The sequence below is a fragment of the Gastrolobium bilobum genome, unplaced genomic scaffold (genome assembly GCF_033153095.1).
Source record: "Gastrolobium bilobum isolate Gb01-03AN ecotype WA unplaced genomic scaffold, APGP_CSIRO_Gbil_v1 utg8583, whole genome shotgun sequence".
Lineage (NCBI taxonomy): Eukaryota > Viridiplantae > Streptophyta > Magnoliopsida > Fabales > Fabaceae > Gastrolobium > Gastrolobium bilobum.
Window position 1 is genome coordinate 215,049 of NW_026898347.1, and position 111,785 is coordinate 326,833.

The 111,785-nt window shown below is 33.7% G+C and overlaps 7 protein-coding genes and 2 non-coding genes across 12 annotated transcripts in view; 4 read left to right on the top strand and 5 right to left on the bottom strand.

Moving 5' to 3' along the window:
* LOC133315143 (proline-rich receptor-like protein kinase PERK7) overlaps positions 1–2,735 on the top strand; it is a 3,631-nt gene extending 896 nt beyond the window's left edge. The window contains exons 2-8 of the mRNA XM_061516714.1: positions 269–775; positions 880–966; positions 1,074–1,144; positions 1,243–1,319; positions 1,417–1,564; positions 2,165–2,326; positions 2,445–2,735. Coding sequence (XP_061372698.1) covers positions 269–775; positions 880–966; positions 1,074–1,144; positions 1,243–1,319; positions 1,417–1,564; positions 2,165–2,326; positions 2,445–2,735 — 1,343 coding nt within the window. The remainder of the gene's footprint in view (positions 1–268; positions 776–879; positions 967–1,073; positions 1,145–1,242; positions 1,320–1,416; positions 1,565–2,164; positions 2,327–2,444) is intronic.
* A 17,437-nt stretch (positions 2,736–20,172) lies between these two features.
* LOC133315112 (coatomer subunit gamma-like) lies at positions 20,173–27,917 on the top strand. The gene is made up of 18 exons (XM_061516670.1): positions 20,173–20,291; positions 20,771–20,868; positions 20,973–21,023; positions 21,126–21,239; positions 21,353–21,553; positions 21,636–21,737; positions 22,745–22,852; positions 22,932–23,165; positions 23,419–23,669; positions 23,777–23,948; positions 24,048–24,203; positions 24,324–24,374; positions 24,976–25,116; positions 25,183–25,380; positions 25,474–25,605; positions 25,689–25,862; positions 26,056–26,295; positions 27,413–27,917. Exons 1-18 carry the CDS (start codon positions 20,246–20,248, stop codon positions 27,605–27,607), a joined length of 2,664 nt encoding a protein of 887 aa, XP_061372654.1. The 5' UTR covers positions 20,173–20,245; the 3' UTR covers positions 27,608–27,917.
* A 10,571-nt stretch (positions 27,918–38,488) lies between these two features.
* On the top strand, positions 38,489–39,841 carry LOC133315137 (DNA-directed RNA polymerases II, IV and V subunit 6A-like). The gene is made up of 6 exons (XM_061516709.1): positions 38,489–38,643; positions 38,744–38,777; positions 38,852–39,030; positions 39,128–39,179; positions 39,416–39,483; positions 39,608–39,841. The coding sequence occupies exons 1-6, from the start codon at positions 38,609–38,611 to the stop codon at positions 39,675–39,677; spliced, it is 438 nt and encodes a 145-aa protein (XP_061372693.1). The 5' UTR covers positions 38,489–38,608; the 3' UTR covers positions 39,678–39,841.
* Positions 39,842–41,723: 1,882 nt separating this feature from the next.
* On the bottom strand, positions 41,724–55,279 carry LOC133315148 (guanine nucleotide-binding protein subunit beta-1). 4 transcript variants are annotated; one of them, XM_061516720.1, is made up of 6 exons: positions 55,185–55,279; positions 54,248–54,912; positions 44,549–44,973; positions 43,787–44,144; positions 42,605–42,718; positions 41,724–42,128 (listed from the first exon to the last, which is right to left on the bottom strand). In XM_061516720.1, exons 1-6 carry the CDS (start codon positions 55,243–55,245, stop codon positions 42,093–42,095), a joined length of 1,659 nt encoding a protein of 552 aa, XP_061372704.1. In that variant the 5' UTR covers positions 55,246–55,279; the 3' UTR covers positions 41,724–42,092. The 4 variants fall into 4 exon arrangements, with proteins under 4 accessions (XP_061372704.1, XP_061372707.1, XP_061372706.1 ...); XM_061516723.1 differs by lacking the exons at positions 54,248–54,912; positions 55,185–55,279 and adding exons at positions 45,824–45,902; positions 46,010–46,363; XM_061516722.1 differs by lacking the exons at positions 54,248–54,912; positions 55,185–55,279 and adding exons at positions 45,824–45,918; positions 46,014–46,355.
* On the bottom strand, positions 48,962–49,033 carry TRNAE-UUC (transfer RNA glutamic acid (anticodon UUC)). Its single transcript has one exon. It is a non-coding gene; the product is annotated as a tRNA-Glu (tRNA).
* A 3,811-nt stretch (positions 55,280–59,090) lies between the features above and the next one.
* Positions 59,091–63,140, bottom strand: LOC133315149 (cyclase-associated protein 1). Its single transcript, XM_061516724.1, has 10 exons — positions 62,692–63,140; positions 61,873–62,041; positions 61,734–61,798; positions 60,962–61,262; positions 60,743–60,890; positions 60,522–60,631; positions 60,366–60,421; positions 60,209–60,265; positions 59,842–59,985; positions 59,091–59,447 (listed from the first exon to the last, which is right to left on the bottom strand). The coding sequence occupies exons 1-10, from the start codon at positions 62,956–62,958 to the stop codon at positions 59,361–59,363; spliced, it is 1,404 nt and encodes a 467-aa protein (XP_061372708.1). The 5' UTR covers positions 62,959–63,140; the 3' UTR covers positions 59,091–59,360.
* Positions 63,141–67,655: 4,515 nt separating this feature from the next.
* On the bottom strand, positions 67,656–71,153 carry LOC133315150 (probable receptor-like serine/threonine-protein kinase At4g34500). The gene is made up of 7 exons (XM_061516725.1): positions 70,609–71,153; positions 69,540–69,644; positions 69,346–69,468; positions 68,935–69,105; positions 68,593–68,722; positions 68,297–68,506; positions 67,656–67,932 (listed from the first exon to the last, which is right to left on the bottom strand). Exons 1-7 carry the CDS (start codon positions 71,082–71,084, stop codon positions 67,819–67,821), a joined length of 1,329 nt encoding a protein of 442 aa, XP_061372709.1. The 5' UTR covers positions 71,085–71,153; the 3' UTR covers positions 67,656–67,818.
* Positions 71,154–78,353: 7,200 nt separating this feature from the next.
* Positions 78,354–78,425, top strand: TRNAQ-CUG (transfer RNA glutamine (anticodon CUG)). Its single transcript has one exon. It is a non-coding gene; the product is annotated as a tRNA-Gln (tRNA).
* A 409-nt stretch (positions 78,426–78,834) lies between these two features.
* On the bottom strand, positions 78,835–84,408 carry LOC133315147 (probable LRR receptor-like serine/threonine-protein kinase At2g16250). The gene is made up of 5 exons (XM_061516719.1): positions 84,305–84,408; positions 82,167–84,155; positions 81,450–81,578; positions 80,946–80,968; positions 78,835–79,881 (listed from the first exon to the last, which is right to left on the bottom strand). The coding sequence occupies exons 2-5, from the start codon at positions 84,083–84,085 to the stop codon at positions 79,259–79,261; spliced, it is 2,694 nt and encodes an 897-aa protein (XP_061372703.1). The 5' UTR covers positions 84,086–84,155; positions 84,305–84,408; the 3' UTR covers positions 78,835–79,258.
* Positions 84,409–111,785: the final 27,377 nt, after the last annotated feature.

A 111,785-nucleotide genomic window follows, 5' to 3' on the forward strand; every position in this document is an offset into this window, starting at 1 on the left:
ATAAAATTTCGTAATTCTTACACTTGTTTAAACTTACACCAATTTTCTTATACACTTAACAATCAAACATATAACAAGAATTAATTGAATTATAGTATAAATCTTCTGTAAAGCTATAATCTAATATTTAAAGCATGGGAAAGTATATGTCATCTATATGTATAGCTAGTTGAGATTATGGTTAATGATGAAAATAATTGACTTACAAATTAAATGCTTGATAAATGGCTACATGCAGATGATGACTATTTTAAGCGCCAAACAACAGCTCCAAATCAGTATGGGTACAATAACGGTGAACTTGTTCTTAATATTCCTCCACCGCCAGGTGCAGGTTGGGGAGCACATGCAGCTGCTCCACCCCTACCTCCTCAGCGGGTGAGTAGTGACTTGAGCAACTCGAGTTTCTCCGGCTCCCATGGTCCGGTGTTGCCACCCCCACACCCTACGGTGGCCCTTGGATTCAATCAGAGCTCCTTCACGTTTGAAGAGCTATCAGCTGCCACTGGTGGGTTTTCCCAACGCAACCTACTTGGTCAAGGTGGATTCGGATATGTACACAAAGGTGTTCTACCCAATGGGAAGGAGATAGCGGTGAAGAGCCTCAAATCCACTGGGGGCCAAGGAGACAGAGAATTCCAAGTAGAGGTTGATATTATAAGCCGTGTCCATCATCGCTATCTTGTGTCACTTGTTGGGTATTGCATTTCAGACAGCAAAAAGCTTCTGGTGTATGAATTTGTGCCTAACAAAACCCTTCAATACCACCTCCATGGTGCGCTCTTTTAAACTATATATATATGTATACAAATTATTCCTTTGCTTGAATTTTTGTCTTAACCTTAAACATAACACAAATCTGCTAAATTAAAATTGCAGGAAAGGATCGACCTGTCATGGATTGGGGCACCAGGCTCAAAATTGCAATTGGATCAGCCAAAGGACTTGCTTACTTGCATGAGGATTGTAAGTGATCTACTTATCTTCTCACAAATAGCCAATAGCACATCTTTTTTTTTTTGGTTGATTAAGAATGAAATCGGCATTAATAATTTATCTAAAACATTAACCAGGTCACCCTCGCATCATTCACCGAGACATAAAGGGTGCAAACATACTACTCGAAGACAACTTCGAAGCCAAAGTACGTATATCGAATTTTTCATTAGCTAAAAACATTATTTAAGAATTGTGGCTCCTTCACTCTTCTAGTTAAGTTATCTAACAATTCTATCCATTCAGGTGGCAGATTTTGGATTGGCAAAGTTTAATCAAGACACCAACACTCATGTTTCTACTCGCGTGATGGGAACATTTGGGTAAGAAAACTAACAAACCAAACTACACGCGTTGTTTACACACACATATATTATCAAGCAATGCCGATTTGGTCTAATCACTTGTGTATTTATTCAGGTATTTGGCTCCTGAGTATGCATCAAGTGGTAAGCTAACTGATAAGTCTGATGTCTTCTCGTTCGGTATTATGCTTTTGGAGCTAATAACAGGACGACCCCCAGTGGCCAACACCGGTGATTATGAAGAGGATAGTTTGGTTGACTGGGTATATAGATTACTCTGAATTTACTAACATTTCCCCAGTTCCAACATTCTTCTTTGTTATAAATGTTTATAAGAGAAGGGAAGCCTTATATTTATAATTTTTTTTTTTACAAATTCTTACAAACTATACTATATACTCCTAGAAGTATAATAGGTTACACTATGTACTTCCGGAAATAGTGTAATTTGCAAAATTTTGTAAAAAAATTTTTTGTAAACGGATCATTTTCCTTTCTAATACTAATTAATTATTCCATTTGTTCCCATCTATATGTTGTCATATATATATTTATATATATATATATATATATAAATATTTCTCCAGCCATTTATGATAAACTTATCTTCAACCACTCATGTTTAATTATGTATTTTCAGAAATACATAATTATAACATTTAACGTCAAAATTGTTTATTCTTTTTTTCTTTCTTCAATCACATTTTAGAACCTGTCAGGCTAAGGTGAAGTCGAAGAAAAAGTAACTTTAACATTATAAAAAGTGATAAACTTATCTCAAGTGGCTGGAGAAATGTTAATCATATATATATATAATGAAAAGATATAACGTTTGCTTGTTCAATTCATATATACATGAACAGGCTAGACCACTTTGTACGAAGGCAATGGAAAATGGAACCTTTGACGGAGTGGTTGATCCACGTTTAGAGGACAATTATGACAAGCAGGAATTGGCACGTATGGTGTCTTGTGCTGCTGCTAGCGTTAGGCACTCAGCAAGGAGACGCCCAAAAATGAGCCAGGTATAATCATATATATATATATATATATATATATATATATATATATATATAAAAGTATGGAACCTTATCTTCTTGATAAAACACGTACAAAAAATAACACTCCCAAATTAAATTATAGATTGTAAGAGTACTGGAGGGTGATGTCTCACTAGATGTCCTTAATCAAGATGGAGTGAAACCTGGCCAAAGTGCACAGTTCGGCACCACAAGCGGTGAATATGCTGCTGGCGCATATAGTGCTGACATGAAAAGGTTCAGGAAAATAGCATTTGATAGCGGCAATGGAAGCAGTGAGTACGGAGGAACAACAAGTGAGTATGGACTAAACCCTTCCACCTCAAGCAGTGATCGATCATCTATTGAATATGGCAGCAGGAAGACAGGAAGCGCCCAGATGCACACTCCTTGAGGAACTTCCAACTTGTGAACCAAAAAAGTTATATAGCTGATCTAGCTACACACTTCTAAATTCCAGTTAAGGCCATGGTTGCTGCTGCTAGTTATATATACTTGGCATAACAGTGACAAATTGGAAAAAAAGACATTTATGGATTCTTTTATGACTTTTTTGCATGCATGATTGATTAGGGTATAACTCCAATGACGAAGTAGGTTGTGAACTTTGGACAAAGGAAGGAGCATTAAAGCACGCATTTGTAACATTAAATTCCAATTGTCGAGGAAGTTGATGTAATTAAGGATTTGGACATATGTACCATGATGCATATAATACAAGATGATAAGGTTGGAGGTATATATTTGTGTGCGTGTGGACAGTTTGTTTTGTGTCTGTTACTGGAAACTCGTGGTAAATTGTAAGGAGTAACAAAAAGATTATGCTTGGAAAAATCTATAGTGCCATGTTTTGGACAGGGAAAGGGGTTATAACAAAGGAAGCGAGGGAGACATATTCCTCCTTTCCTAGTTAAATTACGATTTTTTTGTTTTTATAATTACGATTTTTTTTATTTAACAAATAAATATTTAGTATATATTTAAATTATGAAGTTTATAATCAAAATATTTGAAAGACAACCTTTGCTTTAAAAAATTAGTGTAAAATAAATTGATCTAAACATTACTTTACTTTTTTGTTTTTAATAATATTTAGATATACCTTTTAACCTTTCCTCTGTTATAAAAAAAAAAAATATATATATATATATATATATATATATATATATATACTTTTTAACTTTATATACATGTAACTCATTATATTTTTTATACAAATATATGCAATATTATATTTATTTTGATATATTAAATGACTTAATTTTTTTTTTTGTTTAAAACAATATTTATATACATTTCTTAATAGTTAATACTATATGTATAATTTAAAGGGGAAATTATGCAATGTATCAAAAAAAGAGGCGAAATTATGACTATTATAATTTATGTTGATAGATTAGGTGATCTTTTCATAACACAGACAATTTATATTTTTTACAAAATGTTTATAACTATATTTTAACTTTTCTCTTACAATTTTAAATTAAACCAGATTATTTTCATATAGTCCGTATACACAATCTTCAATCGGAAGCTCTTGTGGAGGCTGCAACGGAAGGAGCAGCCAGGTGCGTTGAGGGCGAGTATATGCAGGTTCGCTTCTGTTGGTGGCTCTGACGTTTGACCACCTCGCCGGTACCGGCACTAGCAACAGAGATGGAACGGTTCAGGGAAAGGGAGGTGGGTCTGTGGTGTCTCCGGTGAAGGGAATGCTTGAACAAAAAGTGGGGGAAGGAAGGGGATGAAGAAGAAAGGGGTAGAAGGGGAAGTAAATAATTACCTAATACATCATCCCCTCTCTCATCTCCTTAGACATGATTAAGCTATATATCATTTTGTATTATACGACGGTCGTATTAAACATCTGAAAATATCACAACATATATAGTACAAGGGGAAGTATTGGATCGAGATTTCAAAGGATTTTAATGGATTGTTTTGAACAAAAAAATTCATTGGTATTCGATTAAGATTTTAATGGATTGAAAAAAAGTCATGTGGTACTCGATTAGGATTTTAAAATATTATTTCAGAATCCGTCCAAATCCGTTGGTATTCAATCAGGATTTTAAACAATGGAATCACAATCTCGTGGTATTCAAAAATTCGACGATTTTAATGAATTTTCTATTGGATTGGATTTCATAAGACTTTTTAGTGAAAAATATAAATAGGATGTCTCTCTCACAATCTCACCCCAACCCCTGGGATTTCTTCTTGAAATTGGGTTCCGCCATAGGAGCTTCGTCAAAACTAAAAGAAAAGCATATTTTTGAGCGATTTTCATCACAAAACAACTCAGAAACAACAAACCAACGAGATTTTAATATAATCTATCTCAAAAATAACATATTTTTTAGCCATTTTTGAGAAATTTTGGAAGTTTAAAAAGTAATTTTTCAAGCTATGGGTCGCAGTTTTTCTTGGCACAAAAATGTGTGATTTTTGTATTAAAAACAACATAAAACAATGAAATAATAACAGGGGAACTAAAACCCTCAAACCAATTTTCGTTTTACATCAATGAAATAATATCAATTTAAAGAAAATTGAAACTTTCATAATATGGACCCTATATTTCGTAACAATACATTCATGAACAAAATTCCTTCATTATAGGAAATGATTTCAAACAATTTTTGTGTCAATAGATAACTAAAAGCTTGTTTCTCAAAAGCCCCAAAGCAATTTAAGGTTTCAATCAATGTTGTCAAACTCGAGTTTCTACGTAGAAACGGAAAGAGGTGGTAGAAACGTAAAACGTAGAAACGATACAAAACGTAAAGTTTCTACTTTCTACCACTTAAGGTCAAGATACAAAATTATATATATGCATGTAAAAAAATATATCACATAATGAACATGTGTGTTGAGTCACTTATCTATCTAAAATGGAAAATTATTTTTCATAACCAAGTATCAAAATTATAAACAGTGATAATTAACAAGTAATGAATAACCAATCTGCTCTAACTGCTTTATACACTCTGCAGATTTTGGATCCTTGCTCATCAGGATATAATTCCACTTCTTTCAATGCACTCAATGATCCAAAAACACAACACGATTCTCGTAGGTCGTAGCACAACTTATAATTGAATTGCAGCTTTATAAGACCTAATTATAAAAAACATATATCCAAACAAAAAGATATTAAGATACTATGAATATGATTTGGGAAAAACAAAAATTAGGTCTTTTTATTTATTTTTTTGTAAATCTTTTTTTTTATTAAATTTTTAGTTTTAAGTAAAAACGGTCAAAATGGTAAAAACGTAAATTTTTACCGTTCTTACGCGGTGTTTCTACCAATTTTTACCAATGACAAATTTTACTTGATCTTTAACACGCGCCACTCTAGTAAAAACGTAAAAACGTAAGTTTTTACGTGTAAGTTTTTACGTTTTTACACTTGTTTTTGACAACAATGGTTTCAATGCATCAATTGAAAAAAAAATTGAGGAATTTTCTAAACTTTCATGTAATTAAACCCAAAGATTTATATGGTTAGAAATTTTCAAAAACCCCAAGGTTTTCAAGATCAATTGCAAAAAGTTCGAAACAAAATTTTATCAAAAACTTTAGGTTCTATATGCAAATTTAGAATTATTTTTATAATTAAAAAAATTGGGTCTTATAATCATATATGCATAGCTTTGATACCAAGTGAAGAAGATAATTTTCAACCCATTAGATATGTGAAAAGTTGTTATTTAGTAATTTTGAATGTTTGTTAAAAATTATATTATGTTTACTGATTGAGAAAATTATATTAGATTTTACTTTTTTTTATTAATTTCATTGCATTTCTTTGTTATTTTTTATGAAGAAGATTATACTTACAATCTATTTTTGTTTACAACCTTTTACAACCATATCTCAGTAGTTGATTTTCGTCAATCAATGGTTATTATTTTTGCAAATTAAACTCATTAATTAATATTTAATTTGCAATGAATGATAACCGATGATTGACAGAAATCAACGATTAAGATATAGTTGTGAAATGTTATAAACAAAAATAGGTTGTAAGTATACCACTTCCAAAAAAAAAGGTTGTAAGTATACCTTGCCTTTTTGTATTGACTCTTGTAATTTTGAATGTTTGTTAAAAATTCATTTGATTTTTTAAAATCTTATAAATCTATATTGTCCTTTCAAATATTTTAAATTCTATTAAAATCCTTTAAAATCCAATCTTAATTATGAAATCTTGATTGTAAAAAAAGTCTTTTAAAAAATCTTTAAAGTGTCTCAAATTCTAAAATGTCTTTTAAAATCCTAATCCAATACACCCCCTAAGTATTATACTCTCAGGCCTTATACATCACATTAAACATTATCATTATTGATCCATCTTTATATGATTATAATTTATTGACTGGATAAATTCTTATTTACATTGAGTCTAAAACGACGTCATTTTGAGGCGAAAATAAAGTATTTTTGTAATTATAATTTATTTCAGGGTTATAATAGTCTTTTTCATTATAATTTTTTAATTTTGCTGTTAGAAATTTTTATAATAATTGTGGGTTTCAATCAATTGTAGTTCTTCTTGTTTTAATAAAAATGGACTAAGTCATGATCCATATGGGGGTGCAGTATAAAGTCCAATTAATTAGTGATCTTTTTGTTTGGGTTTGGATATTTGTAAACTGATTAGTGTGGATAACAGTGTAGGCCTAACCCATAGGCCCATAATGGGAAGGGGACTAGGGTTAATAAGTTTGGCTAGGTCCCCTCTACATTCATAACGTGTTAGAAAACTGTTATTCTACAACTCGCCCCATCGACGGTTGTGATCAGGGAGTAGTGTGAATTACAGAAGAAGATATTGATCTTTCCATTGCAGGAGCATTAGAGGAAACAAGAAGCCTTCAAGAAATCAAGAATCATGTCTTCAACAAGTAAGCCTAAATCTTTTGGTGTTCTAATGTTATATAATCATATTTTATGAAATTTCTTACATTTGATATTAGAGCCTAAGTTATATGAGTTAGGACCCAATTTTTATTATTAGACATGATCAGGTTTTTGAGATTAGTTTTACCGTCTTCCTTTATTATTGATTATATGATTTCTAAATCAAGTTTGTTTTCGTTTTTAATAAATCAAAACTAAATTTCAAAGACACTTTGTAAAACGTGATTTTCTAAATCCATCAATTTTTTATAAAGCCGAATAACTTTTTGTTTAATCCAATTTGATATAGTTCAATACTGTCGTGTATTGAATTACAAAACAACAGTATCGTTTGGATAGAATTAGAGAAACCAATCAATTGAATTGATTGGATAAAAAAATAAAAAATTATCCAATATGATTGGGAAGTGATGAGGCACTAATCAAGGGGGTTGATTAGCCATCGTATTTAGTTTCCCTTTTTTCTTATTTAAATGAAATATTTTTCTTATTTTGCTCCATACAAAACTCTAGCCGAAAATTACTCACTACTAATAATTATCTTGAGGCAGACAGAACGTCTTTTCCATCATCCTGTGTCTCATTGGCTTATTCTCACTCTTCAATATATCTTCCATACAATATCCCTTACATCTTCCTTTCTGTAATCCGAATTATCACTTTCTCTAAAATTAAAATGACATCTTCAACTTGTGACTCAAATCAAGCAAGATTTGAAAGAAAGTTTCAACTGTAGGAAACGACAATTGAGAAAATCACACAATTCAGGTAATTCTGGTATTTTGCAAACAACATCCACTCAACAATGTTGCATCATTTGTTTTTTCCTTCAACGAAATTATTTCATTTAAATTTTATATTCTACAATGAAAATTTCATATCCTTCTCTATTCATAAAATATTGTTTCTCTTTAAACAATTGTTTCACGTACGTCTAATGCCCAATACTAATTTCGAATATAATAAAAAACTAAAAATATTTAATATTTTTATGGTTGTTTCTATTAAGTAAGTCTTTGAAAGAATTATATAGTTAAAATATTAAAAAAAAAATTCTAAATTTTAAAATTTGTAACCAATTTAAAATAAATATATCTTACATGTGCTAACTCATCAAAAAATTCTTGCATTATAAATTTATAATGTACAATTCATGTTTAAATGTTTTTCATATGCATTTCTATACAATTGCTCATGTTTGTTGGAAATTTAGTAACATTTATACATTCATATTTCCTTTAAAAATTTTTTTGTGTATTTTACAATCTTTAGCATATAATATTTATTTTAATATATAATAAAAATAATTCTATCATAACCCCGTGCATCGCACGGGTTAAAATATTAGTTCAAAACATAAAAACAAAATTGATAGTTAAAAGTTTTGGCATTGAATTTTTACAAGTCGATAAATTATTAACCAAATTTATATTTTTAAATAATAGTTGTGACAAATAGTTTTTTATTTGATTTTAATGCATTATCAGTAAAATATTAAATTTGCATTAAATTATGTATTATTAAATTATCATTTAGTGAGAAATTATTAACAAAAAAATAATCTTGATATATAAGTGTTAACATAAAAATAAAATTAGTTAAAAATACAATGTATGGCGAAATAGGTGATATAATGATTTGTTTCGGAATTTCGAGCATTCAGTTATGAAATAATAAGGATTAGTAGTTGAAATTATATTTTGTTATATTAAGATTTTGGGTTAGGATCATGGGATAGGATATTATAACAACCAAGTAGTGTTACTACCAATTAATTTCACCATTAGATCGATTATGTTGATCCAACAATTATATTTTTTCTATCTTTGTATGGTTATGATTCCCTATATTTAATACTTTATGTTTATTTTCACCTTTGTTTGGTTATGATTTTCCATAAATATGAGAAATCATAACTATACAAAGATGGAAATAATATAACCGTTAGATCCACATAATCGATCTAACGGTGAAATTGATTGGTAGTAATATTGGTAGTAACACTACTTGGTTGTTACAATATCCTTCCCCTAGGATCATTTTACACTCGTATAAATTATATTTTCTGATTTGTATAAAAATCTTGGGAGCAAGGATGATGAAAAAGGTATATATAAACTTGCAAAAATAAGTGAGAAAAGTAAAGACCTCACCCAAGTTAGATGCATCAAGGATGAAAATCAAAAACTTTTGGTGAGAGATGAAGATGTAAATGCAAGATGGATGAACTACTTCAACAAGCTATTTAATGGGGATGGAGATATAAGCGAGGTGGACTTAGAGGATGCTTATGTTGATTTGAATAGAATATTTGTGCGCAGAATTAATACACATGAAGTTAAGGAGGCTTTAAAGAGGATGAAGACTAATAAAGCCTTGAGACCTGATGGGGTCCCTATTGAAGTATGGAGAGGCTTGGGGGATGTGGCAATAAAATGGTTGACCAATCTTTTCAATACGATTCTCCAGACAAATAAGATGCCTGATACATAGAGGAAAAGTATGATTGTGCCTATCTACAAAAACAAGGGAGATATACAGAATTGTTCAAACTATAGAGGCATTAAGCTAATGAGTCATTCTATGAAGTTGTGGGAGAGGGTTATTAAGCATCGCTTGAGGAGAGATACTAAGGTTTCTGTAAATCAATTTGGATTTATGCCAGGAAGATGTACCATGGAAGCCATTTTCTTGATGCGACAACTAATGGAAAGATATCGAGAAAAGAAGAAGAACTTACATATAATGTTCATAGACCTTGAGAAAGCATACGATAGGGTTCCAAGGAAAGTTTTATGGTGGGTTCTGGAGAAGAAAAAGGTATCATCAAAGTATGTAAAGGCAATCAAGGATATGTATCATGGGGCTACTACATGTGTGAAAGCTTATAACGGAACATCAAGTTATTTCCCTATCACGGTAGGTGTACATCAAGGGTCAGCTCTGTTAGAAATAATATTAATTTATTATTATTAGAATAGTCTAGATTGTGGGCTTGGCCCATTAGGTCATCCCATTAGGTCTTTTAGTCTCTATAAATAGAGAGTCTCCTTGTATAGACTTACACACTTGAATATACAATATATTTCAGATTCAATTTGGTATCAGAGCTCTCGATCTGAGGGCTCTGCTTCTGCATATATATCTTTTCCTTTCTTTTTACTGTCGTGCATCATACCGGCAACCATCCTTTCACACCTAACCCTTATTTAGTCACAAATTTCTTGTCCTCAACCTCGTATCATCAGGAAAAAGATCGTCAGCCTCTGTTCATCGCCGGAAACCGCCACAAAACCACCGTCTGCCACTGTTCACCGCTGTCAGACTGCTTTTCCGGCGACTTTTTCGACCAACCACCACGCGATCAGGAGCGGCTCAGGGAGGCGACCCTGTCTGTCCAAGCCGCGTGTTGATCGGAGCATCCACGCGCCGCCACGCGCCGGTGGAAGTCTCCGGCGACCGAACCACTGTTCTGGCGCGTGAGCCACCGTCCGGCCACCGTTCCAGGCCAGACCACCACCATCTTGCTCGCCTCCTCACCCTCTTTCTAGATCTGGTCTCCGTTCGTTGTGGGTCCCATCCGTTTGAAAGATATCAGTGAAAAACCCGCTGTTTGGACACTTTTGTGCAACGTTTTTGCGCGATTTCTTGCTTTCTTGTAGTTCTTTGCTATTTTCTGGTCATCTCCTTTTATTTTGTGATGGAGGGCTCAAATAATGCGTCCAAAAACACGACTGGCATCATCTCCGGTACTACCCCATCTCCATTCTTTTCTCGGGCCAGTGATTCCAATTGGAACAATGGACGCGGTCGCAGACGTGGCCGCAGACAGAGGCCTCGTTGCAATTATTTTCCAGAATCTTGGGCATTTTGAAGAACCCTGCTATAGGAAGTACCCTCATTTGAAGCCACCGTCTGCCAAATTTGATCAAACTGATGTTACGCCACCTTCAACTGGATTAGTAACTCTTTCAAGTGCCGACTATGAGGCACTTCTCAAGAAGGTTTCTTCTCAGCATCCTACTCAAGACACTGGTAATCATGTTGCTTGTTTTTATCAATCATCTCTTGGACCCTGGATAATAGACTCAGGTGCTACTCATCATCTTTGTGGTAATAAAGATCTCTTCACTTCACTTTCTTATTCTAATAACCTACCCCCTGTCACTCTTGCTGATGGCACTAAGGCTCCTGCTCGTGGAATTGGGGAAGCCAACCCAACTCCCCTTTTAACTGATTGGAGCAGGCGTTGAGTCACGAGGTATCTACTATCTGATTGCACCACCTTCTCCAGTAGCCTGTTCTCTCACAGAGTCTCCTGAGCTAATTCACAGTCGTCTGGGTCATCCAAATCTCTCCAAGCTTCAGCATATGGTTCCTTTTTTATCCAATCTTAAGTCTTTAAACTGTCATTCTTGTCAGCAAGGAAAACACACTCGCTCCTCCTTTGCTAATAGAGTCAATAAAAGAGCTGATGCTCCTTTTTCTATTGTTCATTCTGATATTTGGGGTCCGAGTCGAACAACGTCTGTTTTGGGTTTTCAGTATTTTGTCACCTTTATTGATGATTTCTCCCGTTGCACTTGGGTTTATTTAATGAAAAGTCGTTCTGAGTTATTTTCAATTTATCAAAAGTTGTGTAGAAATAAAAACTCAATTTGGTGCTTCTATTCAAATCTTGCGCAGTGATAATGCAAAAGAGTATGTGTCTCTTGAATTTTCTAAATTTCTGGATACACAAGGGACGATACACCAGACTACCTGTCCCCACACTCCACAACAAAATGGAGTCGCTGAACGTAAAAATAGACATCTAGTTGAAACTGCGCGTACCTTTCTCATTCATATGAACGTCCCACTCCATTTTTGGGCAGATGCTATTATCACCTCATGTTTCCTTATCAACCGCATGCCCTCTTCTGTGCTAAATAATGATGTTCCCCACAGTATTTTTTTTTCCGGAGCATCTTCTTATCCTCTACCTTTACATATTTTTTGTTGTACTTGTTTTGTTCATGATCTTACTCCAGGTAAAGACAAGTTGACATCCAAGGCCTTCAAATGTATTTTCCTTGGGTATACACGTTTTCAAAAAGGGTATCGTTGCTATTCTCCTGATCTTAAGTGTTATATCGTTTCTGTTGATGTCACTTTCCTTGATCAGTAGCCTTTTCACTTTACTCCGTCTCCAGTGTCCCAAGTTGATCAGGTCCTTCCTGTTCCTTTTCTTGACTTGTCTTTACCAGCTGCAGGTGACCCTATTTCAGAGGAGCAACCAATTACCTCCATACCTGCAGATCGTCCTCTCCTCACATACCAGCGTCGTCAGCCTGCACCTCCTCCGACTTTGCCTCTTGATGACTCATCGCCCTTTCCCGTCGGCTCTTCTCCTCCGGATCCTCCATCAGAGACTCCTCACATTGCTCTTCGAAAAGGTATTCGATCCACTCGAAATCCTCATCCCCTTTATTCTTTCTTGAGTTATGACAGATTTTCTTCACAACATTTTACTTTTGTTTCTAGTCTCTCTTCTGTTTCCATCCCTAAAACCACAGGTGAAGCACTATCTCATCCAGGGTGGCGCCAGGCGATGCTTGATGAAATGCAGGCACTTCACTCCAATGGCACTTGGGATCTTGTTCGTGCTCCTCCCGGGAAGTCTGTTGTTGGTTGTCGATGGGTGTTCACAGTTAAAGTTGGTCCTGATGGCACTGTTGATCGCCTTAAAGCTCGCTTAGTGGCCAAGGGATACACACAGATCTTTGGTCTTGATTATGGGGATACCTTTTCTCCTGTTGCTAAGATGGCTTCTGTTCGACTGTTTCTTGCCCTTGCCGCCATTCATCACTGGCCCCTTCTCCAACTTGATATTAAGAATTATGTTCTACATGGTGACTTGCAGGAGGAAATTTATATGGAGCAACCACCAGGTTTTGTTGCTCAGGGGGAAAGTTCTGGAATGATATGTAAACTTCGGAAATCTTTATATGGCCTGAAGCAATCTCCTCGGGCCTGGTTTAGCCGTTTTAGTTCAGTTGTTGAATCCTTTGAATTAATCAGAAGCAAAGCCGATCATTCTGTCTTTTACCGGCATAGCTCTTCTGGCCAGTGCGTTTATCTCCTGGTCTATGTTAATGACATTATCATTACAGGCAGTGATCAGACCGCGATTGATCAGTTGAAAGAGCATTTATTCAATCAATTTCAGACCAAAGATCTTGGCAGACTTCGATATTTCTTGGGGATCGAAGTTGCACAGTCTAGGCGGGGCATTTCCATCTGTCAGAGGAAGTATGCACTGGATATCCTAGATGAGACTGGCATGTTAGGTTGTAAACCCATTGATACACCTATGGACCCCAATGTTAAGTTATTACCAGGACAGGGGGAGCCACTGCCAGATCCTAGTCGCTACCGCCGATTAGTTGGAAAATTGAATTATCTTACTGTGACAAGGCCAGATATCTCCTTCGCAGTGAGTGTTGCAAGTCAATTTCTTGATTCTCCCTGTGACTCCCATTGGGATGCAGTTATTAGAATTCTCCGATATATTAAAAAGGCGCCAGGAAGAGGTTTATTATATCAAATAAAGGGAGTTCAGAGATCTCTAGTTATTCAGATGCTGACTGGGCAGGTTCTCCTTCAGATAGACGATCCACCTCAGGGTATTGTGTTCTCTTCGGAGGAAATTTGATCTCTTGGAAGAGTAAGAAGCAAACTGTGGTCGCCAGATCCAGTGCGGAGGCAGAATATCGGGCAATGGCAAATGCAACCTGTGAGCTCATCTGGCTGAGTCAATTGCTGAAAGAACTCCATCTCTGTGAACAAAGGCCTATGAAGCTCATTTGTGACAACCAAGCCGCTTTGAATATATCCTCTAACCCAGTCTTTCATGAGAGGACCAAGCATATAGAAATTGACTGTCATTTTGTTAGAGAAAAGATCCAGTCAAGGGAGATCGAGACAGCATTTGTCAATTCCAATGATCAACTTGCGGATGTATTCACTAAAGCTCTTAGAGGTCCCCGAATAGATCATATTTGTAACAAGCTGGGAGCTTTTGATATAACGCACCAGCTTGAGGAGGAGTGTTAGAAATAATATTAATTTATTATTATTAGAATAGTCTAGAATAGTCTAGATTGTGGGCTTGGCCCATTAGGTCATCCCATTAGGTCTTTTGGTCTCTATAAATAGAGAGTCTCCTTGTACAGACTTACACACTTGAATATACAATATATTTCAGATTCAATTAGCTCTAAGTCCTTATCTCTTTGCCTTAGTTATGGATGAACTAACAAAAGATATTCAAGAGGAAGTGCCATGGTGTATGCTTTTTGCAGACGATATTGTGTTTATTGATGAGAGCAAGGATGATGTTAATAGAAAACTTGATTTGTGGAGAAGCACATTGTAATCTAAAGGATTCACATTAAGTCGAAGCAAGACTGAGTATCTGAAGTGTGAGTTTTCTCTGGTAAGAGATGTAGACCAAGATCTCGTGCATCTAAGTGATCAAAAGGTACCCAAGAAAGACGCTTTTAAATACATGGGCTCCATTTTGCAAAAAGGTGGAGAGATTGATGAGGATGTAAATCATAGAATCAGAGCAGTGTGGATGAAATGACGCAGTGCATCTGGGTTTTTGTGTGATCGCAAAATCCCCCTTAAGTTAAAAGGAAAATTCTATAAAACAGCAGTAAGACCTGCAATGCTATATACATAGGCAACATGAGCATAAAATGGGAGTAGCAGAGATGAGGATGTTAAGGTGGATGTGTGGTTATACGAGGATGGATAAGATAAGAAATGAAGATATTCGACGAAAGGTAGGAGTACTACCGGTGGCTGAGAAGATGAGAGAACATAGATTGAGGTGGTTTGGTCACGTAATGAGAAGGCCCCTGGATGTTCCCGTAAGAACAAAAGTTAGTTACCAAGAGCTCAACACAAAAAGAGGTAGAGGTAGACCGAAACTTACTTGGGGGAAGGTAGTAAAACAAGATTTAATAGAGTGAGATATAGATTGCCGGACGGTATGCCTTAGAACGGAATGGAGAAAAGCTATAAGCATGGTGGAGGGTTAGACCCGTTGTTATTCCTATGTTCCAGATGGTCTTTTTCTCCTTTGTTTCCCCTCTTCTTCATTTCCCTTTCTTTTTTAATTTTACTTTTATATGTGTATATATATATATATTATTACTATTCTATTTATTTATTTTTATTTTTACTTTTTATGTTTCTTTTTTCAATCTTTTTGTATCTTTCATTTGGTTCGTCTACCATTGACCCCAATTAATTTGGGATAAATGTGATGTTGATAAATTATATTTTCAATCTTGACCGTTGATTTTATTTATATATAACGATTCTGATTTACTAAATATGTGAGCTGTTGGATCAAATCAAATCAAAAGTTAAGATTTGATATAAAACTTTTTATTCTTATATCGATGTATGAATAATCTGTCTCTAAGATTTTTTTATATTTGAAAGATGTCTTGTTTTCCTGATATAAATTATTTTGAAATATTGTTTTCTTTAAATAAAAAAGAGAGTAATTAGTCACCTCTCATATTATTTTGTTAAGCATGTTAGATAAGCTTATCACACTATGCTTGCATTTGATACATATTAAGAATAATAAAAATTAAAATTGTGATATTCATAAATATATAATATTGTGATATTCATAAATATATAATATTAAATTTATTAAATATTTTTTGCATTGAGCATTGTCTCCACACAATAGACTGTTGAGATAAATAATGGATTTGTCTACTCTCGTATTGTAAGAAAGAGTATATATTATACAAAAATACAAAGTGACTAGATCCACCTCTAAAATATAAAAAAAGAGAAAATGACAGTACAATTATCAAAAAATTTATGACATAAAATAATAGTCACCTATTATATGAGATTAGTATTTTGCATAAATAATAAGCAGGAATAAATTTTCAGTAATTATATAGTAGCGAGCACTTAATGCTATGCCCCTTAAAATTATAACAATATGTTTCACCTAATTGCATTTACCAAATTTTTATTTTAAATACCACATGAGTCCACTTATTTCAAAAAAAAAATTCTCTGTATAGGAAGTCCTTAAATTCTACTAAAGGACAGAATTATTGGTCTTTTCTAATTTTGTCTTGTGAAAATTTTTTTATAATATAATTTAGTGGGTAGCAAAAATCGAAAGACTAATATTTTTTTGTTTATTTAATACTTATGTTATATTTGAACTATCAACTAAATTAGAATTATTTTTTCAATGTGCTGTCTTTTATTATTTAGAAGATCAAACACATCCCGGATGTTATATGGAGTGCATGACAACTATTCTATTTTCGAGCACTGTTTCTGAAAAGAAACAATTCTTTTCTATTTCTGTGCCTTGAAACAGTTTCTGAGAAAAAAATGTGTTTGATAACATGTTTCATTTTTATTCCGAGAATGAGAATTGTGTTTGATAACACAACAAATAATATAATAAAAAATAATTCCTATTAAATATAAAAAAATTCGGATCAACTCTTTCCTTTTCATATGGTGTGGTTGTGGTGGTGACGACGGTGGCGGTACGGTAGTGGTGGTGGCAGTGACGTGGTGAAGATAGTGGTGGTGGTTGTGACGACGGTGGCTGCGACGATGGCGGTGATAATGGTGGCAGCGACGGTGGTAGTGGTGGGGATGGCGGTGATAATGGTGACGGCAGTGGCAGCGACAATTGTGGTGGGTATGGTGGTTGGTGGCGGCAACAATGGTAGCAGTGACATGATGGTGGTGGTTGTGAAGGCATCATGGTGGTGGTGGTGGCAGTGGCTGCCGCGGTGGTGGTAGGTGACAGTGGTGGTGGTAATGGTGGCGGTGGTGGTGGCGGTGGTGGCTTGTGATGGTAGTGGTGGCGTTGGTGTAATGGTGGCGATGGTGGTGGTGATGACGGTAATGGCTGTGACGATGGTGGTGGTGGTTGGTGGCGGCGACGGTGGTGAAGACGGTAGTGGTTGCGGCAATGGTAGTGGTGGTTGGTGACAGTGGTGGTGATGGTAGTGGTGGCGTCGTGGTGGTGGTAGTGATGGCGATGTGGGTGGTGGCACTGGCGTGTGATGGCGATGGTGGCGGTGATGGCAATGGTTGCGATGTTGGTGGAGGTGGTTGATGGCGGCGATAGTGATGGTGGTGGTGGTGGTGGCGGCGATGGTAGTTGTGGTGGTGGTAGCATGGTGGTAGTGATGGGTGGAGGTGGTGGTAATGGTGGCGGTGACATCGTGGTGGTGAAGGGTGGTGACGGCGACACTAGTGGTACGATGGCAGCGGCGACAGTCGTGTCGAGATGATGGTAGTGGTGGTGATGATGGTAGAGGTGGAGAGTGATTGAGAGAGATAAGGGTGTGCATGACAACCTTCCTGGAATCAATTCTTTTTTAATTTCTGTTTCCGGGAACAGAAATGGATAGAAAACTCGTTTGGTAAAATCGGTTTATTTTTTTGTTCCCGGGATGAACCGGTTTATTTTTTGTGCTGAGGAACAGAAAAAAGAATCAAAGAATTTCTGCTTTTTTGTTCCTGGGCACAAAATGAGAAACACTTATCTCTCTCAATTACTCTCCACCTATGATGCACGGACACGGACACGGGACACGACACGATACGCCGACACGTTAATTCTAAAAAATGTCATATTTGGACACGTTGGGACACGTTTTGATATTAAATAAAATTTTTAATATATATAATATGATTTATATTTAATACATATAAGAGTCCATAATAAGTCATATAACCAATTAAATATTTAAATTTCATAACATAAATATAAATATAAATAATTTTTCGTAGTTTGTTAATTTTTAATGTCAAAATTTATAACAGAAAAAAATTAATTTATGAATTATTTCATTTATATTTAGTTAACAAAAAAAATTAAGATTTAAAAAAATAAAAAAACAAAAAAAAACGTGTCCGAGCGTGTCCCCAAATGTTGACCGCGTGTCCCCAAATATTGACCGCGTGTCGGAGAGTTGACCCGTGTCCTCAAATGTTGACCGCGTGTCGGACGGGTGTCGGATCGTGTCGGAGCGTGTCCGTGTCGGACACGTGTCCGACACGTAAATTTAAAAAAAAAGCTTGTCCGTGTAACGGAGCTCTCCACCACTACCATCATCATCACCGCCAACACCATCCCGACACGACCACCACTACCATCATCGTACCACCACCACCTCCACGTCACCACCACCGTCATTAGCACCACCACTACCACCGTCACCAACCACCTCCACCACCATCACCACCACTACTACCACCATCGCTGCTGTCGCCACCACCACCACCACTACACAACCGCCGCCACCGCCGCCATGTCATCTCCATCACCATCGTCGTAGACACTGCTATCACCACCATTATCACTACCACCGTCATCAACCACCACCACCACCACCACTACCATCATTGCCGCAGTCGCCACCACCATTGCAGCCACCACCACCACTACACAACCGCCGCCGCCGCCATGTCATCTCCATCACCATCATCGTAGACACTGCTGTCACCACTACCACTACCATCGCCGCCACCGCCATTACCACCACCGCCGCCGCCACTACCATTATCATGCCACTGCCTCTGCCACCGCCACTACACCACCGCCACCACCATGTCATCATCATCACCATCATCGCAGCCACCGCCGTCAGCACCACCATCATTACCGTCGCCTCCATACTCCACCATTACCACCACTGTCGCTGCCACCAACCACCACTACACCATCGTCATCATCACCACCACCATCGTCGTGGCTACTACCGTCACCACCACCATGCCACCATTACCACCATTATCATCGTCGCCCCTACCATGCCATTACCACCATCACCACTTTTGCCACCACCGCCACCACCATTACCACCACCATGCCATCACCTCCACCACTACCGTCATCACCACCACACCATATGAAAAGAAAAGTGATGATCCGAAAAATATTTATGCTTAATTTTATTTGTTGTGTTATCAAACGCACTTCTCATTCTCGGATTAAAAATAAAACATGTTATCAAACACATTTTTTTTCTCAAAAATTGTTCTAAGGCACAGAAATAGAAAAGAATTGTTTCTTTTCAGAAACAGTGCCAGGAAACAGAATGGTTGCCATGCACACCCTAAGTGTTTCTCATTTTGAGCCTGGGAACAAAAAAGCAGAAATTTTTTTATTCTTTTTTCTGTTCCCCAGCACAAAAATTAAACCGGTTCATCCCAGGAACAAAAAAATAAACCGGTTTTACACTTTTACCAAACGAGTTTCCTATCCATTTCTGTTCCCGGGAACAGAAATTAAAAAAGAATTGATTCCGAGAAGGTTGTCATGCGCACCCCTAACCTGAGCTAGGCTGTGACAATTTATTTTTTTAGGTTATATATATATTTGGACAATAATTTATATATTTTTAATAAAAAAAGTATTCTTATGTTATATGAGATAAATTTTTTTTCCTACACATTCTTTCATAACCATATAATTTTTTTTCTTTCCTTACTTTTTTATTTTTTAGGTAACGAGCTCCACCACTATATGTTTATGACAAGAAATTTCTTCTCTTATGTAAAATAATCCCATTTTTAATTTATACTTTTTATTTAGAAAATAAAAATGTAATAACCCTTACCATTGTACCTCGCCCAATGGTGCGTTTTAAGACCCCGTTTGTTACGCGGATTTTTGAAAAATTAATTTTTTTAAATTTTAAATATTACTGTACACTAAATGTAAAAATTATATTTCTAAAAATTAAAATTTCTGACAAAAAAAAATAAAAAATTATCGTGTACCAAATGCCGACTAAGAGCATTTTTTTTTTTCTTCTTCTTCCTCTTCAAGACTGATTCAATTATAAACTTGAGTGGTGCATTGGCATAGGCACATACACAGAGAGATCTCAGAGATTCACCTACTCTACTCCGGTGATGGCTCAACAGCTCGTGAAGAAGGACGATGACCGCGACGATGAAGGTGCACTCCTTTTCTTTTCCTTTCTTAATTCGTTTCCCTTTCTGTCGTATTCGCGCTTTGCATTTTCGTTTCTCTCCGTCGCCACTGCTGGATCAATATGTTTCGGTTCCAGATCCATGTTTCATTCCCATTTCCAATTCCCAACGCAGTAGTAGGGTTCGCGTACGTAGATCATCATCCTTGGGTTGAATTTAGTGTTGTTCAACTCTGACTTACCTTATTGTCCCTCGTTTGATCTGATTTTAATTCCTTACAGTTTGCGAATGCTTGAATTGATCTTGCCAGATAATACGTAATGCAGATCGTTGAATAAGTTTCCGGTGATGAGTTGATAGTGTAGATCTTTTAGCTCATTGTACATTTTTTTGGTTCTCTGTCCCGAGTCTGGCTGGTGTATTGTTACGAGTCTTACTTATTATATCGACATAATTGCGAACAAATTGTAAATGTTATTAATTGTGATTTTGGTTGCTGAACAGTCGATTATTCCCCCTTTTTGGGAATTGAAAAGGGGGCTGTTCTTCAGGAGGCCAGGGTTTTTAATGACCCTCAACTAGATGCTAGGAGATGTTCACAGGTTTTTATCACGAAGTTAATGATTTATATGTTTTCATCTCGTTTCTATAAATTATTCAGTAGTTGAATTTGGACATTGTGTTTGTTCTGTTGTCTTATTTCTAGGTTATTACAAAACTCCTATACCTACTGAATCAGGGAGAGACGTTTACAAAGGTTTGGAGAGATATCTATGACCATGCTTATTTGTGGATTGACCTTCTCGGATTATGTTTGAGTCTATTGATCCTTTTTTTGGGTTAATTTTATTTTTACTAGACCGAGGCCACAGAAGTTTTCTTTGCTGTCACTAAGCTTTTCCAGTCTAGAGATATGGGATTACGGAGGATGGTCTACCTGATGATAAAGGAGATCTCCCCCTCTGCAGATGAGGTTACATGTCCTTATACAAATTTTCTTGCTTGTTAGATTCGTACATATATTCAGTGATCTGCATATTACAAACTTAGATTATGACTGTTCTATTTCTTTGATCTTTTTATTAGGTTATTATCGTCACAAGCTCTCTCATGAAGGACATGAATAGCAAGATTGATATGTATAGGGCAAATGCCATTCGAGTGCTTTGTCGTATTACTGATGGAACCCTTCTTTCCCAAATTGAGCGGTATTTGAAACAAGCAATTGTAGATAAGAATCCAGTTGTTGCAAGTGCTGCCCTAATTAGTGGCATTCATCTACTCCAGGTAATTGTAATTTCTATATGTAATTATATATATCTGCGTATTCCATGTATGTTGCTTGCTTATTTTGTGTTCCCCTTTACAGACAAATCCTGAAATTGTAAAACGGTGGAGCAATGAGGTTCAGGAAGCTGTTCATTCAAGAGCAGCTCTTGTACAGTTTCATGCACTGGCTTTGCTGCATCAGGTATACTGCAAGAATGGTTTGGTTCTGTACAGGTTTTTTGGTGTATCAAAGTAACTTCTGTACAATAAAACAAAATAAAAAGCCTCAAAACTTCATCATCATTCTAGATCATTTAGTGAATCAGCCATCAGGTTTGCTTGCTGGCTTATATCGTTCTACTGCAAGTGCAATTTCTTGAAGGGTCACTACACTTGTTTTTTCACAGTTAAATATTATAATGATTAATGTTCAGCATGAGCTAGATTTCATTCTTTCCTATCACAACTTACACCAATTAAGTACATCTCTTTCAGAGGCGCTTGACTTCTATATGAGCTTATTCAGGTGCTGAATTTGATTAAAAGAAGAGAAAGCAAAACTTCTTAGAATTCATCTGCTGAAGTTAATATTTGTTTGTTTGGTTTCTAGTCTGTGTTATGGTTTCATAATGACCTCCACAGCTAAGACTTTTAGCATATTAGTAATTATGCTTTTGACTTCAATTTCAGCAATTTACAAGTAGTTGCTTCTAATAGTACAGTGAAATTTTTTCAAGGTAGTGTATATGTCCACATCTCTGTATTGTTGTTGAAGTTGGAAAAGTTTGTTTGCTTTCAACCTTGTTGAAAACCATATCTAGGTTTATTGTACCTCTTTACCTCTTTGGTTATATAAAATCCTCTCCATTATGTAGTTAAGACACGTGGATAGATTTTTTCTCTGAAATTCAACAAACCTCATGTTGGTAAATAAGTTGAAAGTTGCCTGCATTGGTTGTATATCGCTAAATTTTGGCATCATATGACTCTTTACGTGTCTAATATAATGGTCTTGTGGAGTTACAGTTTGAACTGGACCATGATGGAAAAATTCTATTCATTAATTTCTATTCCTTTAAAGCTCTCATGTAGATTTTTTACTGCACATCATTTTGATTTTGCCTTCTCAGAAGCCTAATGTCCTTATTAAAGAAGGCTGACCTTATTCTAAAGAGAGTTAGTGGTACATGGTGATTTAAAACATCGCAGATACGACAGAATGATCGGCTAGCTGTTAGCAAGCTGGTTACCAGCTTGACAAGGGGAAGTGTTCGCTCACCTTTAGCCCAGTGCCTTTTGGTCCGTTACACAAGTCAGGTATGTTTTACTTTCATGTGTACTTTGTTGCTGGGATTATATTTATTTGCCTAATCTTTATCTGCCATCATATGTGTAGGTTATTCGTGAGTCAGGCAATAATACACAGTCAGGGGACCGCCCCTTCTATGATTTTCTTGAGAGTTGCCTTCGTCACAAATCAGAGATGGTGATTTTTGAAGCTGCCAGGGCAATTACAGAGCTTAATGGTGTAACAAGCCGAGAATTGAATCCAGCAATTTCTGTTCTTCAGCTATTCTTAAGTTCTTCTAAGCCAGTCTTGAGATTTTCTGCTGTCCGCACCTTGAACAAGGTCAGCCTTCTTTAATTACCAAAGTTTTAGTAGAATTAATTTTTATGCCTTCATAGAATTTGGAGAAGGATATTTGACATGCCTCCCAAGCCTCCCACATGGAATGAGTATTTTGCATTCTGCCTTCTATGATTTGGGGAGTTGATAGAAAATCAATATGTTCAGTGATCCCAAATATTCTCATGAGATTTGTTTTGATCAAGCTTGAGCCTTAATTGTTTTAGTTGCTAAGTGTGGCTTTGTCACTTTGCAGGTGGCAATGACACATCCAATGGCAGTCACTAACTGCAACATTGATATGGAAAGTTTAATCTCTGACCAGAACAGAAGCATTGCCACACTCGCTATTACTGCACTTTTGAAGACAGGAAATGAGTCAAGTGTGGATCGTCTTATGAAGCAGATTACAAATTTCATGTCTGATATTGCTGATGAGTTCAAAATTGTTGTTGTTGAAGCAATAAGATCATTGTGCCTGAAGTACCCTTTGAAATATCGATCTCTGTATGTGTGCCATATTACATTTTTCCTCTCCTCAGATTTTATATCCTATATTTCCCCCCTTGATGATTGGTCTAAATTATTGGTGGGCATTCTGCTATTATTTTCAGGATGAACTTCCTGAGTAACATTCTTAGGGAAGAAGGTGGTTTTGACTACAAGAAGGCAATTGTAGATTCAATTGTGACTCTCATTAGTGATATCCCTGATGCAAAGGAAACTGGGTTGCTTCATCTTTGTGAGTTCATTGAAGATTGTGAGTTCACTTATTTGTCTACACAGGTATTATTTTTGGCATGTCCTTCATCATTTATAGTTCGTGGATTTTTTTCTGGAATTCTACATTTTGTTGTTAATCATGTTGTTCCCCTTGTACCATAGATACTGCACTTTCTGGGAATTGAAGGGCCAAAAACATCAGACCCCAGCAAATATATTCGTTACATTTATAATAGAGTACATCTTGAGAATGCAACTGTTAGAGCCAGTGCTGTGAGCACACTGGCCAAGTTTGGTGCTGCAGTTGATGCATTAAAGGTGTTACTTGCCTTTGTTTCTTATTTTGTTGGTAGTGGTTTTCTCTAAAAAATTTATATTATTTTTCGGGGAAATATTAGGTGCTAACTTAATTTAAAATCTCGGACTTTACTCTCTCAGCCCCGCATATTTGTTCTGCTAAGGCGATGTCTTTTGGACAGTGATGATGAGGTGAATTTCTCCATCTTGTTTTACGAGGCATTTATATACTTATATGGTTTGTGAGATGCATTAGTTGTTTGGGTTTTTGGTATGTCTTATTTATTATTTGTTGCTGTTAGAATATCTAGAGGATATCTTATAATTTAATGAATTTATGATTATATCTTTTAATAGTTTAGAGTATCTTAGATAATTTTTTAGGATTGGTTTCCATTTTTCCTTATATTTTTTGTGATTTGTTTCCCTTTTTTAGTAGCCTTCTATTAGTATAAATAAGGATTAATGCTTTGTTTTTTGTATTACAATGCATCACATCATTAGTGACAATGTCAATATAATTTCATTATTTTGAGTATTTGTTTTCCTCTCTCTATGCCTAAAACCCCATAATTTGAAGATGCTATTTCCTGTGAGTGTAAAATTGTAATTTTAAATTGTTTAAATCTTTTTAAATTATATGCATTGTCTATAAAAAAATTAAATTAAATATTTAAAATTACAAAATTATAGATGACATCCCCCCCTCCCAAGGCAAAGGTTTTTCAATTCGGTAGCGTGTCAAATTGTTAACTGCCTTGATTTATATTTGCTATTTTGATTTTTTTTCCAGGTTCGCGATAGGGCAACACTTTATCTAAACACGCTTGGAGGTGATGATTCTGTTGTTGAGACTGATAAAGATGTAAAGGACTTCTTGTTTGGGCCATTTGTTATCCCACTTGTCAATCTGGAGACTAGTTTGAAGAATTATGTAAGTCCTCAGCATTTTTCTTGCTTGCCATTAGTGCATCATCTCATGTGTTTAAAATGAATGCAGGAGCCTTCAGAAGAGGCTTTTGACATCAACTCTGTGCCCAAGGAGGTCAAGTCTCAGCCACTCGCAGAAAAGAAAGCCCCTGGTAAAAAGCCTACTGGTTTGGGTGCTCCTCCAATTGGCCCCCCATCAACTGCAGATGCATATGAGAGGATGCTTTTGTCCATTCCAGAGTTTGCAAGCTTTGGGAAGCTTTTTAAGGTTCTTTCACTTGATTCTTAAAGAATTCTATATTTTATGTTTTTTTTTCTATATTTAATGCAATATGTATTTTGATGTTATATTTCTTAACAGTCTTCAGCACCTGTGGAGCTCACTGAAGCTGAGACAGAATATGCAGTTAATGTCGTTAAGCACATTTTTGATAGGCATGTTGTGTTCCAGTACAATTGCACAAACACGATACCAGAGCAATTATTGGAAGATGTAATGACTAATATAGATACTTCAAATTTCATAAAAAAAATCCAATTCCAGGTCCTGTTTGTAATTATTTTTCCCTATTACAGGTTATCGTAATTGTGGATGCTTCAGAAGCAGAAGAATTCTCAGAGGTGTTCTCCAAGCCTCTCAGGTCTCTTCCTTATGATTCACCTGGACAGACTTTTGTTGCATTTGAGAAGCCTGAGGGAGTGCCAATGGCTGGAAAATTTTCAAACGTTCTGAAATTTTATGTTAAAGAGGTACTTGTCCCCTTTATTTTTGTTAAGCTTTCTGGTTTTTTATTATTTGACCCAGACCCAATATCTATCATGATAATGTGTACATTTAAAGCACGAAGCTTGTTTTCATTTATCTCCATTTAGGGAATTTGAGGAAAACAACCTATAATATTTTGTAGAAATCTCATCTCTGCATAAATTGGATCTTCTTCAGGTTGACCCGACCACTGGGGAGGTCGAAGATGATGGTGTTGAAGATGAATACCAGCTGGAGGATCTGGAGGTTGTTGCAGCAGATTACATGTTGAAGGTGGGTGTGTCTAATTTCAGGAATGCATGGGAAAGCATGGGCCCTGATTGTGAGCGAGTGGATGAATATGGTCTTGGTCCTAGGGAGAGCTTGGCTGAAGCTGTAAATACAGTCATCAACCTTGTTGGCCTGCAGCCCTGTGAGGTAAGCCAATGATGTCGATTGCTTCTTTATAACTGTTTGTCGAGAACATTTTATTTAACTTTTGTGTGTCCTTGTGTGTGTACAATGTTGCACAAAATTTTGAACCTATGACCTGTTAACTACCCAAAACCCTCACCAGCAACCCATTCTAAGTGGCTTATTTTATTAAACTAATTATGAGCAAGGCAAGGTCATCATAAAATTTTTACTGTAACATACTATAGTTTGATCGTTTGATTGTTTGCTTGTTAGATGCTACCAAAAGACCAATATAATGTTACTTTGTAACAATACAGTATTACAGATTCGTTTTCCATATAGGATTTAGTAGAGACTAGAGAACATAAACCAAAAGTTGGTATTCTGATGCTCAATTTTAGGTTGAAAATTAATAAAAGATGCAAATACAGTTGGTGGATATAAAGAATGAAGACTTCAATGCTCGTACTGAGCCTAGTTCCTTTGAAGGATTTGAAGTTGAACTTTGTGAAATTGCCAAACTTAGCAGTAGTGAAGTCCATGCATGCATGTAAATTACTATTTGGACGACATGCTTGTCTGTGTACAAATGGACATGTGCATAGAGTACCTAAATTTAAAGAGATTCTTAGGTGCTTTTGTAGTAAGAGATTTTTTTCTCCATGGTACACAATGATCAAGCCAAGTGTGTGCGAATTTGATAATTCATTTCTAACATAGATGCAAATACAATTGGTGACTGTATTGACTTTAATGCAAACACTAAAAATGTGGTCCATGCATGCATATAAAACGATTTTGTATGCACAGAAAACCTAAATTAAAAGAGATTCTTAGCTGCTGCTATTACTCCATGTTGATGTCGAGGCTACAAGCCAAATGTCTAGATGATGTCAAATTTACTCCATGGTGGTAGGATCAAGGCAAGTGTTAAATGATGTTCAATCTTTACATCATCTAGACACTTGGCTTATAGCCTCGCCATGTATTAAGAGATTTCTCTCAACCCATGAACTAAGAAATTCTCAAATGAAAAGTGTCTAGTATCTTTTATTGGTGTCTTTTTATCATTTATTCACTGGTATCTTCTGGGAAGGTGATATCTTTTTCATAATTTTTATTTGTTGACTGTGTGCAGGGCACAGAGGTTGTTCCACCCAATTCAAGATCACATACATGTTTATTGTCGGGTGTATTCATAGGGAATGTAAGGGTGCTTGTGCGGTTGTCTTTTGGACTTGATGGTGCGAAGGATGTTGCAATGAAACTGGTTGTCAGATCCGAGAATGAAACTGTCAGCGATGCCATTCATGAGATTGTAGCTAGCAGCTAGTCCATTAAGTCAATAAATGTTGACTTAATTCGGCCCCTCTTTTTGTTAATGAGATGAGTTAAGCGGGCACATAGATAGACGTGTGTAAAGAATTACAAAAACTGTACGCTTGGGCTTAGTATGCATTCTTTTGTCCCTCCCTCACTGCATTCTTGTTAGTCTAGCAACGGTACTGGAAGCATCACGTTGGGCCTATTGAAGTACACTTCCTCATAATTATACTTCATTTTTTCCTTGTAGTGAATGTAATATGAATTTTGAGGATTTGCCTTGATCAATATTTATGTCCTCAATGAGTTTGATATTTGTTCAACAGAAATTGTTTTAGTACAAAAGATATTTCTTTTATGCCTCTTTAGCTCTCTAGCTAGAAAGTCTGCTCCAGATAAAGAAAATTTTCTGGTCTAAGCATATTGTTCGTAATTTTTTTTCTTCAGTTTTTGTTAATTTAATTTCTTTTAACCACTAAAATTTTAAAATACTCAGGTTAAGACAATATGTAAGTTCCAATTAAGGTTTCAATGGCCGCTTGCAAAAAATAATCTTAATGCAAACATTTTATTCCGGGAGCAGATATGATTTAAATTGGGTATGTAGTTTTCAGATTTTAATTTTGAAGGTAGGGTTTTGATTTAAGATCATTTATTAATTATATAATTTAACTTATTAGTCTAAGTTAGAACTCCAACTCCTTTTCAGCCCCCTTCTCTTGCATATTTCCAAAATAAGAAAAATCCTCAATCAATCACTTCTAAAGGTTCATATGAACCTTTTTTTTACTAGTCCCCAAAGCAAGGTCATGAGTTAGGCAACCACTTAAGACAATCAGTCCAAACCCCTCAAACTAGAATATCTATATGCTTACGGACATGATAATCAAACCTAATTGAGTTTCCTTTTTATAAAAATAATAAATAAATAAAAGAAAGAGTGTATATCATTTTAAAGGATGTAAAATTATGTCATTTTAAGAGAGAGAAAAAGATAGATAAAGAGAGAGAGAGAGTGCATAAAAAAAAAAAGGTGTGGGTCTCACCTCTTTGTGAGAATGAAATGACATAAGTTGTGTCATTTAAAAAGACAAACACTTTTTCCATAAATAAATAAATAAAACAGCTCGCACTCACGCAGTCACGCACAATACACAATTTAAGGTTCATGTATAAAAAAAAAGTTTTAATGGCCGCATGCAAAAATAATCTTAATGCAAACATTTTTTTTTTTTTGATAACATTAATGCAAACATTTTATTCAGGGAGTATATATGATTTAAATTGGGCATGTAGTTTTCAGATTTTAATTTTGAATATAGGGTTTTGATTTAAGATCATTTATTAATTATATAACGTCACTTATTCTAAATTATGTCATTTTAATATAAAATAAAATTATCTTAGTAAGATGTTTAATTATATTATATTTATAAATAAACCTTCAACGTAATTGTAATATTAAGATTTTTTTTTTCTGAAGAGGTTAGAGGAATATTATGTTTTAAAAAATTGCTTTGACTTATCCTTCTACATTAATTTTATATAATAACATGATGAAATTACGATAATCTTTAGTTTAAAATAGTCCTTACAAATTTAACTATCAGTATTCATTTAACCATATTTTTTAAAGATTTTATTTTTAAAAAAATTAGAGGCTAAGGGGGGTGTATTGGATTAGAATTTTAAAGGATTTTAATGGATTATTTTTGGACAAAAAAAATTCATTGGTATTCAATTAGGATTTTAATGGATTGAAAAAAAGTCATGTGGTATTCGATTAGGATTTTAAAAGATTATTTTAGAGTCCGTCCAAATCCGTTGATATTCAATCAAGATTTTAAACAATAGAAAAACAATCTTATGGTATTCAAAAATCTAACGATTTCAATGAATTTTCTATTGGTGTGGATTTCGTGAGACTCTTTAGTAAGAAATATAAATAGGATGTCTCTCTCACAATCTCATCATAACTCATAGGGTTTCTTGAGATTTCTCTATTGTGGTATTTTCTTCTTCCTTTGGCATGTTGACCCGCTCGTAATCAGGTTCCGCCATAGGAGCTTCTCAAAACTCAAAAATAGCATATTTTTGAGTGATTTTCATCACAAAACAACCCAGAAACAACAAACCAATGAGATTTTAATATAATCTATTTCAAAAACAACATATTTTTGAGAAATTTTGGAAGTTTAAATAGTGAACTTTCAAGCTATGGGTCACAGTTTTTATTGGCACAAAAGGTGTGATTTTATTATTAAAAACAACATAAAACAATGGGAAAATAACAGAAGAACTAAAACCCTCAAACCAATTTTCGTTTTACATCAACGAAACAATATCAATTTAAAGAAAGATTAAAACTTTCATAATATGAACCATATATTTCGTAATAATACATTCATGAACGAAATTTCTTCACTATATGAAATGATTTCAAACAATTTTTGTCTCAATAGATAACTAAAAACTTATTTTTCAAAAGCCCTAAAGCAATTTAAGGTTTCAATGTATCAATTGAAAAAAATTTGAATTTTTTTTCTAAACTTTCATGTAATAAAACCCAAAAATTCAGATTCGATATTTTCTTAGAATATTCAATGAATATATGCATATGATATATAGTTAGAAAACTCTTATCATATAGAATAAAAATCCCAAAGTTTTCAAGATCAATTGCAAAAAATTCCAAACAAAATTTTATCATGAACTTTAGGTTCTATATGCAAATTTAGAATTATTTTAATAATTAAAAAAATTGGGTCTTATAATCATATATGCATAACTTTGATACCAAATGAAGAAGATAATTTTTAACCTATTGGTCAAACCCAAGAGGAGGAACGAGAAAATGATAATTGTAACACCCCGTATATATCCGGTAATGTTATCATACTATCGTATTAAGCTGCGCTTAATTAAAAATGCGGAATATCTTTTTCTTTTCAATTATGACGTCATTATCATTACCAACTTGCTTATTAATCAATTAATAAAACATCGCCTGTATGCAATTGCAACAAAACAGCTAACTGAAATACCTCATTAATTAAAATAACATAATGTATGTCTCTAGTCACGGAACTACAACACGTAGACCGGACCAACTATCAGTTTATACAACTCAACTCAAAAGTACTAACAACAAAGTGGCATGGACAACTCCCATGCTCACCCAAATAAGGTAACAAAGCCCAACATAAGTCTCAACATCAACAACAGAATAATAATGCGGAAAACATAAAAAGCATCCAGTCCAGTCATGCTAGCAAATAAGCAGTAATATCATCAACTCAGCTCTGGCCTCCTGCCGCCAGAGGCATCAGTCACCATACTACCTGAACCTGAAATAAGTATTCCCCAAACGTGGGGTGAGATCTCTAAACAAGAAATCTCAGTAAGACAAGGGGTCCTCAAGGGTCTTCCACCCCAAGCTCACTTACATGTGCAATATAAGTTCAAAAGCAGTTTATCATCATCAGTTCTAAAATAGTGCAATGCAGCAGATAATCATGTCATGTGTGTCAATTCTATTCTACTGGCCAGAGAAATACAGGATTTATATATGTCTAATACCCATAAAATAGTGCAAGACGCCATTTGCATCCACCCCGGATCACCGTCTTGTATGACACCACATACTCAGGCTTACCGTCAAGATGGAACAACACATGCATACTAAAAGCCATTACACATAAAGCTCAACAACATTTCAAGTATTCAAAGCATTTCAAGTATTCAAGTATTCAAAGCTCAATACCCCCATGGGACATGGTGGAACCACAACATGGCTAAACCGAGGACACGAAAGCTTACCTTGCAAGCTAACACCCAAAGCCAAGAGTCCACAGCTCAAAGTCCAAATACAACAGATTCACAATCTGTTATGAACCAATAATACATCAACAATCATACTCTACAAGTATACAACATAAAGACAACGCCTTTTCATTACGTTTTACGTCTTAAGGCTCCTCATCAAGCCATAAGCCCTTAATCCCCCTGATTCTGACTTAGTTAAGTATTTACAGAAGTTCAACTTCATCAATCTAGGGTCCACAAACCCCCAAACATCAGTTCTGGATGAACAGTACGCTACTGTTCCTCGCAAACCCAGAATATCCGGATATTCCTCGGGGGCATATCCGGATATCCAGATCCCCATATCCGGATATCCAATATTTGGATATTTTACGAGCAGATATCCGGATATTTCGCGACAGAATGCAGTTTCTGCATTTCGCGAAGATATCCTTCCAAGGTTCCATTTTTAACACTTAAACACGTTAAAGTATGCATTTTTATACCCTCATAGGTTTACATACCAGTTGGTTACTTGCTTAACCCATTAACATGCAAAGATATCATCTTTAACCTATAAAAACCCAAGATCAAGGTTGTACAACTCACCAAGGTTCAAAACAGAGGCAATGGGCTGTTCTTGGAGCTCACAACCAGTTCCCAAGGTTCTGACTTGTTCAGAACACGAAAATGGAACACCAAGGTTGGTCCTTTCTCACCAAAGGTCACCACTTGGACCTCAAAATGTCATGACCATGGCTCCCCAACACCCAAACCTCACAAAGTCAGCACCCTCACCATTACACAGTGGCTGGAACTCAGATGTACACTCAGACTCCCTCACCATGCAAGCTCTCATAAGCCCAAAGTATTTTGGAGAAGAAACCAAGAAGAAAGGAAGCTCCTTGGCTCACAACAATGGAGGAGAAGGTGGCAAAGGGTGGCTGGAGGTGTTTCAGCAAAAGAGAGGCACGTAGGTTGTATTTTTAACCTAGGATCATGTGCCACAATGCGTATATATAGCCACTTAACAAATTAACGCACATTATTAACTTTAATTGCTACGCTTAGCATTTTAATTCCAAACTTTGGATTCTTAACCTACTCAATTTTACAAGAATTAATATATTTTTCTTATAATATTTGGAGCACCTTTCCGGTACGCGCTTTTCATAGCCAGTAACAGTTTCTGACACCAGTTCTCATTATTTTAACTTAAAACTCGTTTTACAAGTCCTACATATTATTCTAGTAATTATCATGCACTTATTATAATTTTCCGGGATACTTTTTCAGTACGCATTTATACCGACTAGCAGAATCGGTATCTGCACTTTTCTTCCGAAAAGCGACTTTCAGCATTCTTAATCGTTTACTATAATTATTAGAGCCTCATAATAATTATTAGGGTCAATTATGGAATTATTTCTTAATTTCACATAATTAATTAATTAACTCCCTTAATTAACGGTGCCGGTTCTTACAATAATGCATGGAGGACTAGTATAACTTTAGATATGTAAAAATGTGTTGTTTAGTAATTTTGAACGTTTGTTAAAAATTATATTAGGTTTTACTTTTTTATTAATTTCATTACATTTCTTTGTTATTTTTGATGGGGAAGGTTATAATTACAACTAGGGGTGAAAGTGGGCTGAGCTAGGCCGAGCTTTGCCCCGAAAAGCCCAAGCCTACGTCAAAAAATTTCAATTTGGCCCGGCCCAAGCCTAGTATGAGTCTAACTGTTAGCCTGGTTTGGCCCGTTTATGAAAAAAACAAATGGCCTAGCTTGGCCCGTTAGCCTGTTAATTTTTATCTTCCAAACAGAACCATGAATCAACTTTACAAAGTACTCAAATTCTGTTGCTACACCAAAAATCATTATTTCAACGTCCAAACAGAATCATGAATCATAACAAAACTAATACAATATGCATTTAAGTCATTTTCAAAAGCAAAATGCTCAAATTAAATAACATATATTTCATCAGATCCAACAAACAAATCCATACTATGTAAATTAAAATAACTACATGAATCCAACAAACATATCATGATGCTTGTAGTAAGTATAACCTCTGCCAAATTTTTTTTAATATATTCATATACACAATCTAACATGTTGAGATGTTGGTTCCTCCTATTTAAGAAATAAAGTGAGATTTCTATTAAAATATAATCGAATATGATTAAGTTATAAATAATTGCAATTGATTAAATTTATATCTTTATTTTTTCTTCAAGGCATACTTACTCTATTTTATTTAAAATAAATAGTACAATATAGGCCGGCCCGTAGGCTTATAGGCTCGACCTTTTGAAAGTGGGCCTACGGCCTCTTTATTAAACAGGCTTTTTTAAGGCCCGAGCCTGGCCTATTATACAAAATATACTAGGTCAGGTCTAGCCTGATGTAGGCCGAGCCATAGGCCCCTGTAGGCCGGCCCGCCCCAGTTTCACCCCTACTTACAACTTATTTTTGTTTACAAACCATATCTTAACCGTTGATTTCCGTCAATCAACGGTTATTACTTTCGCAAATCAAACTCATTAATTAATATTTAATTCACAATAATGATAACCGTTGATTGACGGAAATCAATGGTTAAGATATGATTGTAAATAAAAATAGGTTGTAAGTATAACCTTCCCTTTTTTATTGACTCTTGTAATTTTGAATGTTTGTTAAAAATTCATATGATTTTTTAAAATCTTATAAATCCATATTGTCCTTTCAAATTTTATAAATTCTAATAAAATCCTTTAAAATCTAATCTTATGAAATCTCAATTGTAAGAAAAGTCTTTTAAAAAAGACTTTAAAGTCCCTTCAATTTCTAAATAGTCTTTTAAAATCTATAAAAAAATTTATCTTACAACAATCGTTTAAAATCCTAATCCAAGGTTTATAAATAATAGAGTAAACACCCTTTTTGGTCCTTGACAATATTGACGAAATCCTTTTTAGTCCCTGGCAATAAAAAGGACCAAATTGGTCCCTAAAATTATGAAAAAAGGGCCACGTTAGTCCTTCTGTCAACTCTTCCGTCACGGTCAAACTAACGGTGCCCATGTGGCACGTTATCTGCTGACGCGGACTGGACGGTTGACACGTTGGAACGCTGAACGACGACGTTTTGAAGCAAATGAGTAAATAGCTTTCAAAAGGACCACACAACGTCGTTTTATGTTTGAGAAAACAAGAGGCATGAACACTAACCGTGGAGAGTCGTTCATATTTTCACTAAGTTATTGCATATTATTGGAAGACCATTGTTGACCTCCACTGGAAGCTTCGTTGAACGGTGAGGGTTGTCGAAGACGGTGGTTGCAGGGAAGGCAATCGAGCGTGGACTTTGAAGGTTGTCGAAAGGCTGGTTCTGTGGTGGTGAAGGGAAGTTCGAGTCTGCTAGTTTTCTTACATGCAGTAAGATAAGTGTTTTTTTAGAAAATCTTCAATATTTGTGGTCCCCCCTCACCTCATGTTGTCTATTATCTGTTGGATGATGGTCCCCCATGTCCCCTCCATCGTGTGTTATTATGGTTAGGGTTTACAAAAAAAAATACCCATTTATGTATGTGGTCCCCCTCACTACCGGTTTGTAAAGTTTATTGCCATTTTTTAGTGCATTGTGGTCCCCAATTTTTTAGTGCATGCATAATTTGTAAAGGTGAAATTTTTTTCCAAGTTACTGGCTTGTATGGTTACACGGCAGTGATGAGTTTGATGTATATGGTTATTGCCATTTTTAAATTGCTTTGTGGACCCTGATGTTCGCATAATTTATTGTAAATATGAATTTATTGTAAATGAGATTTTTTGTTGTTGCAATTTACAGCCTTGTGTGTTAACATTCCCTTCTTGATTTATATATGCAAATGATTTATCTTGTTGTAAAATTGCTCCTGCTCAGCAAAAGAAACTGGATCAGTTAAAGGTACTTAGCAATTCATGGACACCCACTTGGACTGGAAATCTGCAGCAAGATATGTATGAGGTCAGTGGGAAATGTGATAGAGTTAGAGTCAATTTAACAACACATACATGTGCATGCAATGCATGGTAGTTGACTGGACTGCCTTGTGAGCATGCTATAGCAGCCATTTGTCACAAAAACGAGCCAGCCAAGAACTATGTCCATCAATGACTTACAGTGGATGGATTGCATGCTACATATGAGCACACCTTAAACCCAGTGAATTCGGACAAGTATTGGCCTGCATCTGATGAACCCAAACCTCTTCCACCAAAACTTAAAAGGCCAATTGGGCGTCCCAAGAAACACAGGAAGAAGGACCCAACTGAAGACCAAGAGAGCATGACAAAGAAAGTCAAAAGGACATATGAAGCCAAGTGTACTAAATGTGGTCAGACTGGACACTATGCCAAGAGTTGTAAGGGGCCACCAGCTTCCAAAACAGATAAAATGCAAGCAAGACCATAATCTGTGAGGATTGGCACTGACTCAGTAGATGAAATCCCATTAAGTTAAGGAGGTCCTTCAGAAGTTGGTAGTTCTCAGCCACATCATGGCAACTTGAGAGGAGGCAGCCCACCACCTTCAAATCCAGAAGAAACAAATGCAGTGTTGAGTGAAGAGACAATGAAGGCAGCAAGCAGTGGCACACGAAGCAGATTTATGCACTTCATGACAACCCCTGGTTTCAGGCCACCAAGGCGATCCTCAAGAAAATGAGCTGCTAATGAAGAAGAACAAAGGAGTAGTGCATGAGCTAACTGACAAGGAGTGGATATAATGGGATTTTTTTGTAAATTCTGGCCAATTGTTTTTGGAGGCCTTATACAGTTCTAATGTAATTTTTTTTATGCTTGGCCAAAGTGTATTTATAATCCTCACTTAAGATTCCTATTAGTTGCTTTTATTTGTAATGCACTACTGTTTTCTAGTTCTAGGAAGACAATTATATGTAACTGGTTATATTCTAGACATGCATGTTAAGTGCAATTTATTTTGGTTCACAGGCTTTATGTCATATGCAAACTATTCTGGTTCTTATGTTTTTTAAGAGAGTTAGCTTGTTGTTGGTCATTTTCTGGTGCAGGTTTCTGGTCAGGTTGGTCAATTAGCAAGGATATTTTCTGGTTACTGGTTTTTGCTGGCCATATGTTGTGGTTACTGGTCATGCCAAAATAGAAATAGAAATAGAAATAGAAATAGAAATGTTGCAAGTTTGTGCTGTGTTACTGTTTGCAGGGACCATTAAACAGATCATGCCTTATTTTCCTGGTTGCAGGGACCAATTAGGACCCCGACACTCATTGTGAGGGACCAACTTGGACCCCAACGTAATGCATTTCTAATATAATGCATTTCTGTTTTGTTGTTTTGGACTGCATTCAAAAGCATACAAGTCAGGCACCTGTATCTGACCTAATGCACTACCATTTTTTAAAATGAGTGCGGCATTTTGTTGATTTGGACATCAATCCCTCTTGTCCTATCTTTCTGTGGTCAGGGACCAATAAGTGCCCTGTGCATTTTGTCAGGGACCATAATGGCCCGCGAGTAACATTGTCAGGGACCTAAATGGCCCTCGTGTTTTGCAATCAGTAACAAAATATGCATAACAGTATGCAAATTCTGTATAAGCAATTCATGAGTTATGCACCTCTATCAGTAGCAATCTAAATCTGTTTGTGATACAATGTAGTAATCTTTGATCCTTCAATCGATGCCTAACTATGCAATAGTCCATACTAACAGAAACTTAGCATCCAGTACAACATTTCACCAAGGCACAAATATATGATGCCATAATAAAAAAGAGGAATACATTCAAGGCTTTTTTATAATAGGCCATATGATAATACACACAAACAGATTGGAACTAACACATAATTTGTATAACATAAAGAAGGAGTATTCATTACAATTCACTGAAGGAAAAATACATTTGGGTCACTTGTTTTCACTTTTACCACACTAACAACAAACATACATATCATGATCACACCAACACAAGCACCTAAGACCCTAGCTGACCTATCAACTGTCCTAATTTTTTTGTCCATCCTATCTAACTCCTCCACCATCTTCAGGTATACATCATTCAGTTTTCTTTCCTGCTGATGAAGCTTCATTCCTTGCTCAGTAATCTTCACATCTTGCTCTCTCATCATCATCTCCACATACTTCAACTTGAAGTTAATTTCAGCAACATCCAACTCCACAGTGTGAATTCTTGCTTCTTCCAGCTCTATGGGTTCATTACACATGTCATCTACCCATCTAAAAAAATCACAATAGGGCTTCTTCTCCTGCAAAAAATAAACACCACCGTTAGCAAGTGTTCCAACTCAATAAAGGGGCAGATTACAAATTCATACCTTGAAATTAGGACAACCAAGGAAAGCCCTGTTTGGGTTCCTCTCAGTTTTGGAGGTATAGAAAATACTTTGTCTCTCACATTTGCACCTCCAACCGGTGGTCCTTGCCATTGTTCTTCCCCCCATTGATTTACTCTCACTTGATCCCCCCATGCTAGAAGAAACACTCATCTTCTCCCACACCCAGAAATCCGGTTGAGGGCTGAATGTTATTCGTCGAGTTTCAATCATCAAAGTGCAAACATTTTGGGGGCGTATTGCTGTTTAGGGATTTGGTCATCAATTTGGGGGATGGAGTTTCCGGTTTAGGGTTCGGTTGAAGGCATTTGGGGTTTCTTCAATTATTAGGGTTCATTATTGGGGTTTTTTCAATTAATAAGGTTCAAGTAAAATGACGTCGTGCTCTCCATGGAAAGCTTTGCAACCCATTTGCTTCAAAACGTCGTCGTTCAGCGTTCCAACGTGTCAACCGTCCAGTCCGCGTCAGCAGATAACGTGCCACATGAGCACCGTTAGTTTGACCGTGACGGAAGAGTTGACAGAAGGACTAACGTGGCCTTTTTTTCATAATTTTAGGGATCAATTTGGTCCTTTTTTATTGCCAGGACTAAAAAAGATTTCGTCAATATTGCCAGGAACCAAAAAAGATTTTTACTCTAAATAATAATCCCATGAGAGCCTTGGCGGTGAGGACCACACTCCTAACACGAGGGTAGCCTTGACGGAGAGGAAACAAAATAGAAAACGATTATATATTATAATCGAAGTTTCTGATACGATTATTTTGTTCTGTGTGGGTGTGAGGTTTAGGGCATTCACCGCAGGCTTAAGCTTAGAGACAGGGTACCCGCGATTCACGATGGCCGACGACGACTTCGATGATGTCGACATGGGGTTCTCTCTCTCTCTCTCTCTCTCTCTCTCTCTCTCTCTTACAATTTATATAATAGAAACCCTCACGACGATAATCGTATAAGTTTTGATGGTGATGCAGGTATGAAGAGGAGCCACCAGAGCCTGAGATTGAGGTACGGAAAATTCTCTCTCTTTCTTTTGTCCTTGTGTTTTTTGGTTATGGAATTTAGCATTGAATGAATTACAGGAAGGCGCAGAGGAAGATTTGGAAAATAACAAAAATGAAGAGGTAAATGGAGAGGGAGAACCTCTCGACACTGAGGAAAGGGAAGATGAACAACCAGTAGTGCGGCCTCGAAAGACATCCAAATTTATGACTAAGTATGAGCGTGCTAGGATTTTGGGTACCCGTGCTCTTCAAATTAGGTTTGTTTTACTTCTCAATCTAAGGTGTTAAGTAAGGTTCTGCTTATTCATTATTTGTTATGTGATGCTATAACATGTTACCTTTTTGCCTTAACAGTATGAATGCACCTGTTATGGTCGAGTTGGAGGGAGAAACTGACCCACTTGAGGTAATTCAACCTTTTGTTCTGTCTTGTAATGTTACTGCATTTAAGCACATTGTGAATATTTCATTGCCAAACTTGGTATGCCAGTGTCAATTTTTATTTTTATTTGTATCAGTTATGTGATAGCAATAGCTTTCCATTTTATTTCAAATTGTACATAGAATTTTTTATTTTTTTATTTTTTGGATACAATTGTACATAGAATTTATATGTGATATCTTGTTCTCCCAACTGAACAGATTGCTATGAAGGAGCTTCGAGAGCGGAAGATACCCTTTACCATCCGTCGCTACTTGCCTGATGGAAGGTAAATGCTGCCTGTTATATAAGTTGGGCATTTCTTTTTCTTTTTTTCTTGGCTGGGGGAGTTTAAAGCTGATTCATTCCTTTATGTATTTCTCATTGTTATCATTTTTGGCAAAATTGTCCAGCTATGAAGATTGGGGAGTTGATGAACTGATTGTGGAAGACTCCTGGAAGAGGCAAGTGGGTGGTGATTGATGGTTTCAACTAACAGAGCTATGGGAAGGAGTAAAGGACACAACACTTCTCATAATATTTATCTTTGATTTGTCTGACGTTGAGTTGATACTGATCTATGGTTCTACCATAAACTTGGCTTATAATATTATATCGTTGTATTAAATTTTGGGTGTCTGTGTATCTATGTTGCTTGTGCTTTAAGCATTTAGCTTAGTATCATTTCTGTTTCTACTGTCTATACATCTCCAGGCTTTCAGTAGTTTGTCAAATAAGCTACAGGACACGCAGCTCTATTATGGACATTGGAGTGATACTTCTTAGTACTTGTTTTCTTGTCAGCTTGTTGTGGTCTTGTACTATTTTCCCAGTGTTTCATGCAAACTTTATGGGAATATCCGTAATTCCATTCCTCAAAAGAATGGTGGCATAGCAAAAAGCGAAATTAACTTGAGAGGGTCTATTTGCCACTATCAGGGTACCAGCTCATGCGCAATGGCATGTGGATAGCAGTAAGGATTTGAATATGTGTAATTATCTGGTTCAACAAAGGTAAGCAAGTTTTTATGATTGATATAGTTGTCGTATGGGAACTTGTCAGCCAATTCAGTTACTTTTGAAGGAAGTGAGAATGTTGATTCCGATCTCTCCTTTCTCGTCATGAGAAAGGATTTGAAAAGAAAACGGAATTTATGACATTAACTGACATAACAAAGCCAGTGAATGGAAACAAGTTCACGCGCATAAGTTGAAGAGGGGAACAGTGACTAAAATGTCACTGTTCATTAAGTTTTTTACTTAAATGTCACGCGAACAGTGTTATTTTCCAATCTGCCACGGGGTCAAATTTGCTATCCGGTGTAGCGAACTCGGTTTGCTGACGTGTCACGTTTCTAGTGGACACCAAGTTCGCTACCCAATGTAGCGAACTCCATACTTTTTTTTAATTTGGTACTTGTTATCCACTAGAAATGTGACACGTCAGCAAACCGAGTTCGTTACACCGGGTAGCGAACTTGTTCTCGTGGCATATTGGGAAATAACATTGTTCGTGTGGCATTTAGGTAAAAAACTTGGTAAATAGTGACATTTTGGTCGGTGTTCCTTGAAGAGGTAGGTCAACCCAAAATTCTATGTAGTATATGAGCTTTCAATTCTGCCAAAAGTTTAAAATAATTATAAAATCAAAGAGAACGACGAATTATTTTTCTTCTAAAACATTGGCACGTATTGTCACCCTAATAAGAATTGAGTTTGCCTTTAGAGTACCAGAGGAGAAGCATGGAATTCCGTTGCCAAATGGCAGAAGTGAAATAGTAAATACTATGTAGTCTCTGTGCCACTTCGATTAGCTCTGAAGGTGTCATATGTCATGACTCTTGTTTATTCATAAAGTATTCCTCTGAAATACAAATCTACGGCTGGAGATCCAAGTCACCCAACAGATTCTCGCCCTCAAGTGTTGTCCAGCATAATATCAATAGTTGTTACGAATTTAGGACCGTAAAAGTTCATCATATTCCTCAAACGTTTTTGCATTACTGTTGTTTTGGAGAGGTCTTGCGATATGGCCAGCACAAGCTCCGATGATATTAAAGCAACAAGGGTTGAGTCCATTTATGACAGGGAGTGAACTGAAAGGATTCGATTGATTCGAGAGCAGGTATCAAATGAGTGGAAGATGCAGGTGTCAAAAAGATCCCTCATGTTTCGTTATGTGCAGTTGATCTTCAGCGGGAGGTCAGCTAGCGACATCCTTCCATAATACATTTTTTTTAGTAGATCATACTACATTTATAGGACAAATAGCAGACCGTAGTATAAATTACTAATTCAAATTGATTGAATGTTACGAGAGAAAGACGGTTTTATTTTTCCCTTCAGGTATCCTAGATTGTTTAACCAAACTTCAAAAAATGATTCTGTCTTGGTAATTTCTCATGTATAAATATTTTAGACAAAATTCATCATCTCATTCATTTTATTCAAGTTCGATTTTTAAGGAGACCAGGTCTTTCACTCTTGTAATTCCTTGACATTAGCAAATCTCACTTTAAATTAACCCCATTTTGTCCGTCACTCCATTCCTTACAGCACGGTTTGAGGCAAGTGACGTAGATCTTATGAATTCTAACATCGTCAAAAAGTTAAATGGAGATGAGAAAGTAAATAATCCTTCATTCTGGTTTAAGGTATAGGCATGAAGCGGTCAGTACAATGGATAAACTACTAGATCACACACGAACCAATGGGCACCAGGAAGAACAAACTGCTGCACTAGTTCCATCGCTAAAGGTTATATAACCTTGACTTCCAATTCTTCCTCCAAATTCACCATAACAAGCATCATTACCAGTTCATGATGAACCACAATACCATGCAAGGAGTGACCCTGACAAAGGAAGTCAGAGTAAAAGTCTTTGCCCCCTTGGTGGATCAAAGCACCCTCCTATGCCCGCCAAATGCCCATATCTGCAAGAAGCAAGTAATTATGTCAAATAAGCTCACAGTACGATAAAAAATGTAATTCCAATATCAGAACATCAGAACATGGTCTTGCTCACCAAGGATGTTACCACTGCCTAAGAATAAATCCCAGTATTATGTCCAGAAGTCTCTTTTATGTATGTCAGGTCCTTACAATCCTAAAGGAATTATGTTTTGAAGTTCAACTTCGTACATGTTAAACCTCTATAAGCTCTTTGGGGATCTGTGTTTTAAGCTTAGAAAAATTGAAAGCTTATAAAATATAATCCAATAAAACAAATATAAATGAGAGCCTAAAATTCTTTTAAGTTCAATACTACAATCATCGTAGCGACTTAAACATAAATAAGCATCAACAAACATAGTCACATAGAAGCTAACTTCCAAAATTGGTATCCCTCCTATCTTATGTGTCACACATAACCTATAAGTTTCTGAATCAGGCCAAAATGCATGCTCACCTTTAAGTTTGTGTCCCAACTTCCTGTACACAAAGCACTTCCATCAGCTGACAAACCTAAACAGCTGATCTTGCCCTCATGAGAGTTTTGGAGAGATCCTAAATTCAAGACTACCTACAATGAAACAATGAAACGACAAACATTGGTCACAGAAGTTGCACTAGACACAAGTACATGAACAAGTACGAATTAAGGCAAGGCAAAAACAGTGTCTAAAAAGATAAGGTATGACTAGATGTTATAAGAGGGAATTGAAATTTGTTATTTGTCAGCTGTCTTTCTAACAAAAAATATATGATACGTTTGCCAAGTCTGGCACTTCATATTATTCCAGTCTGCACAAACATATTAGTCTAAGTTGGAATTCCCACCGCTTTTCAGCCTCCCTTCTATTACAATTTCCAAAAAAAGAAAAATTCTCAATCAATCACTTCTAAAGGTTCATATGAACTTTTTTTACTAGCCCCCAAAGCAAGGTCATGTGTTAGGTAACGGCTTAAGACAATGAGCCCAAAACTTTCAAACTAGAATACCCAATATGCTGACAGACATGATAATCAGACCTAATTGACTTACCTTTTTATAAATAAAAAAATAAAAAACGCTCGCGTGCACTCATGCACAACAACCAATTCAAGGAGCCAATAATTTGACATCTACTACAGTTCTTAGAAGTAGTAAGTAACAGGTAAAGCAATATATTTGCTCCACATATCAAGACATTGCAATAAAAATAAAATATCAGAAAGTTATGTGAGCCAATCTATACACAAGATAAATGCGTCATTAACCTATTATGATTTTGCAAAGTAGAATAGACTCAGAGCCCCTCTTCCCACAAGGTCAACACAGGCTGAAATATTGAAAATATATTGCACAAGAAACAAAGTGAAACCATAACTCATCCTCAAATCATATGCAGACGTGAAACCAATACATAATTTACTATTAGAAATTAAAGTTGGTGTTTGTATATGCCATAAAATAATTTTTTCTTTTTCTATATAAGGCAGTTCCTCACTACCATGCCAGAAACTAGTGAAATGGTTCACACTAAAGATAAACAATAGTAAAGAAGCATATGTTTTGTTAAAAAAGCTAAGCTGACTTTAACCATGGTACGAGGTTATGAGCAAAAAAGAAAGCAACCTACTGTTTTTTTTTTTTTTAAGCACCAATTACCTTTGCCAATAAAGTATCCCAAACATAGCAATCCCCATTTGTATATCCAGCAAAAAGAAGTCTTCCAGATATAGAGAATGCGATGGAGGTCACATGCGCGATGTCATTGTCACTGTGCTGCTGATAATATACTTGAAGTTGGTGCCCAGTCCTAATGTCAAACAATCTGCAAGTTCCATCATCTGAGCCAGTTCCAAATCTATTTCCATCAGGAAAGAATTTGACAGCATTAACATCTCCCTCATGCCCATGGAATGTCCGCACTGCTCGACTTGCCACACGAGTGTCCCACAATCGGGCAGTTGCATCACAAGAACCAGATACAAACATTCTAGAGTTGGATCCATTAATAGAAATGCTGAGAGTGGGCAAAGCAAAAACATATTTCTTAGAAAAGATTCAATATTAAACAAACAATACTGAACTGAATCATGCTTTAGGTAACACTACAACTTAAACTGCACATCATCCAACAGATTACGCTAGAAACTTAATAAAACATTTTTCGCAATTGGAGAGGGAGATGGGGCATTCTATATTAAGACACTATGGATTCAACATTTAAATAGCATGCTGATGGCCAATGAGATTTCATAATCCTATCAGTGTGTGTGCAGATTGTAGGAAACAGATTAGCTGACATTTATGCAGTTGCTTTTCTTTTTTCAAAACTGAAGCGACCATTCAGTGGCAAATTATCAGTTTAAGAAATGAAAAGCAACAAATATCAGCTCAACTTAGTTCAGTAATCTCCCAACATACCTAAGTACGTCTGCGGTATGTCCAGACTGAAATTCACCTCCAAAAACAGATGTTCTAAGGCCAGTAGTAATATCCCACAATATGCACGTCTGATCACCAGAACCAGTAATTAAATGAGTGTCTTCATCTGGAACATACTGACAAGAGGAAACATAACCTTTATGTCCAGTAAGCATCCGTGAAACAGTTAGATTCCCATCCCTGTCAGTGGGAGAATTAAGATTAAAAATAGAGCAAATACTATCAAGGCCACCGCATGCAACAGATTGACCAGTAGGTGAGAAAGCACAGGTCATGACCCATGCACAAGGAAGCTTTATGGCATGAGTTTTCTGGCTTGTTAGAGCATTCCACACTATTAATCGGCCGTCTTGGGATGCGCTTACAATTCGATTCTTTTCTGACGTCCAATCCAATGAGTACACCTACAAAATTCAAATGAAAACAAAGTTAATATGAACTGTCAATATTGCTCTGTAGTAAATAAAAAAACCAAAAGTTCTCCCTGCTATCAATTGAAATTATTTAGCTTTGATATGCGCCAAATCATTGCAGCTAATATTTAGGATTGGAACCACAAAGCAAAGGCATAGTTAAATGTAGTAAGTCACTAAAAGGATCTCCATGACAACCTGAGCTCAAGAAGTGATCATTGATCAGACTTAAATGAGTGCAAAGACCGAAAACTGTAATTTTTCTAATATTCTGACTAATGTACCCTCTTTAGCATTACAGTTACCAAGTCAGATGGCTATGCTTCATAAGTTTTTTAATGGAAGTCAATAAGGCACCCGTGTATTGTCTGTACCAAAAAGATGCACCCATGGTGCCAATATGCATGTCACTTTACATGCGCCTTTTGCTGCAGTTAACCACACTGCTCTCCCTTGGTTCCAATGAAATTTATTGACAAAACATGTGGTAGTGTAAACATACAATACAAGATTTTTTGAAAACATTAAAGACTACGATTATAACAACGAATACATTAATTCACTATGAAAAACAAGAACAGCAATGCTTTACCCCTATATTATTCAGTAGAGATTTGTTCTCTCAATTAATCCCTCACCTATTTCATTTTCAATTCCTAATGTTCTGCATAAGTCTTAACACAGGAGCCTAAATTAAAAGTTCGGTAAGTAATAGTCAAAATGAATGCTGGATAAGGTAATTTCCGTAATCCAATGAAGTGTAAAGTTCACCACGTTAAGCATTAGAATTCAGATATAAAAGAGAGGAATTGAATTGAATTGAATTGAATTAAATTATTACCTTTCCTGTGTGACCCTGGAGCGTTCTACAGCAAACGAGATCGGTAGGTCCAAAGGTGACAGGAGTTCTACCTTGAGAGCTCGCGTAGCCAGCAACTGAGAGAAAAAACAAGGGTTCAGTAACTGAGATAGATCTAGTAAGAACAATTTGAGGAAAATAATCAACAATTGAAGATTTGATTTGCACTCACTATCTGTATCAAGCAAAGAAAGTCGCCTCTGCTTCAAGCGCTCCCTGAGATTGTTGACCGTCTCCGTCGCCGCCAAGTGACGCTCCTTCAGTTCCGTTACGGACATTTTAGTTTAGGTCTTAGCGTGCAACTCTTGTCGTTCAGTGAATAAAAAGGATGATCTAATCTACATATTCGATTGCATGAAAGGTGTGAAAGTTAGGGCGTAGAACAGTAGAACTATAAATAATCATGGTTGTTGTGTAATTGTGTTGTGTGCAGAATAGAAGATGAAGATGAATAGATGATTAGATGAAGAAGAATTGTTCAATTGTAAGGTACTGTTATTATTTACTGACGCCGCCGGGGCCACCCTTTTCCATCTGTCACTGCCAACCATGAATAAATTTTTAGTAATTCTTTCCTCCATTTTAATACATGCACTTGTGAAATTGTAACATAGTGTAGTACTACTACTACATACATATTCTTTTACTAAAATAGAAAAAAAAATCAAATACGAGAAACAATAGCAAAACCAGAAATTTTATGTGAATGGGGTAAATGAAGCAAAATTGACACTGATTTAGATTGGATATCATAACGGGTCAATACGTATTAAGGTTTAGAAAAAAAATTCAAGGGTTTTTTTTCATATATAAAAAATAGTAAGGACAAAAATTCAAAAATTGGATTTGATGGAACGAACTTATGTTACATTGTTTTTTTTTTTCCTAAGTTTGAAGGGATAGGTTATTCTACCTACTCCCTTCTTGCCTACCTTTTGCCTACCCCTTTCATCACCGTTGGATCACAATCTAATCCAACGATTCATAATTGCGAAATAAAATAACCCTTTTTTTTCCTTCTCTCTCCTCACTTCCTCCCACATCCTTTCTCTCTCCTTCCCTTTCTCTCTTCCTCAACGCTGTCCTTTTTTTTTTCCTTCATCGCTGGTGAATTTGATTTAGTTTCAGTTTGTTCTATGTTGCTATCACTAGAGAGATCAGACGAAATTGTGGAAGATTGTGGATCAGAGGATGGTTTATTATCAACAAGATCTAAACTTTTATTCAACCGACCTTCATGTGTAGAAGTAGGAGAGACTGAAAAGTCGAACTTCTGCGAACTACCCATACCATAAAAATATCCATGAACCGTGGCACCAATTGGAGATGATACAAGAACCCAGGAAGCATAGAATCTTAATATAATCAACAAATTCAGCAACCAGGAAATAAATTCAAAGAAAATAAACTCAGAAAAGGGTATTTAAAAAAAGAGTTAGATTTTGTTGGTTTACCTCTATTGGAACCGAATTTGAAGGGCTTTATGATATTTTTAAAAAAAAGTGTTGGGTTTGGTCATGGCGCTCTATGGTTCCCAAAACGAACCCATGAAACAAAAACGCAGGGATTACGCAGGGATTCTTCAAGCAAAATTGAAAGAAATTAGATGAATTGTTGTAAGATAGTGGAAAAATTTTAGAACTGAAAAAGATTGGGAATTGGAGCAGAAAAAGTTGGGAATTTGTACACTGAAGAAGATAAACAACTGTTTGAGAATGAGTTTGTTCGTACAAAAATCGTGGATATCTCCGAAAATAAAAATGGAAGCGTGTCGATTTTGTTCACATGACCTCTCTGCCTTTCTCTTTTTCCTTTTCTTTCACGGTCCTACTGTATAGATAGCTCAAGTGCACGCACGCCGAACAAGCATGTTCTTATTATTTAATGATTCATTTGCCTATGTTTATAATTTCAAATGTTGTGGTCGATAAATCGCATAATGCTTCCGCGCGCGTTCACTTCGGCAGAGATCAGAGATAAAGGAAAAAAAAAGGTATCGAGAGATCAAAAGGATGTGTCCGGATCACAGAGGAAGAGAGAAAGGGGAGGAGAGAGAAAATGTGTGGGAGGAAGTGAGGAGAGAGAAAGAAAAAAAGGGTTATTTTATTTCGCAATTATGAATCGTTGGATTAGATTGTGATCCAACGGTGATGAAAGGGGTAGGCAAAAGGTAGGCAAGAAGGGTGTAGGTAGAATAACATATCCCAAGTTTGAAATGGGTGTGAGATAAATGTTTATATGAATTTGGGAGGGGTGATCGTCCTCTATCTACCCCTCTTGACTCCATAAATGCTGAGAAATCAATGCACCAACCAATAAATTTAAAATCATATGACTAACCAAATTATATTTACTCCATTCATGTAACTTAATATTTTTAATTTTAGTAAGAAAATTTACTTGAGAAATGAAGAAAGTGTGAAAAAATAATATAAATGCAAAAATAGGTGAGTTGATGAGTTATAATTTAACTGGGTGTATCATCCAAAAAAAAAAAAAAAACTGGGTGTAACTCTAGTGTTATAAGACTAATTTTTATCCCCCAAACATAATTTACATGTTAACATTTTTTTTATGGATATCATGCACAACAAGTCAACAATAACAGATAATCACATCCCCGTTTTGTGTTTTTAAATGATAATTGTATTAGTGTACCACTTCTTTTCCAAACCAAAATAATAATAAATTAAAATAATAATCAAAGAAAGAAAGAAATTGTAACCACTCCCTACATCGAGATGGTTGCTTCAAAGCATTAGTAATGCAAATGAAAGCACCAAATTTATTTAATCAAATACAAACCCTATTTATAGTTGGTGTAAATTTATTTCAAGTGCTGCAAATAAAAGTAATAAATTCATCTGTTGCAAGATTATTTGACATCAGTATTAAATAAAAAGTTTCACATCTCATTTAAAAGTCATTGATATTGTATTAATTTAATGATTCTAATTTTTAAACATGTGACATCCTTGATATGTTTTGATCTAATAACCTTCACATAAAATGTCAAACTCGAACCTATAGCGAGGATTAATTGAATATCAAAAGAAAAAAGTTTTTAACCCATGACTGAAGAAGGATGTGAAAAACAAAAGTAGATAATCAAAAAAAGATTTCCATTGCCGGGAATCGAACCCGGGTCTCCTGGGTGAAAGCCAGATATCCTAACCGCTGGACGACAATGGATTATTGTACTTCTGGATCCACTTTGTTATTAGAGTATTATAATTTTAATTTCCAAATATATTTTGTTCCCAATGTAGTTGGTTTACACCAGAAATTCTCATAAAATGTTTTATCCAGTTTTGTCGTCACATACTTACATATTTGAAAGAACATCTATATGGAATAATGAGATGTGCTTTCTTTTTTTCTTTTTAAGGAAAAGTTTAAGCTGTAAAATGTTTTTTTATTAGAAAATTAAAATACTGTTTGAAGTTTTAACAATGGGTTTTATAAGAGTTATGTTGTAGGAAAAGTGATTGTGTAATGTTATAGAAATTCGTTTTGCGTGCCTTAATTTTTTATTTATTTTTTTGTTTTAAAAAGTGTGGGCCCCACAAAATATTGTGAGAGTAGGAAAGTTTGTTGTGTTATGTTAAATGATAAAACGAAAACCCTTTAACAATAACTTACAAGCAAAATTTATAGATAATTTAACATTAAAGGCCCAAATGTAATAATCTATTTACCAAATAAAATAAAATAATAATAATCGCTTGCTTATAACTTAACTTGTATCGGCGCTTTTATGATAACACTAGTAAGTAGCATATGTTTAATTCTTCACTCCAATATAGATTAGGGTTTGATGTTTAAGGAGATAATAATATTATTTTCTACACACATATAAAAGTGTATGAGACCCATACAGGACCATGAGAAAAGAAAGAGAAAGAAAAAATATGAATCTCATATACTTTTATATATATAAAAAATAATTATATATCTTACAACATAAGAGATGTTGAACCCTATAGATTATCATACATTATTTTCATGGTCTCATTTGATTCATGAAGATTTCAAACAATTGACGTTCAAAGGTTAAAGTAATTTTTTTTTTAATAAATAATGTGAAGCCAGTAGAATTGATCTAGTGATAGGGCTGTAGGTAATTCACACAAAGTTATAGGTTTAAATCTCAGTACCACTATTATATTCAAAAAAAATATATATAATATTTTCCATTAAGAGTCAGGTTGATATTTTTAACTAAAAATTACTTTTTAACTTAAAATTAAAAGTAAGAGCTTAAAAAATAAAAGAGAGGAAAGTTATTGTAGTGATTACAATAAAAAAGTTAACTTATGTTTACCAAAAAAAAAAAATTAACTTAAAATTTATTTTAAAACTAAGTTAAAAATAAGTCATTTGGTAAAGTAATTTCTATAAGCTTTGTTTCTAATTAATATTATCAGGAAGGGTATTAGAAATCTTTATTATTTAGATAAACACATATATCATAAGAAATAAAAAAAAAACAAAGGTTTTCAAGATAAAGATTTTAAAGGAAAAAATAAATTAAGAATTTCACTCATAATTTTTTGTGGTGGAGACAACAAAAAGGAAATAAATGTTGAAAAATCTCATTATTGAAAACTCCGTTCATAGTTTTTTTGTTTAATATAAAATTAATCTAAAATACATGAAGCAACGGCAGCCTAGCATGCAAAATCTTCATCTAGGACAAACACTCTATTGGTCATGTTCTTGGTGTTTTGGAGATTAAATTATTTGTTATTAGGATAAAAGGATAAAATTTATAATACAAATTTAGAATTAGAGCATAACCAGGAAATAAATATAAGGACTTCGAAAAAAATGTGATGTACAATAAAAAAAGAAAACTCTTATTATAAGTTTTTAATTTTTTATTCCTTATAAAAAAAATTATAAAAATATTTAATTAAACTTTTCATATTAAAGAGAAGAGTTTGTGAAAAACTGGAAATAGACGCATGAAACAAATATTAATACATGGTGCAGCCACTGTCCCATCGGAAAAAATCTACAATGATACGGTAGTACCTACACTGGACCGATAGAAATAGGTTAATTTAACTGAAAAATTTATGAAAAAAAAAATTAATATTATAACTATATACTTTTTAAAATATATAGTTATAATATTATTGCTACACCTTGTGCTTGGTGCGATTGTGGCACTGTGCGCTCGTCCCACAGCCTATACTAATATCCCAAGCAGAATCACACTTGGAAATTGGAATAATATGCCCAAAAGAATATAAGATTTAGAAAAGAAAGAAGAGAAAGAGAGAGATGGTGGGCTCATAAAGAATTAAGGGAAACAGAATTGTGAATTGCCACACTAAAAAGGTAAAGTTATACACAAATCAGAATTGGCATGCCTTTACAATTACAGCTATATAAAAATAAAAGGCTATAAATAAACGAGGGCAAAGGATAGATGCTTGTTCATTTTAGTTTACTTCTATCCTAAAAATTTATTAACTGACATCAAGCTGAAGCCTTTGCTTTTCAGGTACTGCCACCTGGGTAAATGCAAGCGTTGTAACCTACGAAGAGGAGGAAAATCGAGTTAGACAACCGACAAATTACATGTATGACAGGAACCTACAACATCTTCCTCTGGGTATGTCATTGGTTAAAAACAAGAACAACAAACCATAAATCACAAAGCAAAAAGCTTATATACTCAATTATCCAATCATTTTCCACGAAACCCAAACAACCGTCTAAAAGGTCAGAAGTTATAAAAGTAGTATTATGATCATTTAGGCACATCACTTTTGTGCCAGCGAGGAAAATGTTATCTTTTATCCCAAAGAATAGTACTCATTTTACCATCACGGTTGCTCCTAATCTGTCCAGTTGCAGTCCTAATTGCTACTTTTTCATTAATCAGTATTTAATACTACCAAATTGTGACAATGAAACAAAGATTTAAGGGGGATCAGGAAAACTTACTAGGATTTTGGGACGTCAGCATTGCTGATTGAGAGAAATCACAGTTCCATATATTTCTACCAAACGATTGGTAGTAGAGATTCATGGCAAAGGCAGCATGAGATGCTACTGTGTTAGGTTCAAAACAAGCACCTCCTGGTTGAATTGGCCTGCAGTCTATGCCTTGGCTACAGGCGTAGTTAAGATTGTTCAGCAACTGAGCATCAGAGACTCCTGCTTTCGGAATACACCATCCAGTTGCTGTAGTTGGACTCTGTGGACAGACAAATGAGCCTACATGTTACTAAAAATCATTCAGAAATCTTACGATCCTTTTTTTTTTTGTTTTTTAAGAATGGGAATTTCTTCACCTGCTGGCTAGATTTGGCTAACCCAACATCGTATGACATGCTAAGATCAGTTTTGAACAGCCCATAGGCTCGTTCGGATCCTGGGCCAGGCTTCAAATCCTCATCATAGAGCGCAAAAATGTATGTTTCCACAGACTTCCCAGGCATCAAAGGGGTCCCCACCAATGATCTAAGATGAGCAATTAGGTTCCCATTATAGGCCTTGGCATTTTCAACGCTGGGTCCTACTTCGTTGCTGTCCCCGCCAGAGGGCCATCCTGTCTCAGCAACCACAATCTCGATGTCCGGGAAGCCCATCGCATTCAAAGCGGAATGTATAGCATCAATCTGCTCCACATAATTCGAACCCAAATATGAAGAAAGATCAATAACGAAAACTCTACTAATTATAAACCTGATAAGATTATTAAAGGGCTCCGATTCAATTAGCAGCGTAATTATGTGCGCCAACCATAATTTAAACAATGAGAAATTAGGCCATTTAGACTAGAGTTTGGGTAAACTAGACTTACTGAATCAAGATTCAATACCTGTGGGTCTCGTCACATTTTTAGCCATACATTAATTTCAATAGCGAGATTTTCAATCTAATCCTTCAAATAATTTTTTGTTAAATCACAAATATATCATCATGACTAGGAGTGCTAAATGAATAAGGGACTTTTGGTTCGGCTCATGAATGACTGAGCTTATATGTCTAAAATTGATCGTTAGAACTAAGCTTGAACGTATATAAAAACTCGTTTAATAAAAAAGTCTCAGCCTCCAATTCAAAAGCTCGGCTTAGAGTCTCTACCTAGTGTACTAAATTTTTTTTATTTTATATTTTTTATACTATTCATAATAGAAATCTCTCTCTCCTCAATCCATTTCACTCTATTTTATTGATTAAACAGACTTTTTGAATGATTTTGTTTTATATTATGTTTTTTGGATATACATTGAATTTATGAATCTTTGTGAAATTATTAGTGTTGTGGATCATATATTTTGTTTGAATAAATTTTTGTTGTTTTATTTTTATTAAACAGGTTAAACCAGACTTGTATTTTTTGTAAATAAGTCAGACCACATGCCGATAATTATATTCATAACAGGCTATGTTAGGCTAACACATTTAAATATACGTTTCGCTTTTTAAGACCAAAGCTCGGCTCAGCTCGGCCTATTAACACCCCTAATCATGACTAAGTAAAACTGATCGCACAAGAATATTATTTTAGGAATTAATATTGGAGATTATTTCTTTCATGTAGTATGAGAGAAGTTCTCTCATGTTAAGACACAAAGTTCCCGGACCCTGTCACACCACGAGGCGCTGTCGGCGAGTCGGGTTGTTTGGGAATGCAGCCCCAATCGGGCGGTAAATTCCGTCCAAGGCTAAATACTGACGAGAGATCGATAACGAACAAGTACCGCGAGGGAAAGATGAAAAGGTGGACCCCACCAATTTTTAGAAAAAAAAAGAGAGGTACATTTTTTCGAAGTAAGAGTATAATAAGAGATTAATCTAATGCAACGTAAGAGTATGATTTTCTATTAATATTTTTATATACTATAAGAGAGAATTTTATCTTTATACATATGTAAAAGTGTGTGATATCCCCCTCAAGGGCGTGGGTTCAAACCCCGCTGGCCGATGTGAGGACTTTGTTGGTAGGTGATATGTAATCTCTCTCAAAAATTCTCAAAGAGATTGGGGGTCTCCCCTGACCCTAGTGAGACACCAATATCTAACTCCACTTAAACTTTTTTGTATTAAAAAAAATAAAAATAAAAGTGTGTGATATCAATCTTCAAGAGCTCAGGCTCCTATGATTATGCTAGGATCAGGTTTGGGCCAGAGAAAATTCTTATAAAATCTTTGGGCCAGAGAACGTAGATCTCTCCTCTAACGGGAATTAATCTCGTCGGCGAATCTCAATGTGAGATCAATGAACAAATATTAATCCCATTATTTTATCCAAATAATAACGGCGAAACCATGGACACGTGCAGGAATGTGGAAAACAGAGGAAGATTGTGTATTTGACTCCCACGACAATTTTTCATTAAAAAAATGAAAAGTGGAAAAAGGAAAACAGCAACAGTCACAGACCTGAGCATCGAACATGTTCGTGTAAAGCTTTCCGTTACCCGAGTCAACCCGGCCCGAGTTGGGCTGGAACAGGCAGAATGCGAGCGTTTCGGGTCTCGGGTCGCTCTGGTAAGCGAAGAACGGGTACGGATTGATTGTAAGTGGCGAATTGTTATCCCTCTGAAACGCCAGCAACTGTTTCAGGGTATCTTGGAGAACCGGGTTGAACAACCCGGACGATGGTGGATCCGACTGAGTCAAAACGGCCATGGAGTGCACCGTCGAGACCTTGATCTTGCCGCCGAGCGACGCCGAGCTGATGGCACTTTGGACATTTCGAATTGCCGGAACAAGCTGCGAGATGAGGCCCTGGTCGCCGGAGGTCAACACCTCGTTGCCGACGGTGATCAGAGTGATGTTACTGACTGGGTAGTAAGGCAACACGTTCGCACTGACCCACTGAGTTGCCGCTGAGGGATCGGAGGCTAGACTCGGAATGTCGCCGTTTCCGACGCCGATGACAATCCCGACGCCGGAATTTCCCAGGGCTCTGATGATCCCAGGATCGGTGCCGAAAATACGAATTTTTCCGATGGTGGTGGATTGGAGGAGCTTGGCCGTGGCCTCCGGCGGAGGAAGGTTATCGGCGACCTGGCCGTAGTTTACGCCGATGAAGGATTGCGACTCTGCAAGAAAAACCAGAATTTAATGAAATCGATTCAAAGTCCAAAATCTACACACACAAAAATAGTGAAAGTTATTTTTGAAGAGAGAAGAGAAACAGTTATTTCTTGCTCTTTCCCGAGAAATTTCAAAGAAAGTAACATTGCTTTGAGTACCGGAAAACAATGAAAAAGGCAAACCCAAAAGGTTATATAGTAATAGTAATAATAATACGAATGGTTGTGGTAAAAAAAGAAAAAGAAAAAGAAAAAGACGGGGAACTAAAAGAACTAACCAGTAAAGCTGAGGGAGATAGCCAATAGAGAAAGGCAGAGGAGGATTGAAGGTGTGACCATGGCTTCAAAAGCCCCAACTAATGTTTATGATGTGTAGTGTGGGAATTGGGACTTTGAAGTAGATGCTTTTATAAAGGGAACTTAGAAAGTGAAAAATAGAATCAAAAACATTAAAATAATAAAGAGTTTGTTTTTTATGATGTTATTTTAGATAACTTTATCTAATGTTCATCAAAACAACGTCGTTTTGGGACGGAAATCATGGTATTTTTATAATTTTAATTTATTTCAGGGTTATAATAGTTTTTATCACTCTAATTTTTTAATTTTTCAACCCCAAAACGACGTCGTTTCGATGAACATTAGATAAAATTATCTATAATAACATCAAAAACTTTTTTCACAATAATAAATATGATATCAGAGAGAAAGAAAAGACTAGAGCAACAAGGCAGGGAAGATGTACAGGTAGAACTGTAACGGTAAAAAGAGTATGTCTGTCTGAGTATGAAAACTAGGATCAGCTGTTATTTCGGGACGTGGCAATATATTAGTATATCTGATTCTAATTCTTGATTAGGTTTAATTATGAAAATCATCCCTCTCTTATTTCAAATTCATTCTCATAAATACTTACAATCAAAATACTTATTTTAAATATCAAATTATTAAAAATAATGGTGATAATTTAAATTACAAAATAATTAGATTTAATTAATTACCTTGTTTGTTAGAAATTTTATTTTATGGGCAATATTAATTAATTGGTTTTGTATTTAAAATTAATCGGGTTAATGGATATTTCAATATTATTATTGTAACTAGTCCATTGTGATCACATTGAATTGGACTTCTGACATCTGTTGTTATTGGACTTAGTTGGGCAGCAGTGTAGGCTTTAATGTGACCCTGGTTTTTCATTATGGGTGGACCCAGTGGACACAGACTCTTTTCCGGATTATTAGCTAGGTCCCTTCTCTAGCCTATTTATATTGGAGTTAAACTCCATAAGCCATCATGCTCCCATCTGCAGAAGGCTGCCAATTTCTGAATAGACAATAAAGAGAAAGACTCTAAAATCTTGTTCCCTTGTTTCCAACTGTTCTTCTCCGAATTTGTGATAGCACAGCAAGGTACACATAATCTTAACTTTGATTTCATATTGTTTAGGTATTTTATGATCATATACATGATCCAGGTAAAATATTTCTATCATTGTTATCATTTTATTTACGTATTCAGATGATTAATATTTTGTTAATTTAGTTACGCAAATTTATTAATGAATCATGCTGCCACATAATAAAACTTACCCATTTCTTTCCCTACTATCATGTGAATTTTTAGTTGCAAATAATGTTCACTAACTCAACCCCAGTTACCGAGTGTGTCAAGAAAATTAAATAAAGTAAAAATATTTCCAGTTTTCCACAACACTAAAGTGATAAAATTCTTTCGTAGTAGCTTAAACGGGCCAATCAACCGCAGGATAGGTCCTAATGTACTATATAGTTTTACTTTACATTCCAGATCTAGCCATATTCGAGAAGCCGTCCTTGTCGATTGGTGACTTGGCGTTTGTGCAATTTCACCTCTAAACAGTGGATTTCTAAATTCCATTTTTTTTTTTGAATTTTAGTAAAGAAATACTTATCATATTAAAAATGAAAAAATTATTTGTCATTTTAAATGACACAACTTATATCATTTCACTCTCACAAAGAAATAGGATCCATATCTTTATTTATTTTTTCTCCACTCTTTCTTTCTTTATATATCTCTTTCTCTCACTTAAAATGATATAATTTTATACCCTTAAAATTGATAGACACTTTTTCCATTAAAAATATGCTCCGGGTCCAGACAGAATAAAATATTTGCACGGACGCTAACAATTTTATATTAGTACACTAAACTGATGAATCCGCCTGTTTACATTCCAGGTAGTGTGACATGGGCAAAAAGTGGTTTTGCCGTAAAGGAGAAGCTATCCTTTTCAATTGGTAAGTTTCGTAGATCTTACGCAGAGAATTGGTCTGCTAACAGGTCCGCCATTTGCAAAGTTAACTCGTCATTCTATGGAAATTTTGCCATGTTTTTTACAAATTTCTTACTCGATGCACTACAGTGAATCCAACGAATTTTGGTATAAACAACTTTTTATTCAGATTTAAATACCTTTGGTAAAATTCATCGTAAATGATTCAAATACAAACTCAAGATTCATAAACAAACAAGTTTTTCTACATCTGAGTGATTGGGGCTCCATTTCAGTGCCATAAAATAATACAAAAACAATCAATAAATTGTATACACATGTCAATGGCTTGGATAAATGTAGTTTGTGACAAATTTGAAAAATACTATATTACAATAGTACTTTTGGGGGGATTTCGGTCGGCAAAGGCTTTTTCATTATTACCATCTATTGCTTGGAAGTTGGAACGTGCAAAATATTGCATCCAGATTCCAAATCAACAAAATTCTTTATTATCACTAGTATACTGATCTCAATCCAAAAGTAGTAACGTGGTTATTTTATTATTTTATACTTTATTTTTATTTGTTTAAATGAATTATATTGACATTTTGATAATAATTAAAATAACCAGAATAAAATAATATCCTTTCCAATATTGAAGATAACGTGAAAAGCATAATCATCAAGGATCCCCTTTTTTAAGAAAATAATTTTAATTATAAAATATATTTTAAAAAGTTATTATAACTAAATTTTAAAAATCATTTTAATACTTGGTTAAAAAATAAAAACAACTTAATGAAAAACTTAAAACAACTATTAACTAAATTTTTTTAAAAAAAAATATTCAAATTGCATCTTGAATCTAGCGGAGCATCAACCAATTCAGAATAAATTTTTAGTGCAATCGATACATCGAAGATTTAGTACAACTGTTATTCATTTTGTAACACGTGGACAAAAAATATCATATCATCTGATCAACTATCATTTAATTTTTCCTTTTTCAGATGATATAATATATTTTTGTCACCATGTCACAAAATAAATGGAATTTACATTGAATCTTCGGTCCATCAATTACACTAAAAATTTATTCACCAATTCAAACTATTTGGTCGTTGATTCAATTAATTGGTAATTGCTCGAACTGTACATTTACTCAAATAATATTAAATAGGGATAGAATCCTTTAATAAAAGTGTGAAACTACAAATTTGACACTAAATCTTAATTGTTAATTTCATGAATGCAATGATTATAATTTATTGAATCACACTTATTAATTAATTATTAATTTCTAATAAATTATAATTGTTAAATTGACAAAAAAACAACAATTAATATTTAATTGATTTTTTTACTTTAGCACTGATATCAAAAAAAATTGTCCCTTAATATAATTATATATAATTAAAATTGGTTAAAGCATGTATATTAATAAAAATATATATGTATTAAGAACTAGCTTCATAATTGTGACAAGTGATCACTTAATTTAACCAAGTGTACAAGCACTTGCAATTTAAGAACCGTTTATTTGCGTCATTTTTAAGAAAAAAAATATTTTATATCTAAAACATATTTTAATACTTTTCTTATAGGTTAAAAATAATAATTTTTGAAAAGAAAAGAAAAACCTAAAATAAACTATATCAAAAAGACATTTTACTTTAAAGCTTTAAAGCCGAAACAAACACACCCTTAATTATTTAACTGGACAGGACTAAAATCGGATTTTCTTGTCACTAGTTAAATTGGTTGGTCAGAATGCATCATCAAGACGAGCTCATCAACTGCTCTATCCTCGAAATAAGCAAACATGACATACCCCCAAAATAGAAAAAGAAAAATGCAAACATGAGATATTGAGTATGAAACAAAGATTATTTGGGCAATGTAAACATTCTTGCAAAGATCTTCTGAAATAAAGTAGCGTAATGCAACTCGCAAAAGCATGTTCCCGCAGAAGCAAACTCTGCCAAACAAAAATCTTATGGATGTTTCCAATGATTCAATAAGCCAATGGAAAAATCACAAGCAAAGGCAGCCGAGCAAGTATATATATGATACACCTATATATACTACTGTATTTGTAAATGAATTAAAGAAACAAGAAATTGAAGCCACTCCCACAGCAATCCAATAATAAAATACTGTAAAAATAAATAGGAATTCCAAACTGCCAATCAATTTAACCTCCAGAGTGGGAAGCTGCAGTTGTTTCAAAACGTCCATCCTTGAACACATGAATATATTGTTGTGGCAAAGAATGCTCCACCTGAAATAGAAGATATGATTAAAATTTGGAAGTGTTAGTTGACTTCAATAGTTTGCTGATGATTTCTATCCACGATTGCCAATTCCAGTTGAAAATTTTAGGAAGACTAAGCTAGCGAGCCCTTTGTAATTTCAATGTTTTAGAAAGATTCTAACTATAGATGGATTCCAGTGATGTTTGTCAACGACCAACTCTCCCCAAAAAGCTTAACTACTTTTAGGTGAAGGTTATATCTCAGCCAAACAAAAACAAAAAAAAACAAAGTCCAAACTCAGAGAATGGATGTGATTGATTTTTTATTTTACTGAGATATTACCCAGAAAACTCAAGCTCCTTAGTTAAACCAAACTTTGCACTGTCAAACATATAATAGAGCAGAAATGAGAAAACATACCCAATCATCATCAGGCTCAGCACCAGGTACCAACACATTGATCTCACTTGACTTAGCTGTTGATATGGATGTTTCTAAAGAATCTTTGCTCAGATAAAGCTGGCAGCCAGAAGTGTTGTCCACCGAAATAGTTGGAGCTGAACCCTGAATTAGTTAAAGCAAGCATAATTACAACTAAAACCACATTTGATGTCCTAATTCTTTATTTAAGATTAAACCCAAACTCTGCATCTGATCATTAGTGAAAATGAATGATAATTTCTGCTATCATAATATTTAGGCATAATAATATCATATTCAACCAGACATATCAACGTCACTGAAAGTTGTTATGTAGGGAAAAATAGAAGGAGGAATATGGGTGTACCTGACACTGCACCTCAACCCCATTACAGTTTACGATCTCACAAGCTGCAACAACATCCTACATTTTAAGCACATAGAAAAATGACAAGTTTCCCTCAATATTAATTGCTTCCAATAACTAATAATTTAAACCTCTATTTCCCATGTGCCACACTAACCTTGAATACAACTCCCATCTTTGTGCATTTGTCAATGGTTATATTATTGACCTTGCCTGTAAATTATTTCATCAAGTGATAAGTTTGATTGCAACAGATAATGCTCTATTGTACCAAACATGTAGAGAAAGAAGCTTGTAAAATAATTATGACTACCTTGAATCTGCAAAACCGAATCTTTGCATCCATAAACATATACAGACTGCTTTGCATCACAATCTTCAATGACCAAGTTCTTTTTCCCAATTTGATTCTCAACAACCCACCTATAGCAGCAGAGAATATTTAGGTTAGAGAGATGGAATAATGATAAACTGAGATTGACTTTGATACACATAAAATCAATAAAGCACGCACATACACAAAAACAAACCTACTTGCGGCCCATTTGAAGTTCTAATTTTGGAGGTCCTGCTTTAGAAAATGTATGTGAACCTGCACGACTTTCTTTTTCACTGGTGCCAACAACTCCAGTTCTATCTGTGCGATTTTTTGTCTTCATATCATCTGTAACCCTTCTCAAACCTGGAAGATAAAATTTCTAATTAAGAAATTCTTAAAATTCAATCAGGAAAGTGGGAGTACTAATAAGCCACCTGCTGTGACATTCCCACTGCTGAGTTGTTGAAAAATAGCAGAAATCCCCTCTTTCTGCTTAGAGGAAGAACCTTGAGACGATTCAGAACTAAAGAGAGAAGCAGGTGGAGGAAGAGGAGGAGCAGGCATAGCAGCTGCAGAAGCTTTTGAAGGAGCAACTGTTTTTCCTGTTGGACTCCACACAGGGCCTAAAGGATAAAAGCCCTTGACGTAATCTCTCAAACCAGGTACATATAACTCTTTCAGAGCTTTGGCCCACTCAATATGATTTGGGTCTTTGTTTCTATACTCTATAAGCACCTGATTATTGAAGTTAAAAAACTGACATCAATAATCTTTAATCACGAAATGGCAGTCAAAATGAGATAGGAATTTGCAAAGAAAAGTTTAGAAGGCTAATGCATGATCAGCGAAATTCATATTGCACCAAAAAAGTTCGCAAAAGTAAATTGGAAATCAAAGATTTAAAATCACAATTGCTGAATCTAGGCATGTAAACATTAACCTTGCTATTCATCGATCATTTCCTTTCTCAGCCATTGTGCTGATATAACAAAAGGAGCAGGTAGATATACAAATATTGACACAAATATGAAACTTTTTCCAATGCTAGGATACAATACTGATTGCTAAAATTATCAAAGGAAGAAAATCCCACTTCACTCGCAGGAGACTCCTTCATTCTTTTCTCCACAAAAGTGAAAGAGAAGACCAGTGGTTCAACAAAGTTATCTAAATAAATCCACAGTTTATGGCATGCATCGAGAGTACCTTGTTGCTGTAAAACTCAGCCATTTGCCAACTTTCCTCCACATGTGCAATGGGCATACTCATACCTTGAAAGAACAAAAGAAAAATAAGAAACCAAAAGGTAATATGTCATTGTAGAAAAGAATCATTCATCACTTACCACAATCCTTCCCTGTAAATGCAATCCATGCTAGAGCTGAGAGACTGTCAACAGCAGACTTCAAGTGGTTAAAAAAATTACATCTCCTTCCTTCTGTCATTGCAGCAGCCTTCATGATCACTTCATTCAATGGTTTCAGAAACTCGGACAAGCCAGCTTGGTCAGGCTTCTGCACAATGAATATGTGAATATTAAGATGGCATTTACAAACACCAGGACATACACTAAACAGAACATCAACACTTACAGCACCGGGAATAATGAACCTCACTTTAATTATAGTATTGGAATCCTAGTTGACATCATCGTTTATCCATTAACACACAAACTTCTCAGACGAATTACAGAAACATGAAAGAAGAAACAGTTTGCCACCAGAAAGATGGCAACCTCTACTGCATCAAAGGCTATGCTACACTACTCCACAAAGCTTGGAACGTCACTCTTTTGTCCCAATCCAGAGAGTCCACACAATCCATTGATCATATTGCCGATAAGAAATGAGCAATCAGAGATTTGAATCCCATATATAAAATTACTTGCCACTACACTCAGTTCACTTGCTACTAAACTATAGACTAAGTACCTAGCATGCACTAAATATTATCATTACAGTGCAATAATTTCTTCATGTAGACCAAGTGACGCACGTTAAATTTAAATCGGTTAATTCCACACCAAAAATCCAAAATCAACTGATTCAGATCAGTGACAAGGCAGTAACATGCAATAAAAATAAATAAAATAAATAAGGGACGCATTTAAGGTGGAAAAAACAGAACAAAAAAAAGAGATGAGAAATGTGTTAGAAGTGCTGACCTGAGTTTGCTTGACCTTAATCAAAAGCTGTTTCTGAACGGCAAAAGCTTCTTGCACAATCTTTGTGACATCCAAGACCTGTCCTCCAATCTTCTCAGCAGCAGTGGAAACCCTAGTCAGATACTGCTCCATCAGATCGCCGAAGGCAACAATGGACGGATCCACCGCTTCTTCAGCCACGTCACCACCGCCTACATGGAATCCAGTGGATAGCGCCTCCAACTTAGCCACCGCCGATTCCAACCTCTCTATTAGCTTCTCCTCCATGCCGCTCTCGTCTCTTATCCGATGTGAAAATTGTGAATAGATCTGGTGCCAGATGAAATCAGCTCGTTAACGGGTAACCCCTTTTTTTTTATCTCTTTTTTGATTATATTTTCTTAAAAAAAAAATGAAAAGAAAAAAGAAGACGCCGAAAGGCGAAAGGTGATGTGAGTAGTGAGTATCGAGTAGAGATTAGACAAACGAACAGGCGAAAAAGCAATTTGGTTTGGCGCGCATTTGTTCGGTGCTGGAGGGAATATTCTGGGTTCCCCACGTGTCACTTCTCCAGCCAATCTTGGCTCATCTTAGTAATTAGTAATTTATTACGAGTGACGAGAATTCGTCAAGGAGACGATAATTGTTTTTTTTTTTTTTTGGAAATCATGATTAATGAGAATATATTGAAAATATAAGTTTTCTAGCAATATTATGAAAAAAATATTTGGTAGGAGAAAATATTCTCAAAAATATTGACTCAAATTTTTTAATTTTATGTTTGGTGGATTAATTTTACAAAATTAATATTTGATGAATTTAACCAGAGTTGTATATTACACTGAGAGAGTATTTAACAAAAAAGTATATTTTGGTCATAAAAATATTAAAACAAAATTATTTACGTCTTATAAATTGTAAAATTTTCTCATCCAATAATACCACCCCTAATAGTATTGTTTCATTGTATTTTTATTCGAATTTTAAGTGAGTTTTTTGAAAATTTGAAATTTATCTCTTTATCAAACAGCCCATAAGAATTTGAGTGTATACAATCTTTTATGATAAATAGTTTTAAGCGAGTAAAGATTTTTCGTGCTAAAGTAAGAATAAGATATAACTTTTATTTTCCAAAAATTTCATGTGCAGAAAAAGGGATGTACAAGTGAAAACTTCAAAAAAATCTCTATAAGTTTTTTTAATTATCACTTATCCCTGTCACAAATTTTTTGAATCATTTATATCCTTATTTAAATTTTTTTATCACTTACCTTCTTGACTTAAAATTTCTTTATCATTTATCCCCCTCACTTATGGGGGTAATTGATAAAAAAAAATTAAATCAGAGGATAAATGATTCAAAATTTGGAGAAGGGGTAAATGATTATGAGAAAAGTTAGAGTGGGGTTTTTGAAGTTTTCTAAAAAAAAAATGAGTTAATATATCATGCTAGCTTGATAGGCTCTAAAGCGCCAAACTTTTGAATTGAAATCTGTAACCTTTTTATTAAATGATTTTTACATAAATCAAAGTTTGTATTCAACAATCAAAATAGATAGGCTAGGTCAGACAAAAAGGCCTCGGTTCTTTTAATATCCCTACCCACAAACTTCGACTCATAGGGTCGATTATGAGACTAATCAAGAGTGCGGAATGAATTAGGAATAAAGATTTTAAACCCTTGAAAAAGTAGCATAATCAAACCAAATTCTTTTCATTTCCACTACTTAGATCCGACGGAGCTACCAGCATTTGTATCTTTACTCAAATTTCATTCGGTAATAACAACCACTAGATATCGTTATATTGAGAATTTTGTCCAAATACTGTTTTTAAAAAATTGTAGAGAAAAAATAAACAATGAAAAAAAGTTTTTTTTTGAAAATTACAATGCAAAAAAGTTAGAGCTGGCGGGCTTTTAGGTTATCAAAATGCTCCACCACCACATGCATCCATTGGAGCGGGCTTTTCTTTTTTTGGTAATAATAGGAGCAGGTTTTTAACAAATTCCAAATATAACATCGATTTTTAAATAAATTCAATTATTTTTTTAATAACGGTTCCATATATACATAAAAATTATATTTATAAATTAGATTAAATTTTTATTATTTAAAGATGCAAAACAAGCATAATGAATGAGCAAACCTATACGATTATTTTACCAAAAAAAAAAAACCTATACGATTATAAACAATATCATGATTCATGAGATTGCAAATCTTATTTTATAATTTTATTTTTCTTTCTCAACCTTTATCTTCAATCTGCCATTACAATTAAACACATGCATAATATACTTCGAAAAATATTCAAATTTCAGTAGTACCGACTTCGGAAATTTAAGTTACTTGATTGACCTTGTTACAAGTTTAACTATTCATTTTTTCAACTGTTTCACGGACCAGTGGCATTTTGGCCTTATTTTATTAGTTGTTCTGTCACATTTGGTAGCCTTTAACCTGATTTAGCATTGGATTCAAGGGCAACAAACCAGCTAGTTTGTAAATAATAACAAGGAAAATTATTAAGTCGTTTTTAAGTCTTGTAGGGTTAAGCATATAGGGAAAGGGAAAATCTGAAAATCACACGAGCTGATCTTCCTATTGAGGACTTTTGTCTTGTAACTAGACGTCAAGCAGAGAGAATTCGATGTGGATGATGCATTGCGGCCACTGAAAATTTTAGCCTTTAGGCATGAGGAATCGGATAGCGTAGGAAGTGTATTGGATTGAGATTTCAAAATATTTTAATGGATTATTTTTGGACAAAAAAATCTGTTGGTATTCGATTAGTATTTTAATGGATTGAATAAAAGTCACGTGGTATTCGATTAGAATTTTAAAGGATTATTTTAGAATCCGTCCAAATCTGTTGGTATTCAATCAGGATCTTAAACAATGAAATCACAATCTCGTAGTATTCAAAAATCTGACGATTTTAATGAATTTTCTATTGGTGTGGATTTTGCGAGACTTTTTAATGAAAAATATAAATAGGATGTCTCTCTCACAATCACACCCCAACCTCTAGTATTTCTTGAGATTCTTCCATTGTAGTGTTTTCTTCTTCCTTTGGCAAGTTGACTGCTCGAATTGGGTTCCGCCATGAGAGCTTCGTCAAAACTATAAAAAAAAGTATATTTTTGAGCGATTTTTATCACAAAACAACCAGAAACAACAAACCAATGAGATTTTAATATAATCTATCTCAAAAATAACATATTTTTGAGCCATTTTTTAGAAATTTTGGAAGTTTAAAGAGTGATTTATCAAGCTACGGGTCGCGATTTTTCTTGGCACAAAAACGTGTTTTTGTATTTTTTTTTTTGAGGTTACAAGGAATTGAACACAACACCCTACACTACACACACTCTTAACACACACACCCCACACCACTAGGCTAACCCTAGTGGTGCAACGTGTTTTTGTATTAAAAACAACATAAAACAATGAAAAAATAACAGGTAAACTAAAATCCTCAAACCAATTTTTGTTTTACATCAATAAAACAATATCAATTTAAAGAAAGATTGAAACTTTCATAATATGAACCCTATATTTCGTAACAATACATTCATGAACGAAATTCCTTCATTATATAGTACACGATTTCAAATAATTTTTGTGTCAATAGATAACTAAAAGCTTGTTTCTCAAAAGTCCCAGAGCAATTTAAGGTTTCAATGTATCGATTGAAAAAAATTTGAGAAATTTTCTAAACTTTCATGTAATTAAACCTAAAATTTCATATTCATATGGTTAGAAAATTTCAAAAACCCCAAGGTTTTCAAGATCAATTGCTAAAATTTCAAACAAAATTTTATCATGAACTTTAGGTTCTATATGCAAATTTAGAATTATTTTTATAATAAAAAAATTTGGATCTTATAATCATATATGCATAGTTTTGATACCAAATGAAGAAGATAATTTTCAACCCATTAGATATGTGAAAAGCTATTATTAAGTAATTTTGAATGTCTGTTAAAAATTATATTATGTTTTACTGATTGAGAAAATTATATTAGGTTTTACTTTTTTTTATTAATTTCATTGCATTTCTTTGTTATTTTTTTATGGGGAAAATTATACTTACAACCTATTTTTGTTTATAACCTTTTACAACCATATCTTAATCGTTGATTTCCGTCAATCAATGGTTATTATTTTCGCAAATCATACTCATTAATTAATATTTAATTTGCAATGAATAATAACCGTTGATTGACGGAAATCAACGGTTAAGATATGGTTGTAAAATGTTGTAAACAAAAATAGGTTGTAAGTATAACCTTTCCTTTTTGTATTGACTCTTGTAATTTTGAATGTTCTTTAAAAATTCATATGATTTTTAAAATCTTATAAATCCATATTGTTATTTCAAATCTTATAAATTCTATTAAAATCCAATCTTATGAAATCTTGATCGTAAAAAAAGTCTTTTAAAAAAGTCTTTAAAGTCTCTTTAATTCTAAAATGTCTTTTAAAATCTGTAGAATTTTTTATCTCAAAAAAGTGTTTTAAAATCCTAATCCAATACACCATCTAAATGTATGTTTGTACAGAATATTTCGAAAAAGTAAAAACAATAGCGAAAATTTTGTATTGTATGTAAATATTTTTGATTTAAAAAATAATAATAAATTATATGCTAAATTTTCAATCATTTCTTATTTATCTTTATAAATATTACAAACTCTCTTAATTTAAAAATAAAACTTTTACCGACCCTTCTCTTTCTTTTCACATCATGGAACAACATTAAGTACAAACAGGGTCAAAGACCATGTAACAACATTTTCTTATTATATATTCTTTATTTTCTGGGGCATTTTTATTGGCCGAGACCCCCAACCCTCTCAACCAAATATGAAGTACAAACAGGAAGTTCCTTAAATAAATATCAGCAATATTTCAGAAATATTATCTCATGCAGACTGATAAAATTGATATATATTTAGAGATAAATATTTACAAGGCTCACTTCTTCACAAGATATAGCAATACAACAGAATACGATAAGACCGAAAGAAAAGTAACTACAACTGTGTAAGATATGCACAATGGCTTCTGACTTGTTCATAACAAATTGAAAATCATCAGAACAAATACGCGGTGCACATGTGTTTAGCAGTACAAGAGGCAATCATCTCCAGCTTGATTTATCTACCGGCTCCACATGCCTTGTTGGATATGGAACCTTGCTTGAAACAGCTGCTTGAGAAGGAACATTATCTTTCTCTCTAGTTGTTCGAAGTTCCTATTCAATTAGGAAAGCTAGTCATTAAAGGAAGTTGAAGTATGAATCACTAGAACTTACTAAGCATCCTATCAAATATGCAGTGCAGATAACATTTTAAAATTTTCATAGCATTAAAGATAAATCATCTTAAAAATCGACACAATAATTGGTGTAGTTGTTGAGCATAGCATACGTTAAACTGAGCACAAACATGCATTTCAGTGGCACAAACGTGAAGTTATTTTTTCCTTCTTTCTGTGGGGTAGGTAGTCAGCATCAGTCAACCTAGATTAGGATGTGGCATTTAGTTTCTAAACTGTTAACTCTGCATAACATATACGTGCTGTATTATAAGATAGATTGTCTGAAGCTTGGGGCTTACAGTACGAAAGGGAAAATCATCTGCCTCGAGCATATGAACAATTTGACCCATCTTTGGTCGCTTAATAACATCCAAATCTATACAGCGCAGACAAACCAGTAAAGCTCGCTTCAAAGATCTTGGAGAGGGCTGAATCTCAATTAAAGGATCAACTAGCCCATCACCACGACGACTTGCTACCATTCCCTTAAACCAATCAACCAAGTTCATCTGAAGCACATCAAACAAAAACAGACATAAGACTCATGGTAGTTTCACGGAATACAGTAAAGAAAACAGAGAAATCCTGGAATCACCTCTCCAGGTGGTCTAGAATAATCAATGGGACTTCTTCCTGTAATTAGCTCCATAAGTAGAATCCCAAAACTATACACATCACTGCCCTCATTAAGCATACCCGTGCTTGCATACTCAGGTGAAACATATCTGTAGGAAATTTGTGGTAAGAAATAATATTGATAAATATCATTCACCTCCGTACAAGAGAGATTATAAAATAAATCCAAAGCCTGAGAAAGAACTAACCAAATGTCCATATAGGAGAAAATTTGTTGTAAGAAATAATATAGATAAATATCATCCACCTCCATATAAGATAAAATTATAAAATAAACTCCGAGGCCTGAGAAAGAACTAACCCAAATGTCCCCATTACTCGCGTTGTCACATAGCTTTTCTCAGACCCTAAGAGCTTGGCCAGTCCAAAGTCAGATACTTTGGCATTCCACTTTTTGTCCAAAAGAATGTTACTGGATTTTACATCTCGATGGACAACTTTGGGTTCTAAGCCTTCATGCAAGTAGGCTAGCCTGTTTCATATTGTAGAAAACTATAAATGTTAATTGATACTTTCATGAAAGAATATTTAAGGTAATGTAAATTTCATAATAATGAGGCATGATAACAGTTACCATAGAAATACTTATTCCAGTTATTAAAAAATAGTCAATATCTCAGTTGACAAGAATTATGATACATTTGAAGGTAATTATGGTGATACTTTAAGATATATGTTCAATTAAATGAGACATTAAATTCAACAAGCACACCCTTTTGCAGTCGCAACAGCAATCCTCATTCGTATATCCCATGTCAAGGGGCTAACAGGCCCTACATCACCATGCAGCCACTGCTCCAAATTTCCATTGTCAACGTACTCATAAACAAGCATCCTGAAAGATTTAGAGGAGATTTCTTCATTTGAAAGGCCTAAGAATAACAGTAATGTAAACAGAATATTTACCTTTGAGCACCTTCTGCACAATATCCAACTAACCCCACCAAATTCTTATGCCTCACTTTTCCAATGGCTTCAACCTCCACCTTAAACTCTTTCTCTGCTTGACCCCTTAGTTACAATACAATACCGCACATGAATTTAAATAGGCCACAGGGGAAGGAAATATATGTGAAAGATGTCGCATTATTTCAGCAAAGATAAACTGGATAAAGTATTGCAGAGCAAACTTGCAGTGGTAAAACAAACTTCGCACGTTTTCTTCTAATTCTGGAGTTCTAACAATACTCCTTAATTTATTATGCGATAATTCAAATGTTTTGCCAAAGACAAGTTCAATTTTCAAGTGAAGCATCAATAGTAAGAAATTGTTTGATCTATCATACTCCTTTCACATCGCTGCTTGCATTTGTATGCTGCCATCTTTATTAGGGGAAATACGAAGCTAGTTGTTAATATTATCAGTTTTCTGGCTGGCCTACCGAGTTTGTTGTCGCTGATGTCAAGCTAGGAAAACCGAAAAACGTCTAATGTTGTTAGTTTATTTGGACTATAGTTTTCTCGGGATTAAGATAATATTAATATGCCTAGTAAAGAAAAAGTTGCGATACATAAATCATGAGTAATATAATAAATAAACGAAAAGTAAAAGTAGATAAAGATAAAAGTAACATTACCAAGACCAACCAAAAAAAAAAGTAAAGAAAAAGAACAAAGCAACCATATACTTTTCATAATCCTCCTCGAAACAAATATTAACAGCTAACAACTCAATTATTCCACCTAGAATCTGGATGAACCCAAAGAAGCACATTTCCATATAAGAATTACGAACTTTCAGATTTACATTCCTATTCCATAATTTAAAAATGTGGGATACCAAAAAAGAAACAGTTTCCTATAACTCTTTATCCTCGTATTTTATACATAAACAGGAAATGGGGTACCCACCCAGATATCATTCCATAAATTAATCATAGAGTTTGGGCACAAATATTAACATGCAGAGTTAGTTAGAATGAGATATATTAAATTGGAATAATAACTTGTGGACTGGACATTAACATTCACATACTTGTTGTTGAGAAGATTCTTCACAGCCACGACAGAACCGTCTTGGAGAATTCCTCTGTACACAATCCCATACCCTCCTTCTCCGATCACATTCCCTTCAGCAAACCCATCAGTTGCAATCTCTAGCTCCTTCAGGCTATACCACCGGCCCCACCCTATGTTCGGACACTCCACCGACGCACTCTCTTCGATCTCTGACTTCGGATCAACATCACCGTCTTCGATTTTGAGCTCCAATGCCTTAACCTCCACGATCTCCTTCGACACTAGTGGGATTGTGCCCGAGCTGTGCTTCACTCGCATTTTGCGCTTCTTGGAGCTTCGGCTCCGGCGAATGCAGAGCAAGATGAGGAGCACGACTGCGACCAGGATTAGTAGGAAAACGGAGATTAAGACGTAGAGTTTGAGACCCAGAATGGGGGTTCTCTTAGTTAGCTCCGGCAGAGCACCGCCGGAGGGGTTGGCGGACGCTGCCATTGCTGGGAGGAGTGAATTTTCTCAACTGAAGATATGAGGACGTTGTTAAGAGTGTTTGGTTGCTGAGAAAATTCTAATGAAACGGATGCTTATGCATTGAAAAGAAATAGAAAAGAAAAGAAAAGAAGCGAAGAGAGAATATTGAGAAAAGTGAGGTTTGAACTTTCATCAACGGATACAAAAGCGAAAGGAAACAAAAGGACGAGAGAGGATTTCACTTGTTGTTTTTTGGGTTGGGATGGGAGTATATTTACCGAAATGCCACTCTCACTCGTTGAGTCATGAGTGCCGACGGAGGCTCGATGCTGCATGACGTGACGGTGGGGACTGTAGAGTAATTAAGGAGGTTGTTTTCTATATGACCCATGTTATTATATCTACCAAAAAAATTCAGTTATTTATCATCGCTTATCAAATGTCAAATGTTTGGAACCTGTGAATGTCAGGCGGGTCCAGATGATTGGGTTTAGATCAATCGTATGAAGTAGATTTGACCTATTATTAATTAATATGAAATTTATTACATTTTTTTAATCAAATATTCAAGCTCAAATACCCAATTCGTCTCTAGTCAATCAAGTTCGAGTCCAACTCTGTTTTAATATCACGGTAAGGGACCATTATCAATAAATTAAATTAGATCATCACCCATTTATATATATTTTAATTTAGTCCATTACCAATTAATACAATACTCATCATACTTAAATATCCTAAACTGTAATTTTTGTTTCATATTGGGGGAACCATTTCAGTTGTAGGAATCCCAATTTATTGTATGCATATTTTTGCAGGATATAATAATATTTAATATTTGTGCACCAAAAGGATAGCGTAAAATATTTGTGTCTAATTTCTTAACGTTTGTTTATTGTTGTAACGTAACGTTGTTTATTAAAAAACAGTATGGGCATTCTAGGAAACCGAGTTTATTTCCAAAAAGAAAATGTATGTAAGATAGTGGTTTTCTATACATATTAATTAGGGATTTAAACTTCTCATTAATCATTGCTGCACCAACATCGATTCTTGTGTCAAATCTTTTTCTAGTGTTTTACCCTAGTAATTACTAATTAATCAGAAAACCAATGAGTCAAGGGTAGAAGTAGAATCCCAGTTTATTTATAAAAAAAAAGGTATACAATTTAGAGGGTTTTTTATACATGTTAAAATTTCAATTAATTAATATTGAAAAATTAAAATTATTTATTGTTAAAAATAAAGGGGACATGATCCTTTGACACCGGTGTCAAGCTTTAAAATTTGACACTAAATCCTAAGGGGGTGTTTGGTTCAAGTTATTTAAAATTTTTCCTATGTATGTGACTTTGGTCTTTTGGAATCACCATGTTCGGTTCAAGATATTGAATAATTTCTCCATCTAATATATTTCCCTAGCTTTTGAAAAATAGGAAGCAAATGAGATAGAGAGCACTATTTAGAAGACCATTTTTAAGATAGTATTTTATAATTAGATGGGTAAATGGAAAAACACGTTCCATTGAAAAGACAAAAAATACTTATGAGAATTTTTTTAGTATTATTAACCAATTTTCATAAAGTATGATAAAGGGTTATTTTAGTATTTTTAACCAGATTTTTCCATCAATATTTTACCTTCAACTAAATATACATTTAGAAAATTTAACTCAATTTCTCTGGTAATATTTTAGCGTACCAAACAACTTTTTTTAAATTTTCCTACCAAAATCATTTTTCCACCATATTCCTACTAATTCTATTTTCCTAGTAAAAAAAAATTTCTCTTGAACCAAACGCCTCCTAACAGTTAATTTTCACCAATCAACGGTTATCGTTTATTGGGAATTAACTTATTAATTCCCAATAAATAATAATCGTTGATTGACGGAAATCAAATCTTGAGATTTGATGTCAATTTTTAAAATTTGAATGTCAAAGTATCTTATCCTAAAAATAAATGAATGTTTACCGGATTACAATATTTAGTTAATTTTTTTAAACAAATGATAATTACAATAATTCAAGACCTATATTGAACAAGAACAAATTAAAGTGAATTAAGTTATGTCAACATCAATTTTAATTTTAATTTTAAGTTTGTCTTTTTTTAGTAGTCTTAATTTTGAGTTTTAAATTGGGGCGATTAATGTATTATTGTCCTGTCTTGGAGGTTGAAACATATTCATCTACTGTGATTTGGAGAAAGCATCGCACTTGTCTCTACAGATATATGTCAAATTGACTGGACCTGGATTCCACGTAAACGTGCTTATCCAACGTAACTCACCACCAAACGATTTGTCATAATAAGCAACATTCTCTTCTCTTGCTTGGGTATGGGTTATTTGGTTTCACAAACTAACCTAGTTCCACCCTCCAGTTCTAGTACGGTAGTTATAGTAACTCCTAATGGCCTATAAATACAAGTGAACTGTGGGTTATGGATTTGTCCATTTATTTTAAGGGTTTTATGTTTGTTATGTTACATGACGTAACATAATTTTCTTATACACTCAATTTTATGTGGATCTCATTTCTTGATTTTGTTTTTTCTTTTCTTCTCTCTCCTCTCTCTTCTTAATTGTGTGAGTAAGTTTGTTATGTTACATCATGTAACATAACAAACATAAAACTCTTATTTTAATGGAAATATAGCATTTAGTTCGCTTACTAAAACTTATTACATCCAAAACATTGGCTTATTGCATTTGAATCAGTTTTAACGAAAAATAGACAAGTTCATATAGGGTCTTCACTATTGAATGGAGAGAGGTAATAATATTATGGCGTTGTCGTAAAAGATTGGGTTAGTTGTTGGGCGCGGGTCGAAATAAATTGTAATTGCAGTATATTAATGGGCAACTCGAAGTACGTGAAATATACACGCTGCTGCTAGATGCCTGCTGTTGATTATTGAATGTTGTCTCCCTTATTTTAAAAATAAATAGTTGTATAGAACTAGAGTCTCAAAATTTCCATTAAAACCCGTAGGATTTGTTTTACCATGAGTTGATACACATTATTAATTAATAGCTCTTTTTTTTTATTTTTCTTTTTGATAAAAAATAGCTCTTTTTTGGAAATTAACAAAAAAATAGCTCTTTTCAAGTATAACTAACGAATAAAAATTCAGTATTTTCATAATTTTCTCTCTCTTTAGTTAGTCACCACCAATCAATTCTTGACATAATAATTTGACGGGATAAGTAATTAGGGTTGACACATATTTAAATTTGTGTTGCATTCATGTTGGTAATATAAGACACACAAAAATTCATATTGTGTGTGTCAACACGTAAACACGCATTTGACACATATTTTTTTTTAGCTATTTACTGTTTTGACCAATATGTACATCCGGCTGCACTTTATGATGTAAGGGTAATTATGTAATGTGTTTTTCATGTCGTGTCGTGTCAACCCATATAAAAAGTGATTCTATCGGTGCTACAACTCATAAACTTCAATGTGTGTGATTCGTGTCGTGTCATGTTAACTCGCAAAATTTACAGGTATGTTTGTGTTGAAGGTTTTAATACAAATAAAAAATTGTGTCATGTTCGTATTGATGTATCGTATCGTTTCTTGTCAAATTTGTATCGTATCAACCTGAATTGACACTCGTAAATAAATACTTACCTTTTTTTAGCGTGAAGCTTTAAGTAACATTCAAGTTTACACTAAGTGAATTTTTACTTCTATAAAAGGCTTTATTTTTTACGAAATTTTCGACAAAAAACGTATTCCATCGAAAATAAAGATCAAATTAGATACAGAATCCGTTTTGGTCAATATCATCATTGGAATCTTTCGACGAAAAATAGATTCCATCATAAACTTTTGACAAAAAATAGAATCCGACAAATTTTTTGACAGAATCTATTTTCCATCAAAAGATTTTGTCGATGATAATGACCAAAATGAAAGATTCCATCAATGATTTGTTAAGAAAAAAATTAATACAACAAAACAAGTTTATTTTATTTGATTATTAAAATAAGGGGAAAAAGTATCTAATTTTACTTTAGATAACTTTGTCTAATGTTTATTGAAATGACGTCGTTTTAAGATTGAAAAATTAAAAATTAAAATGATAAAGACTATTATAACTCTGAAATAAATTAAAATTACAAAAGTATCATGATTTTTGCCCCAAAATGACGTCATTTCAATGAACATTAGATAAAGTTATAAAAAGTAACTTTAGATTAAACAAACCCTTAAAATTATATAAGTATTGGAAAAAATAATCAAACACCACAAATTCCTAATTTTTTAATTATCCACTAAATTAAGTTACAGAATATTTTCAATATAAAAGAGAAAAAGATACATTTATTACAAATTAAGAACATGTTGGGATGTTTACCAAAAAAAAAAACATGTTTGGATGAGTTTAATAAAGATTACATATTGATTTTATAAAAGATTTATTTAATTTCAATTAAGGAAAATCACTTGTCATTTTAAAAGAAATAACTCATGTCATTTTAAATGAAACAATCTTGTTTTAATGTATATTTTATGATTTTTTATATATATCAAAACACGGTCGTTTTACTCAAAATGATACAATTTTATACTTTAAAATGACAAACACTGATGATTTGGGGAATAGGAGCCGGAATGTTATTCTATAATTGCCATTACTCAAATCCAAGACACTATGTAAACCCCAGGGACTCCCACGTTGTTGCGCAAATTAATAAATGGTTAGTTTAGGATTAGACGGTGATCTGTAAACACACCAGCACAAAGAATAATGTGTGTGCCAATTGGCTCACTACTAATCCACACAAAGAAGATAAGAACTTTATTGGTTACTCAAGTCTCCCTCCTGTGGCTTTGTTTGCGAATTCGAAGGGGAAGGGAAGAAAAGAGATCCAAGGAGGAGTGAAGGAAATTAAAGGGTATTCTCTTTTCTTGTTTGGGAGTTCAAAAAATGGTAAGGGACGAAAATAGAGAGTTAATGAGATACTTTTATCATTTTACTCTATTTTAAAAATAAATATAATTATTATATTTTACAAGTTAAATTAAATTTAAAATTTCTAACAAAATTATTTATGTACTTTTCACAATACTAAAAAAGATCATATTTTTTGACGAAATTTTTACGTTGCAAACGACGAAATTTTCGTCACAAATTATTTGTTCATTAGAATATTTTTCATCGAAAAGCGACAAAAAAAAATTTCCGATAAAATTTTTCACAAAATTTTTTTTCGACGAAATTTAGTTTTCGTCAAAAGTTTTGACGAAAATGATTTCCTCCATCAAATGTTTTAAACAAAAAAAGAACCGTTAAAAATTTTGACAGAATGTTTTCCGTTCAAAATTTCAATGGAAATGTGTTATAACAAAAATTTCAACGGAAATTGTTTTGACAAAATTTTTGAGGGAAATGTTTCATTCGAAACTTTCGAGGAAATTTAGATTCTGTAAAGAATTTTGAAAAAATATTTTTTCCGTCAAAATTTTTTATCGAAATATTTTTCGTCAAAAATTTTTACCGAAATATTTTCTGTCAAATTTTTTTTAACATAAATGTGTTCTGTCGAAAATTTTGATGGCAATGTGTTTCGTGAAAAATTTCAACAGGAATTTTTTTGTCAAAAAGTTTAACGAAAATATTTCTGTCGAAAACTTTCGACAAAATTTAAATTCTGTAAATAATTTTGATGAAATTTTTTTTCGATAAAAATTTTCGGTGAAAATGTGTTTCGTTGAAAATTTCGATGAAAATATTTTTCGTCAAAAATGTGTTTCGTTGAAAATTTCGATGAAAATATTTTTCGTCAAAAATTTCGATGAATATGTTTTTTTGTGAAATATTTTGACGAAATTTAGATTCCATAAAGAATTTTAACAAAAAAAAAAAATTTCCTTCAAAATTTTTTACAAACATGTTTTTAGTCACAATTTTGAAGAAAATATTTTTCGTCGAATATTTTTGCGAAAAATTTTGATGAAAATGTTTTTCGTAAAAAAATTTGACGTAATTGTTTTACATTGAAACTTTTCGATGGAAATATGTTTCGTCAAAATTTTGGACGAAAATATTTCCGTTGAAAATTTCGACGAAATTTTGATTCTATCAATAATTTTGACTGAATCTTTTTTTCGTAAAAAATTTATGTCACTGATTATGGCAAAATCTGGTTCCGTCTCTAATTTTATCTTTAGTTTTGACGGAAATTTTTTGACGTATATGATTTTCATCAAAAATGTCATCACTATTTTTGATGAAATATTTTTCGTCGATAAATTTTTTCGGTGTTTGAGACTTTTCTAATAATGTCACATTTAAAAATGATTCACATTTTAATGCTAAGGGTAGATAAGTAATTTTCAATATTTTTCCCTTCAAAACCCCCAATTTGGGGGAACTTTAATTTTGAGAAAAAATGAGAGTTTAGTAAAAATCCTCAATTTCTTCCCCTCATTTGTTTATACTCACAAACAAAAAAAAATCCTCCATTTCCTTTCCTTTCCCTCCTAAAACCAACTCCCAAACAAAGCCTTAGAGGGAACTCTTGTTAAAGGATGCTTCCTCTTACTTTTGTAGTTTACTGTTTTTTGGGAAAAACTTATTTAAAAAATAAAAATAAAAATTGGCAAACACTTTTTTCATTTGAATTAATATCTAAAAATTATTTTTAAGTGTTAAAGAACTACTTTCAAGTAAAAGATAATTTTTTTTAAAAGACAGAAATATTGGCTTAAAAAAATTCATTATTTTGGACTTTTTTTTTCTAACTCTTACTCTCTCTTTTTTATAAATTGGGTGGGGCAAAATCCCAAAATAACCAAAAGATTAAGAAATTACGTGCACACGAGAGCAACATGCATCCAAACACATACATTGGGACCAAATTCAGGCACCATTTGGACCAAATTCAATAATGTGTGGTCATGCCCAACATATCTTGGATCAATCAATAATAATAATTAAAAAAATATGAAAACAAATATTGGGGAATTCTATTTATAAAAAGATAGATAGCGTTAAAACAATATCAATAATACCACTTGAGAGATGGGTTAATCAAGTGCACGTAAGTTCGTCCTCACGGACTCATGGTACTTAAATCAATGTAATATCAAAACCAATATGATTTGTATGCTATTAATATTACAAAAATTGCGTTTTTTTTTTTTTTTTTTGATAACAAAAATTGCGTTTTTTTAAAATGAAGAGAGACAGACAGACGCATATGTATCCAAAAGAACAAGAAGGGATGAAATAAGTAATATATAAATTTTCATTGCCCCACCGCACAACAAGGTCCCATGGTCTAGTGGTTAGGACATTGGACTCTGAATCCAGTAACCCGAGTTCAAATCTCGGTGGGACCTTTTTTATACATCAACGGTTCAACGATATTTTTATAGGAAATTCTCCCCATTTTTATAATGTATGTATGTTTGTTTATTATTGTGAGTGACAGTGTAACTTATCGAGGCTTTTAGCACCCACCGAGAACGTCATAAAGAATTTTCGCCAAAGATATTCATTTGAAATAAACAGTTTGAATAAATCCAAACTACTTAATTTATGTAGTTTTATGTTATTTGATAAATTATAATCTGCATACATAGTGTATGCATACCAACAATATTGAACAAAGTTAATTGCTCTTAACTCCAAAGCCACAACAAATTGATTCAGCGCCATAAGAATCGGTATAATCTGTTTCTTTTTCATTATTTCAAATTTTGAAGCTGTCTCTTTTTCTTTACCACAATAACAACAAATATGATCGGAATGAAGAAACTGACATATTAAAATTTACAATACACTAGACGACTCGAGACAAGGGGTTAAAAAAAAAGAAAATCTATTACAAGGGAAAAAATTGCAGCTTGTTTAGTTCAAAACAAGCAATCAAAGAAGTATCCATATCTACCACAGCACTTGGCCTTCTCGCTCTCTACATCTATCTCTCCACCATTTTTTTTGAGTTCAAAACCACTAAAAAGAAATACAATCACCCCCTTTGAAAGGTATGATAGAGTGTGCAAGGAATTGAGTGCCACTTTGTCTGCTGAAATGTACAATGAGCACTTTCCAATTCCAAATACCCAAGAAATGAATGACCAAAACAATAAGAGCATAAGGGGTACTATTAAGTGAACAAGAAGAAAAAAGGAGCAGTATAATTACCGAAAGAAATCTAAGACTTAAGCCTCTATTCCTGCTTCCGCCCCTCTACATCATGTAAGCCAGATGGCTCTGGCAATGTCTCTTTTGGCTGACGTCTCCGAGGTGATGAACTATCACACCCACCATTGTGGATGCTACCCTGTGATCGTGAGCTGGTAGTTCCTGAAAGCTTTGAGCTACTAGTTCCTTCTAGCATTGTGCTAGAGGCTATTGGAATTACTGTTACATCGGATGAACTCTGACGCCAACTACCAAAAGCAGCAGCATTCCAAGAGCCTCTGGAAGAGCTTGCTTTAAGCCGTGCAGAGCCGGAATTTTCTTCCCTCACAACTTTTGCAGGATTTTCCAAAGCCTTGAGAACGTATCTCATTGGGGGTCTTCTTGAAGGTTTGGGATTTAGGCAAGACCTGGCAACAATGGCTATAGCCCACACTTCCTCTAAGAAATCCTCATCAACAACCAGAGACGGATCAACAATTTTTGTCACGAGCTCCTTGTCACACATACTAATGCAAGGTAGAATCTGATCGAACCATTCTTTTATTTCACCATCACTGGATGCACTAATTCCCAGCTTACCAGTCACCAGCTCAAGTAACACTTTCCCAAAGCAATAAATGTCATAGGCACAAGCTGATGTTGATGAACCTGTTTTTACAGTAAACAAAGTTTTTGTCAAAATAATAGATTGAAAGAATTATTTCTCCTCCTGGATCCACATCTATTTTCCCACCTCCATACACATCTTGAGTCGAAAAAGAGGAAAACAGAATTACTATAAGCATATAAAAAGAACCCAACAGTTCAATAATCTAAAACAAATTATTCATAAAAATATGCATAATCCAATACACGCATAGCTTCTCACACTAACACGAATCCAATACATGCATAATCACCCGCATATCTTGACCACTTAACTACTTCAGGAAGAGGAATATCTCATAATTATAGATAATCGTAACTTCTTGCTGCTGTCTCTGAAAATGCATTTTGCTAGCACGAGACTACCAGGAAGAAGTGGTAAAGACAATAATGTTCCCTTTCTACTGTAGATGCCCAGAACTTTTTTGTCAGAATGACATTAATGCTCCCATTTTTACTCTGAGATTTATGACCACATCTAAAACACCATTATCTACCAACTTATAGATAACAGTGTCTGCTGTACAAAATTAAGTGCTCCCACAGTTTGGATTAACTTATGTTGGAGCCAAATCTCTTTTTTGGGGTACTTCTTGAGCGAGTTTATGAAATAAAAAAAGTGATTGTTTCCCCAAAAAAAGCTGTTACTAAATATGCACCAAGTGTGCATTCGGATTAGCTTATTTTGTGTCCGAAATAGCTTGTAACCCAAATCTTAGTAACAGAGCTTTTGAAAAGAAAAAGCAATTTTCTCCTAAAAATTAAGCACATCCAAACATGCACCAAATATGTGTAAGAGGGAAAGTTTGAATGGCATAGACAAGCAAGCAACCGAGGCATGGGAATGGATCCTCTCATGTGTTAGTTAACATGACCATATATAAGAGGATCTTAACCACTTATGAACAAATAAATGGTGACGAGAGATGAGAGAGAAAAATATTAGAATAGGGAGTAACAAAATCATCACCGCTGATTTACTCATAAATGGTTAGGATCCACTCCCCGAAGGCATAGGAACTGACTACAAATCCATGCCTTAAAACTAAACTTGAGTTTCCACTTACCAGATGTGCCTTGTTCAGAGGACCTACACATTGAAAAATAGAAATGAGAAATTAGATAAATGTTTTTATAACAAATAATATGCATTTGCAACTATGGCATATAAAACTTGTCAAAAACTCATAATGTAACTTAACGACAAAGCAATAAAATAGTGGCTGAAATGTGAAAGAAATTAAAGGGAAAAAAGGTTTCATAGTTATAAAGACCAAAAATGTCCATTACGAAAGTTTGATGTAGTGATTATGAAAACCAAATGAATAACATCCATTATTAAAGATCGCACACGAACACACACAAAAAGACAAGATGACACGTCTAAAATACATAAATAATTCTAAAAGCCGTACCGTAGATAAGTTCAAATTTCAAAGCATAAGCATTTTCCAATAAACAGCCTAAAGGATTGTGTCCAACAAAGCACAATATTGTCAATGCATAATGAATGACCTGTCAGACATAATTTTCATGAGATTCATTAAATACATTGTTAGTGGAGTACTTACTGAGGCAACCGCAGAAACCGGGTGATTTTACTTTGATGAGTATCGCCTTCTTGAACACAGGTTTCACTTACACTCCCTAACCGTGCTTCATATTTATCATCTAGAAGTATACTGCTCGCTTGAATATCTCTACAATAATTAGAAGATAGATTTGTCACTACTAGCACACCATTTAGCTTGAACTTTTGTTTTGTAAACTTGTGATTTATTTATTTCGTGCAGGGTCAAGATGGCTTAATCAATTAGAGGGAATACACCGACAAGTTGAACTTGTTCCAACCTTCCTATCTTTCTCAGCTCCATTATATAGAAAGTGGATAGTCATACTCAATAGTAATGACAATCCAGTCACAAGGGAAATTTATAATTAATCACCTAAAAGATATCGAAACAAATGCCAATATTTATGACAGTAAACATTGCACTTAATCGCCTAAAATATATAGAAACAAACACCGGAATTTAAACAGTAACCTTGGCCATATATTTCAAACTTCTATGGATATCAATACACATATTTATTGATGTAAAGAGGACCAATCAGAATCTTTGAACCCTTCACAAAATGCATCCAGGGATGTAGGAATGAATCGTTGAGAAGAGTTTATAGTTAATTAAATCAGGTATCATATCAGGTTTCACAACATAATGACTTTTTACAGCAAACAATATAGAAAAAATAAATAAAAAACCAGGAAGAAGGAAATCTAGAAATACCTGTGAACAATGGGTGGAACACATTCATGATGCAAATACGATAGGGCCTCTGCTGCTCCAGTAGCAACTTTTAACCTAGTTATCCAGTCCAGTGACTGCAAACTACCATCTTCAGATGTAGTGTTTTTGTAGTATAAGCAATTAGACAAGTCCCCGTTTGGCAGATATTTATATACCAGGAACTTCTCATTCTCATTTTCTGAGCAATGACCTAAAAAGGGAACAAATCTTTGATGAGAAACCTTATTGAAGAAGTCTAATTCCGATAGGTAAGCATCCTTTTTAGTTGATCGCATGTCAATCCTTTTGACGACGACAGGAATCCCACTTTCCAAAACTCCATTGAAGAAATCCCCAGTGTGGCCATGTTTGATAAGATTTGCATCATTGAAATCTCCTGTGGCCTGGAGCAACTGATGATATGTAAATGAGTCTCCAACTTTTGGATAGTTGATTGATACAGTGGGATGTGGAGGACTCCCTCCAGCAGGAGCAGGGCCCACACCATTTCGCCTTTGATTTGAATTACCCCTCTTACGAATGCACAGAAGCAACACTAAAAGTGCAAATAAACCCAGTCCACCCAAGACTCCTGCCAATATGCCCTTAGTTTTACTGCTCTTCCCAGAGGTAGGAGGTTCTGTAGAATTTGGGCTTCCAAAATTATCAAAATTGAGGCCCTTATCTGCATAAAATGCTGCACAGTCCGTTGTTGTCCTTTGATTTGCCACGCTTTGAAGGCAGTTGATCTCTAGAGATACATCAAGCATGAAATCCAGAACCTTGCCCTCAAAATAATTCTTTGAAAGATTGATGCGAACGAACCTTCTGAGCACCGGAGTGAGGTTTCCATAAAACATATTATTAGAAATATCGAGCACGGCAACAGTAGTATTAGCAGTGGAACTAGAATTGGGAAGCAGACCACTGAAGTTATTGGCAGACACATCGAGGGAGGTCAATCTTGGCAGAGACCACAACTCAACAGGCAAAGAACCTGTAAAATTGTTTTGTCTCAGCACTACAAGCTGCAACTGCGTTGAAGCAGTAAACAAGTTCCCCGGCAGGGGTCCATTGAGCATATTGTTTGCAAGTATCATTGTCCGCAAGTTACTCAACCCTTTGAAATCCGGAGGCACTCCACCAGAGAAAGAATTTGCACTAAGATCAAGGTCAAGTAGGCTAGTAAGACTTCCCAATTGTGCAGGTAAAGAAGTTAGGCCATTGTTGGAAAGATTCAAGTACTGTAGCCTTAAAAGGGATCCTATACCCGGGGGAATCGGCCCGGACAACAAATTTGCAGACATGTCAAGGGAATAAAGATTTTCAAGAAAGGCAAAGGACGCAGGTAAGAACCCAGTTAGAGAATTCCGGGAAAGATCAAGAACCGAAAGGGCAAAGAGTTGACCAAGACTATGAGGAACTGTCCCAGTAAGATGGTTATCAGAAAGATAGAGACTAGTGAGGTTGGTTAAATTGCCAAGAGTGGAAGGAATAGCATCAATGATGGAGCAAGAACGAAGATCAAGCACAAGGAGTGAAGGGAGTTTGAGACCAAACCAATCAGGAATAGGACCAGGAAGGAGGAAATTGGAGGCATTGAAGGACTGCAAGAGAGTGAAATTGGACAAGGCATCCACGGCAAATTGTGGGTTTCTCCTCCCCAGTCTTGTTCTTATAAAGCCAGAGATATTGATATCAACAACTCGACCATTCTGGCAGGTTATACCAATCCACATTAAACAAGGGTCTGGCTTTATTGGCCATTCCTTGCTCCTCAACCCCAGAGAATGCCTTAATTCGAGGAGTGCTGCTCGCTCAATGTCGGAACTCAGTGGCTCAATCTGCTCCATTGTGAACTCAAACATCAACAAGAACAAGAACCCAAACCACACTATGCTTCCCCGATCCATCCTCATGTATTGTCTTATCAGCGCTGACCCAAAGATCCAACCATTCACATCTTCCTCTCAAAACATGTGTCTTTGTCTGTAATCACAATTTAGAGATACCCAATACACAACAATTCATTTTAATTTTTCTCTCTTTTAAAAAGTATTTTACTTTAACTTTCCAATATAACCACACAGAGAAAATAAAAAAATTAAAAAAATTAAACCAAACCAAACAAGTCTTACCTGAATCAGAAGGATTCTATTCTTCCTCGAGACTTTTGATTACAAATCTGTATCGCTTTCTGTGTTTTCCTTTCTTCTCTATCAGAATCTCTACCTACTCCCTCCCTCTTAATCCTTTAGTTGACTGAAGACAGAGGGAAAAGTGAAATTTTTAAATTTGGAGAAAAATAAAATAAAAAAGAAAGAAAGATATTATTAATATGGTGGGTTGAAATAAAAATAACAAATTGGAGAGAGAATGGTTAAACTAAAGATATTACATCTATGGGGGAAGAATATGACAGTAGCTAGGTGGATTCTTCTTCTTCTGGCATGAGAATGAATAACAAAGGCACGGTCTTTTTCAAGTAATGATGGTTGGTGAAGCAAAATTTGCATGCGAAGGGAAGAGGTCACAAAAGTGCAGAGAGGTTAATGGGTTAGGACAGAGGCTGAGGCAGGGAATGGGAGCTAACACCGTATCATGCACCGGTTGGGTTGACCACCGGTAATCCCGCCTAGTCCAGCTAAGCTCACACAAACACTATCTCGCTCTCTTCCCTCTCTCTCCCTCTCTCTCTCTCTCTCTCTCTCACACTCACAGACACACACTCTCTCTCTCTAATATATAAGTAGAAATGTGAGGATCTCTTTGCAGTTTTGTCAGTGTGTTATGTACCCTCTGCTTCATCAAGGTTCAGCACACCTGTTTCTTCTATAAGGCGCTCTCTGTCTTATTTTTAATTCTTTTGTATACTTTTGCTAATAAATTTGGAGTATGATATTCTAACAAATTAATTAGTATTAATTACTGTTACTATTAATCAATTTTATTGTTAGATCGATTATATTGATTCAATGATTATATTTATTTTCACTTTTGTATGGTTATGATTTCTCATATTTAATGCAAAAATATTAAATATGAAAAATCATAATCATATAAAAATAAATATAAAATATTAAATATGAAAAATCATAAGTAAATAAATATAAAATATTAAATAAGAGAAATCATAATCATACAAAGAAGAAAATAAATATAACTCCTGGATCAACGTAATCGATCTGACGGTGAAATTACTTGGTAATAATATTGGTAGTAACACTAATTGCTTGTTACAATATCCTTCTCCAATAAATTTTACGGTAAAAGATTTCTTCATTCAATAGAGATAAGTTACATTTGGTGAGGGAAAATCAAGGTATTTTTGTAATTCTAATATATTGTTGGATTATATTAGTCTTTGTCATTATAATTTTTTAATCTTATAATTTCTAAACGATGTCGTTTTGAGTTTACTAGAGATAATTTCAGTGACGGAAGAAATACTTTTTTCTAAATTTTTAAGAAAATATTTATTTTGGAATTGTATGCTGAACAAATAATTTACCCTATTTATTTTAGGAAAATATCATTTTTACTTCCTAATTGGTTATTTCTGTATCAATTTGAAATTAATGGTTAAAAAAAAAGAAAAAAATTATCGGTTGATCTCAAATTAATCTAACAATAACTAAATAAGAGATAAGAACTTAAAATAATAATAAATATAACCGTCCTTTTTAATTTATTGAACAAGTTAATTCATAAATTTTAATTATTGCAGTTATGGAGGCCTTTATTTTTTAAATATTATTGTAAGACTCTTTTTTGTGAAATTAATTATATCTCTTCAAGATACATTTGATATACTTGGAAAATTAGCCTAATAAAGAGTTTTACTTTTGATATATGGTCAATATAAAATATTACCACTATATTGTCATAGGTAAATGAAGCATTGAGCATGCGCGGTAACTTCAGTATCTTTTTTTTCTTCTTTTGTTTCCTTTCCTTTCGTGCTAAATACGTAAAAAATGTGGTTAAACAGAAAATTATTATTTTACAAAAAAATATATTTATTTTTAATTATAATTATCAAAATAACAAAATTTAATTATTACAGTAAAAGTCTTAAGTATCATTTTTATAGATTAATTATAAATTAATTCAAAATTTAAAATTCTAAAAATAAATATAAGAATAACTACCTTCTAAAAATAAATAAATAAATAAAATTAAATCATTCAAAATACCTTCTAAATCTTAAATTTCAAATCATGACTAATTTGTTGTTTTTCTTTTTTGTCCAAATAAATTACAATCATATTATTGATTTATTTGGACTTGGATTCAACAATAATTTGTAATATCTTAAATTATTGCTTCTTTGAACATACAGGTTATGTTTATTGAGTTATAATTCTGGTTGACTCCAAACTTCTTGAATCAATTTTTGTGTCATGTATAATGGACTAATCATAAGTACATCATTTTTTATTTATTTTTTGAGACAGGAGAGAAATTATATGATCTCCCTATACTGAATCGACTCATTACATGATCTTGCTTCCTATTTACCTTTTTATGTTGGTAAACTTTGAATAATTTTAATATCTTATAATAATTACTCTAATTACTAAATAAAAAATATTAAACAATGATTGTTTTTCTTAATATATTGACTGCATTTTTTATTTAATATTTTATTAAATATTAAGAAGATTATTATATTGGAGTTTTAAGAATTACAACAAAACTCTATCATTACATCAAAATTTAATCGAATTGAAAAAGTTGTTACATACTTCAACCATTCCAGTTCAAACTTATGGAGTTAACGTGGTTAACTCTCTCTCGCCTCAAAAGAAAAAATCCTAGCAAATGTAGTTGGGTACGTAATATTTTCTTACTATGAAGGCTTGGAGGATTATATTATTAATTTAGTAATCCTAAATTATTGGTATAAAAAGGTTGTTCGAAGTTATGGTCCAACAAATTTATAGCAGTTTTTTTTTTTTGATAAATAAATTTATAGCAGTTTAACTTCACTAAAATCTAGAAGATAAGAAATCAAATTTTTAACCATAAAATAACGACGATGGTGTAATTGTAGAAGTATCAATAAAAATCAAAAGAAAAATTTGACAGCACGTTTCAAGAAAAGTTTTCCATGTATATATGACCAGCTCTTATAGGTGACTAGTGTTATACAATTATAAAAATTTGATTAAATTAAATCAAAATTAGTCAAGATTTAAGGATAATTATTAAATAAATTAAAGTAATAGGTATTACTTTTTTGCTTTTAGAATTATTATCAATACCGGTTCATTTAAGCAATATATTGTTTAATCTTTTTCAATTAATAGTTAAATAAGTGAGTGTTTGAATCTTGAGGCTAAGAAATTTTTTATTTAAAAACTTTGTAGTGAATGTAAAAATAATAATAATAATAATAATAATAATAATAATAATAATAATAATAATATGTATCAAAATAATAATAACAATAATAAATATTTTGATAACGCGAGTCTTCCAATTTGAGATTCTGTTGGCTATTTGTAGCTTCTACTTTTTTGTAATACATTTTACTATTATATAAAAAATAGAAATTTGATTATTGAGTGAGATGATTTTATATTGTGTTTTTTATTTGTTTTCTGATTAGATTTAATCTAGTTTGGATATTGCTTGACTCATATTATTAAGGGCGGCTCTGTTTACCAAAAAAAAAAAAAGAGGGACGGCTCTTCGATATTATTTTCAAGACTCAAATATGAAAATTGGAAGGGTGAGCTTGAAGGGGGAGAAACTTTGCTATGTTACTTTTCTCTCAAATCTAAATGCAGCCTGAGACGAAGGTTTATTAAATTTGAGTAGGGTAATTATTCACCCTAACTTCACTCCCTACAATTACCCTGACCTTTTTTTTGGAAAAATTCATAATACTACGGTCCTAGATACATCTAACCAATAATAACATCACACATCAGCTTAAATGTATATTGGAGAGAAAGAAAAATTAACTTTAATATTATAACTATATACTCCCCGGAGTATATATTTATATTACTATAGCAACACCCAGTGAACGATCCTACTGTCGTACCGAAGATGCATTTGAACTTTTCATAAGCATTATCCAGCCCTATCTACAGAAAAAAAAAAAAAATTGGGAAAAATTTGACGAGATAACAAAAGAAATTTTTTCTTAGTATCATATCTGGGAAGGATTTAAAGTCTTAATCCTGAATCCGTCCCGAACAAGATTGTCACCCGCAGAGGATAACTTTGTTTTATCAACAAAAAAATGAAGAAGTGATTTTTCATGCTTGGCTTAGCAAACACAAGAAAGATTAATTGAATTTTTTCTTAATGAATCAGCAGCATACGACCGGCATGCTGGCTTGATAATGGAGAAACGCATATAAAAAAGTTGAGTGATCAAAATTTTGCAATTATACTATACGAGTATGGTTGGTAGATATTTTTGGCTGCTATACGTTATAGCCTATGACGTATAGGCACATTTATGTTGTATTTTGGATGACGATGAATGTGTATTCTCAGAGGAAAAACAAAACGAATCTTGCAAACTTATCCCCCAAATTATCCCATGCGCTCCATGACTTGCGTATTCATACGTAGCAGACAATTTTTGAAAACTGCTTACTTTTTATCTTTGAAAAGGAAATGTATTGATATTTAAAACCGGGCACGGGAGCTGAATTTGACTTAGTAAATATAGCAGATGCATATAATGGCATGTTAAGGGTTGAGAGGATACTCAAAGGAAAGAAAAGGGTACATAAAAAATAAAAATAAAATAAAAAAATAGGTGATCCATTCTTAACAAACAAGTTGAATCCAGGAAAAAGAGCCAAATGCATCCATCAGAAAGCAAAGAGGGTCTTCATTGGCTTGAGAGGAAGCATGCCTAAAGATAAAGAAGATTTAGTTCTTAAAAAAAGATGTTCACTCTAAAGGAAACAAAATTTAATATTACGGTAAAAAAAAATTAGTAGTTAATTATAAATTATTTTGAATGCAAAATTTTACATATTATTATTATTATATTTAGTTTTTGTAAAAAATTGTATACAAATTTATATAACGAAAAATCTTCTTCATAGTAAAGAAATCCAATAAATTTTACAAATGAACGGTACCATATTATATAATTAAAAATCAAACGTTTGACCGCTCCAATTTGAAATACACAACCAAGTTGATCTAATGTTTTATATTAAATTATAGTCAATTTTAAATATCCAAAAAAAAAAAATTATAGTCAATTTTTAAAGTAGTTAAAATCTCTGTACCCAAAAAAAAAAATTCTCAATTTACTTCCTTTAAAAAAACTTCATGTCGTTTTTAATTTAGCTTCTTTTCTTTTAAATTTAACATCTCTGAATTAACTATACATATTTTTATATTTTAAATTTATTTTAATTTATTTTTAAAATTTTACTTAAATTTAGAAATACTTATACAATATACAGATATTTTTTAGATAGCATTATTTGTGACCATAAAAGTGTTTGACATGTACAAGTCAATAAAAAAGAAATAGAAATAATGATTAAGACAATAATGAAGCCATGACTCACGAGTAGCAGAGTCAACGCACTTTTAAAAGTCAAACCCACTTTTTGTGGTTGATCTATCATTGTATGTCCTCCATGTCTGAAACAGATAGCATTTGTAGGACAAAAGATCCAAAGAAATACATAGTGAGGCCTACACGGTCATGCATTGTAATATTATATATCAAGGACATTCCAAAGTGAAAAAGAGACTGCATCATGCTGCACTTTCTAATAGTCTCGTGTGAGGCAAAACTAAACAATTAACCTTGAAATCTCCGAAAGAAGCTGCCAAGAGGGTTTGACGGATTGTCATAACTTGGTTGTTGAAAACAAAACCAACGTAAAATCAAGAGAGCAATGTGGTCGCCACAGTACTGTCTCTGGCCACCCCCACCAAAGCCTGTTTTTTTGTGAGTTGCCCAAATTGAACATATATATATGGACCGTCATCCATTTATACTATGGCTTTGAAATATGTCATGTGCTTTTGTAAAAAAGATGCATAATTTACAGTTGAATCACATAGAGCGTGTGTCAAGTCTTGACTTTAGACACATGTGAAGGCCGAGTTTGTTTATGAGATAAAGTACTTTGCCACCAAACCTGTTGCCGCTGTTTGCTTTGGCTTCAGCTGCCATCTGTCGAGAGGAGGAGAAGAAATTAGACAATATTCGCTCCGAGAGAACAGTAGAATTATATGAATTATATTATATAGTATCTCCTCATGTAGTATGCGCTCAGAGATATCTTAGAAATGAATATCTTGATTGACTTAAGCAAATCTTTCAATCACTCACAGCCAAGACGTGTATGTGCACAATGTTAACAGTATTAGTAAATAGATTTCAGATGTGTACCCGATTCATTAGCCTTAATATTTATAGGGGTTACTTCTTGGGCTGTGTAAATTTCTCATTTGATGTAAGATTTAACCTCTTATTTGTAAGGATAAGAGTTTTATCTCCTTATCTTTACGTTGTTGAGATTATTATGTCATTATCCATTAAGGTGGTGTTTGGTTGGGAGCTTTTCAGCGGATATCTATCTTTCTCAAGTATGACTTTTAGAAACACCATGTTTGTTTCAACATTTTTCACCAAAAACTCATCTATCCAATTTGTCTGGATTTATGAGAAACATAGATATCCGCACTGTTTAGAAACCCAATTTGAAGGTGGAATTTTTCGGAAAACCGGTTATCTGGCTTTTAATGCACTGTTGATTTCATAAAGCTACCTAATTTTCCCAGTAAAGTTTTTCCCCACCAAACAACTTTTATTTACATTTTTTTACCTATCTCACTTTATCTATCTTTCTAATCATTTCTCTATCTATCTCATTTCCCTACTATTCCAAAAAAAATTCCTGAACCAAACGCCCCCTAAGAGATTCATGAAATATATGGTTAGGATATGAATATATTTCATAGCATAAAATAAGTGGAATTATTTTAAAATTTATGTCGTCTTAGACATACTACTATATAAGTGTCTATTACTTAAGAGACCTCGTGATTTTTCTTTTTCTTTTTTTATTGTTAGTAAAAAATTATTTCAAGAATGCAATTGTTGGGTATCTTACATTAATTAACACACATCATGTGGGAAACTAAGATAAACACATTTTCTGTTCGAACATAAATACTTGTTTACCTATCTTGTGACCTAGCGTTAGGCTTAGGGTATACCAAAATCCGAGTAAGATAGTTATTGGTGATTAAGATTTTCAAGAATTGCGGTGCATCCCAGGGAAATATTTTTAATATTATGAGTATACCGAATATACCAGTTTATTAAATGAAAAAAGTTTGAAGGGACATAGAAAAAAATATATAAAAAAAAGATTTAATATGAAAAAATAATTACCCGTTCTAATAATCAGATATACCGAGTTCGATACACTGAGTGTACCAAAAATTTGCTCTCATCCCAAGTGGCTAACCTCTAAAGACATTCGAACACTAGGTTAGGATTTACAATTTTGAAGCATCGCATTGGTGTTGATTAGTTAGTGAACAATTCTTAACGAGATAATCCATATATTGTTTATTTAAAGATAGTTAACTATTAGTAGAGTCAAGATTCTTTCCTCTTTGGTTTTTGGATTCCTTGGCCATGATGAGCCCTTCAAAATGAATTTAATAATACAACATGTATCCATTTGATCATCAAATGGATACATGTATTTTGATCCAACAACTTAGTTTCTAATCCCAACAACCGTCAACATTCTTTAAGCCTAACTCTAGAACAAAACAACCTACTCCTAAGGTTAATAGCTATTTTCATATTTTTACTGCTCAAGCACAAACTCTTTCTACGTGTTTCTTCTTCTTTTGTTTGCTTTTTTTTATACATGTATACTCGCAACATGATGTTAGAGTTATTTTTGCTCTTAACGTAGCACGTAACTCTTTTCTTTTGCTGCCGAAATATTGTTGTACGAAACTATCGTTCCTACTTATATTCATGGAAAGTAGGGATGTGTAAAATAACCAAAAAACTGAACCGAACCATAAATCGAATCGAACCGCCTTTAAAATAACCAGTTTTTAAAAATCAGTTCATGAACCAAACCGGTTTTTAAAGAACCAATTCATGAACCGCACCGATTTTTAGAACCAGTTTATGAACTGAACCGAACTGAACTGTTTCCGAACCGAATTGAACCATTTTCTAACCGAACCAAATTGATTTTTATAACTTTATTTTTTAATTTTTTTTCTTTTCAAAATAGGGTTGACCTGAACCAGTTCAGAACCATTTCCAGCTGAACCGAATCATTTCCGAACCGAACCATTTAAACCAATTCGGTTCGATTTTTCAAAAAATTCTGTTCGATTCGACCCATGTCCATCCCTAATCGAAAGCACTAGTCAGTCACTATCACAGACTATATATTTTTCTCTTGCTCTTGTTAAAAAAATGCCCAAATTTTGAAGTGTTTTTTTTTTATGTCATGTTGTTGGGCTTTTCCTTCTTAATGCTACCAAAGCTCAATGTTGGCGAGTGGGGTTCAAGAAATCCTAATCTCAACTTTTGATATTCTCGAATTTTTTGTCCTCCTTTATATAAGCATTAGTTGAGGTTGGAAGAGAGGCTGACTTGTTAGACATTTTGAGACAATTTTAAGAGCACCTCTAGGGAGAAACTTAAGTGTTAGGCCTCATTAGGGAAGTTTGAGATAATACCACTATTGTAGGTGAGATTTGAATGTACCAACATTATTGGTGAAGTTCGATATCTTGTACCAATTATTTTCATAGTGGAAGTTTGATTATAGATTAGTGTCCCGTGGGTTTTTACTTCTTCACATTGGAGAAAGTTTTTTCACGTTAAAATCTGCTTGTATTCATTTTTCTCTCTCTCCTTTAATATTTTGTTTCTACTGCGTATAGGCGGACATGATGAGTTCAGGATGTGTTGCGAACATGGCAAGTATACCGATCGTACAAGTAATAAAGTGATTAAGTAAGAGTATCGTTCCCACAAGGACTAAATTCAAGCAATATATTCATCGCTTTTATCTAAGTTAGACGCATCCAAAATGTGTTTTCAAAGGTAACCAAGATTTAATTAAAGATTCAAATAAGGATGACTGTAAAAGAAATTAATTAAAAATTTAATTCGAAATAAGAATTGAGTTTAAAATCAAGAATAAAGACTGTAGCCAGGATGCACTTCGCCTCCGATCCTCCCTTATATTCCTATATTGTATTTTATAATTTAATTAATTCGTTTGTTTAGACAATTCATTATTTTCCTAAAAAATAGTTGAACCCTAATGTCTTAGTGATTTCAACCCTTTAACCCAATCAGAATTCTAATGTCTTAGTAATCCCTCTTGAATTAAGCATTAAGCAAATGAATTATGAGTCTGCAATTTATGTAAGCCTATGTCTAGATCATACATAAATTGTTATTCTACCCTTTTCCAGATTAAAACCTCAATATATCTATTGTGAATTCTAACCCTCAAAGCCCTATAATTTAGAGTAATCAATTCTAAACAGGATATGAAAAAATTAATACAGGTAGAATAAAACAAACTAACTAATTAACTTATAAAATATTAATACAGAAAATATAAAGGATTCACATCGGGTCCGTGATCCCAACTACAAAAACAAACTAGTCAGACATAATTGGCTTTAAAAATTCAAATAAAAATTGTTCATAAACGAAAAAGAAAAGAAGAAGAAAAAGAAGAAGAAGAATGAAGCTCAATGATCTTCAGTCTTCAACTCCGGTGGAATCCTGATCTCCAGCGCGAGTCTCCAAGAATTCTCTCAATTCTCCGATCCTCACAATTCTCTCCAGCCAAAGATGATTTGTCTCTGAGGTCTGAGTCTCTATTTATAGAGTTTGTGCCTTGCTTAGAAATCTTGGTCAAATCTTCTTCATATATCTGGGTCCAATCTTTCTCTGATACAGTCTGGAATAAATTAAAGATTTTCCCGTACTTCCAATTTTGGCTTCTTTTTGTCCTGTTTTCCTACAAATTTATAAAAAAAAATCAGTGACAAGATATCTGATTGAGATTTATCAATTTAATAATAGTTCTAGCCCTTTCTATTCAAGATTGATCAAGATTCTTTCTCTTTTTGGCTTAAAATCATATATATGTTGGAGGCATATCAGGATGATCTCTCTGATTGTCGAGCTCTAAGCTCGACGTTTGACTTCCACAAAGACTTCTTAGCCGAGATTGAAGGACCAAGTTTGTCCCAACAGTGGTATCAAAGCCCGAGTTCGACGGGTTCTAAAGGAGACGATATGGAGACCAGTGGAGTTGCCTATAACAGAGATATGTTCAAGCTGACTGCGAACAATTTCACATATTGGAGATCGATGATGAAAGATCATCTATATTACAAAGACTTGTTTGAGCCCATCCTCAATGCGACAAGACCAGAAGAAAAGAACGAGAAAGAATGGGAAGTTTTGAATCGGAAGGCGGTTGTCATTATCAGAAAATACATCGACAAAAGCCTCTTTGAGCATGTGTCTGAGTTCACAAATGCATGCGAGTTATGGACGAAGCTGGATTCCATGATTCAGAAGAAGACTCATAGGGGGCGTTTGGTACAGGAGAAATTTTTATTTGTCCGGGAATATCGATTTTAAAAAAAATTTAAAATTCAGTTTCCCGGGAATCCAGAAAAAAAATCTGTGTACCAAACAGCCCCATAAGAACAAAGCACACATGGTATGCCGACTTGTGAAGCTAGAATACAAGGAGGACACGAGTATGATTAAGCACCTCAACACCTACAAAGGTATTGTGAATCAACTATCTAAGGCTAAGATGAAAGTTGATGATGAGATGCAGGTTTTGCTATTATTGAGCTCATTGCCAGAAAGTTAGGATACTCTGGTAGTTACTTTAAGCAACTCGACTCCAGAAGATGGACGCCGTGACAGAACACCTCCTGAATGAAGAATCCAAGAGAAGAGAACGAGGTGTAACCATCACATCCGAGGCCAACGTTGTTGAGAACAGAGGAAGGTCCGACGCCCAGGGTTGAAGCAAGAGTCGGGGTTGTGGGAGGCGAGATAAATCCAAAGGCTAGTCTAGGCCGAAATATGAGCTGAAGTGCTTCTATTATAGGAAGTTCGGACATAAGAAGCCAGATTGCAGGCCTCTGCAGAAATATGAGAAGAACGATATTGTGAAGTCGGATCAGATCATTCTGAAGAAAGAAGACAAGAGCATCATAATGGTGGTTGCCAATGCTGACTACTCGGTGAAGATAATTTTTTGAATGTTCCATATGATGACTGCACCTGAATTGTTGACTCTCGTGCCTCCTTCCATGTTACTCCGCATAAAAAAAAAAATTTGTCCTCTTACAAAGGTGGTGATTTTGTAGTCATAAAGATGGAAAATCAAGTGACAAGCAAGGTTATTGGTGTCATGTGACCCTGACCACGAATTGTACTGAAGGATGTAAGGCACGTACTTGAAATGTGACTGAACCTAATCTCGGTTGGCAAGCTTGATGATGTCGGGCTAGTGAACTACTTTGGAAGTGGTAGATAAAAATTGGCCAAGGGAAATTTCATTGTTGCCTGAGGTAAGAGAGAAGGCTCCTTGTACATGATGCAAGAAAAGTTTAATGGTGGAGAAGTCATCTCTGTTCGAGATAGACCTAGCATGGAGTTGTGGCACAAACACCTCGGCCACACGAGCGAGAAAGAGCTCCAAATTTTGAACAAGAAAATATTATTGACCAGATTGAAAGGGCAAATGCTGGAGAGCTGCATGCATTGCCTAGCTGAAAAACAGCATAGAGTTTTTTACTTGAGACCGGATCAACCCAAACGACGTATGTATATTCTTGACCTCGTCCATACCGATATATGGTCCATGTCGGAGAGATCCCTTGGTGGAGCTTAATATTTTGTTTCTTTTATTGATGAATGATGATCATTTTCGCAAAGTGTGGGTATATTTGTTGAAATCTAAAGACCAGGTTCTTCAAGCCTTTAAAGAGTCTCATGCTATGGTGGAAAGAGATACTGGCAAGAAGCTGAAAGTGGTCTGATTTGACAATAGTGGAGAGTATTGCGGCCCATTTGATGTTTATTGTAGAGCGGTCGTAATCCGACTTGAGAAGACGTCGTCCAAGACTCCGTAGCTGAATAAACTTCCTGAAAGGATGAACCAGACTATTAAAGAGAAGGTCTGCAATATGTTATCCAATGCCGGATTGCCGAAATCATTCTACGGAGAAATAGTCAAAATTATTGTTAATTTGATAAACCTATCACCATTACGACCATTTGAAGGAAAAATTCCATAAATAGTCAGGACAGGTCAGAAAGCGGCCTATGATCACCGAAAGGTATTTGGATGCCGAGCCTTCGTGCATATCCCTAAAAATGAAAGGGCGAAACTCGATGCAAAGATGAAGGAATGCATATACTCACCAAGATATGAATTTAGATTCAGACTTTGGGATCCAGTTAAGAAGAAAATAGTGAGAAGTAGAGATGTAGTCTTTCATGAGAACGAGACGATTCATGACATCTCAGAGCCCAAATTCTGGGTTACTGTCTGAAGTTAAGAACCCAACTCTATTGTCCGAGCTAATGCAGGGGGAGAAAATCAAGAAAATGAAGATGTTAAAAATGAACGGGTTAATGAGGACCAAGATGCTGAGGTCCGGGATGATGAGATCCGAGATAATGAGGTCCAAGGTGAGCATAATGTGTTGGACCCTTAACCTGATGAATAACTCAGACACTCTACTCAAGTGAGACGACCTTCGACTAGGTAACCACCTGATGAATACAACATTGTTGCTGAAGATGGTGAACCTCATAGTTATTATGAGGCTATGGCGAGCTCAGACAAAGAAGAATGGGAGAAAGCAATGCAGGACGAGTTGAAGTCCTTGCATGAAAATCAGAGTTATGAATTGACCGAGCTTCGTCAAGGAAAATGAGCTCTGAAGAACAAGTGGGTATACAAAATAAAACATGAAGAGAACGGCCAAAAGTCGAGATACAAAGCCATGATTGTAGTGAAAAGCTGCAATCAGAAGAAATGAGTTGACTTTGAAGAAATATTCTCTCCCGTGGTGAAGATGACTTCGATCTGAACCGTGTTAGCCATGGCGGCTCCAATGGAGCTCGAAGTGGAACGAATGGATGTGAAGACGACATTTCTTCATGGTGACCTTGAAGAAGAGATATATATGGAGCAATCAGAAGGATTCCAAGCTCCAGGGCAAGAAAACTTAGGATGCCATTTGAATAAGAGTCTATACGGCTTGAAGCGAGCATCGTGACAGTGGTACAAGAAGTTCGAATCCTTCATGATTGATCACAAATGTGTGAAGAAGAGGCTGACCACTTATACTTGTAAAAAGGTATGAGGTCGAAGATTTTGTGATTTTGCTTTTATATTTTGACGACATGTTGATTGTAGGGCAAGACAAGATGAGGATAGTCGTCCTAAAGAAGGTGTTTAGCTTGTCTTTCAAAATGAAGGACCTCAGCCCTGCAAAGCAGATACTCGAAATCAAGATAATCTGAGACCGACCTAAAAGACTAATGTGGTTGAGTCAAGAAAAATATATTGAGAATATCCTGAATAAATTTAACATGGAAAAGCCAAGACAGTGAGCACCCCCTTAGCAGGACACATTAAGTTGAATCAAAAATAATGTCCGAGATCAGATGAAGAAAAAGACGATATTTGAAGATCTCGTACCAATCCGTCGTTGGAAGTTTGATGTATTCAATGGTATGTACGAGACCCGACCTGGCATATGTTGTTGGAATGGTAAGTCGGTACTTGTCGAACCTCGACAAGGAACACTGGAAAACAGTGAAGTGGATTTTCAAATATCTTAGAAGAACGATGAGTTTATGCCTTCGATTCGGAGAAGATAAGGCTGACCTAGAAGGCTTTACAGATGCTAATTTAGGGGGAGATGTGACTCGAGGAAGTCGATGGCAGGATATTTGATGATATTTGCATGAGGAGCTATCTTCTAGCAATCAAAGTTACAGAAGTGTGTGGCACTTTCGACAACTAAGGCCGAGTACATAGCTGCGACTGAGGCAAGCAAAGAAATATTGTGGATGAAGAAGTTTTTCTCTGAACTCGACAATGAACAAGACAAATACGAGCTAAGATATGACAACTAAAGCGTTATTCATCTGGCAAAGAACTCACATATCACTCCCACACGAAGCATATTGATGTGAGGTATCACTGGATTCGGAATGTGGTGGAAGATGAAGAGCTCGAACTCGTCAAATGGCACACCAACCTGAATTGTTTTGACATGATGACGAAGCTGGTACCAACAAAAAAAATTGAAGACTGTTGTGAAGATGTCGGGTTACTACTGATGCCGACGCATTGAAGTCGGAAGCGGGAGAATTGTTGGGCTTTTCCTTCTCAATGCTACCTAGGCCCAGTGTTGGTGAATGAGTCTCAAGAAAGTTATGAAACTTGGGGCTCAAGAAATTTTAATCCTCACTTTTGATATTTTAGAACTTTCTCTCTCCCCTATATAAGCATTAGTTGAGGGTTGGAGGAGAGGTTGGCTTGCTAGACATTTTGAGAGCACCTACAGGGAGAAACTTAAGTGTTAGACCTCCTTATGGAAGTTTGGGAGAATACCACTATTGTATGTGAGGTTTGAGTGTACCACCATTATTGGTGAAGTTCGATATCTTGTACCCATTATTTTCATAGCGAAAATTTGATTCTGAACTGGTGTCCTGTGGGTTTTTACTTCTTCACATTGAAAAAGGTTTTCCCATGTTAAAATTTGTTTGTACTTATTTTTTTCTCTCCTTTACAATTTTCATTTTTGCTGCATATAGGCCAACCTGTCTGATTGTCGAGTTCCGAGCTCGAAGTTTGACTTGCGCAAGGCTTCATAGTCGAGATTAAAAGACTGAATTTGTCCCAACAATGATAACAGTGAGGTTTGAATCTATGACTTCATGTAAGCTACCTAAATCTCTCTCGGTAGATCAATTCTATTGGCTTTGAGGTGATTTTTTTTTATAATTATAAATTCTAAAATATATTTAACTATATAATAACTACTTATATTATATAATAAATTTTAAGTAGACTAATTATAAATTTGTAGTTTAAAAGTTTAATTGACTGTAACTGATTAAATGTTTAAATTAATTTGATAAATAGTTAATCAGGTTTTAAAAATATGTTCTATACAAGAAACTCCTAATATAAATATTATACTATTTTGATTTGATTGAAATAACTTTTCTAGTTGATTTTGTGAGCTTATCAAAATCGTCAAGGACAAGTTAACTTTTCAAAATGTTTCATTTTAATTGTTTGTCGATGTCAGTTTATTGGTAGAAAAGAAGAAGAAAAAACTATGTATTAGGATTATAATTTGTGATTAAAACATTTATTTTTTTTTAAAAAGTTAGTCTATTAAGTAATTATAAATTAGTCAGGATTTAAAGTAATCATAAATATCAAGAACTCGTAAAAAAATATCTTTTACATATATATTATTTTATATTTATTTTATCTTTATCATTTAATTATAATTAATTTTATATTGCATTTACGTACTTACATTTTGATTCACATTTTGATTCCGCTAAATATTCCTTAATGTTAAAAATGTGATTCATGCATGGTGTGCCTTAATATATATATATATATATGTGTGTGAGGTTCATTTTTTTCGGTCAATGTAAATAAATTACTTATATCAAGTAAAAATTGACGTTATTTTAGAGCAAAAATTAAGGTATTTTTATAATTATTTTTTATTTCATGATTATAATAATCTTTTTTATTATAATTTTTTAATTTTTCAATCCAAAACAATATCAATTTAAAAATAAATATAAATAATTTATCTACATTCATTATAGAAATATTAAACCATATACATATTTCTCTTTTGTCAAACAAGCATGATTCATGAGAATTTAGCAATAAAAAAGGCCTTTTGAATGACCTTAAAACAATGCTACTTTTCCAACCAAAGCTACAAGCATTGTGACAACAAACCAATTTGTTCCTAAGTCATCGGAAGAGAATTTCTGTAAGAAATTTCATGAAATAGGATTATATGAAATTTGAACACTAAAATATTTAGGCTTACTTATTGAAGACATGATTTTTGATTTCTTGAAGACTTCTTGTTTCCTTTGATGCTCCTGCAATGGAAAGACCTGAATCTTCCTCTGCAATTCACACCACTCTCTGATCACAACCGTCGATGGGGCAAGTTGTGGAGTAACAGTTTTCTAACACGTTGTGAATGCAGAGGGTACCTAACCAAACTTATTAACCCTAGTCCCCTTCCCATCATGGGCCTATGGGTTAGGCTTACACTGTTACGCACACTAATCAGTTTACAGATACCCAAGCCTAAACAAAAAGATCACTTAATTAAATGAGCTTTATATTGCACCCCCATATGAATCATGACTTAACCTATTTTTATCAAAACAAAAAAAACTATAATTGATTAAAACTCACAATTATTATAAAAATTTCTAACATATTCAAGATAATCGATCGCTAACAAATAAAATAGGTATGTATAGCTGAGCTTTGTTTGGTTTTTTAAATATGTTTACCGTGACAACACGTGCAGTCTAATATTGGCGAGGCACTTCGATTCATTGGCATTGTTACGGATTTTATTAATATACACCGGGCCCATATTCTTTAGGATGCACCTTTACCAAAAAAGGGAAATAAAATTCCATTTAAACCCTTTTCTTTTTTTCAAATTTCATTTGAATCCTTTTTTCTTCCCATTTTTAGTTAAGGACCATTAAGTCCCGGCCCACATTAAATAACATTGTTACGTACTGATTTTTTTCTTTACCCTTTTACCGTTTGTTATTATTATTTAAATAAAAAATTATGAAAATTAGTAGGCCAAAAAAAGTAAAATATTATTATTTAAATAAAAAATTACGAAACATAATATTTTAAAATCAATTTATACATCTATTACACTCAGTCTCGCTCATATAAATAAGGCAAGACCACTATCGCCCAAAAAAAGCGAGAGCTGGCATAGTAATCCATCTTTTTTGGGCGAGACCTAGCCCCTAAACTGCCTAATTTGTGCGAGAATGGCTCAGTTGTCCCTTATTTAATCACCTCTTATTTTCGTACTCTTCACACAACTTTTCTTCATCATAAACTCTCACTTTTAGATATATTATCATGTGTTTATTCATGCTTTCTTTTGGTATATTTTGTTTATATACTTAAAAATGAGTTCACATTATGATTTTGTTCGTGTTATTCAATATTATAATAGTAGAAAAGTGGAAGGCCGATGTGGTGTAGTCTTTGAAGGTGAGAAAAAGACAACACATATCAAGTGCAACTCGACTATTAACGAATTACATCAGAAAATCCGTTAAAAATTAGCTCTTGAAGGAAACAATCTTTCACTTTGGTCACGACAAGAATATGATGCAAAGAACAATACATTAGTATGCAAGTTGTGGATGATGAAGACATAGATATGGTAATAGGAGATTTCTTCAACCAGTTAAGGAAAGATTTATTAGAGTTGTATGTGGATATTGCCGGAACAAATGATGTTGTTTTGCCCATATGTCAGTTGCTTTCAATTCTCCACATAATGCATCATCATTTACTGCTTCAGTTGTCAATCTGTCTATGGAAGATGAACATGACCCTACTTTGGTTATGGATGACGATGACTAAAATATCGCAATGAAAGATCATCTTCTTGACGATAATGTTAGCGCTTCGGACAATGATAAGGAACGTGGTCTGCCCGCAACTCAAATCCAAGAATATCATGATGTGAGAGAGTCTCATTTCCCGGAACATCATGACATGGGATCGACTTAATTACCACAACATTCTGAAGGTATATTAGTAAACGACACATATATACGTATATCACTGGTTTTGTTTACGTAAATTCTTTTTTGTTACTATTATTAATTCGTATATGCAAGTGATGTTGTTACTCCTTTTTGGGATGCACTACTAGAAATATCTTTCTTATCGACGGAATTTTTCGACGGAAAAAATTCCGTTGAAATTATTGACGGAATTTTTCACGGAATGTGTTTTCCGTCAAAGATTTTGACGAAAAAAGAATGACGTCGAAAATTTTTAAAAAAATAAAAGAAAAAGAAAATCTATTTTTTGGAATTTTCGACGGAAAAGGAATTCCGTCGAAAACTTTTTAAAAAAAGAAAAAGAAAATCTATTTTGTGGAATTTTCGACGGAACTCCTTTTCCGACGAAGATTTTCGACAGAAAAGGAATTCCGTCGAAAACTTTGTAAAAAAATAAAAAGAAAAATAAATTCTATTTTGTGGAATTTTCGATGGAATTTCGTTTCCGTCGAAGATTTTCGACCGAAAAGGAATTCCGTCGAAAACTTTTTAAAAAAGAAAAAGAAAAAGGAAATCTATTTTGTGAAATTTTCGAGGAATTCCTTTTCCGTCGAAATCTTCGACGGAAAAGGAATTCCGTCGAAAACTTTTTAAAAAAATAAAAAGAAAAAAGAAAATCTATTTTGTGAAATTTTCGACGGAATTTAGATTCCGTCGAAGATTTTCGACAGAAAAGAAATTCTGTCGAAAACTTTTTAAAAAATAAAAAGAAAAAGAAAATCTATTTTGTGGAATGTTCGACGGAATTCGATTCCGTCGAAAATTTTCGACGGAAAAGGAATTCCGTCGAAAACTTTAAAAAAAATCCATTTTGTGTCTTTTCGACTGTTAGCAAAATCAAACCAATCGAACTAATGACCTGCATTAATGGTTTTCAAATTCAATTTATCTGTTTGTGTAAATTTTTTTAGAAAGTCAAAATTTCGAAATTTCAAATTGTTAGTACATAGGTGTCCTAGAGATAATCTGAAAGTCAGATGAACCCATGAAGGTATAACAGGTTGTTCATTTGATGAACTCAATTAGCTCTGGGAAAACAACGCATTGCTAGTGATCTGTGTTGTCATTAGATGGATTGGGCCGAATGAGTCCGAGCCCATTTATGTCAGTGGCTAAGTTGGGCCTGATGGGTCGCACATAAACAACTTTAGTTGTTTTGAATTATAGCTTATGTGGTTTTGGCACAATAAGGCATAATGAGCTTAAGTTGGAAAAGCCCACATATATATTGAGCTAAGAGAGTATGTGCCATCATGGGTCAAGTTGGATTTAATTCATTATGTAAACTAATTAATTTAAACGTTAAATTAATTAAAATAATTTGAATTCTAATTTTGAATTTGAAATTTTAATTTAAATATTTCATTAATTTGATTTTTGAAGATGGAGAAAATAAAGGAAATCAATCAATTAGATTGATAGGAAACAAATCAATTGGATTCGTTGATCAAAATTAAGAAAACTAATTAATTAAATTAATTGGCTGAAATTGGAAAAATAAATTAATTGGATTGATTGACCAATTATATATATGGTTACTTGACCTTTTGTCATAATTTATCACTATTTCTGCTTTTTTAATATTTTACTTGTATTTTTTTTTGTTTAGGCTATAAAGAAGGATCAGTTTGCAAACTATGCAAAGAGGAGGATTACTCATATGACTCGAACTACATCACAAATGGTATAGGAAATGAAGTTATGTACAGCTAAATGAGGATAATACAAGCACCTACTCTCTCTTTTTCTTTTCATATGTGTATTGAGGTAGACACTGGCTGATTGGAAGTAATAAATTGTTAGTTGTACTTGAAAATGTACATTTATTAGTGTGAGGATTTTTACCTAGAATCAGGTTAGCATGCTCATAGGCACGGTTGGTAAAATATGCCTAAAGCTCACGTGGCAGAGATATGTTTATGAGCTAGTTTTAATGTTGTAAAGGCAGGTGTTGACTGTACAAATTATATTAAGATAATATGATTTTGATATGTTATTTACTTTCACTATATTTGTTATGAGATGCAAAACATAAATTGGTATTAATTTTGTAAAGAGAAACTAAATTCAAAAATATTCAACGGAAAAAGCAATTTCGTCAAAATTTGAGGCAATAGTTTTCAATGGAATTTCATTCATTTTTTGTTGAAAATTTTCGACCGAATTTAATCTCCGTCGAAAATTATTATAAGATTTTTCGACAGAATTTCATTCATTTTCTGTCAAAATTTTTTTATGGAATTTATTTTTTGTCGAAAATTATTACAAGATTTTTCAACGGAATTTCATTCATTTTCCGTCGAAAATTATTACAAGATTTTTCCACGAAATTTTATTTATTTTCCGTCGAAAATTTTCGACGAATTATTTTTCCATCGAAACTTTCCACGGAAATTATTTCTGTCGAAAAATTCATTACCCACGAAGACATATTTGACGGTTTCAATTCCGTCGAAAATTTCGTTTAAAATTTTGTTTTCGACGGAATTTTTCCGTCGAAAATAAATCATTTTTTAGTAGTGATGGAATTCCACATTACACATATATTGATTGGGATCATCCAAGCGAATAAGATTCTTATACAGAGGGTTTAGGTTCAGTTGAGTGTCAATGGCTATTAGAGAATACGTTGTTTGTTAAGCATGACCTCGTGAATGAACATTAAGAAACGATTGTGGTTGAGAGCATGCATATAAAGTTAAGCATGAAATATCGTGTGCATGACCAGGGTTGCCCGTGACTAGAGATAATTTTATCTCCAGTAATTAGAGAAATACTTTTCCCATAATTTAATCCCTCAAACTATTCTAAATTTTAAAAATTATTGTAAAGAACCAATTTAACTCAAAAGTTTAAGCTGTTGCATGAGGTTACGTCAATAATTTTATGTTTCTCTAACATACCCCCTCCCTCACACGAAAATCCATTGATCTTGAAGCCTGAATGATGCATCAAGTCCGAGTAACTTCCGTTAAGAAACTCTACAATATTTAAGTATTTATTAATTAAATAGGGATGATGAGGATCGAAATCATGACCACTTAGTCATATCAGCTATGATACTATGTAAAGAACTAAATTAACCAAAAATTTAAATTATCACGTGAGACTACATTAATTATCTTATAATTTTTTTAAGTATCTATATAAAATTATAATTCGTTGTTAGTAATAATGAAATATTGTGTCTAAATCAAACAAAAAGTTATGGTGAAGTGTACCACTCGCTGTCTCAAATTGAATGTCGGCTGCCAAGTCATTTTCCAAACCACAAACTTTCAGTTTTCAAACATTTATGCATCGGCCGGCCTCGCTTCCCAGTTTGCTGAGTTTGCTTCTTTAATTCTAGAAGTCTCCAACAATATGTTATTACCAATATTATAAAATTAAGAAATTGATTGAAGAAATTTTTGAATTATAATTCTCTTAGTGTAACAAGTTAAATTTATGGTTCAATTTAATAACATTTAAACTAAAAATATAATCAATTTATAATTTCATGGATATAACAGGTCAAATTATTTTATTTTAAATATTGGTTATTAGTATATTTTTTAATTAATTTTACATGTCACACATTTTGTAACATAATTCAATTTATTAAGACATGAGTACAAACATTAAATGACAATATAATACAATATGTCAAAATAAAATTCATAAATATATTAACCTCTTTTTACATAAAAGGAAAAAAGGAACTTTTGAAATTCCATACTATCGCCTCTCAGCTTTAGTTTTGGTGCTATTCCTCTCATTTAATTGTGGCTTTAACATTTTTTATAGGTTCGTTTTTTTTCAGTTAATATAGATAAATTATTTATATTGAGTTCAAAATGACGTCGTTTTGAATCGGAAATCAAAGTATTTTTGTAATTATAATTTATTTCAGGATTATAATAGTCTTTTTCATTATAATTTTTTAATTTTTCAACGTAAAACGATGTCATTTTGGGAGTGAATGTAAATAATTTATCTACATTCACCATAAAAATATTAAAACCTTTTTCATATTATAGAAAATTATTTTATTTTATATATATCTATATAAAAGTACGTGGGTTTATATTTCCTTTTTCTTCCTCTTCTTTTTACATGATCTCATATAAATCATATACACTTTTACATATATTAGAAATAATTTCATCTTTTATATATTATGAGAAATATTGAACCTTTAATTATTGTCTGCTTTGGTATATATTGTACAATTAACTTAGATTGAACAGTACAAACGCTAAACCTATGACGGGCTATTTGCTCTTTTATTTTAAGAAATTGTAAAATAAAAATTTAGAGCCTGGATTTTTTTTTTATTTTAAGTTAGAAACTACTTTTAAGTTAAAGTTAAAATTTATTTAGTGATCATATAAATTTTTTTACTTAAAAACACACATTTTAAGAAAAGTCTCTCTCTTTCTTTGTCTCTATGACTCCTCATTTTAAAAAATATTCAATTCAAAAAAAACTGATAAGAGTTTAAAAAAAAAACTTCTCATAAGAGTTTTTGACTTTTAACTTTTTTTTTTTATTATAAAAAAATCTTTTATTATAAGAACTTTTTTCAAAATCACTTTGTCATAACTTCTACTTATAAAAAGAAGAGAAGTTAAAAATAAAAATCCAAACAGACACTTAATTGGAATACATACACAATATAATGGGTTTTGCTAGAAAAGAAAAACAAAGATTATACAGCGCGGTTATCCAAAAAAAATAAATTATACAGCGCATTCCTAACGGAGTGTCATGCTAATTAATAATATAATTATATAATTAATAAACAAATTTACTTAATAACTTAACTTTTGCGTTGAATTAATTTTAGATATTGTAATTTATATAATCCAAGAAATTTATGATTTGATTCCCATCACTTCATTCTTTTTAAAAAAATTCATCTTTCATGCTTTAATTCTAAATAACCTCTTGGCATGACGGATATGTAATTTATCAATGTTTCAATAAAAGAAGTATTTTTAATGTAATGCGCCTATATATATTATTAATGTATCAATCCTATACCAAATGATTATAGTTCAGTTAATGTACGAGAATTTAGCAATTAGAGATAAGAGCATTTGTTCAATTCTCTAAAAACAAAAAATTTCAATCCTATAAAGTATAAACCTCTTGCTAATATTTATTTATTATTTTACAAAAATATTATTCCCGTATAAAGTTATAATATTTAATTACTTTTGTCGTCAAGTAGTATTTAGCTGAATTTTCTTGCATTTCAATCAATCTACCTTCTCCAAATATATAAATAAGAGAGTAAGTATTCATTTTTAATTTTTAAAAATTCGATTACATCACTTTGACAGAATTGAAATAAATTATAGTTTACATTTTTTTATTATCTTAATTTATACAAATTTAATCTCATAAAAACTTTTTAAATCCTTTGTATAAATATATGTACCAAAAAAAATTCTTTGTATAAATATAAATTTTTGAAAAGAGAATAAGGGCTACAAGACTAGGTGCTTGGTTGAATGTGTTTTTCTATATAAAAATGATATTTAAAAAAATTATATTATAGTGTGCTTAGGTGAATTTATTGTTAAAGGAAAGCTAAAGCTTGATTGAATTTGGTATGTCACTTCCCGTGTAGATTGGTATCTTCCTTTGTTTTTGCTTGGGCTTTTAATTCTTTTGTTTATAAAAAAAAATAAAAAACAATAAAAAAAAACAACCCCCCATGAATTTTCACATAAAATAAGGAGAATGTTATATTTACAAAAATTTTATTTACAAATTCTTACAAACTATATTAAATATGAATGGTCATACTTCAATCAAGAATGTATGATATTTTTTTAGTTCAACAAAAAAAAATATTTATAAGAATGTATGATATATGTATGTAAAAAAAATTTATAAAGCACCTTATAAAATAATATGTTTTTAATGAGTTACTTTTCCTATCAGGCAGTGTTTAGTTCAGTTTTCTTGCATTTCAATCAATCTAACTCCTACCAATATATAAATAATGAATTCATAAGAATTCATTTTTAATTTTTAAAAATTCGATTACATCACTTTAGACAAAATTGAAATAACTTATATTTTACCAATAGTTATTAAAACGGGACCGACCCGGCTGGGTCGATCCGGGAACCGGTAAATCGGTCATATAATCGATCCGGTCGAAGCAACGGACTAGCCATGTATCAAAATCAGTGCGACCCGGTCCGACCCGATCGATTTTCATGAAAACCGGTGACCCGGCTCGGTGCTAAAAAAAATTCCAATTTTTTTTTCAAAAAAAATAATCATAATGGACATGTTTAAATTTTTTTGCTTATTGACTTACATAAGTTATGTACCTACAACGCTAATATTATCTCAATTGTGCATTATACAGAAAATTTTGATTTGATTTATAGTTAGAGATGTCATTTTCTGAATTTATAGCCCCATATCACGATCGTTATATTTTTATTTGATCCTTTGTTGGATAATAGTATGTGATTTATTATTTTTTATATTAAAATATTTGAAATTTTTATTTTTTTAGATATTTGAGTATATTTATAACTTTTAATATAAATTATAAAATTGCATATAATTACCCGGTCATGCGGTTGAACTAGTGACCCACTGGTTGAACCAGTGACCTACTGACCCAGTACATTGACCGGGTCAATGACCAGACCGATTTTAATAACATTAATTTTATCGTTGTTTCATTATTTTTATACAAAATTAACTATAATTTAATCTCATAAAAAGTTCAATAAATTCGTTGAATAAATATAAAAATTTTAAAAAAGAAAAAGGGCTACACGACTATGTGGGCTCTTTGACCAATTGGGGTTTTTTGTGATTTTAATTTATCAATTTGGTATATGGTTCAAGGTATTTACGAATGGGGGTCATTTAGTGACGCGAGGGGAACCCAGCGTCACTGAGTGCCGCTACCATTCTCTCGCGTCACTCACACTTTTTTTTTTTTACTTTTTTCTATTGAGTGTCGCCCCCTCCCCTGGGGCACTCACAGAATTGTGCCAAGTGGCACAATCTGGTTACTCCTATTACCGTAAATCTTCAGAAAGTCATAATTTTTAACTCGAGTATCCAAATCAGATGATTTTTTTTTATTTCACATAACTTTCGAGATCTACGCAATGACATCTCATTTGACATATTTTATCTCTTATAAACATAATTCAAATCGGTAAAAAAGTGTAATTAGTGTTACAAATTTGAACTATATTAATGGAAGATAAAATATATCAAATGAGGTGTCATTAGATAGATCTCGAAAAGTTATGTGAAATCAAAAAAAAAAATCATCTGATTTTGATACCCGAGTCAAAAGTTATGGCTTTCCGAAGTTTTACAGTAATAGGAGTAACCAGATTGTGCCACTTGGCACAATTCTGTGAGTGCCCTAGGGGAGGGGGCGACACTCAATATAAAAAAGTAAAAAATAAAAATAAAAAAGGGTGAGTGACGCGGGGGGTTGGTAGCGGCACTCAGTGACGCTGGGTTCTTCTCGCGTCACTAATAAACGACCCCCATTCGTAAATACCTTAAAACAAATACCAAATTGATAAATTAAAGGAATAAAAACCCCTAATGAGTGAAAGAGCCCCACTGTGTGCCTAATTGAATGTGTTTTTCTTTGTAAAAATGATATTATATTATTGTCCGCTTAGATGAATTTAATTTTTTTTATTGAAAAAGCTAAAGCAATAAAAAACGCATTTTTTTTATAACTTTTCATTTAAAAGTAATATCTTTTACAGCATAATAATTTGTTGAAACATTAAAAAATACTCCTCCAGTCCTGTATTAAAATATAAAATATTTTTATTTAAAAAAAATGTCTAAAATCTTCTCTCAATGAACCTGAAATAATTGTTTATCTAATGAAAAAATATAAATAAAGAATATAGCAATGAATATAAAATAATATTTGATACACATCTTCTAGAGTACTCTAATAGGTTAGGTCAGACTTTGCCTTAAATAGGCCAAGTTTGTGAAAAAAATATCGGGTCTAACCTGATTTGTTAGCCTTTGTAGGCTCCAAATTACAAGTCTGGTCTGACCTATATTTAAAAAATAAAAGCTCTGACCAAGGCTTGTTAACCTGTTCAAACCTATTAAACATTCAACAATTAAAAGAATAACTAAAATAATATTATTTATTATTCAAAATTATTAAAATAATAATTTTATTTATTTTTTTATACGCGGCACTTAAGCTTATAGGCCTCATATGTACAAAAAAAAACTTATGACTTGTTTTCTAAATAGATTTTTTTAAAAAGCCTGTGCATATTTTATTTTACTATTAGTAACAGGCCAAGTCTGACCTCTTATAGGCTAGGCCATAGGCCCCTGTAGACCAGCTTAACCCATTTACACCCCTAATTCTGTTGCTCAAAACTGGTGTGAGGTGACAGAATAAGAATGTAAATATAAAAAATTGAAATAAATAATTATCACACAATAAAATTATATGCAATAAGTATGTGTCTAGATTAACTTATAATATACAATAGGGTCCTCGAATGTCTTGCAACAGGATATCCTGAAAAAAAATTATGTATTATAGATAATACATATTTATTTTTTGCATACCCCTTATAACTCTGTATTATTGAAGTATATAGTTATAATTTAAAAAAAATTATAACTATGTACTACCATAGTATATAGTTATTTTTTTGTTGCAGAAATTCTTGCAACACGATTCTTATATCTTTCTATATAATAAGGTTAAGCGTTTCTCCGGTGATTAGAGATAACTCATCTCCAGTCACTAAAAAAATATTTTTTTCTATATAATAAGAGCTTTATGTCTCTCTTTTTATAATTTTATTTTTAATTTTATTTTTCTAAAAAGGCACCATGTTCAAATGATTAATATTTCTCCTATGAGAAAATTTAAACCCATATAATAATTGTAAAATTGAAGGGAATGAAGTTAAGGTTGGCATGTGGTATTCGTAAACACAAAACCATAAAAGTGATGATGCTATGAACATAATATAATCCAAATGAGTTTTTCTAGTAGTTAATAATGTGTGATTTTTGCCTTCGTATTTTAGGTTTGAACTTTGGGCTCCGACATAGAGCAATTAATTAATTAAAATGTATCCAATTGTAATAAAATATATCCTTACATTTACATAGAAAAGGACTTAATATTAATCAATGGAAAAACTAAACCAAAGTATTTCTACCCTAAAAATAAATAAATAAATAAGTATAATATAATATAGCTTTTGGTAAAACTAAGCCAAAGTTAACCATAACAATAATATTACGAATCTTATTTTTTTATAATCCTTTCTAATATATTTTTATTTATATAAAACATTAAGTAAAAGACATAAATATTAATTAATTTTAATTTTTAAAAATTATTTAGTAATATTTATCTAAATAATCAATAAAAGTATTAATCATAATTTATTAAGATATAAAATTATTCTATTAACATTTGATGGTAGTTGGGAGGAGAAGAAGCGTAAGCGTGACAATTAATGTGGTTGTAGTGCGGACCAAACAATTTCCATGATTAGGGCATTAATGTAATGGCGGCGAAGTGAGGTAAGTATTTTATTTTTATTTTTTTAGTACATAGTGTGGTATGTATTTTAATAACACAATCCCATCTCTGAATTAGTGGCCTAATTTCA

Coding starts and splice junctions, on each gene's coding strand:
- LOC133315148 (XM_061516720.1), bottom strand. CDS start 55,245: ATGGTCACACCTTCAATCCTCCTCTGCCTTTCTCTATTGGCTATCTCC. Junction 44,145..44,548: donor CATACCGCAGACGTACTTAG/GTATGTTGGGAG, acceptor GCCCACTCTCAG/CATTTCTATTAATGGATCCA. Junction 42,129..42,604: donor GTTGGGACACAAACTTAAAG/GTGAGCATGCAT, acceptor TGCTTCTTGCAG/ATATGGGCATTTGGCGGGCA.
- LOC133315150 (XM_061516725.1), bottom strand. CDS start 71,084: ATGGCAGCGTCCGCCAACCCCTCCGGCGGTGCTCTGCCGGAGCTAACT. Junction 68,507..68,592: donor ATTCTAGACCACCTGGAGAG/GTGATTCCAGGA, acceptor GATGTGCTTCAG/ATGAACTTGGTTGATTGGTT. Junction 67,933..68,296: donor ATGATTTTCCCTTTCGTACT/GTAAGCCCCAAG, acceptor CTAATTGAATAG/GAACTTCGAACAACTAGAGA.
- LOC133315149 (XM_061516724.1), bottom strand. CDS start 62,958: ATGGAGGAGAAGCTAATAGAGAGGTTGGAATCGGCGGTGGCTAAGTTG. Junction 61,799..61,872: donor ATTTACAGGGAAGGATTGTG/GTAAGTGATGAA, acceptor TGTTCTTTCAAG/GTATGAGTATGCCCATTGCA. Junction 59,448..59,841: donor CTGAGCCTGATGATGATTGG/GTATGTTTTCTC, acceptor CTTCTATTTCAG/GTGGAGCATTCTTTGCCACA.
- LOC133315112 (XM_061516670.1), top strand. CDS start 20,246: ATGGCTCAACAGCTCGTGAAGAAGGACGATGACCGCGACGATGAAG. Junction 23,949..24,047: donor TCACTTATTTGTCTACACAG/GTATTATTTTTG, acceptor CTTGTACCATAG/ATACTGCACTTTCTGGGAAT. Junction 25,381..25,473: donor GCTTTGGGAAGCTTTTTAAG/GTTCTTTCACTT, acceptor ATTTCTTAACAG/TCTTCAGCACCTGTGGAGCT.
- LOC133315147 (XM_061516719.1), bottom strand. CDS start 84,085: ATGAGGATGGATCGGGGAAGCATAGTGTGGTTTGGGTTCTTGTTCTTG. Junction 81,579..82,166: donor GTTCCACCCATTGTTCACAG/GTATTTCTAGAT, acceptor TAATTATTGTAG/AGATATTCAAGCGAGCAGTA. Junction 79,882..80,945: donor CTCTGAACAAGGCACATCTG/GTAAGTGGAAAC, acceptor CTGTAAAAACAG/GTTCATCAACATCAGCTTGT.
- LOC133315137 (XM_061516709.1), top strand. CDS start 38,609: ATGGCCGACGACGACTTCGATGATGTCGACATGGG. Junction 39,031..39,127: donor ACCCGTGCTCTTCAAATTAG/GTTTGTTTTACT, acceptor TTGCCTTAACAG/TATGAATGCACCTGTTATGG. Junction 39,484..39,607: donor CGCTACTTGCCTGATGGAAG/GTAAATGCTGCC, acceptor AAAATTGTCCAG/CTATGAAGATTGGGGAGTTG.